Raw genomic sequence first — 121,896 nt, 5'->3', positions numbered from 1 at the left:
TCTTTAAAATAAAATTCGGTATTAAAATCAACCATTTAAGAAGTATATATAACCATCTATTAAACTATTCTAATTTACTATTCCAATTTATTAAACTACTCCAACACGTAGGTCCAGTCAATTAATTAATTTACTGCATATACTCCGGGCATCCTTGTAAATTCAAAGGAAAGAAACAATAATTATAAACGAGATTCCGTTCATTGGTAGTATATTTTTACTCCTTGCTTTAAGTCTTTCATATTTGTAAATGATTTCAGTTACCTTACTTAATATCTCGATAGGGTATCGAGAGTTCGTTTGACATTCCTTGGCGGACTATCCATTGGCCATTGGCCATGGGCTAGGCTGTCGCTTGTTGCAGTCAGTGCGGGTGCTGGGGCATTACAAGCAGGGGCATAAATCGGCCCCAGGTGTTTGGGTGCGCATTTCCCACGGATTAGTGCATAAATAAAGAAGGTCAGAGCTCTGTTTGGGGGACAGCTAGCAAGTTAACTAGATACTTCAAATGCACTGTGGCAGGGGTGGCCGTCTCCTGCCGATGCATCGCCATCGGCCGGTCAACTGTACCGAAGCCTCTCGCGGAATCGCATCGCATCGCTTTCTTTTTAGGGCAAGAGCAAAATTGCTTTATTAGCCGCGGAACCCCACATATAAAGCGTAACAACTTCATTCGAGGCTGCCAGGCAGCGCCTAAGGTGGTCCTGCGCCGCATTTCCTTTAGCTCATTAACACGTTGGCTGCGCCGATCCTTGGGCTGGGGATCAGACTGGAGCTGGACTGGCGTTGATGGAACCCACACGCAGCGGTTCTCACGCTGCAAGACAAAAAGCATTGTGTGCGCAATTTAAGATTAGCAACAGTTAGCACAGACAAAGGAATGGCCACGGCTTGGATCATAATGATAATGCTTATAATAACAACGGTCGGACGGTCCGCCCGATAGGTCGCCTGGTCGCCTGGTCGGTCGGTCAGCAAGGACCACCAAACGGCGCTGATAAGATGCCGACCCGCAGTCCGAGAGCTGCGTGCGCAAGATCTGGCGAGGAGATAGCGAGGGGAGCTCCAGCTGGTGGCTCCATCGATAATCGCGCATTAAGCGTGCGTAAGTCACGTCACGGCGTGGCCCCGAGCAACTGCCCGACGACCGCAGGGCACAAAGGAGGAAACCAAAAAATAAAACAGCGAAAAGAGAGAGAGAGAGAGAGAGAGAGAGAGAGAGAGAGAGAGACCTTGCCCTGGGTGCGATCGCGATAAGCGCGACTTTTGCCTCGGTACGTGCTAAACCCTTGCCTGCGATCATTTTAATTATACAGTACCCTGGGCCAACTGCACCACAGAGCAGCAGCGAGTTCACTGAGACACCGAACCTCTGAACCACCGTCGCCACCGCCACTCCCTGTCCCATTCCCATTACGGGACCGGGGTCAAGCAACGCAAATTGTGGGCTTGGTCAATATTTGTTTAAGCCGGATCCATAAATACTTAATTTGTTCAACGGTTTTTATTATTATTTTCCCTTATGAAGCCATCGAGACGACAATTGGACCGCAATTACCTCCAAGTCACTTACGCAAATACAGCTGAGACTGATGGATGTCTGAAAGTCGATGAAAGTGATGTATGAGCACTACAAATGGATAGAAAATGTATATATGTATATTACATACCTCAAGTTAACAAGGAGTTAAGAGAAAGCAATCCAGTTTCCTTTCCTACGGGACGACAAGAAATTATGTCTGATAAAAGGAAATTGAAAGTGGACCGTCACGGAATGACTTCAAGAGTAACAATGTATATAATTTGCACTCCTATGAGTCGACAAAATGTCTGCATATGCTTGCAAGTGCTGTATGAGTAATACAAATGGATATCAAATTAATAAAATGTTGTTACAGTAAATTCCAAATTATACGATTATATATTCACATATTTAATTTTTCAACTCCTTTCCCTGATTAGTTGGGACATTTGCAAGCTATGCAAGGCTATATGAGTACTACAAATAAATCTCAAATTAGATTATCATATATTTATTGAGTTTCACAAGTTTAAGAAAGTGTACAAAAAACAGTTTTTCCAATTTCTTCGTTGGCTTTAAGAAGTGTATGAGCGTCAGTCGAAGAGAGGCGAGAACCCAATGAAGCTGTTCAGCTCATCAACGACGCTTCCACGTGTGCCACAAGAGTTTTGGGCTTCACTTGAAGAGACGGGGCACAGGTTGCTTAGTCCTCAGAGCCGTGCTCGGAGCCGCGTTGGGAGACGGGTGCCGAGGCGTCCACCTCGAGATAGTCGTGCACCAGCTGGCATATGTTCTCGGAGGCCTCGTTGAAGTTGCCCTCCTCGAGGCCCTCGCCCACGTAGTGGTAGACGAAGGCTCGCCGCTGGTAGAGCTTGTCGAACTTGTTGACCAGGCGGCACCAGGCAATCCGGATGTTCGTGTTGTTCGAGATGGCGACACAGGCGCGACTCGTAGGCGCCAGGTCTCCGTGGGGCACGTAGACGGGGGGCATGTTGCTGACGCCGATCTTGAAGCCGGTGGGCGACCAGTCTACGAACCGAAAGGACTTTGAGCGCTTGATGCCTTCCAGCGCCGAGTTGATCTCGTTGGGCGCCACGTCGCCGCGATAGAGCAGCACGCAGGCCATGTACTTGCCATTGATGGGATTGCAGCGCACCATCTGGTTGCTCATGTGGAAGCACTGCCCAGTCAGCTGGGCCGTGCTCATGTTCACGAACTGCGAGTGGGTGATGGGCACCAGCGGGGCATAGTTGATCAGGGGATAGTGAATGCGCGGATACGGCACCAGGTTCGTCTCCAGCTCCTGGAAGCTCACCGACTGGCCCGAGAATCGTTGCGTCGCCGTGAACGCAGCCACCACTTGGCCTATGATGCGGTTTAGGTTGGTGTAAGTGGGCGCGGGCACATTCAGGGTACTCGCACAGATGTCGTACAGTGCCTCGTTGTCCACTATGAAGGACACGTCCGCACAGTCCATGGAGAAGTGGGCGGCCAGCAGCGCGTTGTACGGCTCCACAATGACCGGGGAGATGCTGCAAGGCGTGGGAGGAGGCGTCTGAAGTGCACACCGAACACAGCTTGGCTACTTACGAAGGCGAGGGATACACTAGGAACTCGACGATGGTCATTTTCCTGCCAAAGTCCTGGGTCAGCTGCTCCATTATGCGCGTGCCCAGGCCGGAGCCCGTGCCGCCGCCAATGGCGCGAAAGACCAGGAAGCCGCGCAGGCTCCGGCAGCGTTCGGCGACGCGCCGGATGGCATTCATGGCTCGATCCAGCAGCTCGCTGGCCATCAAATTGTAGCCGCGCGCGAAGTTGCTGCCCGCGTCGTCCTTGCCCGTGATCAGCGTGTCCGGATGAAACAGATTCCGATAAGCACCCGTCCGTATCTCATCTGAAGCGACAACAAAGCAACAAGTAAGAAAATATAAGAGAGAACTAGGTGGTCTTGGAGGGGACATGATTTCCCATAAGTAGTAGTCAGGCACCTATGACCGTTGGCTCCGTGTCAATCATGACCAGACGAGGCTGCACACAGGGCTCCATGCCGCTGAACTCGAAGAAGGTGAGAAAGGACTCGTCGCAGGGTTTGCTCATCAGCCGGCCGTTCGAGAGGATGCCATGCTCCAGGCAGTAGAGTTCCCAGCATGCATTTGCGATCTGCACGCCCGCCTGGCCGATGTGTATCTGTATTATCTCGCCCTTGTTGCCCATCTGGTGCTGGAAGAACTACTCAGCCACTGCTGATCCAAGCGAATCCTCGACATATGCCGCTATTGATCTTCGATCACCCTTGAGCCAGAATTTAATTAATTAAAAACCAAATTAAACTACAAATTTTGATCTTGAATTTTGTTTCTGATTTTTCAAATAATTTAATTTACATTGTGATTTCAATGACAAGCTAAACAATTCATTGCTCAAGCTCTGCTTTACATACATATACATATATTTAAATGTATGTGTATATATAAGTGGTATGTGGTCAGTAGTATAGATATTGTGTATATATATTTTGTTTAATTAAGTACGCACATCCATGTTTACATTACATTCATTATTGTCCGCGCGCGGATTAGTCAGTTTTCGAAGCGTTAAGTACATTTCCTTAATTACATTACAGAGTATATTTAGTGTATATAGTTAGTGAATTTCCGTGCTCGAGTGCATATCAGCTTTAACGTTACTTTGGGATGTTCGCGAAGGAAACTGTGGAATTTTTAAAAATATTTTTATGGAACATATATAAGTACATATATATAAATACTTGCGTCTGTGCATGTATATTTAGTGTTGTCTTTTTGTGTGTATTATACAAAGCAGTTGGGAGTTTCTAGCTACGTTTTCAATGATTTACAAAAATACCGCACAAATAAAAATGTGACAAGTTGCAATAGCTTTCGTATTCTATCTAGCTCTATCACTTACTAAATAAGTATAGTTGCAAATCTCTATCGAAAATAATTTTGTTTTCCAATCCTCTCAAACAAATGTGAGTTCAGTTTTATAAAGTTTATATATGTATATCTCTATATAGAGGAATGGATCAATATCTAAAAACTATAGAAGCATTAGTGGATATTAATTAGTTTGCTACTTAACAGTCAGATAAAGCAAAAATGAGCTATTCGAAAGCTATTTTAGTTCATCGACAGCTGCGGTTGCGAGACTAGAAATAATACAATTTTGTACATTTGAGCCTGGGACAAATCAGGAAGCAGGCAATAGACAATAATTCTGTGTCCCAGCTCAAGGCTTCAATTTTGTTCTATGGCAAGCGAGAATCAAGAGTAACTCCCTAAAGCAGCGACTGCTCCAATAAAATGCGCTCGAATCCCGGTGGAGGTCCGTGCGTGAAATTGTCCAGAATAATGTCCAGAATCGCGCCGTTACCCACTGCAAGGTAGATCAGAGAATATATATATTTGTTAAAACGAAACCAATACTAGGATATCTGTGTTAATGGACTATTTAAACACATTTCAGTGGATAGACGAATTCTCCATCATATAGGGAAACAGTTCACATGCATTTTATAGGCTTCGATTAAAATACATATGATATATGTGAGCCAGGCTATCAATCATATTTAAGCTAATGAAATATTATACAACTGATAAGAGCTCACAGTTGACCTATGCCCGCCCACGTGTGGAATGATTTCACTGATTCCCAGACAATAACGTACCATAGATGACGGGAAAGAGAGCCGGGCCACGCACATTGAGGAAGGGCACCTCCAGGTTCTTGCCATTGAAGTAGAAGTTGAGCTCGACATGGTCGAAGGCCACGCCCAGTATGTCGCCCTCATCGGGAAAGTCGCGCTGTGGTGCGTTGATCAGAGTGTCCACGGGGCTCAAGTCTGCGGGCGACTTCTGCTCCGATCCGGTGGTCATCAGCAGATCCTCCTGCAGATCCTCAATGGCAATCAGGCCAGCTGCGGCTGCTGCACTGTTGTTCAATATGCCATTGGCCGTGGTTGTGACTGGTTTGGTGGCGGATGTGGGCTGTACGCCTGTGGCCACCACCGGACGGAACTCCTCGTCGTTGTGGCGCGTGGCATTGTCGGAGCACAGGCACCACGACTCGCCGTCTCCGCCGCCCCACTTGCGGGACAAGTCCGCTTGGCGCGTAGCCAGGCCAACGGACCAGCAGCCGCCCTGCTGGATCTTCACCTCGAAGTAAGATTTGGACTGGACCAAAGGCGCTGTCGCCAGCACTCCGCCCGTGCCGGTGACTCTCAGCTGGTGCGAGAGTAGTATAACATCAGGGCCTGGAAAACACAGGCATAGGGTATTACCAGCGCATGTATACACCGCACAACTTACCCATATGCGCCGCGTCGAGGTGCACTTCGGGCTCCCTTAATCGATGCGCGGCTGCTGTCGGTTTTCGGAGCTGCCCTCCATTGAGGCAGGTGCGCAGGCAGCAAAACATGCCCAATCTTGTTTATTTGTTCAGTTTTATAGTGTATATTTGATGTATTAGTTAATGCAATTTTATGTCAGCTTAACTTTTTTCAGCTGCAGTTTGTTTTTTTCGTTTAGCTGCTTTTCGCTTCGTTTATCAACAGCTGTTTAATTTGTGTGCCAGCCCTGGCTGACGCCATCTTGTGACGTCACCGTTACTGAAGAGCCGAAACAGTTCTTTCCAACAGATGGCGCCACCAAGCCATCTATAGTTGAAGTTTCAACAGCGTGCACTCAACAGAATCGAACTTGATCGGCCTTTCAATCAAAATCGTTTTACATACACAGAATATTATTATTAACACGTTCCCCAACATTTATTTTGAAATGTGCAGATATACAGTCCTTTAAGGCATAATTTAATTTCATAGTTTTCTATATTACTAATAATAAAATAAATTATTACACATTTGAGTAAACATAAAATTTATGCTAACTCAATCTAAATGTTATGATCGATAGCGATTAATAGAGGGAGCTAACATCTGGAGGTAAAGCGACCCTATATGTACATAGATAGGATGTATAAACAAAACCTACAGTTTCATGCTATCCTTTTCGTTTCTATCTAGGTTAAAGCGAGCTTATAACATATTTAGATTTTTAGGATACGTCCACTACACGGTGATACAAGAAAAAATTTAATTGTCGATCGTTGGAAATCAAACATTTGACCATTAAGTCTGTGTCGATCTCTCCTTTAGATGAAAGAAGGGACCGTGATTCTAAAAAGACAAAAAAAAACTTCATCAGCTTTAGAAGTAGATTTTCTCTGCGTATCATAAATCGCTTGTTTTTTGCTTTGTTGGCTGCAAGTGATCAGATTTACTTCATAATGAACTAATATTTGAATAATTTAACTGTTTTTTAGTTTGATCTCGAAAACTTTTATTGTGTCTTAGATTTTCAGTTACATTTTTCGTAGTTGGCGACGAGCTTACGATAGAGATCCGATACTCGGGAGCTCTTGTGGCAGACGGTGCCGCCGCCGCGCTTTTGTTGCTTGTCTTGCCTGTTGATGTCGCCGATGCAGATCCAGTCGCCTCCGCCGATGCGCCAGCGGTGCAGCTTGATGCCCGTCTCCTCGGAGACGGCCCACTTGGAGTGGTCGCCGGTGGTCTTGAACTCGACGCGGAAGTCCGCATTGGCGATGTCCTGGACGTTGAACACCTTGTTGGCCTTGTCGCAGGAGTCGGGCAGGTTACCAGCGCCGTCGCGCCAGGCCTCCACGAAGAGATTGACGCCCAGGGCGGGAGCCACCAGGTCGCTGTAGAGCTCGATGTCGGCGCGCGGACTCTTGCCAAAGAGCCTGAACTGCTTGCCGTCCAGAGTGCGCAGCTCCACTTCCTTCTGGAAGGGCGCCTCGGTGCGCCATTGGCGCTTCAAGGCGCGCTCCAAGCTGGGGAACGTCTCGGCAGTCTGCAGCAGGGGATTGCGCTCGTAGTAGAAGTGCGGCTCGTTGTAGACCAGCAGCTCGCCCACCTTCTCCACGCCCTCGGCATCCACCGTCACGCAAAGCAGGCTCTGGCCGTAGTGCTCTCCCGTGGTGGGGTAGCTGTAGTCCGGCACTGTGGGGTACTTGGGCACCGAGTGCACCAGCCACATGCCAGTCGTCCCATCCGTGGCAATCACGCCCTTCGCATGGCCCCCAGTGGCGGACACCGTCCCATTGGGGTACTCGTCGTTGTACGCAGCTAGCAGCACCCGCTGCTGGTCCGCGTAGAGCGGCTTCAGGGTCTGCGCCGGCAGCGAGTTAGCATCGCTAATCCGCCGGCCCGACAGCTGCCAGCTGTCGTAGCTGTCGCTCGTCACATACATATACCTCAGGCCACTCACGTCCTCCCCGCTCTGCCCTCCGGCCGAGTAGTGCTTGGGCAGCTTGTACATGTACCACCTGTTGGAAATCGAGTTTAAATGTACAAATATTATTTGATTGGTATTTTTTTGTGCTTCCACTTAAGTATTCCTGCAGATCTGATAAATGTTATCAATCAAATAATTAGCTGTGTCAATATCTATTTATATTCTAACACAAGTCAGAAAGCTGCTGACGGACGTAACTCAATGCAGAAGTGCTCCTAGTGTACAATATTATATATTTAAATGTACATATATGGGTATATATATATATGTGTGTGTGTAAAAGGTATACTTCTTAACTAGTCGTTTCTCACTAAATAAACATAGAATATAGATTTACGTATTTCAGATCAGGCAAACGCAAGAGAGACCTACATAGCTAGATCTATTCAAAGTGTCTAGGTTAGTATAACAAAGATTAAAAGGAACTTTCGTTTATTAAGGACCTTCCTTTTCGAATTCGTTTTATATTTTGGAACAAGGTTGTTTGCGTCTCATGTTGGCAACAAGAAATGACTTATTGATTGATTGAGTCACTCTCGCAATTCCAATTCTTAAATTTTTTATTGAGATCAGTCCATAGTCTGCGATCTGATTTTAAACTTGTTCTTTTTATTATCATATATTGTTTATATTATATTATTTTATATATCTTTATTCGTTGCTTATAGCATATATTCTCTTTTTATTGTTCGCTCAGACACCTACCAGTCCACATCGTGTCCCTTTTCGTCCTTACAGGATACTTTGTTGTCGGCCAGGCTGGCCTGGAGCGTGGCAGCCGCGCACAACAGCAAGCAAATCAAGCGCATTTTAGAACCGTCTCGTCGCAAAGTACGAATTCTACTGAATCAGCCTAGCTGAGCGAACTCGAGCATCGACTACAGCTGGACCAAAACCTCTCATAGACCTGCTAACAGGGTGTTTCGTTTCGGGTTTCCTGCATTCCGTTTATGCACTATTCTCTCTGGGCAGGTAAAATCCTTTCACAGGTAGCCAAGATAACCAAGACTGTCTATTGCACATGGCGGATTTTATCTTTTTTTGCTGCGCAGACCCTGTACAGCAAACACTGATGTATGTGAGCTGAGCTCTGTGTACTTTGCTTATCGGCAGAGCTCGCGAACTCTGGGTTATGCCAGCATCTGTGTTAGGTTTACGGCTGTAGTTGCAAATCATTTCAAGGGGATTTCGCATTCGAGTTCCTCCCAATTCCTCCTACAGACGTCTCTGTCGTCAGCGATAAGCCGGATCAGAAAAATAATAATTTATTTCTATATAGCTGAGATTCATTTGATTCAATATTGTCTATCAAGTGGTGACGCGGACTACAACACATGTTGATTATTCATTTCAATATCATCTATACACATTTGTATGTACATACATAAGTAAGCTGGAAAGCAAGCACTAACAGCTGTTCTCAATCCTCATTAAATGACTTACCAATGCTATCTATTATCTATGTATGTATCCCGTGATTACAAGTTTGATCATATAATGGCTTCCCCTTATGGTAAGTTTTACTTGGTTGATTCCAAATTTATTTTTAAGCCTCGTAAAATGAAAATCTCGACAGAGAGCTTATTACAACAAAAATAAAATCAAAAATTCCTTGCTTTTCTTCAATAATTTGTACTCCGCTAAATCGAAAATCACAATATATCGATTATATTCCATTCGGAATTATCTAAGGGATCTAATGTATTTTAGTATTCAATCACAGATATATGATAAGTTGAAATTCATGTTCTATCTGTATTTACAGCTTTGCTCTCTTCCTTTCTTTCTCCCTGTGTTTTGCTGTTTACTTCCGCCCAGAGAAATAAGACTTATTTTTTACAATTACACAAAACAATTGTTAAAGTTTTTATTCATTACTTGTATTACATATTATTTGTTACTGCTGTTGTTGTTGTTGTTGCTACCGCTTGCAGTCGCACTGCCAAGACCCTGTTTTGGTTTGTTTTCATTTTCTCAATTTGTTGTCTCTGGGTCTGTGCATATTGCTCTGATGATTAAATGGGGTAGGGGAGAAATATTATCAAATTCTATAATTTGTTTGTGTGTTTGCTTGTATGTTATTTTGTTTTCTGTTGTTTATTCATAGTTTCGTAGTACAATAATAAGTTTCTGATATTACGATACTGTAATTAAAATAAGATGCGTTTCATCCTAATCGCAGGCTGCGGCTTCTTGATCGCTCGTGGATAATGTGAGAATGTTCACGATTCCTGATTCCTGATTCTTGATTCAGTAATGTTTCTGCCGATTCAATTCACCTCGTTTCGCTTCGCTCTTCTGGTAACTGCCAATCGAATTTTGTTAATTTCTTATCTTTGGTTTCGTATGCAACAACACACATTTTATGAACTCACAAATACAATATTTTTGCTAAATACTTATGTATGTTTTTTTTTTAATTTTTTCTTTTGTTTTAGTTTACTTTTAATATAGTAGTTAATAATTTATTAATATATTGTATGTTTTTGTTTGTTTGCTTTACTTTGAAATATATATAAAGAACAAGGCTGATATTCATATTTTTTTTTCTGTTTATGTAAGTTTATAATAATATTTAGCTAATTTTTGTCTTAGCTTTCGCTTTTTTTTTGTATATTTGTTTTTTATTTTTTTACATTACTAGCAAAAGGGTTTCTCTGTATTAAAATTAAGAGTTGTCAAATGTTTTGCAAAAACTTTAAATAAATGAGCCTCAAAATAGACAAAAATGTTGTCATTTCTTGTATTTTTAATTAGTATTATATTGAATTGTATTTGTTATTATATTATATTTATTATTATGATGATAAAAGTTGACGCTATATGCAATATATATAATTAATTTGACAATTGCTGCGCAAAATTTGTTGCTGCTTATATATATATATGTATATATACGCACATATATAGTTGGTTGTATTTTATATCGGGCACGAGTTTGATATGTTTTCAATTATATTTTAAGTATTTTGCATTTCACTTGCTCTTTGTTTTACTTATGTTCTCTTCCTTAACCGCCTTTTCATTCATATTTTCAATATTCAATATCCAATTTGATCTACTTATATGCCTATACGTATGTTTGTATATGCTTGTATACAAATATTTATATATAAACATATTTGTGTATGCGTGTATATGTATGTGTATATCTGTATTGAATTTATGTAGATAGTATATATGTGTATATATATATATGTATATACACAATTCAACTCTCTAGCTCGCAATTGGAAATGTTATAAACAAAATTTACAATCTTTTCCATATCAATTTCTATTTGAATACATATTACATATTTCCCAGTTCTCTAATTGTTTTCAGGGTCTCAAGTATGTGTATTTATTCATATGTAGCTGAATTTGCTGTTGAATGTTTTTAGTTGTATAGTTCTTGCAAAAAATTTAACTAATTTAAAATTCGTTTCTTGAAGGTTTTATGCGCATCTTTTCATGGAAGAAAAAATAAAAAAGGAACAACAAAACAAATAAATAAATGTAAATGAAACAAAGGGTTTTAGTTTTTGTTTGTTTTTGTTTAACGAACATAATGAATTTATTAAGCATAATTAATACCGTCAATTAAGAAAAGGCTAAATAATCGCTACATATAAACGCAAGTACGAAAAGATAGTGTGTATATATAAAGTATAAAGAGAAATGGTATACAGTACATCGAAAACTTAAGCATTAGTAAGGTTACAAAACAAATCGGTTTAGTTATCTGTCAGCAGGCAACCATAAGGCAATCCATATCGAATACGCAGGTATATAGGACAGTTATGTTCTGATTAAACCCTTTCGAGATGCGCGAAACGTAAAGTACAAATATTTGTATATATATATATATGTATATAGCTAATGCAATAATAAATACAAATTTGGTTTGCCATTACTGCTGCCGCCTTTCCATTTATGTAAGTCGTATGTATTCGTATTCTATTACTAATTGCCCGTAGATGCGTAAAACACACGTAGTCTCTATTATATTGTTATCAATTGTTATTCGTTTTTCATTTTCTTCATTTATTATTATTATTATTATTATTATTTTTTTTTTTTTTTGGTAACTGCCTTTTTTACGCTTACATTCTTAAAAATGTTTAAAAACCACATCAAAACATATCGTCTTTAACTTTAAGTGTTATACTTTTTGTAAAACTTGTATTCTCATTTCATTTTGTTTTGTTTTTGTTTTCGCTTCTCTATCTCGTAAACCTTTCATCTTGCTGATATGTATCTGTTGTAGTTGCATGTAGGTTTATATATATACATATATATATATATATATAAATAATAATGTTCGTTTTGTTTGAAAAATGTATTAATATTTTCATATAATGTTCCCATAATTCATATTGTTTAGTTTAGTTTAGTTTAGCTTATCATTTACAAACTATTTCACTATGCATTAGATATTCCCATTCAAACGTGTTTGCTCTACTTCTGCATGCACTCCAATTGCGTCAATTGTTGCTCAGCTGTTTGAAATCGCACGAGGTGTTGGTGAGGAGAATGTCTTGTTTGCAAAGCAGCTAATGTGGCAATGTCATATGTCTTTATCGTCGGTTGTCTACATAGTTATGGATGCAGATGCGTGAGCTATGCTTCATGAGGACATGATTTGGTTGGGTAGGGCGCGATTCTTTCCAGAGATGCTGGCCTATTGCCTGCTCCATTGCACAGCATTCACACACTCACTCACACACACGCACACCCAGCATCTTATATATATGAATAAGAATGCATTTACATTGCTTTTCCTCGCTCTGAGAATAGCTGTAATTCTCAAGCTTAAAAATAATTTCGAAAATATTTTTTTATATTAGCATAGCTTCTATTCCACTTGGTTTCCCTTGGATAAACATGCCTCTACTTCTTTTTGTTTAATTTAATTATGTGCTTAGTTGTAGTTGTAAATATTCTTGTGTTTTTTTTTTTTATTAATTTTGTTTTTTGTTGTTTGTTCTTTATTTTCATTAAAGGCGCCATTTTATGATATGCATTAGTTTTAATATATAATTAAACTTGTTCACTTAAAACTATCCTTTTTTAAACTGTATGTATAATGTGTGTGTGTGTAGGTGTTTGTGTGTGTTGACTGACCAACGCGCTTGAATGTTACGATTAATGTTAGCTGATGCTGTTGATAATGACAAAGATGATGCTAATGACAATGAGGATCATGGTGATGATCGGCAAGAGGAAAGCAAGAAATGTAATTGGACGGAATATGCTTTTACATTTGACTAAAGTCAATTGAAATTACACATATACGAAATAAATTTCAATATTCAAGTTAATTAACCGAAGAGTAGACAACATTTTCAACATTTTCTTAGATTTTGCTTTCTTGATATCAATTACCAATTATGCCAATTCTTATTGCCATATATATTATACATATTTTTGTATTCATTTTTTTTCGTTTTGTGTGTGTTTTCTTTGCTTTAACAAACATTTTGAATATGCCTTTGGTATGTCTAGTTGTTTCTTTTTTGTTTAATCTTAACAAAGTATTAAATAGATATACGTTTATTTTATTTTCTTTCAAGTTGGTTACTTTGCTGTTGGTTCGCCTAAGAAATGTTGGGAATGGTTAACGTAAACGATTTTATGTTATTCAGTAAGGACAACTTTGGTAAATATAAAAATTTAATTTAAGTATATATCTACATTAATATATTTTAAATAATGAATGTATGCTTATACAATTGAAACAATGCTGAGAGAAAATAACCTTTTCGAAAAAACAAATTGTTTAGCGTTTACAATTTTTAAGCGCGCCGCTTGTTCTTGTAATTAGCTACTTAAAAGCCTACATCTTGCCTTTTGTTGTATGTTTTTGTTGTTTTTTTTTTTTTATATTTTTTTATTTACGTTTGCTTTAGCATAAGTGTGCTTGTAGTTGTTTCGTTTAGTTACAATAGATATAAGTAGTTGCTGAATCGCAGCAACTGCCGCTACGTAAGATGATATGTAAACGATTTCACTCGCAAATATGTATAGAGGGAGTGCGAGTAATCATAGAAGTTGTTTGTGTTGTTGGTTGTTTCCTGTTTGCTGTTTGTTGCATGTGCTTTTCTGCCTAGAGAGAAGTCTACATTCTAGCTGTACCCCACTGCCTGCTGCTCATTGGCTTGCGCAAGAAATGTGTGTGGCTTGATTGTTCTAGCATTTGTTGAAATTGAGTTTAGGAATTCACGTTGTTGCTGTTGCCGCTGATGATGAGGTGGCCACAGCGCGAGCTTGTCAATTTTCTAGTCTTTAGGGTGGAGCTGAGAGCCTGTGCAGAAATTACATTCATTCTTTTTCGTTTGGGCGGAAAGTGTGTCGAGAGTGTTTTGAGTTTGTTTTAGGCCAGCCTCAGAGCCAGTTCCCTCTGCCCTGGCTGGCAGATAGTTGTACATATGTATATACATGCATATGTCTAAGTGTGTTTTGGGAGAGTCTTAACAGCGCATTCACACACAATGCCGTATCGAATTCACAATGGATTTATAAGTACGTTATTGTAACAAATAAATTTGGAAACCAGCGTTCAGTTGTTCTCAATATAAGTTTCACATTCTCCTTCAATGACGACTTCGACTAGTTCTCGTTGTTAAATTGTTTGCTACTCAATTACTTTATCGTATTTGGGCTTCCGTTTAACAGTTCGAAATTGTATTACTAGATTCAAGATATTAATTCAATGCATATACATACATTCACAAACATTCACATACAGATGTATTACTTATTTGGTTTTAATTTATTTTCATGTTTCATTATTGATTTCTTTTCCTTTTGTTTTTGTTTGTCTTTTAATAAGTCTAGAAAGAGAGCTATTTAAAGGGCACATTCGGTTAAGCTATAATTATATTTTTTCCTCATTTATTATTATTAACTAAATATGTATTTTGTTTTCTTCTCCCTTAACTTGTTATTATGCTTTCAAAGGATCTTTTTCATACTGATCAAAACATTTTAAAAAATCTACGTAACTTGTAATGTCTCAATTCCATTCAATATGTTCCAAAATAGCCGACTAAATAAATAGAAATGAAGAAGAAGAGTTAATGGTCATCTCAAGATCTCTGCGAGGCCCCAAAAGCAAACGCAGATAATGCAAACTATCAGAACAACCATAGTTAAAAATGTTTCAAAAATCGTTTGCAGCATTTTACATATATGTAAATATATACATACATTCATACATATTTTTGTATATCTATTGGGGCAAAATCAACTGTTGAGATTAAGCTCTCTCAATCTAATCTGATCTATTGTTTTTTCTTGTTTTTATTTATTTATTTTTTTTGTATATTTTACTAAAGGGTCTCTTTTGCTGCTTTTCATTTCATTTGTATTATAATATATATTTTTTTTTTTTTGGTACTTATAATTTTCGCATACATTTTATCGGCCTGTCAAAAATTTCACTAAACTGGGTTAGGCTTGCCATATAAATTAATATTAATGTATGTATATGTATATGTCATTTAATATTTTTTTGTTTTTAATTATTATTTTTTTTTTTTTTTTTTTTTTTTTAAATTGTTTTTCTGCATACTACAACTAAAATTTTGCGTCCTTTGCATGAATCCGTCACATGCGGAGCTTCACTGCTCTATGCCGGGCGGAGGGGGAAGTCCTCCCAAACTCAAAATGTGCGCCTGTCGCTGCGGACCGTCGCACCACCGCACCACTCAGGCAGCAATGTGTGTTGTCGCTGGCAGCAAGTACGAGTAGATGTGGTGCTGCAGCGGCTGCGGCTGGTGGTGCTGCTGAAGGTTTTGGTAGTGGGTCAGCGGCGTTGGTGGTGCTGCCGGTGCATTGGCGCTGCCGGGTCAGGTCGCTGTCGGCGTCATCAAGAACTGCTGCTGCTGATGGTGGTGGTGCTGGTGATGATGGTGATGATGATGATGCGGCTGGTGGCTCTGATGGAAATGCTGATGTTGTTGATGATGTGCCTGCTGCTGTTGCTGTTGTTGTTGTTGTTGCTGCTGCTGCTGCTGCTGCATTTCACGCTCTAGTTTCTTAGCGAGCAAATCATGCCTTGATTCCATACCCGCTCCTCTGCAAGTAGTTTGGTAGAACAGTTGGCGTTGTAAGTGGTTGTCAGTGAGGTTTGGCACTGGGAGCTGTGCATCCAGTGATTTGGATAGTTCTTAAAGCGTTACACATTAAATGGACTCGACATGCATGGCTGCCAGACTATGTGTTTGCATGTGTATGCATGCGTCTGTGTGTGTGGTTCTCAACTCCGCCAGCATACCACACAATGAGCACATGCACACACATAACCTTCAGCTACTTTTTTATAGCCGAACCTCTATAAGAATCATGTTTTATTTGTAAACAGCATGCAAAGAAACAAAGATTCGCACAGCAGCCTCAAGCAGCAGTTCCCTGAAGCCCCACCCATCCCTCTGGTGGTTAAGCAATTTTTACGATGGTGCTGACCTCCTCGCCCAAACACAAAAGCCCCTAGCTTTACTACCGAAACGAAAGCGAGAAGCTCTCGCAGCTTGTAAAGCGCTTTAAATTGATTAAGAGTCGGCAGCCAACCCCAAACAGCAGAGAAACTTACTGAATATCGAGCTGCAAATATTTTATCGTAATAAACTTTTTAGAACTTGACTGCAAATCAATTTCGAGAAATCAATTAAAAAGCAATACAAATTTACATATCTGCTTTCATGACTGTGTCAGCCTCGATTACTTAATCCTTCATTCTCTTTCCACATAACTATAACTATATCTTATTACTCATTATTTGTGTCATTCCTCTACCTATATTTGCTTAGATACTCCCCTCTGATGCATAGAGCTCTCTCTCCTATTACCGTCTCCTCTAAAAACCTTAGACATTCTATTCACAATCATAAGCGAACGAATCCTTTAGCTGCTTTCCTTTCGTAGTCTACCGATTTTTATGTTTTAAACTACTTTTCTTTAGAGTAATGAACGACGCGTCTTGGGGGTGTCTCACATAATTGTGGGCGTGGCTGTGTGTGCTTTGCATTTTGTATAAAGTTAGCATGCTCTTGTTACTGTTTGAGGCTGCTACTGCTGTATTTATTTGCTGCTCCTGCCGCGCTACTCTTGTTTCTTTTTGTGATCACGAAAATTGAAAAAGTGAATTTATGCGTTCTCTTAGCATTTAAAATAAGTGCAGCAAGCAGCATACATACTATGCATGTGTGTGTGTGTGTGCTCAACTTAAGGTGAACAAAATGTTGTTGTTGCGATTAAGCGGAAGCCATATAAACTGCAGAAGTAGTACGTGGAGTGTGTGTGTGTGTGGGCTTATATATGTGTGTGAGTGTAGCATAAAGTGAAGTGCTAAAGGGTGGCCATAAATCGTTCCCCGTGCATGTGTGTGTGTGGGTGGGTGGGTGGTTGGTTGGCTGGTTGGTTGTAGTTGGGTCTGTATGTTGGTCATATATGTTTTTTATAATTTGTATTTAAATGCCTGCCTGGTCGCAATTTTTGCTGCTGCTGCGGCTGCTGCTGCTGTTGTTGCTGTAGCTGTTGCTGCTGCTGTGTTGCTGCTGTTGCCATGCAAAGTAAACGAGCCGAGCTAAACAATAACAATTTGCAATTTCATAAATAGTTAATTGGCTTTGCCTTTTTTCAGGCGGGCTGCATACAATTCGCTTATAATATATGGTGCTTTAGCTTGGAGGCTTAAAGGTCGTGAGTTATGGGCAGAACCCTTTGCGTGTGAGAGTGGGTTTGCATTAAATATTTCAAGCGCTTAGAGACTATACAGAAGCGGGCTTAAGAATTGCTGAGCGATAGTTAAGTGTGTGGGTGTGCGTGAGACAGAGAGAGAAACAGAGTTAGACAGAAAGAGAGAGAGAGTGAGAGTGAGAGTGAGAGTGAGTTAGCAACTACATAAACGAAATTATTTTTACTTTTAGGTTTACTCTTAGGTTTCATTGATTGCTGTTTGGTGGGTTTACTTTTTGTGTCTTATTTATCATATACATACGTCTCTAAAGAGATGATTTTGGTGGTGCTGATTTGGATGAAGTTGGTGGTGCTGTAGTGAGTTAACGACAACGCTAGTGGTGCTGGTGCTGGTGCAGCCGGCAGATGGCTGTACTTGTAGTGGTTGCTGTTGTTGTTGTTGTTGTTGTTGCTGTTGCTGTAGTTGCTGCTGCTGTTGTATTTGCTGTTGCTGTAGCTGAAAGTGTTGTTGCTGCTGCTGCTGTTGCTGCTGCTGTTGTTGGGCGGATGCCTGTGCCGTGATGAGCATATTGGCATTCGCAACATGTCCCAAATCCAAGCCGCTATTCAATAAAAATAGTTGTTGCTGTTGTGCTGCGACTGCTGCTGCTGCTGCTGCTGCTGCCTTGCCATTCATCAGCGGCAGCGACAGCTCGTTTAGCATCTTGGACTTGGCGTACTCGATGCGAATGCAGCCACGATCTGAACTGAGCAGGTACTTGCCCTGCAGCTGGTGCATGGCCTGCGCAGCACTCGGAGCATCGTTGAATTCAATAAAGGCAACCGGATGCTGCTGCTGTTGCTGGCCAGAATTGGTGTTGCTGCTGCTGCTGGTGGTATTGCAGTTTGTGGCGGTGGCTGCTGCTGCTGCTGCTGCTGCTGCTGCTGCTGTTGACAATTGGTGGTTGACAGTTGCAGTGTGGAAAGTTGAAGTTGGTGTTGGAGAAGGCAGAGTTGAAGACAAAGTTGGAGGCATAGAAGATGTGATATTGTGCGTACCTTTTGTGTGCATTCGGAGGCGACAAAAGCCAGGCATACTGTGCATATATATGTTAACGTATTTGAGTTGCATATACGGTATATGTGTATACACACATAAGTGTATATATAGGTGTGTAGGTAGTAGTCGGTTATCGATAGTTCATGTATAATACAAGTGATGGGCAACAAACGACAAACCAAAGAGAAAACGCAAAAGAGATGCTGATTAGTCTTTGCGATTAGTTAGAGTTTTGAGAAAAAATTTATGGTGCAGTTGGTGGTTAGGTGGTTCTGGTGGTTCTGGTGGCTTTGGTGGTTTCGGTGGTTTTAGTGGCTCGTTTAGGTGGCTGCTGTGGTTAACAATGTGGTGCAGTTTTCGCTCAACAACTCAAGCTTTGTGACGTGTTTACGTGTGTATATCGGTATATCGTTTATCGTTTCTGGCTTAGCCTATATCGATAAATGTTAATCAGAGTCAAAGTCATTAATTTACCTAGAGAAAACCTCCTTAAGCTCGTGCTCGGACACGAACTGGCCCAAGTTGGCTACGAACAGCGTCGAGCAGGGCGCATTGGCGGCTATTTGTGGGTTGGCCGGATGCGCGGCATTGTTGGTGGAGCCGGCGGGGCTAGCCAGAGCGGGACTGGATAAAAAATGATGATGTGATGCGGCCGCAGCGGCGGCGGCGGCGGCTGCAGCAGCTGCTGCTGTTGGATTGCCGGCAGCACCCTGCGGCGCTGCAGCGGCGGCAGCAGCGGCGGCTGCTGCACTAGCAGCACCACCGGCACCACCGCCGCCAGCGCCCAAGTGCGCCATGGCCGCCTGCTGGCTGGGATGTAAAGCGGTTGCAGTTGTCTGATGATGTGGCATTGTCATTTGAGTCTGCAACACGCAACAATTAATAATCTTTGTGTGTGTGTAGGTGTTTGGGTGTGTGGGTATGTGGCGCTGCGAGTTTACTCACTTGATGCATAGGCTGCTCCATTACTTTGTCTGTATTTAGTCAGAGATAGGAGCGTACGGGCACCTGCGGATGCAGTGCCGGATGCACGAGTGTTGCATGCTGCAAGGCAGCGGCACCGGGCAGCTCAGCGGCGGCGGCGGCTGAGTACGCTAACGGATGATGCCATAGCTCGGGTCCGCCCGGAAAGAATGGCCCACCCAGATCTATGAGAAAATGGAATAGAAAACGAGACAAAGAGAAAGTGGGAGAGAGAAAGAGACAGAGAGAGAAGCGAGAATTCAGTTGAGCGCTAGTTTATAAATTTATATCATTTTTCATTAGGTTAAAAAGGTTTTTTTTTTTTTTTTCTAAATTCCCTTCTTATTGGTTTGTAAAAATAAGTGAAAAAAAAAAACGAAAATATTGATTGTTTTCAAGTTTGTTTCCTAAGTTATTCGTTTTCTTTGCATATGAAAAATTATTGTACATAATCTGAACTACATATTCATATTACATATTCATTCGATATATAATATATATAAAATTTTATATTTCTTTTTACACTACAAACTGTGTAAGCGCGTGTCTTAGTGTATGTGTGTGTGAGTGTGATTCAAACAATGTGTTACAGTGATCATCGAAGTGCAGTTACATATCATAGTTGTTTGCTGTTGTTGTGGTCGTTGTTTTTGTTGTTGTTGTTGTTTTTTTGCAGTTTGTTGAGCTGTTGCTGTAACCTATCTAAATATGTATAGCGAAATTTAGTTGGGGCATACGATCATCGATCACAATTAATATACATATATAGCCATATATACGGTATATTTATATATATATCTGAATTTGTATTAATAAAGAGAGATAGATACAGAGAGAGAGAGAGAGAGAGAGTGCACTTGAAGCGAATTTCAACTGTTCAATTGTTGGATTATCGTTGTGTTCGTGTGTGTGTGTGAGAGAGAGAGAGAGAGAGTCATAATAATTAGGAAGTGCGCTGCGTACGCTCCCTAGGCACGCCATCAATTCGTTAGATTGAGATAATTATTGTGTGTTTTTATTTTTCGTTTACTATTTACTACATACATAAACCAAAAGAAGAATATTTTGTAACTAAAAAAAAATCAGCAGCTGCTGAATCGAGCCTTCTTTTTTTTTAGTTAATCAAATTCGTTTTGTTTTTATTTTTTTTTACTTACGTCCAGTGAGTGGGTGCATCAATGCAGGATGTGAGGCTGTTGTCGCTGTATTGGGCTGTGGTTTGGGTTTGCTCACTTTCGTGTTACTCTTGGCGAATTCCAAGCGAATTGTTTGGGGCATATCGGGATCGAAGCGTACACCCTGCTGTAAATGATCAGATCAAGATACAGCGGTTTGTATTTTCTATTTGATTTGCATTTTTGTATAGTAACTTTCATTTTATTTCTTAATTTTTTTTGGAAAATAAAAACAAGTGATTCTCAATTCGACTCTGGGAATTTCTATTCGACTGTCTTAATTTCTACTTGTAAACTTGTTGACTTGCAACAATTCGCCAAAAATAATTTCAAATGTCGCATATCTAGTGTTCAGAAATAAAGAGAGAGAGATAGATGGGCAGAGCAGATTTTGTATATTCTACTTTGATCTTCGACTTCTGATCGGGACTTAGAATCCAACTTGTTTTTTCCCCTTGGATGCCTTGCCCTGCTCAGAAGTTGACGGGTTAGGGGTTACTTGGATCTAATTTAGAGCGTTGGTGTTGCTGTGTGTGTGGGTGTGTGTGATATATATGCACATAAATCAAAAGCAGGAGATGACAACAGCAACTGCATAGGAGGAGCACCTATGAGTGTGGCGCTTCGGTTCTTTCCACTTCATTAAAGAGATTCGGTGCCAATGGGTGGTGCCTAGGGGTTGATTGGGTGGCATTGACATGCACCAGCCATTAAAATTGTTCACTAATAAATTATTTATTTATTATATATATATGTATATATATTGTTGGTGCTTCATTGCCTCGTTGCAGTTGCTATATATGAGAGAGAGACTGAGAGAGAGTGTGTTTAATGTGATGTATATGTGTTTAGTGTGGTGGTGTGACAGAGAGCGAGATATTGAGATAGAAAGGGAGAGGGTAGTTTTCTGAGAGCGAGATGCAATACCGAAACAATAAAAGAGAACAAATCAATAGGGAAAGACTTAAATGTAAATGCGGTGAAGGTTCTTTCAAAATGCAAGCACGTGTGAGAGGTACATATTCTTGTTGTTGTAGTAGTTGTTGTTTGTTGTAGTTGTGGCTGTGGGTCTTGAGATAAGATTGAGGGACCTAACTGTTCTTAACGCTTAGTGTAAGCCAGGCAAGTTTTATTTATTTGTTTTTTTTTTTTTTTTTTTTTTTAATATTTGTTTTCTGTGTGTGCTTTACAATCTAAGAAGTGTAGTTTTTTTTGATACGGCGTAAATTTAGATTTGTTTGTTGCCATTTGGGGAAGTCTTTTGGCAGACATTGCTAAAAATATTCAGTGTTTATCGCATATATTTATATATGTATCAAGTTAACAAAATGTATAATAGTAAGAATATAATAATATGTTTTTAAATTTCCTTGGCTAAACAATTTGCCTTAGTAGTTACCTGCAGATCCTGTTTGGCTGCCTCGGCTCCGGCTCTTGTATGGAATGTTACGAAACCAACGGGCTGTGGTTGAATAAGGTCGATGTCAAAAGGTTTTTACAGTTGCTTATCTCATAGGTGCTCTTAGGCCTTTACTTACCGATGCTGTTTTGCCATTTTTGCTGGTTACTTTCAGTAGAGATCCTTCGTAGCCCTAATAGTTGAAGTAAAGTGTTTAAAAATATATAACAGAAAGAAGAATATTTCTTTGAAATATCCTAATTATTGCTAGCTAACTTTTGCAGCATCTTAAATTGTCCGAAATAATATTTTAAAATAGAAAAGTGTGAATGTTTTTTATCTCAATTTTATTCTAATTCTTTAGATGACTTTAATGCCAATGTCTTCGCTGTGCCTTTGCAACTGTCTGGATACTCTTCTTCTTCTCCTAATGTTGTTTTAGTCGTGTCGATAGTAATATAGTTAAGTATCGATACCATTATAATTAGTTATCAAAAATTAACTATGGCGAATTCCATATAATGTAATCTAAACTTTTAAAATCCTTTGGTTAGTATTTTCCTTTGGTGTCCTCCTCTTTCACTTAATATAATATCATATTCAATCTACTCCGACTTTGCTGCCTTGGCACTTTAAAGAATAAGAAATTCAGTTTCAAGAGCTTCCGGCCCCCTCTTGGACTTTAAGAGTTTGGTCTCTATGGCCAAGTGCGAGACTTGGATAAGCATGCGTCTGCCTGGCTAGTTTTCGTCTTGGATTACTCACCTCATAGGCTCTGAATAGCAAATAGAGTTCGCGTGGCTTAGCATCCATTGGCAAGCCGCTGACGAACAATGTGCGCACCTGCAGCAGATAAGAGAAAAAGATAGATGGATTAGGCACAAGTGGGATGGAAAAGGAGAGGCGGATATAGAGTTAACAAATGTATGTATGTAAATATATATTGTGGGAAACCAATTTCCTATGATTGTATTATTAACTTAAGGCCAACACTAGCGGGCGACGCGATGCAGAAGTGAGCCGGAAACCTTTGGCCGCCATTTCAATGTGTCAAATATTCAAATTTCGCTGCTACCCGAAGCCCAAAAAGTTCATGGCACGCACACACGTACACACATATGCGAGGCAGCGTGCATGTGTGTGTGTGTGTGTACCTATCTTTGTGTGTAGTGATAATGAAAGCAAATGGAATAAGCGCCATAAACGCTGAATTCATTAAGGCAACGACGTGACGCGCTGAAACAGAATGAATGTGTGAAGAGTGAGGGAGAAAGAGAGAGAGACATACACACAGACAGAGAAAGAGAGAGAGAGAGAGAGAGAGAGAGAGAGAGAGCGAGCGTGTCAAGGGGGCTTTGGGATCTAATGAGCCTTGCCGCATTTTTGTTGTCTCTCTTTATTTTTAACACCTAGCCTAGCAGATGGATAACAGACGGGCCAAGCTGTGTCAGCTCTGAGCTGTGGGCTATTTTTAGTTAGCATCCATTTGTCCCTTTTTGCTGTAGAAAAGCGTGTTCTGTGGCTTATAATCGGTTTCATTTAAATTTTACTGATTTCACTTCATATATTTAATTGCTGAGGGTGATTTGAATAAGCTAAGAATTTAAGGGTTGATATATATCCAGAAGTATTGGTAATAAGTTATGGTATTTGAATTTATTGACCTTTTTTGTTTATTCTTTTTTTATTTTGTTTTTTATTTACAGCAAACTAAATTGCCCTCGCTGATGCGAACAGTTTTTGTGCCAAAACTCCTCCTTCTGAGTGTGAAATATATCGCTCAGCCTTGAGTGTGTGTAGGTGCATGTGTGTGCTTTAAAATTAGAACGTGTTCTATCGGGAAATCTAGCTATTGTTAGCCAAAAAGGTGAAGCATATAGCGTATTAATAGACCTCGCCCGCAGAAGCTGCTGCAGTTGAGGCTTTAAAAATGCCCAGCTGCCATTTACAAATTAATTAATTCACTCAAGTGCTGGTCAGCATCAGCAGCAGGAGACGCAAAAAGAATGGAAATACGACAATAAAAAATGATAAAAAACAAGAAATCCTTTGACGTTTGCTGGCGCTGCCAAAAAGGATCTGTGAGCCACGCTCAGTTAAATAGCAATTAAAATTAATTTTTGCGCAGTCTGCGGTTGCCTCTGCTCCCGCCCCTGCGGCTCCACTAATTGGACGGGTAATGAGCTGCGCGGAGACCTCGCTGCCTCAAAAAACAAAAAATGAAAAACGAAAAATGAAAATAGAGAGATAGAGGAATAAAGTTAAAAATGTTTCAAGTAAAATGAGCCTAGCGCAAACTAATTAGAGAGTGGATCCAGCGCTTACTGAATTATACTCGTAGCTAGAAGATTCCTGCTGCAAATGGCATTGAAATGCAATTAAATTGTGTGTGTCAGTGTGTGTGTGCGTCTGCGTATGTGTGCGTTGCACCTCAAGTGGATGTCATGTCTCGGCGCAGCAAATATGCCAAGAGCAAACAAGAAACTGGCAGACGGTCAGGAGCAGTAGCAGGAGAAATGGAACTCTACTCTCAGACGTGCAGCCAGTTGCATTGGCAACCGCAAAAGTCAGTTAGCCGGAGCCAAATCAGCCATAGACGTGGACTAAATGCGAGTTGGCTGCACCACCTCCCCTCTCCTCTTGTCCACCGCGGTACCTCGTTTGGCCACTGCGGATACACATTTAACATTTTGGCAAACACACAAGCGAGCAGAGCTACTAGCTCCACCTGCCCAGCCAGAGCCAGCTCCGCCTTAGCTCCACTGCCATATGTTGCCCACTGTATGTATATTGCTGTGGAGATTGTGTGGGTGTTGCGGCAACAACTTTGCTCGCCAAATTCCATTTAAATACAGTAAATGTCATAGAGTTGCAGTTGGATTCCTGCTCCTGCTCCTACACTCATTGTTGTTTGTTGTTGGTCAACCTTGCAACTTGGTTGCCTGCGCTTGGCAATGATTTTTGTAGCCGCAACCAAAGTTCTCAGCCCTCGCTCCTCCTCGCTCCCTCTCGCCTTCTCTTTCTCCCTATGTCTGTTTGTTTTTGTGGTTGCTTAACTGCAGTTGCTGCTGCTGATATTATTGCCAAGAAGTTGGCTTACCTCTCCCTTCTGCACACTCACTTCATTCGCATTACGCATTGCATTGCGTTTAGCCGCAAGTTGTTTTGTCTCCCCTGTCTCCCTTTTGGAAGTCAGTTTATATTCGGCTTGTTTGTCATTTGTCATTTGTAATTTACTCTCGAATTTGGCTGTCTGCCAAAATCAGTTAAGACGCTCACTTTGTCTCTAGTACGAGCCTTAAAGAAAAGCGATTCTTTTCTCTAAAGACTAGCAGAGGCAGAGCTGCGTTCATCTATGCAAATATCAAGCATACGCCGCGTTGCCCTTCGCTGCAAATTGAGCTCTTTAAACTTGTCTTGTCTGCTCGGACCAGTGTAAATCACTCTCGAGTCAAGTGTTGACTGGCGATAACTCAGAGTTACACACACATACACACACGCGACTTATAAAGCATTTATGAACGCCCAGTTGCAGCTGTAGGCGTGCCGCAACTCTGAGGCTTGGCATGCTCAATTCGCGCCTGAGAGGCGTTAAATTGAAAGAGCTTGTAAATTGTAAATTGTGAATTGTCAAACGGCTGGCAAAAACACGACAGACACACACAAATCGAGAGGCTAAGTCAAGAAAAAAGTCAGCTAGCAGCTTTTGCAAATATTTAAATAGCTGCAGTGATTGTTGTTGCTCTTGTTGTTGCTGCTGTTAAATTTGCTGCGTGTTGGCAGCGTCAACATCAACAACCAAACATTTAACATTGAAACAACTTTTGATGTTGACTTTTATCGCATCGGCGGCTTTTGCACAAAGTATTTGCGCAAATATTTTCACCTTTTAAGAGATGCCAATTAAATAAATTATTTATGCATTTTTTGTAGCATTGTTGGCTGAATGGAAAATTCAAATTTGATCGACACTCAAACTAGCATCAATGAGCAAATCAACAGAGCACAGGTGATTCTTGTAAAATTAAATTTCTCATATTATTGAATAATAATATTCATATTCATTAAAAAAAAAAGATTCTGCAAAAAAACTGAATTATTTGTAAATAACATGAAATACGCCTTAATAATTTATATGTGACAAATGTTAATCATGGCTACAAGCCTATTTGACCTGGCCTTGAGTATCCCATTTGAGTAGACTCAAAAGTAAATGCTCTCATCTGTCAATTACTCTGTTTAAGTAGCTACGTCCGTTGACTTCTGCTGGCAAGTTGCCTGGCCAACCAAGGTCAGGTGCAAGCTCACTTAATTGGCATAATGCATAACAACGGTCAAGAGTGAAAACTTCTTTCAGCAAAATACTCCCGACCAGCAGCTGGTCGAGACAACTGCGAAAAGGCATTTTGTGACTGCAGTTGTTGTTGTTGTCATAATGTTGGGTCTGTTGTTGATTCAGTTTGTGAATACCTTTGCTCTCGTTTAAATAGCTTGTCAAGTGGTCAAGCGATACAACAAGCATAGAAAAGAACTTACGCCCTCGGGTCGAGAACTGTGGACAATGACACTTGTATAAGTATAAACTATATAGATACACACCATCTAAATATGGCGACTTCTTTGCATAAGTCGAGAAACAGATATGGCACGGGAAACTATTTTCGATTTTTATTTATTAATTTTTATTTTTATTTTATTTTTTTATATTGGTTGTAGTTACATATTGCTTACACAAAGGAATATATTATTAATATTTGTTTATATACCTATTATTATTCAATTTATTCTTCCTCTTAAAACTTTGATTTAGTTTTGTTAGATTATAGAATTATAATAGTGTAATTAAATTATACTCAGTCATTTAAGAATAATAATAAATTGAATTGAATCACAATAGCCGTGCGACTGGACGTTATTAGCGGAGACGCTATTCATTCCTTTAAATCTTTCCAAACGTCTGCCATCGTTTAATAAATAATCGTTCCTGCTATTTTCGTCAAGTTTAATTCTAATTTTTTGTATCTATTGGCTAGGAGGTTGCTTTGCAGTCAACTCTCAGGGAACTCTCCAAGCTGTCAGATAGCTCTGGGCTTAATTCATTTCTCATTGCGAATTCAATATGCAGCTCGGGCGTGTCCTATGAAATGTGAATGCGAAGTGAATGAATGAATGAATACTGAATGCGACTGCAGCATAAGATGTTATTGTTGTTGCTGTCGTTGTTGCTTGGTGTTTTGCCGCAGTTTGCATACAAAATGACGTCGGCCATTGCATTGGCAGCCTTGCCGAGAGTGTGCAGTGCAGCATGTGAAGCAACAGTGCAGACAATTGCAACAGCAACTGTAAATCGTGGCTAGAACAATGTTGTCCAACTTCTTTTGGCTTCAATGAAAAGTTTTAGCCGAAATTCTGCGCATTTCCATGGCTGCCATGGAGAGCCTTTTATATCCCATAACCTCATGGCAAATGTGAACAGAGTGAGTATACATTCTCTTAGCTGAATCTCAATTAAAGATATGCTATGTCTCATCCTATTTCGATAATTTCGCAAAGAATTTGTTCTCGAAAATATAATGTAATTATAGCATTGAGAGGGTATCTTCTCGTCGACTACTCCCGCATAGCGTACTCTCTTCTTTTGCCTCGCTTGCCCTGATTTGGAATTTGGCACAAGCGCTCGCGACCTGCCGCAATCTGCCACGCCCCCAAACCATCACGATGCCGCGGCCAACGCTCAATTAAACCTAGTCATAGTCATTGTTGTTGTTGTTGTTGTTGTTGTTGTTGTTGTTGCTGTTGCTGTTGTTGCAGCTCTTCTTTGTTGGCTTGGCTATCCTTGTTGTCGTCCTGTTTGCTGTTGCTGCTCTTGTTATTTGTCTCTCACTTGTTTGCTTTGCAGCATTTTTATTTTTCGCAGCGTTTTTCTGCTTAGAATTTGTAGCCATTGTTCTGTGCGCGCATCGTCTTCAGTTTTGTTTTGCCGCTTTATTCTGATCCCTGGTTGTCGCCTGGCTGTTATCTGTGCTGCTGCTACAACAGCACAATTGCTTTGGTAATTAGGGCTTTTCTTGTCGCCTGCTCTCATTTGATTAAAGACTCGCCCACTCGGCAAACACTTTTTAAATTGCTTAATAAGCCGCCTACCCGCAGCAGGAGACTGCAGCAGGAGACTACAGCCGGTGCTGCTGCAGGCACGGCAGCAACAGCAACAACAACAGCAATCAGGTAAAAATAATATTTTAATTGCTAACCAAACAACTGACATCTATCGCACACAAACACGGCTACACACACACACACATACACACAGAGATAGTCACAAGTGAATGCAAAGTTTTGCCCAGTTATGCTTATTTTACAAATTAGCCCCAAACATTTCGAGAGTAAGGGGAAACAAAAATATGAAGAAAGACAAAGGCAGCGAAGGGGCGGGGGAGGCGGGCATCTGGCGAGGATAAGCGAGACAAATGCGTAGCAGCTGTGGGACATGGTTATAGCAGTTTTTTGGCCAGCAGCCCATGCTCTAGAGCCGAAACGGGGGCGAGGGTGGGGCTGAATTCTCGTGGCAGCAACTTTTGATTGCAAATTATTTGCAACACACACATATATAGACACACACACATACACACACAGATAGAGGAACGCGCGGGCACACACTGCCTGTCAAAAGTTGGTTGCCAGCGGCAACAGCAACTAGTTAGTTGTTGTTTTGGCAGTGAGCAGAAATTCTGTTGCCAGTTTGGCAAACAAAAATTATGCAACCAGATAGAGCAGCACACAACAATAATAAATGTGTAATATATATACGTACATATGTATATACATACATATATCCAGATACATACTCGATGCGATGTATGGAAATGTGGAGCTTGACAATTTCTAAATGCAACAAATTTCAAATTTTAATAATTAAAACTCATTAACACTTTGCCTCGGGGACATTTTTGACAGTGGGCGGGGCGTGGGCGGCACTGGCCAAAGATTAAATAAAAAATGAGCGATGACTTTTCACAGCATGCTTAAAGGGAGTCGGGAGCTGAAAAGGGTTTCTGGCTCGGCAAATGAATTGAGTCGAGTGTTGGCAGCCTGGGCGCTTATTAATTATGCAGCAGCTGGCGGAGTAGCTGAAGAATTTCTGCGACTTTGGAGACATTGTGTGTAATTTATGGCATAAGCAAATTGCAAGCAACTGAATATGCCATGAGCACTTGCCGTTCACTTCATCACGAAGCCCGCAGTTGCAGCTAACTGGGGCAAGGCTGCGCCATAAGGCAGGAGGCGCAGTTCGTTCCATGCATGCAACATTTGATGGCCCGAAACACAGAACGAAAACAAAACAATATTATTAACAATTCAACGTTTAGGCCAAGGCTGCAATATACTTCCGGCTCGAAAGTAAAGAAGAGGACACAGTCGTCGGCAAGCAAAGAAACCCCTATGAGGAGCACATCAAGAAAATGCCACGCGGCAAATGAGAAAACAATAGAGCAATGAGCCTTGGACGCAAAACGTGTCCGAATGTGAACAATGAAAAGGGTTTCGCATTTGCTGCACGTTCCTGTTGTTATTGCTCCATTGCTCTGTTGCTTGTCAGCCAGTCGACAGTGACAGTCGACATTATTAAAACACAACTTGCCTAGCAGCGAAAAATAAAAAGACGTTTAAGCAAAGGCTGAACAATTGGGCAAAGTCCCTAAATGAGCAGCAGCAGCTGCGTATATCCATTGTTCAGGTGTTGGGCCCAAGAATACGTTTCGGCTTAAAAAGTACTTCATTTCATTCAAGGTATTCAAAACAATATAAATAAGTATAAATCTAATAAATTCAAAGACAGATCAACCAATGGCAAAATTAGTTTCATAATATAATTCAACGTGATGAATTTATTATTAAATAAAAACAAACGTATTTCAAATACTAGAGACTTGTACTATGGCATTTGAATGTTATTATCATTTTATCTCCAATTTCGATGAAGATAGTCCCACTAAAAGAGGATTTATTCGAGACATAAGATCTGCTTTGCTTACTATTAATAGTCATTCATTCATTAGGTTAACTCATCATCATGCTCATCTAGTTTAATTTGGGCTCCTAGGTTTTCTCTGCAGTCGAGCTCAAGGAACCCCTTCCTGTCAAGTGGCCTTGATTAGATCAGCGTCTTTGCAGCTTGCTGTTAATTAACTCGAATTCCCAAAATTATATCAAATGCAGCATTCAACTTTTCGTGCACTGCACGAGCAGCAGGTGGGCGTGTCTGTGTGTGTGTGTGTGTGTGAGTGGGTTTGTGTTCTGGTTATTCATTAGGCAAGCATGGAGCACTTTTGCTTCAGGTGGGTAACAAGTTGCAGTGTCGCCCAATATAATGCATATGTACGGCCCTATTTTGGCCCACTGTGCGCACTGTGCGCTACAAACTGCGATAGCTAATTAAGATTGAAGTTGCCATAGAGCAGCGCCACAGGCAGCAGCAGCAGTAGCACCAGCAGCAGCAGGAAAAGCCACCGCAAAACCAGAAACATGGCAACAAAAACTCTGGCTGGCTAATTTATTATGCCAAGCGTACTAAAAGCTACTGCCTCAGCGAGGGGCGTGCCATTGTAAAGGAAGCGCCTATATGTCGTAGGTGTCGAGCTGACAGGTGCTAACGACCACAGTTAAACAACTGATGCACGTGGCAGGCCAGCCAGTTGCCAATTGCCGATTTCCAATTGCCAGCTGGTTAGTATCTTCGTTTTGCGGTCAAGCATAAATTCTATTCAAAATCAGTGCATGGAGTTGCAAGCGACGTTTGTGAGCAAAGTTTTGTAATTTGCGGCAATTGGAAGTATTATTTTGTACGCCTGGCAAACTTTTGGGTAACTCGTGTCGTGTCCGTGTGGGACACTCCACAGGAATTTCAAATAGAATTGTGGCATATTTTTGTTTTCAATTTGCGCAAAGCCACAAAAATTATCCCAAGAGTCAAGAGCGCTGAAAGAGGAGACAGTAAAAATCAAAACGAATCAGCGCGTTTTTGGGTCAATCACCGGGAGAAGAAAGAGAGGGAGAACGAGGCAGGACATGAAATACGTGCCGAGCATGTGCTTCTTATGCCCTGTACCCAGCAATCAAGAGGGGTATATTGGCTTCTTGTAAAGCTCCAAAATCAAATCTTTCAAACCATATTAAATATATAAATTGAATGGATTAATTTTATTTACTAAATCAAGTAATTATACTAATAATAATAATATTATTAGGGATAATGTTTATATATTAATATATTTAATAAAATACAAAATTTATATATATTTTTTGTGTGTATAAGCACATAAGAGAAGAGATGTAATGTATTTTATTTATTTATGATTTAGTATTGTATAATATATATAATATATAGTATTTGTATTTTATTTATATTAACTTAGGAATATATAAATAAAATACAAATGTGTTAAATATATTATACAATACTAAATCATAAATAAAATATATATGAAATATACATAACTCTTCTTTTAGTATAACAACTAAAGTCCGTTGCCTTGCTATTTTATTTATTTATAATAATTCTTCTTATCCAAATATTATTTATATGTTGTATTAGATTTTATTTTGACCAATCAGCTATATTGAAAGGATATCTCTGGGACAGGCTTTCCGCTTGATCATAATTTTCACCTTAGCTTAAGCTGCTGCTGCTGCTCGTTCCACATTTTGGCCAAAGCAAATGTTTTGGTCTCTTTCTGTTGTGGCAGCATTTTCACTCGCTCTCCCGTTGGCTATGTCAATCGTCCTAACGAGCGCCTGCTCCAGGACTTAACCACTCGGCAGGTTCTGCTCCGATTGACCAGAGAACGGGGCGTGCATATTAAACATGGGGCTCGGCTCTTGCGAATGCTTACACCAGCTGACATAGATCACGCCCCAAGCCCAACCCCCTGCCGCCTACCCAGCTAAGACTCTTGTATTCTTAAATAAATGATGTTGGTGCTGCGGCTTTGGGGCTGCGATTCGCTTTCAATCGACCCAAGCACTCGACGGTTGAGTGAAAGCTGCGCCTCGACACTTGGTGACCCACTCCGCTGCCTCCGTGCCACGCCTTCAAATCGTTTGGCACTCGATGCGGCAGCTGTGAATGAGTTGCTGCAGTTTCTATAGCATACTTATCGGGGCAATGCAGCGGCAGGCTTGCATATATTTGTATATTATTGCTCTCTGTTGCTGCATGTTGTCTACTGAAACACTTTCGCGTCCCATTCGTGTTGATTGTCGTTAATTAGCCGGGCATCAATTGTGACAAATGTTTAATGACATTTCACATATATAAGCAAAACTCTGGGGGACAACAATGCGACATAGTTTGTGCATGTTTTGCCGAAAAATGGAAAAAAGAAATAATCAAACATAAAACAATTCACAATGTACACACAATTCACAATAGATGCCATGGCACTTGTGAGTACTCTGAATAGTTGAAAGCCGCCAATTACCGTAGCTATGTATGCATCACAACAATTCGCCATTGGCATAGGATTTTTGTGAAATGTTACTAATAAATAGTTGTTTACAAATATTTACAGCTATCAGTTAGTCGAATCGTGTTCTGGAACTGATGTTTTATGTTGGATAACTTTCATTTTCCCCAATGCGACGATCTTCACTGAGTTTACCATGTGAACCTGGATATTTTTTTTTTATTTTATTAAATTTTCTTTTATACTGGTATAGAAGATGAAATTGAACCACTTGAGCTGCCAATATCCGCCTTCTATCTTTAGTCTGCCCAAAACTCAGCCTTTGCTCTGTATAAATCAAACAATTTCTAAGTAATCCCTCTTTAGATGTGTGCCGAGTAAACAAGAGTCTTATAATAAAGTGCACTATGCAACCTTTGCTTTAATTAAACTTCTGTTTGCTCTGGCTCTGGTCACGCGCGCCAAGGAGTTTTAAATGTGAACCGAATAATAAATTCATATTTATGTTTGCTCCAAAAATTGTTTCCTAATTTCTTTTGTATTTTCAATGTAAATAGTCCACGTTCCCATTCGTTCCATGCATCTGCCTCGAAAGTCGTTATATAATTCCATGCAATATGTATTCTCCTGGCAGCCGTTGCATTGCTGAGCTGAATGCAGCTTAAATATTTGAGCAATTATAATTGCCTCTGCGCGTTGACATAAGAAGTTTGCTAATGACAACTAAAGCCAGCCAATGTATCAATTATCCCGCTTCGCATTCTCTTTCACTTCCCGTGGCTCCTGCTCTCGCTGTGTGTGTGCTGCGAGCTGGAGTCATTGATTATTCGGGCATTTTAAGTGCCTTGGTATTTTGTGTTTAATCTGCACATTTGTTGCATAATTTATATGGCTGGCGCATTGTTGCAATGGTCGATTGGAATGATGTTGCAAGTGTAGTCCTCTATCCCCCTCTATCTCTCTCTCTCTCACACACACACTCTTGCTGGCTGTGTGATTTGAATGTGAAATGAATCGGACAACTATTCGAATGACAGCCCGGATGAGCTCTGTTGGCTTCACATTTGTTATATTTACGCAATTTATTTTATTGCCAAAGATCAAAGCAAATTCCGCAATTGGCTGCAGCATTTGTTGGTATTATTTGCTGGTCCCTTTGCACTGTTTTCCGCTTGCTTTTTGGTTTGTTTGTTTGTTTGTTAGTGGAGCGCCTCGCGCGCCTCTGACTGTTGGTAAACAGAATTTATTTGTCAATAAAGCTGTCACTTCATTACGGCCATTGTCCTTGCTCACGTCGCCAATAACTCACGCCCCGCCATCGCAAAAATGGCGCAAAATTGTCGCGTCCCGGTATAACTTGCATTATTACTTTTGTCCAGAGCCGAGTAAAACGAGCGAGTGTCCAGGCACGACTCTGTGTGAGTGCTGCAACACGGAACAGGACCACGAACAGTTGGAGCAGGAGCGGGAGCAGGTGCAGGACAGGCAACGAGACCAGTATAGATGCAGCAGGATGGCTACCTGTTCTCCGCCTGCTTGGTCTGACATTAATGAATTTGCTGCTGTCAATATAGCCAACTGCCAATAAACGGGAGTGGGAGCGGGAGGAGGAGGACTATGGATGTCCTGCCACATAAAAACAACAAACGGGCGGGACTCGAAAGCCATACTGGATTCCCGTGTGTCCACACAGGATGACAGGACGACGATGACATTGGCTCTCACCCGTCTGGCCAAAATGTTCGCATTACAATTTTCATTTTTGATGTCTATTGACATAGCAATATGCTATAGAGCAGCAGGAGTAGCGGGAGTAGTGCAGGGCAGTGCGCTCCACTCACAACTGTTTGGAGCTGTCGACGCAGTTATTGCACCACTTGGCACTACTTTTCCTGGCAGCATGCGCACTGTGTCGAGTGCTTGGCAACAGCTAAGCACAAACTTGATGCGGTATATTAAATATACTAGACACACAAGACTTGGTATATACGCATATCAACCCCACTTTTTAGGTAATACACAGAAATCAAAGTAAGGGCATTGCTAATTCGTCTTGAGCCCACGCGCTTAGCTCGTTACATTTCACACACATTCTTATTTGATATTTTTCATTGGCCGGGCAAACAACACCTTTTCAATTTTGTCAGCGCTGTCGCTTAATTTGTATTTCGGTGCTTGCATTTTCTGCTGTTTGGTTTAACAGCAATGCGGAGTAAAAACTCGGCGCGGATTGGGATGGGATTGGTATGTTGATACGAGAGGGGTGGGGCGCGAATTCGGGCAGCCAGACTCAATTACGCACTTGTTTGCACCGATAGTTCTGCAATGAAAGCTCAACTGTGTGCACAGCCGGAAATCTCTTTAAGCCCGCAACTGGAGCTGAAGCCGGAGCAGTAGCTGGAGCTGACAGTGTTATTCTCTTAACTACCGTTTCATTAAATGCTCGAGTTTTGAAAAGTTTTTGAAAACAATTTTGATATTAAAAAAAACTTCCTTAGCCAAAAAAAAATCCTTCTTAATCCATTTCTTAAATCTTTTGAAAATAATTTTATAGTTATTATCTTTTTTATTGTTAGCTCAAATTTGTATTTGACTGATTCAGCTTAAGCATTGATATTAAGGAATATTAAAGATTATCATTTCTCTAGGTTGCTCGGATCTATGTTAAATTGGAATATATATTTGCATCCCGATTAGGTAAACTGGACTTGAAATACAGCTGTGCATCGAATTTGATCCATTCTGATCCATTGCCTTTGACAGTAATTGCGAAAATTTCAATTTATGAATAAATCAAGTTTTGAAATCAGCAAAACCTTTGACAGTGTAAAATGCTAATTAAAAGTGGAAGTGAAATCGCTGGCTGACGGCCTGCCCTGTCGCAAAGAGAGGGCACGGGCCGTGGCCCCTGGCCACTCGCTGGCCACTCACGATGAGTGACAACACATTTCAATTAGCAAATCAAATTGAAAACTGTGCAAATGGCAGAAAGTCGTCCTGGGCAACATTTCTCTCTCTCTCAGCTTGGCCGCTCGGCTCATTTTGTTTGCCTTCATTGAGAGTTTTAGGCTCGTCGGAGTATTCGGTGAGTCGCTGCTGCAATTAGAGCAGGCAAAAGTTCGCTTGCGCTGAGGCTCATCTTGGCCTTGTTCTCATCGAACACAACTGTCTGCAATAAGGGTTTAAGCATGACGAGGCGATGGGCACGAGAACAGTTTGAGTAAGAATTCAAAATTACGGAATGTTTTAAATGCTTAAACCTCGGTCCTTCTAGTCTCGAGCGCAGATCCTGACCAGCGTTCATTAGACGGCTGCTAACATAACGCATAAATATTAATATGCCAGTTATATCTGAGGTCCGTGTTGTTGCTAATTCACATTTTCTGCTTCTTCTTGCTGCTGCTGCTGCTATAAACTCTGTAGCTATTTTCAGTACAGCAGCGTTTGCATTTCATTAGCCAAAGTGGCATTGTCCTTGTGTGAACATGTGTGGGCTTGTATATGTGTGTGCGCCTGTGAGTGTAGCTCGCATAAAAATAGAGCGCATTTAGCTAGGAAGCCAACAACCATTGAAAAAGCAAAACGCAGAAAATGCAAAGTATCCAAATAGACTGAAGGACACTCCAAGCCCTGTGTCCAAGTGTGTCTGTCCAAGAGTACATAGTGGAACGTAGTAACGGCCTAAAAATACCCTATGATTTCATTTAATGCTTGAACTTTTCTTAAATTACTTTTTTCTTCTTATATAACATGTTCTATATCTATATTTATACTTCTTTTCCGTAAATAATCATTTTATGCGTATAAAAATACCCTACTATACATTTTTATTACTAAAGAAATACTTTAAAAATTAATTTTATTTTTATTATTTAATTTTTTTTTTTAAAGAAATTTAAGATTAATTTGAATTTTCCGTCTCATAAAGCTTTCACTTATAGCCTTTTACAGGGCAAACCTATGCTATGCGGCTGCATGTGCTGTCCCTTTCTGATGCCCGCATCAGCTATTCGTATAAGTGTGCGTGTGGGAGTAAGAGAGACAGTCGTCGAACTCGTCTGTGTGTGTGTGTTTGTGTGTTTGTGTGTGGGCGTTGCGAGTGTTTGTCTGCATTGTCACACGCTGTCAAACCCGCTTTAGCCTAAGTCACTCGCACTTATTTACTGTGTGCAGATGCTTTCGTCTATTCTGTCCAGCGTTGCCAGCAGCCCCCCTCCCCTTCCCTCTCCCCACTCTCTCTCGTTGTTGCCCTCACTGGCAACAGTTTGGCATTCTTATTTTTAGCCATGCGGCTAATTGTGAGTGACAGGCTGGGATTAGGCCGCAACACTCGACTGTTTAGATGGCAACATATGCAGATGTGTGTGTGTGTGTGTGTGTGTGTGTCTGTGTGTGATGTGCGCATCGATGGCAACTCAAGTGAGTGTAAAAATCGCTGATAATTACATCAAGTGTTTGTGTGGGTGGGTCAACTCTGCCCCGCCCATTCAGACAGCATCTCTCGGCTCTATTAATAGTCGCCAAAGTGTTGCGCTTAACAGAAAGCCTTGAAACAAATTTAAGATACACATTTTCCTGCATTGTTTTCCTTTTGCTTTCCGAAGAACATTTTCCGACTGACCGCCTGCCAAGCAGCTAATAAAGTTGCTTAATTTGTGGCTGCATCGCGTGGCATCGCGCAAAGCAGCGAAAAAGGAAATGCAAACAAAAGTGTTGGAAAGCTGTAAAATGCTTAAAGAAAAGTGCGAAAAGTTGCACCCACTAAATGTTGACTCCGCAGAAAGGAAGTCAAAAAGCAGGAGCAAAGGCAAAGGACGAGGGAAGAGAAGCTGAAATTTTATTTGAATTGCAGTAAAAAAGCAAACTGAAAAATGAAAGACAACAGAGATCAAACAATTAAAATAAACATAATATATTACTTAACATAATACAATATTAAAATAATAATATAATATTATGTTACTGATCCAAATTATTATAGAAATACTTCGGCTGTGATTTCTTAGATCTACAGGGATAGCAAGGAGTTGCAAGGACAAAGACTTGCCAGCTTTTCCATGGCTAAATGGGCATTAATTCAATTAAATAATTTCTTTTTCTCTCTCTCAAATTACCTATAAATTGGTATATGTATCATAGTTAATATTATATACACTCTAATTAATGAATTATAAAAACAAAAGACGTTAAAGCTCTCTAGAGGTATGAATTTAATTTTGTTATTTATATAACATATTTCATCTTTAGTACTTTTTGCCTAGACTTAGCTTAAACAGATTGGCCTAAGTTTGTATTTTATATTTCAAAAATAGTTTTTCTTTGACTATTCGTCTGTTTAATTGAATATTCCGTCATTCGAATATTCCGAATATTCGCATTCGACATTTGTCAATTGAATTTCTCAATGCTTTCTCTAATGCCCATTCGAGATGCATTTGCTTAGTCTTTAATCGGAAATCCACTTGAGGCGACTAGTTTAAGCTATTCACAATGGCAATTGCATTGCTCACTTCACCGTCCACAGATAAGGACATTGCTCATCTCGGCTCAGATTGTCTATCTCACTCGTTTGCCGTGCTTCTCTGCCGCTCGCTCTCCCCCACGCTCTGAGTAGTATATGTGGAATGTTTGCGGGGCAGCCCTCAAGGATAACTCACTGTGAGTTTTTTTTACCCTTCTTGCTGTGAAGATTTGTTTGTTTTTCGCATTTTATCGTTGTTTTCTTTTTCGTCTTTTTATGTGCAGTCATTTTTTTGTCGCTGAACGCTCGTCGCGCCCCGTTTGGCGCTCAACTGCCTCCTTGTTTATCTGCGAGCGACGTTTGGTAACAATTTTTATTGTTTTCTGGCAAGGCAGCTGTCTCGAGCTGGCTTTGAACGGCTTTTGGCTTTATCTTGGCAACGGGAGACGAGGCGTTGATATGGAACTAGACGGATATACCGTTTCAGCTGCGGTGGCTGCCACTTGTCTGTGCTTAACGGTAATAAGCTGCAAGGCACAGGTATGCATAATACAAACGCGTTCTATTTATAATCACAGGCCATACATATATGTACATATGTGTGTGTGTGAGAGAGAGAGGGAGAGAGAGAGAGAGAGAGGTCTAAAGCGATTTATTTGTGAATTGTGTCGAATTGAGTTGAACTATGCCAAAATGAACTCGAAATTAAATCATCCACGATGAGCGAGTGCAGCAAATGTCTGAATCCTAACAGAGTCAAGAAATCATTTTGTACCCATCAAAATAGAAAATGCGACCCATATTGCACGCGAATGGCTCCAGGCGAAAACTTGTTCAGTTGTCAGGCACGTGCCGGCCTCAAAAACACACACACACATACAGAGAGACACATTCATACAAATACAGTTGGCTCTTTTTGGCTTGGCAACCAACTTGAAAATTGTGTGAAGCCTTCTGCCAACGTCAACAGCATTTTAAACGCAGCCCACAAGGCTGCACGGGACTGCAGTGGGCTGAGCTGCTCCTCCCCTCACTCTCAGTCATTTCTCTTTTTGGCCTATGGCAATTGTTGACTTGATTTTTATGCGATTTCTGGCTTATTGCACAAATTTTCGCCAGTCGTCATAGTGCCCGGTCTGCCTAGTCACGTAGCCGTTGCCGTGCTGCAGGCCTTTATGGGCTTAAAGTTCTGGCCAGAGTTCTGCTGCAGCAGAGAATTATGAAAATAAAGGCGGCTGTAAATATTGCTGCTCGACTATTGGGCGTCGCTCCAATAATTCGCTGAGCATCATCGAACGTGTCACCGCGATGTACGCTAACTGATGGACAACAACAAACAACAACAGCAGCCGCATCAGCAGCAGCATTAACAGTGAGAAGCTCCCCAACAACCACTGTTCAAGCGACTGTCAGTTGTTGCGTGTCAAAAGTGTCGGCGCATTGAAGTGGATTTCCCACTGATGCGGCTGACAGCAAACAACAAACGAAGTTGCTCCTCCATGCAATGCAACGCATTGCTGCAGGCGTCGCCCCAAAGTATGCAACACCAAAAGTGACGGCAAGCAAACAACAGCAGCACAGCACTAAGCAAATGAGAAACCTACCACTGCAGCACAAGATCGTCCAAAGATACCCTGTACTATTGTTGTCGATATATGCGGTAGATGAGAAGGGTGAGAGCAGCAAAAAAAAGCTTAGAGAGCAAGCACTGAGAAGAAGAACGCTCCAGTAGGAGAACCAGCGTAGGAGTTATGCTATTAACATAATTATATTATGTTATTATTAACATAATTATGTTAATAGCATAGCATAGCTTTGCAAGCCAGGAGTAATTGCTGTTAAACGAATGTGGCATTGACAGATTATTAACTAGTTTAATAGATTATTTCTAGTCTGAATGAACATCTTTCTAGTCGCTCAAAGTATTCAAATCTAATTTCATTACAAAATGTATGTTTTTAAGGAATGAGGTGTGGTCCTTCTATTCGAGGTGAAAGAGCTTAGTGGATTCGTGAAAAAAATCCATATTTCTAAGAAAAACAGGCAAATATCGATTTACTGCCGATTCCAGCAATGCCCATATAATCAAAATTAACAATGGAGTGGAAATGGAAGAGATTGTTTTCATACAAATTTAAGGACGATATATACTCTTCGTGTAGCAATTAATATGAGAAACTTTAACTTTAACCGAAAATTATTGCATGAATTGAAAAGTTTCAGTAATTGAAACTCGAGCTTGATTTTAATTATATTCTGCTGCAGTTCCTTAAACCCATCACAGTTAACTTTTGGGTATATTCTACATGCATACATGTGTGCATAATAATATTTATCACACTTTGCATGCTTCCCTTGAAGGGATTTGGTGCCTTGCCCTTTGTCCTGACGCACATCAGCAGCACATCAGGCGGACGCGTCACCGAGCAGCCGCAGCGACACCAAAAGTAGAAGCAACAGCTGCAGCTGCTTGTGCATTATTGTATTTGATCTAAAAAAATGCAGCTGCTGTTGAAAGCAAACTTTTTAGAAGGATGTAGAAAAGTCAGCAAGAAAACAAGAAATAAAGATGAACGAAGAAGGAAAAACAAAACACAAGTCGTCATGCGCGTAAGCTGCATGTTAACTTTTCCTGCCAAAGTTTCTTTATTTTGTGCTGTTGTCATGTGAAAAACGTGTCGAAATTGCGCTCAGCTCTCGGCGCCCGCTGACTGAATACCATATTAGTTTATGAGCCAGCCGGGGCAGTGTTAAATGAGAATTTAAGCCATCGGCGAGGATGGCGGAGCGTGTGTGTATGTGGAGGGAATACACAATGAATACACTGAAAAATGTTTAAAAAATATGCTGAAACGCACATTTCGCACAAGCACAAGCACAAGCACAAGCACAAGCACAAGCACAAGCACAAGCACAAGCTGAAATCAATCAGGGGCAATAACTGCCAGCTAGAAAGGTAACCAATGGCAACTAGCCTGCCTGCCGCTCGTCTGACAAGTCTGATTAAATTCTTTTGGCCAATGGGACGGGACAAATTGAGGCCTGTGGCACTCATCAAGTGGGTGGGCTCGATTGATGTGCTCCATATGTATCACAGTTGGACAAGGCCGGGAATGTGTCAAGTAAAATGCATGACGCACGACACTGCGTATACGCAACGTGTGAGACATTAAACCAAAGAAGTGTGCAGACAGGAGTCTTGGAGGACTTGCAATCGATGCAAATTTATTGACAAGCAAGTAAAATGTGCTCGCTTCGAAATGTTTTGTTGAATTGCATGCATTCACAATTGGGCATTCGCTCTTTAGCCGAATGTTTTCTCATCTGATTTCGTTTTTGTGACATTTTACAACATCCGTTTGTGCATTTAATCCCCAATCAGGAGTCATTCAAAATGTAAATGCGATTGAAATCGAGCACCCGTTCGATTGGCGACTGCCGATTGTCGACTGTCGACTGACGATTGCCGTTTGCCGATTGGGTAGATCAAAAATGAAAACTTAAATTATCGCATTTTTTGCAGCGCTCTGCCTCGCATTACGCATACGCATCGTAGACCGCATCGCACACAGCGAGGGCCTGGCATTTTTCCAATCAACGCCAATCAAATCAATGCCGTCTAATGGCATTAACCCATCAACTTCAGTGTCAGTCGCCGTCCCTCATATGCAGCTGCAGATTGTGTTTGCTCTTTTCCGGCTTTTTTTCTGTGTTTCTTTTTTTCGCTTTGCTCCGCTCTTTTTGAATACTGCTTTGATTCGATCAGGAAATGTTCCGCATTGGTTTGTATCTACCTTGCTGCTCCCTATTTTTTGCAGCTTGCTGCTGCCATGTAATTTCGGCGAGGAGACAGCCAAAGAGGTAAACTCCAAATTGCATTTGTCTGCGCTGGCGACGGCCAACGACATTTGCCAAAGCCGCAGCCTCTGCAATATTCAAAGGTTTGCCGTATGGAAATTGGCGGTTGGCCCGGCAAAAAAAAAAAAATACGAGCACCATGCAAGGGGCGTGGCACTAGTGCTTTGAGCTGCACTTCGGCTACATTTGGCCAGGGTAAATAAACTTGAAATTGGAATGTTTTCTTTTTTAAGAAGCAGCTTTTGAGTTGAAGCGCGCAGAGGGCCAGCTTAAAGTGCGACCCGAGCAACAGCAGCGACAACAACAGAACGTGCCCCAAGGGCCAATCACGCGCGTCTCATTGAGCTCATTATGTGAGCAGCAGGGGCCAAAGGCTTGAAATTCCGAGGAAAGCCGAGGGAGGCAGCCATTGTCATTAGCTCGCACGCACAGAGGCTGTCCTGGCAGAGAGTATAGGGACGCTGGCCACACAAAGGCAGCAAAAAGTTTGCTTAACCCACAAAATAGTCATTAAAGCAGGCCAACTGTCTGACCATCGTCAGCCGTCGCACGTTATTGATGAAATGGCTGTCAAGCTGTTTTGATTGAGCCGGCGGACATGGCTGGCCGGAAGGCTATGACGCCTGCCAAGTCGCAACATGAGGCCTTCCGCACCAGCTCCTCCTGCTCCTGCTCTAGCCACTGTCTCAGCCCAGGCGACAAAGAGCACACCACACAATTTTAAGCATTGTTCGCTGTGCTGCAGCGCAGCCACTAAACCTTAATGGAATGGATGCCATGGAACACTAACGCCGCAAAATGCGGCGTCCAATAAGCCCCAGCGCACAGCCGGCCAAGAAAGTCTCTGTGGCGTGACCCCCAAATATGAGTAGCGAGACGGCGGCGGCGAGGAGCGGCAGAAGAAGCTGTCAACAGTTGCCCACGACATGAGAAGCATGTGAGCATGCCATAAAGGGCGATGAGCACTGCACTGGCAGAAATTTCAGCGTTGCTGACTAGCATTGTCTAATATGCGTATTAGCAAGAACAATACTTTGACTTAATAATACTTTTTTGGTCAAAGTACAGAGATATGCATTGATTAACTTTCAGTGTTGCTAAATTGCAAATGTATTTTAAGCGGGCACTACATGATCTAGTATTGTCAAATATAAACAAGCTGAGCTGATTTCTTCAGGCCATCAAGAGTCAAGAGTCTTATTATAAGTAAAAGTTTTTCTCAGTGTACTCATCTCTGGGCTGTAAACATGGCAGTTTGGTGCACTGGTAGAAATTCGAATAGTGAAATTTCATTACTGCAAGCCAAGCAAGTGTCAAGCCTTACTTAATTTTTTGTTAGTAAAAATTGTCGTTCGATCTAGCGAATAGTTCATATAAATACAAATTTATAGGAAATTAAATATAAGAGATGTTTCCATATACATATATACTATACCATGTCTTTCCCATTCCATATTGACACACAATTTCGCTGAGTGTATTCATATTTGAGCTGCACACGTGACAGTTTGTCATAAAAACTAAAGGCGGCAAGTGGCGAGTGGCGAGTGGCAAGTGTGACGATGTTGGTGGCATAAAGATTATATAATTGCGAGCAGCGAAGAGCGTAAATATTTCTTTGTGCACTCTGGCAAGCGGCGGGTTCATTCAACCCGCCGCGAGTTGCCCATCGAGGAGACGAGCAGCAAAAACCCAATCTCTGGCAGCGACAACTTCTTTGGCCAGAAGCAGCGCGATTCGCTGCAATTTTAGCATCAAATTGCAATTAATCAGCGAATGCGGCCCGAGCTACTAAATCTCTGGCAGTGGCTTGCCCCACGCCCCATCCCCCGCCCATAGTCTCTATGCGGCCATATGTGCGACATTTGCACTTGTCGACGATTTGTCTCTGCAATTGGGCGACAATCAGGGCAGCGCGGCAGCTCAATGGGCGGAGCGGCGTGTGGGGACGGCGATAAATGTTCACTCATTAATAATAATTTACGTTAATTTATTGCCTGACATTGTGTAAGATGTTTTTCCTCTAGCTGCGCTGGCAAATTCAATTTGCGCGCCCTTTGCGCATGGCCCCAAATAATGAAATTGATGTGTGGTCGCTTGAACATACCTGAAACGAAACAGAAAACAAGAGACTCGCGTTTAGAAATGATTAATGCAGACGAATATGCCAAAATATGTATGAATGTATGTATGTTGTTATGTGAGGCAAAGCCTAATTGAAGAGACACAGATCAGACCTCAGTGGAGCACAACTTGGCGGCGAGTGTCAATCAATAAGTGGATACTATGGAGGAGTAACTTCGGCTAGCATATTTTAGAGGCTGCATAAATTTGCCAGAGCTGCTTTGCGAACGCATTGAAATGTGTCCGCAGGGGACTGAAATGGCCATAAATAAGCTGCAGTCACAACTTGAACACACACACGCGACAATGCGTTTGGGGAGGGGGCAAGGTGTGCCGGGGCCGGTGGGCAAGTGTAAGCACTGTTGCAAAGTTTGCTGTGGCACGCACGTTCGCCTGGACACATGCAAGGAGCCACACATCAAGGCTATCAGCAATCCTGTTGAAAGTCCTGCTGCTGCTCTGCTTCTCCCTCTCTCTCGCTCTCTGTCCCCTGCTCAACTCTCAGTTGAACATATTTTGTGTTTTATTCAATGCGACGCATAAAACTTTGTATGCCGCTGAATTCTTATTGTTCGCAATAGTTCAAATACCGCGTAATCCCTCGTCTAGGGTCTAGGGTAACAAATCTCAATATTATCCCAGATAGCATTTGTTTCTCAGCCCCCCCCCCTCAGCTGTTGATGCCTTTGAGGAGCTGCCTAACCTTCACTCACTGCACGCCAAGTATCAATTAGCCTAGCTAGTGTCACTTCTATGGGATTTGTCGCCTCAGTCCTTGGATAATCTGACCCTCATCAAAAGCCGCACGTAGTATTTGCTAGTCGAGTTGCTTCACGTTTCTTTTTGTTGCGGTTGCTGCTGTTCTTGTTGTTGAGGAAAGCAAGCAAGCAGAAGACAGCACGGAGAGCAACAGAGCAGCAGGGCAGAGGGGGATCCCTGGCTGACCACCGCCTTGGCTCATTGCTTCTCGGAGGTGTCTCAGCACATTTGGCACGGCTCGTTGGGGCGCGTGACATGTATATGAGAAATTATACCGTTGACTGCCCCAGCAAAACGAAAGATGCAGGATGCAAGAGGCGCGCCGTTTTCATGCTCGACTGCGTGGCTGTCCCCACACCCTGTAGCCCCGCCCCACGCCGCCCTTTTTGTGCTTGCTTCTCTTGTTCGATTTTCTCATGCGCGCTTTGCGCCTTTTTTGGGGCAGCACAGCAGGACTTGGATCTTGGACTCGCAGTGGGAATAATTTATTATGGTTGGCCGTGCCGCTATGCGAACTGTACGGGCGCCACCTCCTACATGGGACCGCGTCGAATGCATAATTCTTACTTCTCGCGTGCGGCGAGGTCCTGCGGCTTAACATCTTAATTCAGTGGCTGCTGCTGCTGTCCTTGTAATGAAATTATTTGTCCGTGCAAGGATTTCGGCTGACCTTTCCGGTGCACGCGCAGCGAACTGCGAACTCTGCGAGCTGGGCTTTAACTTTAAGCAACAGCTGCTACTCTGCATAAATGTCACAAATCTCTGGCCAATATTTGTGACAGCTCTTCTCTGCCTGCATATAAAATATATACAGATATTTATATGCACGCACACAGACACAAGTACTATTTTTTTTTGGTTGGTAAATAAATATTTAATATTTTTTGTTGGTTCAGTTGCAAAAATTTGCAAATATTTGCGCACACTTTGCTGTGGCAGCAGCAGCAGCAGGAAGAGCAGGAGGTTGGGAGTGGGGCTGGCAAATCCCTTTTGATCCATCGAATCAAATAAATTTCCCCTCTTGGCAGCGCAGCCCGCTGGGTTTCCTCTAATCGACGCACTAAAACCGTCTATCTATCTCTATCTCTATCTCTATCTCCATCTCTATCTCTATCCATCCATATATCCGTCTCTGTCGTATGACAGACCACTTTATGCATTAAAATATTAATAACAATTTCGTGCTGCATATTTTCTCTGATGCATCCGGAAAATCAACAAATGCAAATCAGTTTTCCGGCGCAACTCTGAAACACTCAACAACTGCGAGCAGCTCAACATTGTTCGGTTTCATTTCAGAACCTGACTCGGCCTGGCCCTAAATGACCTTTGACACTAATTTCAATTTGCGTTATTCTAATTCTGGGCAGCAATTATTAGTGGACGAGATGAAATATTTCATACAAATTTATATGTGCCTCTATTGCAGTTTAGAGTATTTCAAGTTCGTTTTGCCAGTAGAGAAAGGCTTCTCTCTGCTTTTTGCTTTGATTGCATTATAATAGCCTGTCTGCACAGAGAGCCGCATCGATTTGCGTAAAGCGCACTTTTCATGAAAATTGATTCCCAGCTCTCGATGACGTCACAAATATCAAGCATTTCGAATGCCAATTTCCCAAACGTATTAATTAGGGGTGCAGCATTAAAGTGGGCTAGGCGGAGCTCAATGCGAAGCGATTTGTAAATCGAATTCGGCAGATGCCACGCCCCATTTGGACACGCATGTCGCACAGGTAATCACTGTAAAATCACTCGATCAGCGAAGCAAAACGTGACATAATTTGACAATTATGAAGGTGATAGAGTCGGGGCGAGGGGAGAGGGGCAGTTGGGGGCAGGGAGCGATTTAATTGTCTGCCTTCCCAATGATTTTCAATTAATGACAAAAGCGGCATGCCCCACATGTCAATTGGTGCATTAGGCGAATGCGTTTCCTGCTCCAACAATGCATGCATTTGTGTATGTAGTATTTTATTTAAAAATGTATTAATTACATGTCATGAGGCAGGGCAAACCGAATTTCAACAAATATTTGAAAAGTGTTTATTAAATATATTGATGTAATTAACGAACTGCCGTGTGAAATATTGAACTCTGGAATTCTCTGCAATTCAAGTGCACGATAAACATATACAGTGGCTCCCACAAGAATTTTTCCTAATTAAGCTGCCTGCCAGCATATGCTTCCTGTTCGTCCTGCGAAGCGCCTCAGCTCGAGCTCAAAGTAATTAAAAATGCAAGAAGCAGTCGCCCACAGACAGCCGGAAGAGACACAGAGTCGAGTCTGCGGCTTGCAGCCGGAGAGTCAATATCGTGCAGCATTCACTCCATTATGCGATGCAATAAAGGCGGCGCATAAAAGTGCGCCACAAAGTAAAGCAGGTGCGCCAAGGCCCGCTGATAAAGCAGCTCCCAACTCCCATTGACAAAACATGGGCAAGCATGCGCTTGTGCCTGACTCGCTCTCATTCATTAAAGCTGCTCGCCAAGACACGCCTCGAACCAGCTTCAAGCCACTTCAAGGCCTCAATACACTAAACAAAACAGAATCAATCGTCAATAACATGTAGAGTAGAGCATAAAACTAGACTATAGAAAATTCCAAGCAAAAAACTTTTAAAATATAGTAAATAAATTTTTTATTTTTTATTTTATTTTAATTTTTTTTTTTAATTTGTTTCGATTAAAATAAAATTTGAGAAAATATTTTAAAATATTTTTTTTCTTCCGTTGTATTATAAATAAAAAGCAACTATTCAATTGAAACTATTTTTATATCAAATGTATATACATTTATATATATAAAATTGGACGTTTTGAAGGATGTGAATTCGAGTGCTTTCAATATTTTTTATTTTATTTATTATTACTGCTAAAATTGCTGCTAAAAAGGCATTTCGATGGAGCCTATATCTTTTGACAGAGACGCCGTACAGAAGGCGGCAATTTGAAGGATATCATATTCCAGAAAAAAAAAATAAATAAATAAAGAAATAAAATTAAAGGCTGATGTCAACAAATTTACTTGAACCAGTCGAAATGCTTCCTTAACGTGAAATCATAAACTTCTACCATTATATTGTAACTTAATACCATTATATTGCCTGCAAACAGTTGTTTTGAGAGACAGATACAAGTGGATTATAACCAGACTTTACTCTTTCGATGTGCTGAATCTCAATCTAGAATCAGAGAAGTCATAAATTGAGATGGAGTCGGAACAAGTTTTGCGAGACAAATTAACCTGTATAACAATAATTAACCTGCATCGCTTGCTGCCCCAATTCGGCTCAGTGCATTTGTATTCACCACAGACCCTTTGAGCTCCTGCTGCGCTTGTTTGTGTTTCATTTATTTTCTTTTCTGTCTTTGCTATTGCGCGATGGCCCCTGATATGTTTGTGTCGCAAGCTGATAAAGCGCCTATAAGCAGGCAGCCCTATATAGGAGCTTGGGAGATGGAGAAATGCTGAGGGAACGTGAGGGGGAGAGAGTGAGGAAAGGAAGGTTTGCAGCAGCAACGCGGTGTTGCATTACAAATTCCATTACAAAACGCAAAATGAGACGAAACAGACAAATCAAAATTAAACTGCGGACGCAATGCAGCAGCGGCAACAAACAATGGCAACATTCGCAACAACAACAGCAACAGCAGAAGCGTTTGCAATGGGCAACAATACTAATTACAATTGTAATTACCACTACAAACATACGACAAACTCACACGCTCGCAAAAAGAGCGAGAGAGAGAGAGAGAGAGACAGAGGCAGACGCATCGCAAATGGAAATCGCGGCAAAGGAATTTGCTTTGAGTGGATTTGGTTATTAGGGCAAGAGTTTTGGCCCTTCGCCGTGGACGTGAAATATGTGCTAATTAGTTTGCGCACAAGCGGCAACGATTGTGGCTAACGGGTTGATATACGAGTGCCAACAATGGCAGCAGCAGCAGAACCAAGCCAATGCCATTCTCTAAGCGGGCCAGAAAACCCAACTAGCCCAACAACAAACGCAAAACGATTGTTGACGGGAGCAACAATGAGTAGCGGGAAATGTGATTTGACGGAAGCTGAACGAATGAAAAGTCAGTCTATAAATATAAGTGGGAGGAATAAGAGATGCTTTCTAAATATAGCCGCAAATGAATTTAATGCAATTTTTGTGCCAAACAAAATGTGATAGAGTATCCGATAAGACATCTACAAATAATTGAATTGAACATGTGCTAGACTATCCAAGAAGTGTATAATAGACATTCGATTTTTAAAATTGAATTGAAATTGAACATTATATATCGAAACAATCCTATATTATTCAGAGAAACTCTAACTGCTCATCAATCAGCACTCACATTTCATTTGTTATTGCATTAACTACATTATATAATATGCCATCTTAACAGAACAAAGTACAGTTCCAGTAACACGAATAAACTCAAGTTTAGTGCAAATCATAGACACTCAAATTTCGGACTTCTTTATGGAAGGGCAGAATAATAAACACCTCTGCTGACTTACGAGACTCTGTATGTATTCCATTACTTTGAAAATGTTCAAACTGATACATAAGCAGATATATAAAAGATGATTTCAGTTCACTCCGTGCTCAGTTTTTCGCTTTTGTGGGTAACTTTTCTCTTGGTGTAGCGTTGTCTACATAGCCAATGGACTCGGTGCTGTCTGACGGCTCTGGCTGAGCGGCAACAAGAAAACAAATAACAATTACAATTATATCTGCGCTTGGCTGATCAAGTAAGGCAAGTTCAAACTTTGCTCTAGCTGATGCTGCATAAGTTTTGTAGCTGTTGTTGTTGCTATTGTTGTCTTTCTTGTTGTTGTTGTTTCACTGTTCGTTCTGTTGTTTACATTGTTATGGCTAGCTATTTGCTTCAAGTTAACTTCCGCTCAATTGTCTTTCGGCAAGATGTTTGCGTTACCTCTAAAGCATTTGCTTTTGTTGTGGTATATACATAAATGCTTCTTTCTTTTAGGCCCACGACACGCCTCCTACCCGCTGAAACACTCTTGTCTGTTCGCATTGAAGCTCATTTTCGTTGCAATTTCAGTGTGGCCTTCTACTTGCGACACATAGGAAAATGTGTTTACAGCATTTCTGTGAATGCTCTCCCTCTATCCCTCCCCCTCGCTCTCCCTCTCACTTTCTGTGTGTGTATTGCAATGTTGCACGTGAGATAAGCAACATTTTGTGCTGAGGACATTGAAAAATTGCATCCCATGTGCAGTTAGCGACAGCTGAGCAAATAGGCTGGATGTGAGATACGAGGTCAGAGGTCACTGTGGAGGGGTATGCTAAAGGGTCTACAAACAAGCAATACAAAATTGTTGGAACTGAGCCAGGTGATGTTAATGTTGCAGTGGCTGATCGGTTCGCGCAAGCCAAAATCTTTCGCACTTTGCTCTGCGGCTGATCGCGTCTAATGATGGCTGGTAAAGAGACGGGCGTTGGGGCCCATCCATAATGCTTCTTCTGTCCCCAAACGAAATGCGATTGGTCGTTGCCCGTTAGCTTTAGTATTTCAGGCGGTTGCAACAATTCGTCTGCTGCTGTGCTCTATATTTATCTCTGTCTCTATCTCTTCGCCCTCTCTCTCTCGCTGGCTGGCTCTTTGGTTTTGCAAATTGACGTTGACAGGCAGCAGCAGCCACACGAAATAATAAAAGTTGCTGTTGCTGTTGTGGCATTTGCTCTCAGTTACTCGCAAAACTCGTTGTTAGCCAACAAGTTTTGTGTCTTTCATTGGCTGTTGCTACAAATTCAGCTGCCAACACGAACATTAAACATTTATTGCAAAACAATGTGCAACAAGGAGCGCGCTAGGCTTCAAAGACAGTGTCTCAAAATTAGATTATTTGAATAAATTATATTACGACGACATAGAAGCTTTCAAAGCTGCGCAAGTGGTCTCAAAACTGATTTCGGCATCTGCTGAATAAATGAATAAGGTTCCATAAAAATGTTTCATGGTTAATTAGACAATGGATTTTGGATCGGGCTCTCTTCATATACAATGCCGCCCATGCGAATATGTTTGACATTTTCACTGATTTATAGAAAAACTCAAATTTTAAGGAAATATTATTTATATATTTATCAGCTATGAAGAAGAACAGATTCATTTCAGTAAATTTGTATTTACCATGATTTGTTTTATTTTAGTTTTGGCTCATTTGGGTTAGAGAATGTTAATTAATTTTCGATTCCATATTTGTAATTTATTTGGTAATCTAATATTTTTGTAAGATTCTGTTACATTTTTCAAAAAAAAGGTCAAAGGTCTATTAAATTAATAAAAAAAAGTGTCGAATTTCTTAAAGAGATAGATAATTATGATACTCCAAAGATAATCAAGGAAGCTGTACCAGAGTGGAGCCCTAATAAGAACTACTCCTAATCTCTACAACTAAAAGAGTAAATTGGTTTTAATATCCGTCAGTCACTCACTGCCTCAAAGCTTCAGTTTATCAAGTGTTTGCAAACGCCCACAGCATTCACCATGGCCAGTAAATTGGCAATAAAACATAATCAGCTTTGTATGCCTAGCTGCGTTGAGATTAGTCGCGCATTCGATATTTAGGATTAGGCTGCGTAATCCGTTAACGCAATATACAGTGACTAACACACACATACAGGGCCACACGCACAAGGATTAGGCCACGCCTGCGGTCTAACCACAATTATGAACCAGCAAATAGATGGCACCACCGCTGCGTGGTTGGCTGTGCAATGCCTTAGTTTTTTGCATGGCTGGTAATTATTTTGTTTTGTTGTTGCTATTAATTAAATTAGCCGCAAAAAACTGACATTTAAAATGCCTAAAAATATGCAGCAAAATGAAAGCATTTTAATAATTAAACCTCACTTTTTGTATTATTATTATTTTTATTTCTGCCTGCCTGCCGTTAAAAGGGCATCAGGAGCGCATTCGCTGAGTGGAGTGGAGTGGAGTGGAGTGGGGGGAGTGGAGGAGCAAAAAATCTGTTTTTTCCGTGGGTCGCCGGGAAAAAAATGAAATCCAAACACGACTGTGGCCAGCAGAAAAAATGTTGCGAGCATTTGCGGCACGGCCGCCAGGGAGATGCAGCATACATACAACAAAAGGCTGCAAGCGGAACTCAACTGAACCGAAACGAAGTCGGCGGCATAATTAACGGATAGCCAAAGTAACTGGTTAGGCGGGCCAAAATTCTGCTCATTAACATAATGTGCGGCCGCTGCTGGACACGCCTAGCAACAGCCGATGCCCACTCAAAAAAACGGAAATGTTGCAGTCGGGCGTAAGTGGATGCGCAATACTCGCTGCGAGTTCGGGGGGTGCGAAATTGTCAACGAAATCTGTTAGATTCGATTCAGTCATTCAGAAAGCTGATGAGCGAATATTGCAGTTGTGCTATTAACATAATGCTGTTAATGTTACATGGCTATGTAGGGCGGCGCAATTCCTGTTAATGGAATCTAGCATTTATACGAATTGAAATAAGATTGAATTAAAGTATCGTTTGTATCGATAAATCGCGAAACTCTAGATCTCTGCCTTGAAGGATAACTACCCCTAGCTTTCGTCCTCTATAGCCGCGTGGTCTATTCCATAAATAACTGAGACAACTCTGATGAGGATTGACGCCAAATTTAAAGCATCGTGAACGAGCAGCAGTCTAACATACTTGACGACCACAAGTCAGTGGAGCACTGAGGTATCCGCAAATCAGTTCAGCCCAACCAGCCAGGTGAGGCGAGGCCAGGCCAGGTGCGGCGCCGGCGGCTGCTCATTAAATTTAGCTTGTGCGTATCCCGTGACAACTTTAATTCGCTGGATATTTTCCAGTTTGCTCCTGCTCACTGCTCACTGTTGCATATCGTTGGCGCCCCGCTCACATCGAACGCGCATCCTTGTTGTTATCCTGTCGCGCGTTTTACTTAGATTTATGAAATATTCATAGCTTGAGCGACCCCCACCCCCCGCCGCCAACAGCGCTGAATTGAATTGAATTTTAATGCGGTTGCCTTCGTACGTGCCCTCTGCGAGACGTCGCACTTAATTCCTGCGAATACTTTTAATAAGTTCCGCAGTCCCGTTTTCTCGCACTGCGAATAACTTTTGCTGACAGCAATAGTGGCGAGCCGTATCCGTGTCAGCCCTCCTCTATGCACTTGAGTAAATGGCAATAATTAAATAAATGCACTTGACACATGTTGCCCAACAAATTTGCGCCAGTAATTGCTGAAGCCAAAAGCTACTTTTGTTCCGCACTCGCGCCACAAAATGTGGCAAGCCCAAAATAAAGTTTGATGTGCTCTAATTAAAGCAGAGGGAGTGCGTTTCGAATTGTTCGCACTGCGAGTTTAGTAGATATCGCGGTTGAAATCAGAGAACTTGACTTTAGAATAGAGATATTCAATTTAATAATGAAGTTCTGGTGTCTTCTATTATGGTAAAGCTGTTCTTAAGATATTACCTGCAAAGTCTAAGAAAATGCATCATTTATAATTGTATGTGAATAAAAGAAAGAAAAATATTTATAGATAAATATGTGTATTGCCCATCATGAAGTCTATTTGCTTATACTATCTATCTAAGCATAGAGTAATTATATTTTAGTATTTGTGCATTTATTGCTGATGTCAGTGGAGCTTCACATTGTGCACATACTTATATTTTGTCAAGTCAGTCTGCGAGCTTGGCCCATATAACTCAAACAGTTAATTGAATGGTGGGAGCGATTCCCATTAATTAAAATAATATTTATCTCTCATTAGTCAATGCTGAACGAGGAACATAGCAATGCCAGCTCGGAAGAGCGCTCTTCAGAAAAGTGTGCCCTCCATAGATATTTGTAAGCCATTACAGGATTACAGGACATTTATATCTGCACTGCTTGTTTTGCCATTGCGGTTAAATTGAAGCGTTTATTCGGATCTCTTTCTTTGTCTCACTCTTTCTCTGTCTCTTTCTCTCTCACTCTACTTCTCCCTATAACAAGTTTCCACTGAAGTGGGACAAAAGGAAAGCAGCTTCCGGCTGCGAGGATGTCCTTAGCGCGAGGGCAGGACGGCAGCAAGTTGTAGAGCTGCCTCAAGAGGCAGTCGCTTGTAGAAAGCCATGATGTATTTGTGTATATTAATGTGACAAAATTATTCACACCCACACACACACACGCTTAAGCTGTGTGCGGAAAATGAATGTTGATGTTGGCAGTTGCCTTGGCTGAGAAGTGCTCGTATACATAATATTTATATTGCGATTAGGTGAGTGGCTGGCAAAAGGTCGGCCGAGCTCCCTTGTGCTCGACTCGACTGCTCGATATCATTTATCAATCAGCCGCATTTCGGGCAACTGCTGACATTTGCCTAAATACCAGCAGCACCTGCAGACGCCTCAACGGTGTTAATTACGAGCAGAGGCCACTCAGCCGCTGCCTTGGACATAATCCACTTATGCAATGCCAGGAGCAGGAGCAGGAGCAGGAGAACGAGCAGCGACAGTTACAGGGAGAGGACTTAGTTATTGCGACAAACTTTAGCCTTCTGGCTCAAGTGCCACTCATGAATATATGCATAAATGTGAAACGCAAAGCCCACCCCTAGCCAGCTCATCCCCCCACATAAACAGTTAACATTTTTCTTTTAGGTGCACACGGAATACGGCGCACGGTATTTTTATGGTCTGCTGACAAATTACGGAAACTTTCCATTAGTGGCAAACGCCGCCAGACCGCCGCGAGGCGATTCCTCATGAGTTGCATTTCGAAACGCTGTCATATTCAGTACTCATCTCGTCTTTAAAAATGTGTGCCCGATTCCCATTCCCAGGGTCAGATTTCTAATTGCTTTCCAAAAGGTAAAGCTTTGCGTCGCCAGCACATGCAATTAGAAATTCCAAAGTTAATAGAATGAACCCGCAAATGATGAAAATGATAAAGTTGCCCAACTTCAGCGCGACGACAAAGATTAATACCACAAAGCTCATTAAAAGTGTCAGCTTTCATGTGCACATCTCTCTCTTGCTCAGGTATACTTGTAAATACAGGTAAATCGAGTGTGGGCGGGGGGAGATTCACGCGATGCTAAATAATTTGTCTACGCTGAAGTTCAAGGAACTGCCTTGCAGAGGCTGTGAGGGGAGTAAGAGCGTCAGAGAGGGGGAGGAGCTGTGTGTGGAGACACGTCTGCAGCTTTGTTTCATGCTGCTTGTTTATAAAACTTGGGCCCTCTTAATATATGTGGCAGGGCAGCTATGCATGGCCGGGGCGCCATGCATCATTTGCGAGGGAGTCTAATAAATTTATTACAGCCAGGACACGCAATAGAGAGCAAGGAAGGATGAGAGAGGGGAGGGGCAGACCTCGACTGGCAGGCCACACGCTAATGATGTAACCACATTTGCTAGCAAATTATCTGCACATCAAAAGGCTCGTTGGCGCAGGAGAAGGAGCCAAAGAGAGAGAGAGAGAGAGAGAGAGAGAGAAAGAAAGAGCGCGAGAGAACGAGAAAGGGAGAGTGCGAAAGAGAGCGAGACAAGTTTGCCAGAGAGAAAACTTGGATGGGATTTTTAATGAGCATTAGCAGGCGGCTTTTGGCGCGTTTAACTGGCAAGGCTTAAAGCCAGGCGAAAAGTTTCGGCTGCTAGACTTTTGGCCAAAAGGTGTTGACAAATTGGCGAGATGCGGCGCTGCAGCTGGCAGCGGATCACTTAGAGGGCCATTTTCCAAAAGGATTTCTAATACGTTTTAAGTTGAGGTTTCAGCCGACTTGTCCCGGCAGAGCTGCGCCGCAGTATATATAGACGGCAAATCTCTTGGCGGGCAATTGGGATTTCTTTTGTTTCAAGTTTGCGATGAAATTGCCGCAGATAAGCTTGATGAAAGTGTCTGAGGCAGATACAGAGCGTGCGAGTGAGAGAGAGTGAGAGGGGAGCAGGAGGTGGGCCATATGGCGACACAGATTTATCTAAGACTGGGCAATCTGCCTGAGCGCTCAGTCTGCTGGCAGCGCTGCAGAGTAATTTGTTTGCCCAATGACAGGCAGACAACAAAAGCGACCAGGCTACACCAGCAGCAGCACGAGCATGAGCAGCAGACTAGCCTTGCGACAAGCCAAAATACAATATTTAATTATATCGCACCGAGCAACAAGTTGAAGGCGCTGTCTGAAAATGATTTTCCTTCGCGCTTAAATCAAACTACTGCATGTGGAATTTTAAGTGGCCCTTGTCTCGCCCATTGCCAAGAAAACATGCACAGCATCGTCATCGGCATCAGCGAATCGGCCAATGTATTTTTGTGCCAATTATTTTATGCTGCTCATGATCAAGTCTGGGGGAGGGGCACGTTGCCTACTCATAACTTTTCAGCTTCTGCACTAGGGAAAATTAGACTCACGTTGTGCTGCCAACTGTTCGCTCTAAACAAAGTGGAAGTGGCTCTCCATTTGATGTGCAAGCAAACGGAAAACTGAAAGGAATGGAAATGATTGAAAATTTTGTACATTTTGCTCACAATTTTCAATCGCGGCCAATTCTTGTTATTTTATTCGACATATGCGCAATTTGTTTGCATTTTAATATTTTGTTTACGGCCGAGCGACGCTTTCCGACTTCAGTTTTACAATATCTGTTTCATTTTGCCAATTTGCTGGCGGTTTAACTCAAATGTCATTTGCCAAGCAGATAAACCAACAATGAAAAAGTGTTGGGTGGCACAGAAGAGGCGGGGCTAAGGGCAGGGGCGGTCGCTTAGGGAGCTCCTCTCTGAGAGCTGCCCTGAGAGCAAGCGCCTTGGGAACTGGCACACATCGCAATCCGCAGAGGCGTGAGCCATTTCCCAGCAGAGAGAGCGGAAAATGCGCACAAAATGATAAACATACGAGCATTTTCTTGATTTCTCAAATGCTCTTGTAGTAGCTGTATGAGAATGGGCGCAAACACAGGTATGCACGGCATAGTAGACAATAGATATCTCTTATAAGGCACAAGAACTTTTGAGACTGTAGAATGAATTGCATTAGGCTTAAAATAATATTTTAATATTTCATAGTATTTATAATTATTTTATTATTATTATTATTATTATTTTTTTTTTTTACCCTGAACCCATCGAAAATGGGAAATCAGGGTATAATGTTTTTGTGAAAAAGTAAGCACGACGAGCTGAGTCTATATAGCCCTGTCTGTCTGTCCGTCCGTCCGTCTGTATGAATGCCGAGAATTCAGAAGATATAAGAGCTAGAGAGCTGAAATTTTGTGTGCATACTCGTGTATACCATACGCAGTACGAGTTTGCTTTATTTTTCGATAGCTCATCCGATAACTTATTTATCAAGAATAATCGAAAAATTGATTTTGTTTTTTGAGCCTCATTGGAATACTATTAGACGTGGAGATTTGCTGCGTATATACATATGATGAATACAAACATTTTGTAATCAACAGATTTTGGATACCACGCCCCCTTCTCCCCCCAATTTGTAAAAAACGTTTTTCAAGTACTAGAGACTTGTGCTTTGGAACCCATTGAAAATGGGATATCAGGGTATAATGGTTTTGTTGAAATGTATGTAACAGGCAGAAGGAGGCGTGGCAGACCCCACAAAGTATATATATTCTTGATCAGGGCGACGAGCTGAGTCGATTTGGCCCTGTCCGTCTGTCTGTCTGTCCGTCTGTTCGTATGTTTGAGCACGATTTCAGAAGATTTAAGAGCTAGAGACTTCAACTTTGTTTGTTTAAATGCCCGTATATACAGCGAGCTTATCACTAAAAAACGATAGCTTATTCCGATATTTTTATTGATAAAAAACCTAATCGACGATCACTTAAATATTATATCTCCTACATCTTTCAAGCTAGAGTCTCCAAATTTAAAATGTTTTTGTTAAAACTTACCCCCCACCCCTAAATCCACCGCCTCACCCTCATCTTTGTAAAAGTCGTATATAAAATACTAGAGACTTGTGCTTCGGTATACACATACATTGAAACATTATGATTAAATGAAATTATTCAACAAATAAATTCTCATAATATTGCCAACACTGCAGCGCAACCAAAGCGCAATCGCCTGTATATGCGTGTGTGTGTGTGCGTGTGTTTGTTTGTATGCGTGTGTGTGTGCGTGTATTTGTACGTATTACTTTATGCGCACAATTTCATCCGATATATACAATACAATTTGTGTTTGGCATGCAAAAATCATATATCACATATATCGCATCAGAGATAGAATAAACATGTACTTTGCTCCGAGTATAATCATTGGCCAAATAAATACTTTCTCTCGAGTTATCCCCTAGTTTTCCGTATAATTTTCCTTCCTAATCAGCTAAATATTCTGACTAACAGTTGCTCAATGACTGAGCACAATTGAACTAAGCTCTGAGTTCTTCATGCGCAAACATGTCCAGCTACGCCCACCTTCTGTCTGTGCTGTAAGTAAGTGTTTAACAGCTATCGCTTCTTGTATTATTTGGCTTAATTAAAGAAACGCCAACGTGCATGATTGTTGTTGCTGAATTGATCGTTGCGCAGTGCTCAATTGGACCTCAATGAAAATTCTGTGCGCGAAGTTCTCACAGTTCAAGTAAGACGTGAGCATGACCCGCAGCTCTACAGATATCGAAAGCTTGGGAGAGCATGTGCAATAGGAGACATGCTGCGATCAATGTCAAATGCAATACAAATGTCAAAGTCAGACAAGCCACAGCCGATAATCATTGATGGCCTTACTAAGTGCTAGTTATTGTAATTTAAAACAGATCGTGTGCAAGTTGTGATCAGAAATGAGAAATAAGGCATAATAGCTTTGTTGAGGTACATGTTAGAGGCAGAAGTAGGTATGACAGAGCCTCTAAGTCGAAGCCTAGATTATTAATGAGGCTGTCTGTCTGCCCTTGTGAGAGTCCGTTAGTACGAATGATCCTATTACAGGCACGCACCTATGGCACGCACAGATCATGTTTATTTTCAAATTTATGAAAACTATTTCCATTTCAATAAACATAATCGTAGAATCTATTTATCCAAAGATTTAACTCTGTTATATGCTTGCAATTTCTATACATATTAATGCACACTAAGAATCTCAATTGCTCTTTAGATATTTGTTTAGTTTCTTGCAATAATGATTGGGAGAATTCGAGCTCGATGAGGCTACTTTTAGTCCGTCACAAAAATTACTGTCAGGTCAAAAGCAAAGTATAAAGTCTAAAACACCAGACGAGGAGTGTAAAGCGCGAGGGCGTGGCAGTCACGATGTCGATTGCCGCATTGGTAACTTGAGCTAGAAAGGGTTTCGTGGTTAGTTCGCGTTGCATAAGTCGTATTCAAGTGCACTCATAACTGTAGATCTTGTTGGGTTGATGGGTGGCGGCAGGCGGGAGGTGTAAGGGGAGGCCTGACTAGCTGACAATGGCGTTAGGCTTGTAATATGAGCACCCGCTAGTGGTTTGAGCCGCATTCAAATAGCCCCCGCTTCATTTTCACATTATTTTGTTCAACTTTTTACCATTTTTTACCCGAGATTTATTTCAATTTTATTTTGTATATCATTTTTGTCTTTTCGTTGAAGCAGGCAAATTCCATTAGCTTCCTGCCCTTTATGTGGTCCCTGCTGTTGTTTTTACAGCCCAATTGTTGTTGCTGAAATTGTTGTCGCTCTGTTTGCAACGCTTCTTGCTACTAATTTGTCAAACATTAAAAAAGAGTCGTAAATATAACAATCAGCTTTGGACATTTTGACATTTGGCGCTGATGTATTTTTTTTTTTTTTTTTTGTGTTTTTTTCGTGTGCTGCCAACCGTGAAGGTTATACAAAAAATATACCCAGCTATAAATATATACATAGGTATAGAGACCATATATACGTAAGTGTGTGTATATTGGCTTTTGTGTGTGTGTATGTGTGTTCGTGTGTGTGGGTGGGTGTGGGAATCGACGTCAGCGCTTAGCACAGAACAAAAGGTTAAAACAAATATGAACTCGCTGTCAATTGAAGGTTTTTCACTTTTTGTTTGTGTACGTATAATGGCTGCCGATAAGATCCAGCTGGATCAAATATGTAGTAAAATTAGGGTAAGTGTGAGACTATCTGATAAGCACTTGAGCAAATGAAAGAATGCGTTTAAATTAGCAAGAGAATCATAATAAAACTATACATAAAAATATATATAATCTTACGAAAATAAGAATTGGTGTCTTCGATGACATACATATATGTCATGTCTGCATATTATCGAGATAAGCATTACATATATTGTCAGCCTAAAACTCATGTCTTTAAAGTGTGAAATGTCAATTAAAATTGTCAATTATCGATAACATTTGACAACGAATTGCATTAGTTACCCCAACCGAAGAGATTTAACTTCAGCATAGTATAGATATATCACTGTGTTTTTGGATATCCCTAGTCGAGTGACTGAGTATTTCAGTAATTGCTATAACTACAACAACATCAACATCATTATCAAGTGAAATTGCTGTGCAACATGTTTTCGTACCCTCCGAGCTGGCAATTGTCAACTGCGTCGGCAACGTCGACAAGGCAAATTAGCATTAGCATGAGTAATTAACTTAAATACAATAGAACAATTTAGTTTTCCAAATTGCGCACGAAGCGTCGACGTCGACGTTGACGTCAACGTAAACGCCGCCGTCTCCGTCTACATTGTTCCCGTCCTTGTCTCTGTGTGTAGCCTCTACATAAAACTATCTCTTTCTCACTTACTCTCACTGTTGATGCTCGTACAATTGATAATTTTTGCATGTGAAAAGGAGCCAAGGCCAGAGGGAGGGAGTTGACTATTGCAGATAGAGACACAGAGAGCGCGTGAGAGAGAGAGAGAGAGAGAGAGGATTGTATAGATGGTGCACAGTCATGTCACCATTTGGGTCTGTAATTACGCGAACACACGCCAGCTGAACGCGAATAGAAATGACCGCTTCAGCGGATATCGACGCTATGGAGCACGGAATGTCAACGCATACATGTAGGTGTATGTACGTATGCATGTGTGTTAAGTGCCCGCCTCATGAATATCCGCCACATGCCAGATAACCTCACATTGGCATCTGTCGTTGGGCTGAACATTGTTTTTCGCTCTAACTGCTAATCAGTTGATATCGCGCGTTACGCGTGCGGATCAGCTCTATACTTTTGTATAATTTGTGTGTTGTGATTGCAAATGGATATTTGATGACCCACATTCCAGCTCAGTCGTCTGGTACAGCTTAATTTAATTCTGTTGGCTAAATTGCAATTTGCCTTCAGCCCCCGAATACTTGCGTGTTCGATCAAAAATCAGATATTATATGTGACGCATGTGCTGCGATGCATACCTGCAATTAAAGAACAATAACAGTCATTAGATTTGTGCGTTCTTCGACAATATAAGTTTAAGTTTGAGTGGAAATTAAACAAACAAACAGATAAATAGACATTAATAATATTTTGTATTAAGTATATCAACTAATAATATTCAATTCACTAAGAGAGAACCAATTTTATTCAAGGTCTCTGTCATACGTTCAGGGCTCGCAAGCACATTTGCATATTATATATACATAAATAAATATGTATATACATATATATTATTATGCCAGTATCTATTCTTTTTGTACATCAATGACGCATAGCCATTTTACGTACATGTAGCGCTGGCTCCTCTGTATCATCAAGCAAATAAAGTGCTTCGGGGAGAATATTATCTAGAAGCATTTTGATTGTTGAAAATTGCGTGCTCATTGAATTGCAGCCGTGATATATGTTCAAGGGGTTACGAGTCTTATTGGGCTTGAACAATTCGATTTTTATGGCCTCGGACAAATGCCGAATCAGCATTGTGGCAGTACAATGGACAGCTAACGCATTTAACCCATGTTATCCCACACAATTATGGCATAAAAATGTTGCCAGCCAGCGTGTCAGCCAATCGCTTTCCAATGCTCCGAGAAGGACGAAGGCAGGAAAAGAGGATTTGCTATTTTCGTTTTTTCAGTTTCTCCTTCAGCTTCTGCTTCAGCTTTTGCTTTTTAATGCACAATGCTCAATGGGAGTTATTTTCTATGCATGCCACAATTTGAAATTAAGCAGGAGGATTGCTTGCTGTTGCCAGCCCCGTCCTGTGAGGTAACGGATGCGGCCCGGGGCCCTGGCTAGGAGTTTGGTGCGCCTTTTCAGGCTTAAATGGGCGGAAAAGAAAATTATGTTTACGCAAAGTGGAAAGAAAGGCGAGCGGCGCACCAAAAGGAGTTCGCTTTTCTATGCCATACTCCCAGGCTCATTGTTTGTGACACTCTGCCACCTCTACTTCCCTCCGCACCCAAGTGGGACAAGCGGCCGTTGCGCACTCCGATTAAAGCACCAAGCGCTTCGTTGCTTCAGCATCCAACTCCCAGCTTCCCTTCCGCAACTTACATGCAACTCAAATTAAATGAATTGCTCAACGCGCAAAGCCTCCCCCGGTCAGTCAGCCAACCCGTCAGTCGCCAGTCACCAGTCGCCACCCGCCAACCCCTCACTGGACCCTTCTTCAGGCTCAGCTCCGGCTGCATCTGCTACCCCTTTGGCGCTCCATTTAAATTGTGCTTCAATGGTTTTTGACCAGGTTTTGTTTGTTGCTCGGAAGTTGTTGCGCTGCCTGCATTAACCGACTGGAAAGTGGTCCGCCGGAAAGTTGCAGCCTCTGCTTCGGCCTCTGCCCGACCGGGCCTGCAGGTACTTAGCTAGGTAAATGAACTATGAAACACTCTGCTGAATAATTTACGTGCGTTCCCATAACGAAAACATCGGCCACTCGAAGCGCTGATCGACTGTACAAGCTCTTTTCTCCGGTAACTTTTAAGTGCATGGGCGCACAACAGGCCGTAAGCATGCACTACAATTAAAGTTCACCTCGGATCAGCAAATACACCAATCGACTAATCGATTCAATCTCGAAAACAATTCAATCATGCAAAAGACTTTGCAAGCCTAATTTCCTATAGAAATAGGATTATTGGGAATTCTTGATATTTTAGATGGCCATTTCATCTTATAGATTTCACAACGTCCTCTCGCCTTATATCTGAGAGCTTTTCAGGAACATGCGGTCTGTGTCTCAAAGCTAGGCAGCTTCAATATGTATATCCATCCTTTTCCTCTCATTATTATTGGATTTTAAAAAAATCCAATTTATATTTTAGCTTCCAAAAGCTTTAAAGCTCTTTTAATTATTAATGCGCTTTCTTTAGTATTTAATCAACCAATTTTGTTACATAACCGAACCGATTATCTGCCTAATTTTTCTGTAGCTTTAAACAGCTTTTAAGCGATTTATTTTGTTTTAATTTATTTATTTTTAAAATCATCTTGAACTTTTTTCAGATGCAGCTTTAAGTTGCACTGATTTGAGTGGCTTTAGGACGTACTTTGCATATTTATATTGGTAGCTGCTGTTTGCAACGAAGGAGCCGTGGCTCTGCTTGCATAAAACATCAAACGTTGTGCCAAAATGTGAAGGTCCCAGCGCGCACTCGACCTACGCCCACGCCCACTCCCACGCCCCAACAAAGCACGAAATCGCATGCTAAACAAATAAGAGCAGCATATAAAAGCAGAAAATACCTTGCAATAAACCAGGGAGTAACTGAAACTGGGTCTACAAGCCCCTCCCCCAGCAATCCATTCACATTCGCGTTCTGCAGCGAGGCGAGTTATGGTTTGATATTCTTTTCTCTTTTCATTTTGGCATGCAGCGATTTGTTGTTGTTGTTGTTGTTGTCGTTGTCGCTGTGGCTGTGGCTGTTGTTGTTATTTGGTTTGGGGCAAAATAAAATTGTATGTACAAAAAACGCCCTAAAGTTGATTTCCGGTTTCCGCTCAAAAGGCCGCCGCCTGCGCGTTCGTGTGAGAATTGTGTGCTGCCTGCAGCCTAACTGCAGGTGTTTGTATAACAGCCTCTGAATATGTATATGTGTGTGCGCGTCGGAGTGTGTGTGAGTCTACATTTTTCATATTTGATGATTGACTTTAACTGCCAGAGGAAACAAGCGCACATACCAGTCAAAGCTGTTGCCATAAAGTGCTGGAATTTTTGGAATTCATTTGGCTGCAGGTGCTTGCGGGGATTTCAGAGAGCAGCCATAATGACTGCGAGAGGACGGCAGCTAATGATTCAACCAAGGAGCGAAAATCAAATTGGCAACTCGTTGTCACAATATTAAAATGCCAAACCAAAGGCAAATCATCAATGCAGGCTCGCCAAGGCTGAGCTAATATAGTTGGCAGAGGAGAGAGAGGGGCAAAACTGTAGGAGAATAAGTAGCAGGAGGAATGTGCAGGCGTGGAGGGGAAAGTGTGAGAGGCATGCCTGAGCTGCTCTGCCGTCTGCATTGTTGTGATGGACAGCCGCACATTTCCGCACTAATGAATGCCACTAAAGTGCGCACAGATCAAGCAGCAGCACGCGCCAAGCAGGCTCCTTTCGTTCTCTCTCTCTCTCTCTCTCTCTCTCTCTCTCTCTCTCTCTCTTGCTTTATATTTGTTTGTATTTCTCTGTCTGAAGTTCGTCAAATGGCCAAACAATGGCCACAAATCTGCGGCGCCTATGCAACACAATGTCTACTCGGCTCGCCCTGCTGCCGTGCCATGTGGCACCGTCATTTGTCTTCGCAGCTGTTGCTCTGCTGAGCTGCTGGGGCTGCCTGGGACTGCCTGGGACTGCTGGCTGGCTGGATAGCTGGATGGCTCCCTTGTTTGCTAGGGTCCTGTGGCATGTGCCTTGCGTGTTGTCAACGCATTACACGGCAACATGTTCAACACATTAGCAGCTGAAGAGTGGGCACGGCGCAGCGCTGCTGCGGGCCATAAAACACGAATGTTGCTGCCTCTTGTTATTTGTTCAACAATTTTCCATTACCGCGCGTGTCCCCCAATCGGCCATTCGCACTCTTTACATTTGCAATTTGAGTGAAAATAAATAAAAACAAAATCAACCGCAGCGTGTGTAAATTAAATTTCAAACAGGGACAACAGCGAGCAGCAGACTTCAGCCTATAAATTTTCAATTGATACTCCGGTCTTTCGGCCATTCCGATATAAATATTTAATTGCATTTAACCTTTCTGCCAACCTAACCGCAAAACTTTCAACTTGCAAGTAAAAATAATAAAATTAAAATGAAATAAAATCCCACGTAAAAAAGGCGACAAAACACAAATGAAACTTCAATTATTCCACGTAAAGAATAAGCCAGCAACAATAGGCGTGGCCGGAATGTGAAAATGTCATTGAAGAAGAAAAAGTAAAAGGAAAACGGTTAGGTTTGCCTCCTTTGGTCACGATCTGGTGTTTACATGGGACAAGGGACATGGGACACACTGGAACTTGGTTTGTTTGTTGGACAGCGCTAAAAGCAACGTGTCTTTGCAGCTCACCTTCCCTCGGACTCACATGCTGCTGCCCCGGCCACTTCCCTCACTTGTTTGTTTGCTGATTTGTTTGACTTGCGTGTCGATGATGACACAACACAAAAAGTGAGCAAACCCAGCCAACAAAGCGGCCAACGCGGGCCAAAGCAAACTCAACAACTACAGGAATAACAAAAAAGGAAGCGGAAGAAGAAAAAGTAGGCAGACCAGCAGGAGCAGGAGCCGAAGCAGCGGCAAATCGGTAACTGAATTTTTCCGTTTATAAGCCAGGAAACCAACAGGAAAAAATTGAAAATTTGTATGTAAAAAAAAAAAGAGAAAAAAACTTATTATAATCATAACAAGTAAGAAGACTCTAGTCGAGACTGCTCGACTAGGAGATACCCTGAACCCTCCAAGCTGATATTCTTATCATTCTGCACTTCTTTTATGCACGCACACATACATTTACATCCACCCTCACGCGCCCGCGCTCAGCTAACTGCGCAGTAAGCAGCGACTGCGCTTGGGCTGCGCTGCAGTGTGGGCAATAGTATGAGAATTTACTTGGTGAATAACTTCGTTTGTAAACATACGATCTTAATGAAATTTTCAGGGCGTAATTATATGGTCAAAATGTGTGTACATTCCAAAGCACAAGTCTCTAGTACTTGAAATACGTTTTTTACAAATTGGGGGCGAAGGGGGCGTGGTATCCAAAATCTGTTGATTACAAAATGTTTGTATTCATCATATATATATACACAGTAAATCTGAAGTCTCTACATCTAATAGTACTCCGATGAGGCTCAAAAAACAAAATCAATTTTTCGATTATTTTCGATAAAAAAGTTATCGGATGAGTTATCGAAAAAATAAAGCAAACTCGTACTGCGTATGGTATACACGAGTATGCACACAAAATTTCAGCTCTCTATCTTTTATATCTTCTGAGATCTCGGCGTTCATACGGACAGACGGACGGACGGACGGACGGACGGACGGACGGACAGACGGACAGGGCTATATCGACTCAGCTCATCGTGCTGGTCAAGAATATATATACTTTGTGGGGTCTGCGATGATTCCTTCTGCCTGTTACATACTTTTTCACAAAAACATTATACCCTGATTTCCCATTTTCAATGGGTTCAGGGTATAAAAAGGACAGCAGAGAGAGAAAGGGAGAGAGAGAGAGAGAGACAGGACAAAGAAATCAACAACTGACCCAAGCGGAAATTGTTGCAAATGTCAGCAACAATTTCATTCTCTGTGTTTGGGTTTATTTTCGTTTTCCCTGCTGTTGCGTATGCGTGTTTATTTTACTTTATTTATTGTGTGTTACGTATACGCCACATGGCTGCGACAGTTGGAGAGACGGCCAGTGGTGCCTACGGATTGCCAGTTAACGGCACTTTCGACACGAAGCTCACACAAAAATGCCCAGACAGGGGGCAAACGCCTGATGATTTAAGCACGCAAATGATCACACACGTACACACACGCACACACACACGCAGAATACAGGATGCAGGATACAGGAAGCGTGCGCTTATGGCAATACAATTGAGGGCGCTTAAATTCAATCGACAATAAGCAGAACTGACACAGAGTGAGAATTCAGCAAATGCGTGGAATTTCAATTGACTAAAAATTATTTCAAATAAGTCTATGATTATTGGGCGGAATTGGAGTCCTCAACTTATGATTTTAGCAGGTAGTTTAAGTTTTATTTTAATGAAGTAATTTACAATAATTGGAATATAATCAAAATTAATATAGTGGATTGATGAAAGAGCATTCTCTGTGTCTCATCATATATGTCGTATCGGTTCACGTTAATATTAGACAGAATGTAACAGCTCGCACTATTCGAGTATGTTGGAATCTTAATGAACTATGTGTATGTCATTTAAGTTAGCCACGCCTTCTTCTGAAGCATTCAGGGTATAATAAATTAAATTTAAAGCTATATTTGGCTTTTTGTTCAATGCTTCACTTCTGAGAAATTTCTCACTCGGAAATCAATTTCTTAGAAATATTCATTTTGTTTGCATTGCGTGTATAGACGTTTTGTAAATTCCATTTTTCAATGTTGTGCAACACGCTGCGTATGCGTAATATTCGCAATTTAAAAGAGCAAATGCTTCAGACATGGCGTGTGCTATTCTACTAAAGGATATTCCCTAATTAGTTATCGCCGTCGCGCTCTCTTGGCACCGTTCGCCTGCCCCTGCTTCCCCAACCCTTTGCTTCTTGCTCCCTTCTTTGCCAATTTCATTTATGAGCCGTTTGCATGTTGTCGATTTGATGCCAGCTCGTAAACGGCGCACAGCAAAACAACAATTGGCCGAGCAACAGCTAATGAGCTATAAAAAACGAGAGAGAGAGAGAGGTAGAGGGAGAGAGAGAGAATAAGAGCAGAGCGCGAGCGAAAATAAGCGACTTAATCAGCGATAGGAGCGAAACAGCCGCTGGCGCCGATGATGACGAAACTCGCAAGAAGGATAATGACCAAGATGTTAAATGCGTCCGCAGGGCTGAGCAAAGCGCTAAACCGGATCAAGGGATATTAATGATGCAATTCTGCAATTCACCTCAGACGCGTTTGCGGGAAATTCATTGCGCACTTTCATAATTAAGAGTTATGGTTACTAACCGAGAGGGTGATGGAGAGGGAGCGGGTGAGGGTGATGGTGGGGGTGGTGGTGGGGCAGAGGGAAAACACGTCCTGCTGTGGTGCCGAGCAAACAGAACTTATTAATTTCTGCATTATTTAAGCGTGTAATTTATGTGCACAGTTTACATTTTTAATTGCATTACACGGTGTGCGGTTAATGCATGTTAAATGCATGCCATCGACACGGAGCGCCAGAGAGAGAGAGGGAGAGAGATATAGAGAGAAAGAGAGCGGGAGAGTGTAGCTCTGACAAGGAAGAGCATGTGAGACAACTGTAATATGGTCGTTTGTTTAATTAATTGAACTTTAATCAGCGACAGCTGTCATATGTGCTCGCTATATGCTATGCTGAATGTATCAGAACGTTGATTTTCCTTTTTTATTTATTTATTTTGTTTTTACTGAAAAGGTCAGCAAAAAATGTAAATCGAATCCAATCGAATCGAATCGAGCCGGCATTCACTTAAAGTCTGCTTGCACTTTGCGCAATTAACTTAAGTCTGGCACAAATTATTTCCGATAACATCTTTCACCTGCGACCTTTTTAATAATTTCATTTAACGCCAAATTGTCTAAGGCGGAATTGAATAGGACTCTCGGACAAAGAAGAACTCGACAAAAAGGTATAAAGAAGGTGGCTAGGGCAATGGACACCAGGCGAAGGTGCTGAGCGAAGCGAGCACTCGAAGTATTTTGAGTGGATATTGGCGAAACACAAAATGACACGCAGCCTGTCCAGAGCTTGACTTAAGTACTTAAGTGTTAGCAGACCAAAATTATTTCAGGCACTTTAACTTATTCCTTTACTCTTTCACCTTTACACTGAAGGTTTTAATTGAGGAAGTAAAATTTAAGTAAATCTCAGATAGAAAGAGTTTTATAAATGTATGCTTATATGTGTATTTTATTTCATAATTTATTTTTCTATGACATCTATAACCTACTCCTACTTCTAAAATCAAATATACATTTCAGAATTCATTTTTAAACCGTTAGAAATTATCACGTTCCATCTCACGCTGCCATCTCTAGCTCTCATCTCTGGCTCTTTATGTATCTGTGGAGCAAATCGGGTTGGCGCGCGCTATCGGAAAAGGCAATCGAGCAAATTCTTGCATCCTGGCCGCCAATTGTGGCCGGCTGAAATGGCGCTTGGCATTTCTTAGCCACTTGCCGCCACTTCCGCCGTCTGCACTTGAGCACAAATCGTGAGCCATTAGGGCGTCAAGTGGCGGGAGGTTCGAGGGAAAATACGGAAAACGGCTTAAAAGCCTTGTCACAAAACTCTTTTTATTTTGGCATTTAAAAACGGGCGCAAACAAAAACGCAAAAATGGCAAAACAAAATACTTAACGTTGACATTTCACTTAGCGAAAATGAACGAGGGGCACCCGCTATTTACTTCTATGTGTGTGTGTGTTTATGTATTGATGTGCGGGTGTGTGTGTGTATGCAAGCCCCTGGGGACACACAAAAGTTGTTTAGAAATTCATCGAGCCAAAAGTTGGTTCGCTTGCCCCAATCGACTTGTCTGCAATATTTGCTCTCTAGCCAGGCTCTCTTCTCCCTCTCTCACTCTGTGCCTCTCTCGCTTGCACACTGGTATATTTATAGCTATGGCGTATGTCAAGGCGACAAATAAATTTTTGGACAGCAATTTCATGCAACGTGCCGAGCAGCAGAGCCACCAAAATAAAAACAACATCAAATAGGAGCAGCAGCAAAATGTTGATTTGCATTTGCCACACAACAGACGCAGCGAAGCAGGAGTCGCCACACCAGCCACAAGGCTCAAGAGACAACCAACAAACGATTCGCGTCATATTGCAATTGCTCATGAGCGTTGAGTGGCGTTGCCAGCTGCAACAGTTGCTACAGGCTGCGCGGCATTGCCAGCTGCCAGTGCAGAGGTTAGGGCTGATTTGCAACGCCACCTGGCGCTCAGCCTGGACACGGTGCAACTTTGTTTGCATGTGACAACATGATAAAGCACAAAAATGCCAAACTGCACAACTAAAACTAACTCAGGAAATAACAACAGAGAAGGAGTGGGAGTGAGAGAGAGAGAGAGGGAGTACGTTGCCAAGAAAGAGCATTTTGACAGCTATTTTGCCACTTGGCAATTTCCTCCGTCGAGAGTACATGACAAAAATTGTAGAGTATGCTGCAGGACGTTAGAGGTGGTGCAGTGGTGCAACGTTGCGGTGGTGGGACGTTGCGGCCGTACGTTAGGTAAGGCAAATTTTTCTTGTCGAAAACTCTGGCAGAAAGTTAAAAGTTTAATTGTGCGCAACGCTTAAAATGCAAACGCTGGACAGTCCGAGCAGGAAGAGGGGCGGGCAGGAGACGAAGCTGAATGCAACATCTGTGACAAGTTTTATTAAGTTTATTTTATATTTTTGCATTCGTGCGTGGGGCTGCGAGTGCGGGGAAGGGGAAGGGGAAGGGGGAGGGGGAAGGGTTAACGACGTGCTGCCACAAACTTGTCGGCTGGCATTCTGGGCGGATAGAGAAAAGCGCTTTGTTGCAACTTTGATAAAATCAAATGTGGAAGCTGCAAATAGAAGGTAGGACAGGGCAAGGCATGGCATGGCATGGCATGGGATGAGGGGCTGCCATGTTGTCACACACACACTTTTTTATGCACCCACTTGACTGCCCAATGGCCTTTGCAAGACGCAGTTGAAGCGGCGCCCGGGCCGGACAATGGCCACTTAAAGCTCCGGCCAGCGCGCTCGTAAAACGTTTAAATGAGAGAAAAGAAGTGCAGCCCATAGGCCAGAGCAGCAAGTGGGGCAGGAGCCGAACCTGGAGCTAGAGGTGGAGCAGCGTCTGCTGAAGCGACAGGTAATGCATATCCTTGAGGGCAGCTCGTCGGATGTGTGTAAAATATTTAAGTGCCATCAGTTGCTGTCATACTTTTTTAATTGACTTATCAATAATTCATGCAGAGCAACACTCGCACAAACAGAGCGTGCACTGCGAGAAACACAGAGAGCGAGAGCGGGAGAGAGACAGACTGCATATGGTAGTGTTATTCATATATACAAATGAAGTCAGTGGCTGGGCGCGAATGCGAGAGGTGAGACAACTACGAGAGGCCGAGGCGCAGTTTGGCCAGGTCGACGACTCGCCTTGGATTTACACACACACGCACACAAGTACGCTAGATGGCGCCTCAACACCTCCAACTGAACACACTGCTGAAAAATATTCGTAACGTTCAATCCTTAAACTGCATACTGAAATAGATTTTACATGGACAAAAGTTTTTATTTATATTTGTAAATATTGATTTATATTTTTACATATTTATTTATATATTTTAAATGTTTTTTTTATTATATTTTCGAGTATTTATAAAATCAATAATAATAATAACTGAATTTTAATTTATTCTTTAGTTTTTGTATATTACTTTCTGATATTTCTCATTCAATTTACGCTAGATAACGCCACCAATGTGTATCAATTTGTATTTTCGTTGCTTCATAATTTTGAATTAATTTTTTTTATATACATATATACAAATTTAGTATTTATAAGATCATTTCAAAATTAGTATTTTAGTTTTTGTTATATTTAATTACATGTTATGGTAGATGCTGCCACTAATGCGAATCTTTTAATTAATTTTTATTATTTTATCTTAAAATATTATCCAATTATTGTTTGAAATTTTTTTTGTATTATTAATTGTTTTTATCAATAGTTCGAGTTTTTTCTTTAAGCTATTTAGGTGGGAACTCATAGTCATAGTTGTTATTATTTTGGTAAAATATTTTGTTATTATCTATAGAAAATTCAATTTAAAATTTTTATTATTTGTAGAAAATTTTTCCAGTGCTATTTATATTAAATTTGATTAATTCAAGTGATATGTGAGTTAATTCGTTCTCAGAATAACTGCTGCAAATACTTTACGTTCTCGCGCTCATCTTTATCTCGTGCTCCACTTTTGGCAATTTCAGCTGCAGCCAAACTGAAGGAACGTGATTGATGCATTTTTAATGCGCTTTTTGGAGCATCGTTTCGCACTGCAGCCGTGGAATGGGTTGACGGAGGAGTTGTGATTGCGCATTCATTTGAAAAATGCAATTGTGGCTGAGCGACCATTAAAAACCCTTTAAATAAATTTTAGTTGACACCTCGCGCAGAACTGCAGTAGCAGCAGCAGGAGGAGAGCATCATAAATATTATTTGAGAAACATAATCAGGGCAAAGGTTGAGGACGCTAAACAAAAGCAACGCACCAGAGCATATGCGTCAAGGATAAAATCAAATTTAACGCATCGCTTGCATATCTGCAAGGGCTGCACTAGAAGGAGGAGGAGGAGGAGGAGAAGGAGGAGGATTATGAGGATGTAGAGAGTCTTCTGAATGCTTTGAGTTTTGGCTATGCTCTCTCTGAGCTGCTTAAAGAAAGGCCACGTAGCACTTGACATAAGCAGAGACAAGCACACATATACATACACATACACACATATATACACATGCACTCTCACAGAGGAGGGCGTTTAAGTGAGAGAACTCTGGGCGGGGAGCTGGGGCGTTGGGCACGTGCCGTCGGCTTACGCGCCGTCTGCTCTGTGGGAAGCCGTCGCCATATGAGAAAAATCAGCGTGAAAAATGTGTAGCAGAAGACGAGGCGCATAATCAAAAGTAAAGCAGCCAAAGGATGGCCAAAGCAGCCCTCGTGCTGTCGAGCCTTTGCTGAGGATGCACATGCTGAGGCTGCTGCGCTCTGCCCAACATAATGCAATATTTCAAGCCACAAAGCAACAAAAAATATTAAATGGGAAAAAACAAAAACCAAGCCGCCAAACTCTTGCGCCCGGAGCTGCTGGCTGATGCAGGCAGCGCATGCAGCTCTACACGTCAAAACGGCACTGGGAATGGGACCATACATATATATTCATGTTTATGTATGTGTGTGTGTGTTATAATACATGCACTTGAGATATCGATTTTGGACCTGCTTGCCAAAGCTTTATTATGTGCGCTTCCACTTTCGCCGTGTTTCTTAAATGTTATTCGATTTCATTAACTTGCCATGAATAATATTGTATGTAACTTATAACAGATTCATACTAGAGATATTAAGGCCAGCGATAGTATAGAAAACGGCTGAAGTAGGAAACTATATAATATTTGTTTATTAGATAGCTTAAACGTAAGAGTATTTTATATCACAATCGAGGTTTAGGTAATTATATGAAAATATTTATTGCACGAAAAATATTTTTAGCGTCTCAGCAATGTTCATGTAAGCGTCTAAATTCGTAATGCCAAGAACCTATACATTTTTTTTTTAGATAATCCATGGCCACGTGAGCGTAATATTTAAATTAAAAAAATTATATAAATTTTATTTTGAAACTAATATTGTACTAATTTCTGCCAAGTGAGTTTTAAAAAAAATAACGCATTTAGGTTTTAATAACTTATTCAGTATTTTTAAAATCAATTTAGTTTTAGTTTATTTGGTTTCATCGCATTATCCTTATAATAAACTAGGGCGGCAGGGATTTTTTTATAGGTCGATAGTGGTTGTGTGACAACGTGTGACAGCACTATTTTCCAGCTCTAATTCCGAGTATACACAAGTATATGTTATACTTATAGGAATTTATAAAATATAGTGCAGAAAATTAAATAACATTTTATTGTTTCCCAGTAGTTCCGAAATATATTTTTGTTAAATTATTTTTCTACTCAAAATAAAAAAGAAAATTCTTGTATTTATATAAAATATTAAAAAAAAAATGTTTTTTGTTTCATTTAAAATAATTATAAAATTACTTTCCTAAACTGGAATTGTTGTTTAGCTTTCAAGATAATCTATCAGTTTCTAACTTTATTCTTTGCGGTGTCGTCGTGCAGCTACTTTATTTTGACATTACCTGTGGATTGATCCACTCTCCTGTTAACTACCTTTGCGCTGTGAGCTCGAACCCTCATGCTAAGCCAATATTTCATTGAAGTACATTGGATTGCATTGTATTGTACATTGGATCAACCGATTGCTGCTCGAGCGACATTTGGGCGCAAATCTAGTTTGCCTGGGTTTTTTGTTTTCGTTTGTCTTTTGCGTACTACCGTAATCCCTAAGCTGTCTCGCAGTTGGCTCGGCATAACACGAGCTCTGTCTGCATTGTGATTGTAACGGGGGTTTGGGACGTGGCACTTACCTCTTCCTCATTGCTGGCCGTGTTCACGGAGTCCATACTCTGTGAGAGTCCCAGCGGGGCGAGCGCCATTTGATTTTCCATTATGCTGGCTTCTCTGCTTATTGTTGTCGCTGTTGCTGCTGCTGTTGTTGTGTTTGTGTTGTTGTTATTGCTGTCACTGGCGACTGTTGCTGCGGCACTGGCACTGCCTGCCGGCGAGGGAGTCGTCGGCGCCGACTCGTGCGACTGTGACTCGTGCGTGGAGCTGCCCGGGGAGTTGGTATTGTTGCTGCTGTTGACTGTAGTTGCTGCTGCTGTGGCAACACTTAGCGCAGTGGTTGCTGCTGGTGGGTGCTGGGCAGCTGCTGCTGCCGTTGAGCTGCTCTGTTGCTGCTGCTGCTGCTGCTGCTGCTGTTGGTGTTGCTTGTTGGTGTTGCTGTTGCTCAGCACCAAGTGCTGCTGTTGCTGCTGTGGTGCGTACTGTGCGTGAGCGTGTCGCAGCTGATATCCACTATAATGGCCAGGCGCTTGCTGCTGCTGCTGCTGTTGGTGCTGTTGCTGCAGCACCGCCACGTGCTGCTGCTGCTGTTGCTGATGCGCCGCGGCAGCTGCAACGGCCGAGTGCTGTAGATGCTGGTTGAGAAGGGCAGCGGCGGCGGCTGCCTGATTGAACTGGGCCAAACGCTGCTGCTGCTGTTGCTGCTGCTGGTGTTGCTGGTGTGCGTAGGCAACCTGCTGTTGCTGTTGCTGCTGCTGCTGTTGTTGCTGGTGGTGCGCGGCAACGGCGGCCGCAAACTGTGTCGGGTGTGCAAAACTCAGCTGATGGCCCTTGAGCGCTGCGGCTGCTGCTGCTGCGGCGGCGGCGGCTGCTGCTGCTGCTGCTGCTGCCGGCGAGGTGGCGTACTGCAGATGGGCACCGGGCGCGGCAACTGCTGCTGCTGCGGGCACGGGCAGCACCGAAACGGCGGCGGCGCACTGGCGCTTGGGCGACGGCGACAACACCTGTGGGGCACTCGCTGGCGTTTGCGGCAGCGTCGGCCTGCGTTTAATCGCAATCGACGAAATGGTGATGGCTTTTTCAAACACTGGCCGCTGGTGTTGTTGGTTGTTGATGGTCGTGGTGTTGGTGTTGGTGCTGGGTATTAGGGATGCTGCTGTCGATGCTGCTGTCGTCAGCGTTGGCGGCGTCGGCGTCGGCGTCGTTGTCACTGCGGGCAGCAGTTGCAATTGTGGTTCGGCGATATGGAGCAGATGGTGATGGCTGCCCAACAGGCTCTGGTTCTGATAGTTGGCTATGTTGGCGACTCAGTTAACCTGCAAAGCAAACAAAGTCAAAGAGAGCAACATTACCACAACATGAATAACAATTGAATGCTGTCTAAAATAAATCTGAGGGCTGACATTGACATGACAGACGACAACTCAATCGGAATTTGAAACATCGAAACAACATTTGCTAACTGCAATCATTATATTAGCTCAAAATGATGAATCGTTCGCTTTGCAACTGCGAATGAAATTTCATTACATAAATCAAATTATGAAAGATAAACATCTATTAGACTGCTAATATTACAATAATAGTAAATAAGTATAAACTGACTACTAGTTAAATTCGTTTTCAGAATCTCTATCATATTGTATACCCATTATACACCCATTAAAAAAATGCTTTAAAACCTATCAATGTAAGCATAGACTCTAGTTCTTATCCATGCAGTTATTCAATTTTAATAAAACTGTACATGCGATAATTACTTTCAATCTGAATTCTGAATTGAACCAGTGTTGTTTCGACGTCAAGGCAGGTTATATAAAAGCTGACTAGAACGAATTGTAAATTTTTTGAAAAGAAAAAGAAAAAACAAAACCAAGAACAGCAGAGTTCAAGAACAAAGACTGTGCCTGTGCTACAATAATGATATGCCAGAGAGCAGCTCATAGAAAATTGAGTCAAATGAAACAAACAGCATGCAAATTGTGTAGGTCAGTCACAGAGCCACGGAGATAGAAAGAGAGAGAGAGAGAGAGAGAGAGAGAGAGAGAGAGAGAGAGACTCTGCTGGCAGCAATTCTTGCTGCGTATATAACTCTATTTGGCTGTCGGTTATCACTGGCAGCCATCGAGCGGCGCCGCAGCTGCTGGCAAGAAAAGCATCTGAATACAGTTGAATGCGAATAGCAGCAACAGCAATAGCAACAGCAACAGTAGCAACGGTAAGGCAAATAAACAAACGAAAACACACACACACACGCACAGAGGGAATGGGAATCGAGTACGTATACATATGTATAAACAGTCGAGTGTAAGCACAGCAACTTGAAAATTGAGCTGACAACAAACCCAAATTGTATTTAAAGAATATGCACATAACTAAAGCTGAGTATCCATAGATACATATGTATACACATATCGTGCGCTACGTACAATATAATAGTCGCCATTGTACACCAAATATATGCACATATTTGAGCACAATACACAGCCAGGGCTATGAATGCGGATTATAATGGCGCCATCGAAGCAACCAAGTGCTAAGGACACGCGGCAACAAGCGACAAACGATGCCTGTGTATCTTTATCTGTGTCTGTATCTGTATCTCTATCGGTATCTATATCTGCACTTTGCATATGACAAATTATGCACACAATAATCGAGGCAGGGGCATCTAACTGTTAGCAGCAACAGCAACAGCTTGCTTTAAGGGGCATGCCACAAAATGTGTATTGGCAATGGACTTGAATTAATTACAAAAGGAAAAACAACGAGTTTCCTAATCATAATTCAAATTTAATATCGACCTAAAGGGCTTGCTGCTGATGTGGATTGAAGGACTCGGTATATTTTGGGGATATCAAGTAAGGGTGACTCGTGTTGGTAGCTGTTCTAATCCCACATGATTTATAATTAATAGAAATGCAAAACCAACTGGTTAAAACAATGCATAATGCATAATACATGGCTAATATTTAAATAGGCCATTGTGCCAGTGACGCGTGTTAGATTTATGGCCAAATGCGGCCAATTTGGAATTTATTGAATGCGGCCGACACTGCGTATTCGCAATATAATTTAACTTTATGCCTTATGAACATCGTTTTAAAGCTGCGGCCTTCACATGGCATCCTTAATCTCTGTGCAAACGCATAAAATGCAGCCAGTTCCTCGACATTGCAGTGGACCTATGCAGAAAAATAAGAGTTTGCATTGAATATAGACAAATTTTGATTGAAAACAGAATATTATCTATTCTAAGCCGCAGAATCCGTTCTTTCTATGGCGCATTAGCACATAAAAAATGGAGGCTGACAGCCATAGAATACTCTGTTTGGCAAGGGTACACAATCTATGCTAAACAACATTACTTCCGCTTTTCTTGCTGTTAATATATTCTATGTTTGGAAACTAGAAGAAATATGTAAGACTCCATATTAAACTGACCCTGATCATATTTTCATTGTACTTCATTTAGACGCATTGCTATTGGCCAGCTATGTACAGCTCTGAACAGTAAAATAACACCACTTAAATATGAAAAGTCTAAAAAGTTTTTCTATATATTGTTTACCAATGTATTGATATACTTATTTGTTTTTTTTTTTTTTTATTATTATTATTATTTTTTTTAGCAGAAGACAATCAATTATTGCAACCATTAACAATTATCATTAAAATATTCAACGTTTTTGTATATCTATAAAAAAATTCTCAAAAAAGTCGAAAAATACAAGTCGTGCTATTTTATTTCTGTACATATATTCTATAATATAAGCATCTGATCATGCGCTTTAAGTAATTATTTCATCAGTCTTATACGAGTGAGCTGCATCAGCTTAAAGATGGAGCAACATAACCATAAGTGAATCATATATTGGAGTCTTTGTAGTTTCGCATTTTCATGCATTGACAATATTTTAAAACTTTTCCATATCGAATGCTTTTTGCTCTCTCTCAATTTATTTTCACGCTGTGCGCTCTCAAGTGAGGTTATGTGTTGTGAAATTCGCACTGCAGCGACAAAGCAAAAACAACAACAACAACATTAACTAATATTCAGATCATATACAAATGTATAAAACACAGCCACAACAACAACTGCGTCTCGAATTCTAGCAAAACAAAAGCCCTGACAGCAACGATAATAGCATTGTTGTTGTTGTTGTTGCTGCTGCTGTTGTCGCTCTTTGTTGGTCTGCTAAGGAAATTACTCAGTAAAAATTCAACAGCAGCATCAGCAACGACAACAAACACATGTTAAATATACTAGTCATATACATAAATATTGCTAATGAATTTCCCGCACGCTTTGCTGAGCTCAGAGCCAGAGTCAGAGTTGAAGTCAAAGCCAGAGCCAGCCGAGTCGCGTCTCTCTAATCGACATCCATTTTGCATTGTTTTTGTATTTCTGTATTGTTTTCCTCTGTTAATTTTTGGTGTTTTTTCTTCCATACATTTCTAAAATGGAACCGGGGAACGGAAACTGGGTGCGTTTTTTGTTGAGGCTGGCGCAAAACAAATATAATTAAATGTAATTTTTATAATGACAAATGCGTTTTATTGTTCGCTGTTGCCCTAAACCGAAAGACAAAGCTCGGCCACGCCTCTCAAATCTACCAAATAGGGGCTCAATATCACGAAGGCAATTTTCAATTTCTTGCTCTCGCTTTGAACTTTCAGCTTTGAGATTTAACTGTCGCCACTTAAGAGTTGCCCGCGCGTCGAGCTACATAATTACCCCACGATTCCTGCTCGACTTGAATTGGGTCAGCTGCAGGCTGGGAACGCCCCCTGCGAATGGCGCTGTCTTCAAATGGAAATTGACTGGCTGACTAGCTGCTCCAAATAGTAAATCTATTGTAATATATACAGTCTGTTGTGTAAGGCAACACACGCTAATCGATGCACGCCCACGTTTCGTCATCATAATGATCGTCATCATCAAGCTGATTGTATAGGCGGATGCTGCCATAAAAAATAAAGATGATTTTGGGCCGCGAATCTCACTTGTTAGCAATTGCCCATTGCCAATTGCAACAGCAACAGCAACAGCAGCTGCAACAGCAACAATTAGAATTGCTAATGGTCACAGATAAACGCAAGTGCACGTTACTGGGATGCCCGCCCACGTGATCAGCTCTCGCTGTTGTTGTGTGAGTTATTCCCCGCGTCTGACCCTGCTACAGATAGGCGTTGTCTCAGTCGCAGTTCAAGTCTCAGCTCGTTTTGTATCTATGACCAAATATGTGCTGCTGATGCGCGAGCTCGTGGCTGTGGCTCCCATCTGCCGCCCAGTGGCTCTGGCCACAGAAGACAACCAATGCTAAAAGTGGCTCAAGCCATAAATGAAGCTGATGTTTTATTTTATTTTGCTCAACTATTTTCGCTGCTGCTGCGCATCTCATTGTGCTCACTGTTTATGCCATAATTAATTTTTAATAAGCCAGGCAACTTTTCTGAAGACTGACTTTGATATACCCAAGCGACTGCTAATACAGATACACATACACATGCATATCAATGCATGTATATTAACTTTGCTCACAGCCATAAAAATGGGTATTATAGTTATGGGCATAACGAAGTTGCCAAAACGAAGAAGGTCTCTTGGAATCTTGGAATGCGGCTGAGAGAGCGTCTTCAGTGTGACTTGGGCGTGTTCAAAAGCGAAAACTAAAAATGAATATCTTGATTTTATTTTTAAATAATGTAGAACATGAATAAATGATATACCAAAAACGTTTGTATACGGAAATTCAGTGTAGATATTACTATACTAAATAAATTATACAAAATAGGTTTATTTGTGATTTTTAAAAATAAAAAAAAACACTGCAAAATTGAAAAATTATTGCATCATTAATATAATTATTTTAACAAGAATATTTATAGCTACCATAATTTATAAGTATAGTTCTGACAAGTGACGAACAATTTAATGGTGCCTGGTAAGAATTCAACTGTGTCTCAATAAACAAGAATTGATGACAAATACATAAATGTTAATGAACATATTTCTGCTTTTGCATAAATTCATATGATGATCAACGCAATCTAAACAATTCACAAACTAAACTTGACAGTGACAATAAAATATTTTTGTCGCATAAGCCTTAGAGGTGCAAAAGGCAAATTAGATAGGAAAAGTTAGAGTTGATATATATTGCATAATATATAATAAACAGAAAAAGGCATAAATCTAAAGATCCTCATTATCATCCACCATATGTGAAGCAATATTTTATATCAAATTAATGAAATATTATAAACTAAAAACAGTTACGTTATGCATATAAAAGATGTATTTCAAAATATGGAAATGTAAACTAAACTTATGAGCTGAATAATCTCATAGATAAGTACATCAGCCACAATAATAGATAATCTCTTAGTAATAGAGAAAGCAAAAGTCCGCTCAATATCTTTATAGCTTTCAATCTTTACTTTTCATCTCATTTTCAGGAAGCGCGTCTGAGAGCGCATTCAAGTTTCGGCTCGTTTTCCGCAATGTTTGTTTTCGTTATGTATTTTATTTTGGCTGCCATTGCTATGAGAGGCACACAGCAGACAGCAGCGGCAGCAGCTCGGCTTGTGTTGTCATGCTTATGTGCGCATATTTAATACGATGCTCAAGAAACAATTTTTTTATAGCTCGGCATGCTCCAATTCGTTGGCGCAAGGCGGCGGCAGCCGCAGATAGAAATGCGGCAGCGGCGGCGCTTGGTGCGGTCTCCGTTTGCCAGCCAGCCAAGCCATTCGAAATTCGAAATGGCATCTGCGCGAGTGGCACGAGTAAAGTATCTTGTATCTGCAAGATAGTTAGTTTTACCTTTTGCTACAAAAGTTTTACCAGCAACGTGACTTGCCTGCTGCTCTCTCTGTCTCCCTCTCCCCCTCCCTCTCTCTATCTGTCTCTCTCGCTCTCTACTTTCCTTGCTCCTGTTAAGTTTGAGCATTTTTTGAAAATTACAAAATCCATTAAGTTGCTTGCACGCAACTTAAACATAAATCCATCATACGCCATAGAGCACACACACACACACACAAAGACACAAAGACACACAGACATAGATATTGAGTTAGGGTAGAAGCCACGCCCAGTTGCCTCTACGTTACCTGCTGGTTTTTTTTTTATTATCCACGGCACATTCAATGCACAGACATTCAGACACTCGACTAGGTAAGTAGGTTGTGCTTGTCTCCCTCTCCTCCTCGTCCTCTCTTTCTCTGTCAAACGTCGACTTCTTCGTGTTGGTCTTTCGCTTCTTGCGCAGGGCTTTCTATTTAATTTCCCAGCCAGCGCTGGGCTGGCAAGCTTCTGGGCTCAATCAGCCAGCGTCTGCGACTTCTTGTGCCAGCATAGGCAGCGTATTATTTCCCTTTTCGTTTAATGCTTGCAAATTTACAGCATACAATCAATAAATGATGGTTCAGCCAGCCATTGCGAGTGTCAATCTCGTTTAATGCACTTCCGCCTGCCTAATGGATGGATGGATGTGTGCACTTTTTTAATCGCATATAGCAGCACTACATATATTTTATCGGCGCAGCCAGATATGCATAATTTGCATAAAAACGCAGCTCTTTAATCAAACTGCTAATCGGCCAATCAGCTGGCTCTGAACTATTGCGCCCTCAAATTGATAAACATTGTTCAACTGCAGCTTATCTGGCAATAGCTGCTGATGGCGGCATTAGCCTAGCTTATAAATCACACACACACACACACACACATGCTGTGGGAGATAAAGATAGCTGCACATATTTAGATAGAGAGATTGGTAGATAGACGTGCTTACTCACGGCTATTGTAGCCATTACCGTAATAGACGTCGACCGAAAAGAAGGGGCCAGGCCAGTCCCCAGCCGAGAGATGTGAAAGATGCAAAACTGTAATACTCATGTGAAGATTGAATGGAAGATTTAGCTCACTGACAAACGTTGGGAGAGCTGAGCTCTGTGCGAAACTAGTTCAAAAGTTCAAGCGGGCAGTGACTCAGGCTCAGACTCAAGTCAAGCTGAAGCTGAAGCGTGTGCCTCGTGTGGCATGATCGGAGGCACAGCGAAAGGTAGCCCAAAAAGTAGTGGTCAGTGTGGCTTAGAAATACCCTGCAGCTGTCAACCAAATAGGGGATATTAAAAATTGAGGCGGAATGAATTGCGATTTTATTTGAAATGCTATACTAGTTCTTCTCTCTATACACAGTAGAATTTATATTCTATTATAATATCGACCCTGACTAAAGGGCATACAAGAGTCGATCAATCCAATCAATGACTTCACTCTGCGTACTTCTATTATTATTATGTTTTTGACGTGGCTATAAATAGCCTTTGAGCTCAATGGCAATCATAACAAGCTTGGCCGAATCGAGTTTCGAGTGCGGGGGGAGTCGCGTCAATTGAACGCGGCTTCACTTAGCTTTGGGAGATGCTTCGCCGGCCAACATTTCAATTGTTATTCTGTGCGGCTTATATATGTATATGTTTGTATTTTCTTTGTATCGCATGTGTTTGGCAGCACATTCGCCATGCTTTCCCAGGGCCTCTCAGCGCAAGTGCTACTCAGCCATCTGGGCCGCAAGTAAGTCGCACGTTCGATATATATTTCGTGTGTCGCTCGCTCGTTGCAATTGTTGAAATGCGGTTGATTTTGTCATTGATTTTGGTTTGTGAAGTGCAACTGCAACTGCAGAACCGCAATCAGAGTCAAAGTACAGCCGAATGACAAATCAACAACGTCAATGTCAACGAAACAATTCAAACATCTGTCAGCCTCTTCTTATGATGGGATATTAGATGAGATTTGATATGGCATCTCTCTCTCTCGCTGTCTCTCTCTCTCTCTCTCCCTCTCTCTCTCTCTCTCTCTCTCTCTGTCTCTCTCTCTCTCTCTATCCCTCTTTCTCAGTGAGATCCATTAGCATTCACAATTAATTTCCATCTCTGGCATACGACTCGCACATAGTGGGAACGCACTGGGAAATAAGGTCAGCTACTAGGTATGCCACAAATATTTTTAGTGAACACATCTGCCTCTCCCTCTCTTCCTTTCTCTCTCGACTTTCCCCTCTCTTTCTCTCGGTATTTTATTCATTATTGCTACAACCGAGATTAATTAACGTTAATTTTGCATAATTAAAGCGACAGCAACACAGAGTGAAAGGCCAGCTGCTAAATAGCTTGGGAAAGTTGTTATAGCTCTATTCATAATCTTTGACAGCGCGAACTTCTGCTCGGGTTCACGTTTTGGATAATCCACTCAGGTTCAGTGTCAAGGGTCGAGCCACTCATTTTCAATTAAAATCTCTTGTAATGCCGCATGCAAATGCCTTATGTCCACAGCTTTACATCTTTTGCTTCTATTTTCTCTTTTTTCTCGTTTGTTGTACATGGAAAAGCTTCTTGAATAACTCATTCTATGTCGCTTGCTCGTGGTAATTCTCAGTGGGCCAGTAAATCTGCATCTGCTTGGTGAATCCAATTAAATTTGCAATAGCCGGAAAACCAAAACCTCGCTGCCAATCTGAGGGTCCAATGTCAAAAAGCCAACTACAGCAACAACAAACTGCCAGCTGTGGAATTATTTGCATAAACAGAAGGTCTCGAAGACAGGGAAGTCTCGGAAGTATCTAGCATATATTATCGAGCCCGACTTGTATACTTCACTCTCTTCTCTGCAGAGCTCAAAGTGAATTACTCATGAGCCGCCAGTATTGTGCATTACAATTGTAACAAAGGTGTTCAGGAATACGCAAAAGAAATGTTTACAACTATTGATTACACTCCTAGAAATCCAATAGTTAATTGAAATCGTCAGTAAAATATTTCAAAGTTATTTAATTATTTATATTTTTAAAAGGATTCTTTCCTAATTCCAAATTTATTTAGTTTACCAACCGTCTTTCTCAATTTACCACAAGTCAAAAATGTCGACAACCACAAAGGCTTTTCGTCGAGATGCAAATTAATTTCGACAAACGCAGATATTTAAAGCCAAAGGCTAAAGGGCATCACGATCACCGTAGTTTGTGGTTAATATATGATATATGATGATGATATGGTTTTACGAAATTGCTTATCAAATGAAAAGTGCAATTCCAAAAGCTCAACTCAAGTGGATTCCTCATCAACTCTGTTGCCGACTATGTAAATTGAGTCAAATTGAGTGCAAGAGTTTGGGTTTGCCAGAGGGTATCTTGCTGTGAAACACAGAATGTAGCGCAGTGAGGACAGAATATGAATGAAGACTACAGCTAGTCTTATGACTAATGTCAGAGACCCAATAAAGCAACTGAAGTATTCGCTATTAGCATACTCTATTCTTCACCTCTTTTAATAATGTTAAAACTTTACTTAATATGTATAAAACGATATACATTGAATTAATATCAAATTATAATTACATTTTTTTATATTCATACTGTGAAAAATTGTTAATCCTATTTGAATTATAAACAACAAAGTCTTTTTTCCAACTAATCCTCGATTTGTATTGATGACATTCTCATTCAGTTCGATACCATTATAATTATGAATCGATAGTTACCTATTTAATTATCTAATTTCCATTGACCCGCTATAATATTTTTATTTAATTTATATTCTTCATCTCCAATCTTAAATTTTTCTTACATTGCATTGCATTGTCCTAAGTGAATTAAAATCGAAATCTGCTTCTCCAACATATGAATTTTTCAATTAATACTTTCTCTCTTTAAAATCATTTTATTTCTCCTTGAACGAATAAAATAAATATAATAATTATTTTTCATATATAAACTAAATATAATAATAGTTGTTATATCTCAATAAAAGCTAAATCGCTAAATCTCCTAGCTAAATACAAAATGAAACGAAAGAAAGAACGTTACTTTTACAGACATATTTATGTATGTTATTTGTGCAATATTATTTGATATCAGCCAAATATATTTAAAATTTTATATAAATACATTCAAATTAAATTTAATCAATTTCGCTTTTATTCTAAATTGATTTATCTCTTGTCATAGTTTCAAATCGATTCATTGCATTGGCCATAAATAATATAATCGAAGAGCCATTAAATAGCTACGGTACATCTATCTCTAGCCAGATCGCAACTCATGCTACGAGAACATTTCAAATTCGACATTGCAAAGACTCGATGTTTCCTTTTGTCTGCATACATATTTAATATTAGGTTTCCGTACGCGCAGTTCATGCCGGATTGGCCCCTTCATTCATTCTGAAGTATGATGTCATTAATTAATGTGAATGAGTTCAGTATGATGTCAATTAGCTGCGGAAAGCGCACTTGACGGCGCTGCTGCACTGCACAAATTGTTGTAAAACTCGTTGCTGATGTTGTTTAAGATACAACCACCCACACACACACACACACACACACACGCACACATGCATACTCACTCGCAGTGAGGCACACGCAATGGTCATATTTTATGAGCATTTACAATTCAGAGGCAGCTGAACAGCTGCATGCCTCACCGAATACCGGAGCTGCTGCTGCGGCTGCTGCTGCTGTTGCTGCTTGTGCCCACAAATAAAGAAAAAGTTGAAATCTTTATCTTAATATACAAAAATCGCACAAACTTTAGTTGGCAAATGCTTAACAATAGCCAAGACCCAGTTTGCTTTTGGAAATTTGAACGCCATTTCTCTCATACTCTCTCTCTCTCTCTCTCTCTCTCTCTCTCTCTCTCTCTCTCTCTCTCTCTCTCTCTCTCTCTCTCTCTCTCTCTCTCTCTCTCCCTCTCTCTCTCTCTCTCTCTAACATCAACGAATGTGAAACTAAGCACAGCCATTAAAAGAGACTGCTTGCCATTGGCGCCCAGCAAGAGAGGAGAATGCGAATTATAATAATAAGTAAATGCAATAAAATGAAAATCCAACTGGGAAATTTTTGTTTGATTTATTGTTGTTCTTGTTGTTGCCGCTCTACAAGAGATCCCCAAAGCAGCCAAGTAAAAGTGGAAATGAAGACAGCGAATGAAAGCATAAGAAAAGCATTATACAGATGAAACGCTCCGCAACAAGAGACAACAAAGTTTTAATGCGTTGAAGGGATTTGCTGGTCCAGCAGGAGACTAATCTGCCCAGCCCCAAAGAATTCCATTCCAACCCAAATTACTTACACTCAGCACGAGTTGTGGCTGCTATTTGCCCTTTAGTTCACATACCTGCAAGTAGAGAGAAGACAATCACTCGTTAGAATCGAATAAATTTTTGGCAGCTCTTAAACCTAAAGAGAGAAATGTTCAGTTTATGACTTGCATGCATTTCAATTTCACCATCAGATGCAGATGCAGGTGCAGTTGCAATTCCGAATGCTGATGCAGTTCCAGTTGCAGTTGCAGATTGCAGCCCATTCGAATATTTATCGAGATATTCTAGGTTTAGTGAACTGTGGATGGGGTCTGGGAATAAGCATCGAGTGAGTCGAAAACTTTTTCTCTGTGCCGCCCATTTTAAAAGTTTGTTCGCCTTAGATGATCCGCATCGATGGGAGTAGCTCACCCAGGCCCGGGCCCGAACCCAGGCCTAGATTGTATGTGCCGGCACCTAGCTTACATTCTTTTTCTTCCATTTCTTCCATTTTGCCATTGGCATTGTTTAGAATGGCTTGAAAAACGTTTGCATTGATTTTTGTGGATTTGTTGGCCAATTGGTGCTACACTTTGCTGATAGATGATTATTTATTTTATTGTTACATGTGGCGAAAGGCGAAACCGGCTCGAGTTGTGCGAGTAAGCGAAAAAGTACGCGCACAGACAGAAAAGAAAGACCATTTCTATGGTCAGCATGAGGCAAGGCCTTTCACCGACCCAACAATCGTGCAGCCCAACAGATATTTCAATTATTGTTGCCCAAAGAGCAGAGCAGCCCAAAAACACAACCAGCCAAACTATTCTAAGCTCCGAACTTTGCAATTTTGTATCTATCTAGTCATTATATGACTCAGACGTTGTACTGACATAGACTAACAAAAAATATCGAAACATTTATTTTGATTTTTCAACTCTCAGCAGTATTTAATATTTTTATTAATAATATTTTTCAATTTTATATGGATTTGTTTTTAGAAAATGAATGGCCAAGCAAATTCTTATTTTATTGACTAAAAGCTTTAAATTAATTAACAAAATGCCTTTTCTCAAAATAGAATAAAATACTATCAGCCTTAAGTCTCTTGAACACGAATTCTGTTTGAATGATTTATTATTCTGTTTTCATAATAATGATTCATATATGTATTTACTTTAATTTCCATATCTTATTAGATTCATTTGACTTGTTTCCTTTACTGTATTATTAAACAAATTATGTCAGTTAATATGAGAAATGTTTCAATGGACTTCGTAATAGTGATTTCAGAGCTTAGTTTTTTTTTTCACCCCAGGGTAAAATGTTTCTTTTTTGACCCTGAATATATACCAAACGCAGTACGAGTTTGATTTATTTTTTCCATAAATCATCCGATAACTTTTTTATCGAGAATAATCGAAGAATTGATTTCGTTTATGTATATACAGATTGTGGTTACCACGCCTCCTTCGCTCCCAATTTATAAAAAACGTATTTCAAGTAGTAGAAACTTGTGCTTTGGAACAATACATTTGAACATTATGATTACGTTCTGAAAGTTTCATTAAGATTGTACTTCTAGAAATTAAATTATTCAACTAATAATTTCTCATATTGCCCACATTGCGGCGCATCCCAAGCACAGTCGCTGCTTACTGCGCAGTTAGCCGAGCTCGTTTTTATACGTGCATGTGTATTGTGCATGTGTATGTATGTATATGTGCATAAAAGAAGTACAGAATAATTAGAATATCAGATTGGAGGGTTCAGGGTATCTCCTAGTCGAGCAGTCTCGACTGTAGCCTTCTTACTTGTTTTAAATCTATGTAACAGACAGAGGAAGGCGTGGCAGACAACATGTTGTATTTATATTCTTGTTCGTTGCGATTTAATTCCGTACTGATCTCATCAGCTATAACTATTACTCCAGTGTTCCTTAAATATCTCTGCACCTCATAAATTCAACTCTGTTTTAGCTCTGTGCATTTATTTGACATAGTTAGAGCTGTGTGGCCGTCGGTGCTAATGATGTGCAAATAGCCGTCGAGTGCAGACCCACGCAACCAAAAAATACAGCTATATACATATATATGTAGTATATGGATATACATATATATATAAGTATATATACTTGAAGAGACGAAGCCGTTGACAATTGAGACACAGTTTATTCAGTTGCTGGCAGCAGAAGAAGTGCAGTATTATGAAACAAGGAAGACCCTTCAATTAGCTTATGGTAGGGACAAGCACACGCACACATGCACAAGCATACACACCCACATAACAATCCAGGGTCTACCCCTTTTGCAAATGCGATATGTTGATATATCCTGCCTCTATCCCTAAGCAGCGGCCACCTTCACAGCTCTCTCTCTCTCTCTCCCTGTGTGTGTATGTGTGTTTGTGTGTGTGCGTGTGTTCCTTATGCCACATCCTTTGTTGCCAGCTCGTTCCATGTGTTTTATTTTCTTCGCTTTTATTTACACATGCTATTTGATGGGCTGCCTAAAGACCTCTGCATTGGGCACGCATTGGGGATGGGGTTGACAGGTAGTTAGTGCCTAGTGCCGGGGGTTGCTGGCAAATTGTAAGTCTCAGATTACATGGTGGTACATTAGATACCCTTGCCTTGTCCCCCGCCGAACCTTGGAGAGTTGGGTGGCGGCGACACGTCACCAAATGCGACGTCTCAACTCGACGCGTTTCGTTTATTTACTCGAATCGGGCGACAGCGACTGTTTGAGCCACCACCAGTGAACCACCTCGCCACCGAACCACCGAACCACCGCCGCCTCCATCGCCGTCGTCATGTGTATGACGAAAGGGTGCGGTGCCAATTACAAAAACAGCAACGGCAACAGACGGCACGGAAGTGGTTTTGATTTAATGTCAAGATGCCGACGTCAACGCAAACGCAGACGCCGACGCAGACGCAGACGCCGACGACGACGACGCTGTCGAAGAATGACGCAAGATAAACAGCTGCTGCTGCTTCCCGGCCGCAGCAGGTGGCGACAGGTAGTCAACAAGCCAGAGCCAAAGGCAACAGCATCCGATGCCAACTTGTGAGCAGAAAGCAAATACACAGAATTGGTATACAAAAAAAAATATATATGTATATATATATCAATATACATATATCTTTAAAAATATGTATATATGTATATAAACAATATATTGTCGGCTCGCTTAGAGCCGTGTCTGAAGGCGACTTTGAACAGGTGGAAGTCCCAAAATATTTGTTTTGGCTACGATTAGAGCGATGTAAGCGAGATCGATAGAGCTGCGACCTCAGAAGAGAATGCATTTGAATAGTGGAAATATTGGCTCTATATATATGATAAAACATATATATGTCTGAGTCGTATTTGATGAATCGCCATGGGCAATCAAAACTTGTCTTTGTTGGCGACATTTCTCCCAGAACCCGACGATAAAAGCAATAAACGTTTGGTTTATTTGGGAAACAGTGACGCGTCCAAGACAGATAGCGAGCAGTTCCATTTGTCTATAGAGTATTAAAGATTTCAAGATAGGATAAGCTCGACATTGCGATTAAGAGTGCCATTAATATCATTCTCTGAATTTACACCAAAGTGAATATAAAGTAAAAATGTATTATCTTATATCGATAACTTCTTTTACAATTTACAGTTGCAATTTAAGTGGAGTAAACAGAAGTGTCGCTTTTCTACTGTGCGCCTTATTTACTGCGAAGTAAAAAATGTATTCGTTTCGGGCCATCTATCATTATAGCTGCCTTTAAATAATATTGCTGCGAAGTACAACTGAAAATCAGATCAGTCACGCAATTTGATTGTCTTGCCTGCGGTTGATTTAATTTGTAATTGCAGCTAAAACGAGATTTTCAGGCAGCTCGCCGCTCGCCATTCGACAACAGACAAAGGTGGGCGGCAGGCAGGCGGTGGGCGAGGCAAGACTGAGAGGCGGTGGTGGGTTGGTGGCTAATGCTCGCCTTGGGTGTGTTTGTGGCTTATTGGCAATCAGAATCAAAACAATACACCATTCACTGTGCGAAAACTGTATACATTACTGTGTTGTGCAGGCGATACAATTTAAAGGAAGGTTCTTCTCTCAGTTCCGTCCAAACTTGAGCATAGGCAGACCAAAATGTACTCAGAATTATCCGAATTCATGAATAGACTTAATATAGTTTTGTCAGTTTCGCTCAGTGCAGCGCCTGTACTTTGGCAGAGCTTCGTTACTCCAACTGCTTCTCCTTCTCCTGCCCACGACTCCTGCTGTGGCGTGTGCGTGTGGGCGTGCTTATCTCTGATTAGCATAATTAGCTGCCTGTTAAATTTAGCGTTTAATTAATATATGAATTTGTCTGGCAGCCAGCAACAGCAAGCAGCTGGACCCTGTAGGTTATACTAACATATATAGGTAATTATAGGTGTGTATGTGTGTATATAGGTATGTAGTTATGTGAATTATTGGACTGCTTTAAGCGACATGTGCTCTAGTTTCCACTTCCTGCCAGCTCATCAGAGCCACTTGAACAAAGCCTTGCCATAATTGACTTCTAGCCGAAGCAACACACACACACGCACAGACACACACTCGCACACGCACAGAAGAAAATCTGGATATGTGTTGGAATGTGTACTCCGATAAGCCAAGCGAAACAAATTTCCCAGCCCTCGCCCTCACCTAACATGTTCATCAATTGCTCGACGAGACTTTCGCCATAGACATAGACAAAGTGCTGAACTAAGAACCACTTGGCCAGGCGTCGAGCGGGTCGGTGGAGGTGGGTGGGCAGACATGGGAATCTGGTCATACACAAAACAATGCAGCCAACGGTAGCTGTGGGTGGGCGAGGGAGGCGGGCCCAAAGTGGGAGACTGTTGAACAATTCAAGTCTGAACCGAGAAACGGTTTGCCACTGAAAAAAAAATTGCATTTCGTGTTGGGAACTGGAACAACGACTACAAAAACAACAACAACTGTCGCGGCAAGTGCAGCACAATTGGTGGGGGTGGCCCGCTCACGCCAGCGAGGTAAAATACAATTTGTTAGACGCCCACGCTGAAGGCTGAAGGCAAAAAGCAGCGAGCCTTTTGATAAATCGCTCACAAATCAGCAATGGTTCAAAATAAAAGCCAAATGCAAATGCAAATCTACTTATGATCCAAACATCTGTTTCACTCAGCACAACATTAATAAGGCCCTTTTTGAGTGTTGGCAGAATTCGTCGAATAAATTTTCAAATGTGGAAAATTTGGTTCAATTTTTAAGACTTAAACAAATGTATTTAAATCAAAAATTGAATATTACTTGAAAATAAAATAAAGAAATAATTCAAATAATTAGATAATTATTGTACTGATTAATAAATCATCAAACACCGACTAAATTCGGAATCGATTTGAGATTTGAGAGTCAAAGAGTTTTTAGAAGAAGAATTAGTTGCTATAGCTAATGCTTGAGTCAAAGCTTTCTAGAAACGGTTCTACTTTTGCAGTTTTTCTTTGGCTTTCTTTGCTTGGGTCTTGGCCAACAAAGGTCATTTACTTACAGCAGACACTTCATTTTACTCGCTGACTTGACTGTTCTGCGTGTCATCATCATCATCATCAGCGTCATAAACGAGTTTGTGGCGCGACCTCAAGGGCGAGTTTCGCCACTTTAAGAGTTCACACTTGACACGGCTCTCTCGATAGCTGGCTGACCCATCATAGAGAAGGTTTCTAGTGGCTGGCTGGCAGTCCGGCCGTCTGCAAGGCATGCCAAGGGCGAGCCGGCACTTACTTACATTAGGCGCTGTTGATAAATTCGCGCGATTTATGCAAATCACAAATGACATGCTCAATAAAGCAAACCTGCCTAATTCCCAGCACGTTGATGGAAATGGAAAGTGTGGCAACGCTCTGGGACTCGGATGTCAGCCAATGGCCAATGAACCCGCCTCAGAGTTGGGCAGCAGAAACTGCAATCGAATGAGCCACTCACTCAGCTGTTGGGTAAACAGAGACCAGAACTCACTCCGAGCTCTGTGAAGATGGTTGAGTGGAGGGGTGCGCAAGGAGCAGGGGGCTGGCAACAGTTGCGCAAATGTGTACAAAAGGTGCCAACAGGTGCGAGTGCATTTCGATCCCCAGCTAAATAGCCAAGCCAATCTATTTATTGAGTCCCACGATTCGCAGGTTTGTTTTCGCTCTCGTTTATTGCTCAGTTGATCTGTCGATGCTTTACTCTCAATTTTCTGATTGTTCAACTGCTCGCACCCTCGAGGCAATGTCAGCTCCGAGCCGCACTTTATGCCAAGCGAAATATGCAAATGCAGCTCAAATTTGTTGTGCTGTGATGGCCAGCAAACCGAAAGTGATGCAACTTTGGAGCAGACGCCAAGCTCAGCAGAAATACGTTGGTGTCAACGTCGTTTACCCTGCCACCGACACAGAAAGAGGCACAGCAACACAACAACACAACAACGTCTCCTCGGCTCCAGCTCCAGCTTCAGCTTCAACTCGAGCGTGCTCTGTCTCTTGCCCTCACCCCGGGGCAGCAATGTCTTGAGTTTTGTTGTTGCTGCCTTTGTCAAACAAATGCCTCGGCGGCAAACGTTGTCAGTCGTCACTCTGTAATAATCTTCAACTAACAGCTGAAAAATAAAACAAAGAGCTACAACAACAACACACGCATATACACATATATATACACAGTCTGGTGCTGATGTTGCTGATGATGATGAGTTGGAATGGGCTGGAATGATGACATGACTGTAAGTCAATGGCAAACTGTATGCATATCGAAACTGAATAGAGATGTGCGCGTGACACGATATTTAACTAGCAGACAGCCGAAGGCCGCAGTTGTCGGTGCTTAATCCTCAAGTTAGTCTCAAGTCTAGATTGATTCTAAGTTTTTATAAATAAATAAAAATACTGTAGGAATGGTCTGAGTAATTTAAATAGAATTAATATATTTTTTTAACTAAACTAAATTAACTTAGAAATTTGTATTCATTGTCTGTAATCAAATAATACAATAAAATATCAGAAGAGAACTTTAAGCCCAAGCTCTGAACGAAAAATAAATATGGCATCTTTTATTATTATTTATTTATTTGTTTGCTGAAATGTAATTATTATTCATTAAGTAAACATATTCTGAAAATACCTAGAATCAATCATTCGATTTTTGGAAAAGAATGTAGCACTTTACTAATCTATTTTTAGAGAATTAAAGTGAATTTATTGAGAGTATTTTAATATGAATATATACTTTATAGATGGATTCAATAACTCTCTCTCTCTCTCTCTATTTCTAGCATACATCGAATATATTATTTCGTATATATGTAAACTTTATATTTATTAATGAGACAAAGATATAACAATATATGGGTTGCCATCTCTAATGGGAAACTTCTGTCGGTTGGCTTTTTGTGCCAACAACTTTGCAAGTGGAAACAGTTATTGGAATTTTGCTTTACGCGCTGATTTAGCCATTGTCTTTGGCTGTTGGCCGTTGTTGTTGTTGTTGCTATTGTTGTTGTTGTTGTTAATGTTGTTGTTAATGTTGTTGTAGTTGCGCCTGCGTCAAGGAATCTCGTGCATGCAACCACGGCTTGCAACGTGAAGTCGCTGCCATCTCACCTTTCCCCCACTAGCTAGAGCTCCCACTTTCCACTCCCCACTTTCCACTCCCCACTCTGGCTCGCTTTATAATGACGTTTGCGTCATGCGCGCGTTGTTTGCAACGTGTAAGTATCTTTTGGCAGTCCAAAGTATCTCTATCTGCAGCTGTACTTGTGTCATATGTAACTGTGTCTATGTATGTGACTGTCTGTGTTTCATATTGTTTTGCACTTGTAAAGCTCCTTCGAGCGCTGCGCCGTGGCTGGTCTCACATTTCGCATTTAGTCGTAAGTATTGTGTAACGTAGGTGGCCGAACGTGGTTGTTGTTGTTGTTGTGGTTGCTTGAAATTGGGTAATCTATATGGCCAATTCGAATGCAGCTCAGCCGCAACTTCATTCACAATTTGTCAAGTTTTTGACAACTGTTCGTTAGGTCGGCAATATTTCACGGCGATGCATTTGCATAGTTGATCAATTTTGATAGTTTTTGGGTTAAGCTCTTTGACAAATCGCTGTCACAAAGCCCATCGAGTAGCTAAAGAAACAAATGTAGCGCATAGATTCGTGTGTGCGAAGCTCATCAATCAGCAACAGCCGCGCAACAATTGCAAATAATTTATTTATTTATAGAGAGTGAGTAAGAGAGAGAAAGAGAAAGAGAAAGAGTAAGAGAAGTTACCTCTCAAACGTGCGCCTACCAAAATAAATTTGGAAATTTATTTCGACAGTCCAAGCGAGTGCCGATTGTAGCCTAGTAGTAGTTAAATGGAGCTTGCATGTTCATTTGCGGCTTGCGTGCAGTTCTAACACACACACACACCCATGCACGCAGATATAAATACACACACACGCACACTCACGCCCCGTGTAATTTACGAGCCAACCCCGTAAAAGGCTGCTCGCAACCCTCGCAACATTTCGCTGGCCTCTAACGAGCCTCGAGCCTCGAGCCTCGTGTCCCTTATCCCTTGTCCCTTGTCCCGTGCTCCGTGTTCCGTGTCCCGTGCCCCGAGCCCCTAGCCCAGCTGATGGCGTTTCCTGTCCCGCTGCTTGGCCCACAGCAGTGGCCAGCGTCGTCGTCTGTTTTATGGCCACCAAAGGGCACTGAACCGCACCTTAAAAAAGGCGCAAAAGTAAACTCTAGCGGCGGTTTGATTAAAACTATACACACAGCACACACACTCACACACTCACACACACACACACACACACACACAAGCTAGTCGACTCTTTTCGTCCCCTCTCTACTTTTAATCTCCACACATTTTTATTTACAGCTTGACTTTTGTGTAATATATATGTTTGCTGTGATGTCTCTCTCATTAGAATTTTATTTAAATATATTCTTAGTTATTCATATGCGTCATTTATTTATTTCATGTTCCCCTTAATACCATTTCATCATTCATCTTTACATTCTGTAACTCTATCCACTTAACCCTTGGTCATTAATTCCTTCAATGTAACTCTCTTCCATGAAATTTAGCCAACATTACATTTTCTTCAATGAAACACTAATCATTTATATGTAAAACTCTTTATTTAATAAAACATCGAATTATTTATTTGCATTTGAAGCACTTTTTAATTAATTTCACATAACCTTCATTTATAAGAAACCTGTGCATTATATTATATTATAGCAAATTGTAGCATTACAATCCTGCATGCGTTCTATACAACTTGATTCCATTCAGCGTCAAATGAATATATGTGTGCAAGATGTTTATATACTTTATGTATTTATTATATTATAAACTCAACATTATCAAATTTATTTATTTCTGATAATAACAGTTTCCTTTTCAAATTCGCAGCAAGTTGCCTTTTATCGACGTTTAGAGCTCATTCAATAACAAAATATTTCTTTGAATATGAAAACTTCTTGCGAGGAACTTCAATGAACTAAGAGTCACTCGAAAAGTTTTCAAACTTTAATTACATTTGTCTGTCCATTGGCCACAAACACTCTCTCGAACACACTCACGCACACACACACTCGTGCGGAGCAAAGTGCAAAGTTCTTAAGTTCAATTCGATTTGAATCCCTTCCCTCCCTGACAAGCGGCCTATCGAGTGTAACATCGTCACAGTTCTATCGTTTACAAACTGTAGTTCATTTTTTTTCGAAACTCATTTCCACCCAAAAGTTCAAATAACATTTCCGAAAACCATTTAGATGTTTTTGATAATTGTTACAACAGCCCGCACCACATGGCTTCGCCCTCCCCTGAGCTCCTAGTCCCAGGCCCCTGCCTCCTGGCCCTTGGCCCTTTGCACCCGCCTCCTGCTGGTGTAAATGACCCACATGGAGTCATTTGCAACGCATTCCTGTCCACCTAATGATCTACGCAGCTCTCTCACACAAATTATGATGGTTATCTCACTCTCTCTTTCCCCCTCTCTCTCATTCTCTATCTAACAATTTTCAGAGCGATCGCAACTCACAAATTCAATTAGATTTTATTGATGATTGATTTTATTTTGTGTATAGCGTGTGTTTGTGTGTGTGTGTGTGTGTGTCTGAGGCTGTTCATGTGTGTGTCTGTGTGTGCTTATTTCATCTATATATGTAATTGTCTTTAATTCAATTAGGCGCAGAGAACTTGTGAGAAGAGAACTTCAATTGTCTTGGCTCTGCCGTGGAAAACCTCACTTATGGAAAATTACAATTTATGACTTGGAATTTGCGTAGCTTAGACAGTTTCGCTCAGACTTGTATACAAAGAAATGGATCTATATGTATATGCGTGCTTACATAAATGTGTATATACATATATGTACCTTCATTTATCTGATATTTATTGGCTATATTTCCGCTGCTTAGTTATGTATGCGCAATCACACAGGCAAACAAACAAAATACACTCGAAACACTCACGGCCCTAGCTTATTGATACACACAACTATATAGGGTATTTGTGTCTCTTTCTGGCCTGGCCAGCGTATAGATATCTCGCTCTGCTGTCATCATAAAGCAAATAAAATTGGAAATATTCATATGACTGCCAGGCTCATGTTATCTGTCTGTGTCTCTCTCCTTCTCCCTCCCTCCCTCTCTTTCCGACTCTTTCTATCGCTTGTTTTGCGTGAAAAAAGATATTTTATCGATATTGTAAGCAAAACATCGTTAGCGGTATACATACATATATGTATATACATAGTAGGGGAGAGGCGAGGAGAGAGTAATATCTAGAGAAAGGAAAATGAGCTTCATTTGGGTTCTGGCCAGTACCCAGTGGCGGGTTTCACTCGGCAATTGCTTGCCTCATTCATAACTCAAGCATCGATCACATGCTTCACAGGTCCCGCAAACGTATCTGTATCTGTATGCGAATCTTTATATGTATCTGTGGCTGCATCTGCACTTGTATCTGTAGCTGTATCTGCATCTGTGTCTGTGCAAGTGCTAGTTACTATATCTGCTAAATTGCTGGCGTTGCTCGCTTAGCATTCCAGCAGCGCAGACGAGGGGCAGCAGAGAGAACTGCGAGAACTCGACTCATTGCACGAGCTGTGAGCTGTGACTTTGCCCAAAGTTTCAAGTGCTGCCCTCACAGTCATTGCTATGCTTCGAGCTTATTGTTTAACGTCTCTACGTCTCCCTCTTTCTTTGTCTCTCTCTCGCTTTGCACGGTCTGTACTGAGTCGACAGAGTCTTATATAAAGCCAAAGCCCCATACAAACAACATTTGAGCGCTCAGTTCATTTTAATTGACATCGATAATTAAAAACTATTTTCTGCTTAAGTTTTGTTCCGCTTCGCATTTTGTGTTTCTCTTCTTCTTTTTTGCATATGCTGTCAGCATAGTGCTGTCTTTCTCCAACGCAGAGACTTCAAGCAGCTGTCACTCATGGCTTCTTCAGATAACGGAGGGCATATCTTGACTTAACCCATAGCGCGGCCTGCCACCAATTAGCTACCAATTAATAAAGTTTTACCACCTGCTCGGTCATATCTTAAAGTGAGTGAATTTATATAATAGCTCAATCAGTGCCCAAGTCTTTGCCTTGATTGCGGCGCCGCTTTCCAGAGAACTTCTTTCCCTTTTAAGTAGTCTCTCAACAGGTAGTTAGTCAATAAATGTCTAACTCGCTTACACTCTCTCTCCGTCTCTCTCTCTCTCTCTCCCTCTGCCTTATCGTTGCGCTAGCACGCGCTTTAATTGAATTGTTCACATTGCACATGTAGTTAGGTTTTATCACTCGCCATGACCGAAAGTTGTTCCGGTTAGAAATTCTAGACTATGCGACACACAAATGTATGCATGTATACATATAGACTATATCATATTATGTATGTACGCATTTCTTATCGAAAGCTATGTAGCATTATATAATTGGAATGAGTTACGTATGCCCTATAAAACAATTACAAACATATGTACATATATTCGAGTATATATATTAATTGTAATCTGGAATCTCAAGCTTTCAGGATCTATTAGTTCAGATATACTAAATACATGAATTCAATGTTTAAGTTTTTAGACATATCTCTGGTTACAAAAAAGTAATAAAATATATAAAACCAACCAAATTATATACAAGATATATTATATATTGTTTTGTATAATTATTATATGTTCGTTACTAATTATCACAGACTGGATTTTCGTTTTATCATTATGTTTCTCTTCATATCTGTTTATTTGTATATGTATGTATCTATTTGGCGTTACAGTTTGTATAAATTACTACTGGGGCTTGTTATATTTTTTTATGGCTGTATAGAGCTTACATGAAAAAAATTAAACTAAGATTTCTTTTATATAACATAATTATTATTGTCTAGTGGTCGAATGTATTGAAGTTCACATCTTTTATTCCTCAGGCATTCCCAAATACTCATGATATCTGCTATTCATATCGCATCATCTTTGATCTCTTTAAGTATTAAAGTTGTTCTTTAAGTACGCGCTATCATAATATTTTCCCTCAAGTGCATAAACATTTTTCTTGTTCTCCTTTGCTAAATCTTTCATGCTGTTTCATTCGTAAGCCGCTCAGAATTATGGGTTAAAAGTATCGCACGATAATTCCAAGTTGCGGCAACATTTTGCACTTCCCAGAAACAGAAACGCAAATGCAGTAACAGTAACAAACGAGACTCGACTTGTTGTTGTTAGTTTTGCGCTGGTTTTCGCTTTTATCGTCACGTCGTCACCATAAAACATTATGTAATGGTTCGACGGCTCTGTCGAGTGGGTGCTGGCCCCCCGATGCTGCCTCTCGCCTTACGCCTCTGCTGATAACCGTTAACTGAGCCGCTTCTCATAGAGAGCCGCTGATATCATTGCAGCTCAGCCCCCAGCTAACAGTGGGGGGTCTGTGCATAATTAGTGGGTCAAGTACAAATGCGGAGGGTGTACAAACTAAAAATACATAAATTATTTACCATTTTTGTAGTATCTCCCTCTCCTCTCTTCCTCTGTCGACTGGGTGTCTGTCTCTTTCACTCTTTATATCTGTGTCTGTCGCTGCGGTTGTGTTTGGTTCGATCCTTATAGAGATCCGGTTTTCGACAATCTTTTTTCTGTTGATTTTCGCACTTTTGATTTGGGTTTCCAATTTCCGTCAATCGGTTTACAATTCACTTATTATGCAGATCGATTTTTGTTTTTATTTCAATTATAATTCCTTATTTTTTGTCATGCAACTTTTAAAATAGTTTTTATTATTTTTTACTTTGGGGGTTGATTCGGCTGTTGCCCGTCACTTTTAACTGGTTTTTACTGCTGTTGCTATTGCTATAGGTGTTTTACTTTTCAGCTGCACTGTAATTGAAATTGTGGTTTGTTGTAACTCGTTGTTGTTGTTGGCTGCGGCGCATTTCGAAAATTGTTTAAACGCCCACTTAAAATATTTGTTTTTGCAATATTTTTATTTAAGCATACATAAATATATACAGTCTTCTATATATGCAATGGACTTTAGTTTGCTTTTAATCAGATATTATCACAAACACGCAGACACCCACACAGACGCACACCACACTTTGGGTGGTGCCATCAATATAAATATGATTATGTGGGCGCCGAAACGTCGCTAGACTTAGTGCAGACAAGCGTCTTTATACATGGTAAGTGCGACACCCAACTTGGTCATATAAACAAATAAACCAGTTGGAGCTGGCGCCGATTTATGCTGGCCCGCAGAACCGGTTCCCCAGTTAGAAGGGCGCAATTGATACAATATGCCAGCGGGTGTGGGAAACCCTCGTATCCCAGAGCAAAGCCAACTGAGCTTTAAGCCAACTGCAACTTCATGTGGCCAACGACTTTCACACGCCCCAAAAAAACTACAAAACAGAACAAAATAAAAGAGAAAAATAATAAAAAAAATTAAGGGGCGAGCAAACAGCTGGCTGACTGGCCGGCCGACCTTTGCGGCCAGGGGCTGGCAGTGAAGAGAGAGGGGGATGGGGGTATGGGGCAAAGGGTCAGCAGCAGCAGCAGCAGCAAAAAGTTCAAAGTAAGTGGCAGTCGGCAGTGCGCAACGCTTCAGCGGAAATAATCGTAGAGTAAGGTAAAAGTAAGAGGAAGCAGAGCAAAGCCAGAGACTGGCCAAGAGCCCGAACGCATTGGCAATAGCATAAAATAAAAGCTAAAACAGAAGACAAAACAAAGAGAACGGCCAAATGGAAATGGAGAACGGAGAACGGAGAATGGAGAATGGAAATTGAGTTGAAGTCGGAAAAAGAAGTTGGCATTGGCGTCGTGGACGGAGATGGAGATGGCTAACAACTAGCCGGCAACTGGCGGTTGAACTTGGCTAAAATAAATAAAGCCATACAAAAAGCGTACGAACAGCAACAACAATTGCGGCTAGAGACTTGGGCTTGATCTCGACTTTAATTCTTGTGTCACACAAAAAGTTTTGAATGCCCCTGGAAAGTGTTTGGGCACAGGGTATACTCGATTGCTTGGTGAGTACGTAACAGGCAGGAGCAGCTCTGATTGAAGCACTTTAATTATATATATATTGTTGATCAGGGCGATAAGGTATCGATATCTTTTTTCGATTAAAAACGACTTCGATTCGTTGCTTGAGTGCAAGCCAACAAGTTTAATAGTTAGAGTTATCAAACCTATATACAAATATTTACATAGATATATTTAGTACTCTACTTTTTTGAGTTCTCCGCATAGGGTATTTCCCAGTCGCGCATCGACTTCAGTTCTTACTTGCTCGAGCGTAACTAAATATAGCTAGAGCTACCAGAGTATATAGATATTTTTGGTAATCCTCATATTTTTCTTGGGTTCTCTGCATAGGGTATCTTAAGTCGTGCATTGACCGCTGTGGAGATGTCTCTCCAACTCAGCCGAAAAGTTCGACGAGTGAGCATAATGAAAACGAAATAGTTTTGCGGGCGCATCCATAATTCAATTTGTGGCTAATTGCGAGCAGTTTTAATGAACAGCAAAAATTGTGGAGCTGGAGCCAACTGCTGCAGCCAGTTAGCCAGTTGTGTTGGCCAATTTATGGGCCCGATTCCCTTTTGGCACGCAATTCGGCTTGCAATTAAATGTTTGCAGGCGAGTAATATAAAAAAGAACAAATGGAAAAACTATTCGCATTTTATTTACTTGCTCTTGTGTGGAAATAACACGAGACTTTTTCACTTATTCACGCGATACTTTGGCAACTGCAATCGCTGCTGCTGCATTTTCTTCTCCTTGCTCTTGTTCTTGTACTACGCTACTACGCTATTTTAGCCCCGAAACTTAACTGGGCTGAAATTTCAATTTATAGGCAGAGACTGCAGCTGCAGCGGCCTTTAATGGCGAAATTCTTGCGGTTCACGTGTAAGATTTGTGGCATAACTTAACAGATTGGCGGTTTGTTCGATGGTTCGTTCGGTGGTGCTACCGCCTCACTGCACAACTGCGGCACTGCACCGAGCTCTGGCTACGTGCTGGAATTTACAGATTTTCTGTCTCGTCGTTATTTTATTTTTATTTGTATAAATTTAATCGAATTGACTTGTAATGGAGCGTCCAAACTCTTAGAAATTTGTGCGAAAACTCGACGAATAAATAACTACAGCTGAACTATTTAGCAAAGCCAGGGAATTGAAATTTCAGTGCATATCAATGTATCCATAGAAATTTGAGCTCCAGATCTTAAATATCTTGAATTTGCATTGAATTTTCATTTTTTTGGGTCATTTGAAAATAAATTTGGCTTTATTTTAGATTTTCGAATTATTTTGGATTATTTTAAATATATTTGAAATTATTATAATAAATTCCAACAAATAAAGCCATATAGAAAAATATTGCTAGGAAACCTTTCAATTCGTATTTTATGAAAAAAACTCATGCATAATTTGCAAAAATAATTGAAGAAAGAAAGAAATTTTTGTAGATTTACGTAAAAATTCCTTATTTTCGTAATTCATTAGAGAGAGAGAGTGAAATTGGCTCGTGGCATTCCAAACATATTTTTGCAAATAAGATAAAATGGAAATGTGCATTTGAAAAATAATTTTCTATTCTGATTTTTGGATATTCTAAGATACACAAGTAGATCTATCTACAACAACATTTCTATTTGAGATCGAAACGTTTTGAGTTCGATTCAGAAATAAACTTTTAGCACTTTTCAGGGAATTCCAAGTAGAAGAAGTAGAGCCAACTAGAGATACAACACCTTCTATGGCTTCTAGACTTTCCGCATATGTATCTGTTCTTTCTTTTTTGCCCTTTCGCTTATGGGCATTAGCATAAATAAATATTTATTTTATTTGTATTTTGTGCGGAGTTTGCAATTAATTTATGGCCCGTTTTACGAGCTGATATTATTTTGAAAAATGCTTTCCATTTAACCCAATTTCTAGGTCTTGAGCTCCGCTTTTTCTGTGTGTGTTTGTATAGTTTTGTTTTTTTTTTTTTTAAGTTATTTTGCCTAGTTTTTCTGTTTATTAAGCCAATTTTTGCTTTGTGACTCATTTGTTGTATTCGAAAGATACAGAGATACAATGAGGTAGCTAGCACAGAAAGCACTTTTGTTCACATGTTAGCGATCGGTAATTTTATACTCGATTGTTGCTGTTGTTGTTGCTGCGTAGCCAAATGCACACCTTAATTGTTGTTGCTGGCCATTTTTTATAAACAATTACATTTTGCTTTGTTCGTTTGCCTGCAATTAAAACGTTGAGATACAAATCCAGCAAAAATATCTTATTGCACTTATTACACAAACTAATTGGAAACGGTTTCCGCTTTGCGAATTATTTTAGTTGAAATTGTTGTCGATGATGTCGTTGTTGTTATTGTTGTTGTTGTTGTTGTTGTTGTATTATTGTTATGATTTATTTGAAATTGTTGTTGTTTAGCTTTAGAAATGCGATAGGCAAAACTTTAACTGTGTTTGTGTTGGAGTGTGTGTGTGTGTATATATACTTTGATTTATAATGCCTCAAGTTTTAACTGTCGACGATGGTTGTTGTTGTTTTAGCTATTGTTGTTGTTGTTGTTGTAGTGATAGTTGTATTAGCTGTGCTTTTAGATTGTTTTTTTTTTTTTTATAAGCGAGCGCACGACGAGGCAGCTAACTGCGTTTCTGACATTAGACTGAATGGCCCGAACCAAAAACGGTCGCGGTCTGAACTTAACTGCGCCTCGGCAACGACTACATCGGCTCTCTCAATTGTTGTTGCTGTTGTTGTTGTCTAGTTCGTATGTCGGCTTGGTCGTTCGCGCGCGCGTTGATATTCACACATGCTGTTAGTTCGTTAACAGCGCTGTTGTTGCTCTGTTATGCTCGTAGCAATCAAAGACTGGCCGGTTTGGTTGGCTGCGTTGGCTTCGCAATCGTTGCGCTCTCGCATTCGTGCGCTCTTTCGTGCATGTAGCGCGGCGTAGCGGTAAATGCTTCGGCACCGGGATCCAGCCATCGTCGTACTCGTTGCTCGCCCTTTCATCACATTTGTTTTGGTTTCGCAGTTCGCAGCGCGAAGAGCGCATGCATTGTGGATGCTAAGAGAGCAGCAGCAGCAGCACATCGCTCTCTTATGGATTGTGTCTTGCTAAGAGAGCCGCACACAACTTGGCTACAGCATAAACGGGTACAATTGGACAACTTGCTGTGGTACTTGAGTACTTGAAAACATGAAAGCGAGTGCTGGTACCCTGCTCAAAGGGAATATCTAAAAAAAAAAAAAAAAAAAAAAAAAAAAACTAGAACTAGAAGCAATGAGAGCACTGACAATAAATCACGTGCGCCTCAAACTTGGCTCCCAGATTTGCCTGCTGCAGCTCAGCTGCTGCTCAGCCCAGTCACAAGTAAAAGTTGTCGCAAAGAAATGCTCGCAAATCATTTGCCATGTTTAGAAAACGACGCAACTTGACACAGTTGCCAGATTATGCAACACTAACTAAACCTAACCTCAAGCCAGCCCATACTAGACCAGACAGACAACAGCTCTCCGACTAGGAATTCCAACGAACTGGATTCAGCAACTGAAGCCCACCTAGAGACACCAAGTGTCGCTAGACAGGCCAATTGCCTGCGGTCGCCTTCGTTCCCACCACCACCAACAACAACAACAACAGCTACACAACAATTTCAACAACAACAACTACACTTGAAATTTCATTCACTTGGCTGAAATGTTGGATACTTGGAGTGCTCGTCGACTCTCGCCTCTGCTCTCTAACACTCCACATGATCACCAATACATCTACATGTACACACATACATACCTTACATATGCTATGTATGTGGACCGTATAGCAGAGCGTAAAATCTCTGATTGTGCATACCCTGTCATAGTAGTCAAACGAGTTGCTCTAGACATTAAATTATTAGAGACGTATTTAATATGAGCAGAGAAATATGTGAAAAGACACTAAAATATTTATTTCTATTTATAATTTTAAAGAATATTTTAACATGGTAACGTGTGAACACTATTCTTGTTTGATTTTATGTAATCATATCATCATCTGCTTGACTCACATACGAATCACTATCGATATGTATAAAAGTAAATCACATATGTATGTATGGAACATAAATAGTTGTGCCTAAGAATTTTAACTTGAAAGGGTATCGAGTAGTCGGCTGAAATATCTGCCTGTCGTTTTTGCTCTCGCATTGCCCGTTTTCTCCGTTCCATCGTTGCCACTTGCACTTTTTGTTGCACAGTCCGCGGCTGCCTGGTGGCAAGAGGATGATGAAGTGGAGTGCGGAGTGTCGAAGGGAAGCATTGAATTGGCCGGGAGTGTCCGATTGGCAAGCGAGGTTCATTAGTTAGCTATGCAATGCATTGTTTGTTGATCAGGAATTGGCATACTCAGCGCAGACAGAGCTATAGAGCCAAGAGTAGTTCAATCAGTTGGACAATTTATTTGAACATTTATTTTTAGGGAACTAGCGCAAAGGCCTCAAACTCCCCCAGCACGAATTCATTTCGATAATTTGTCATAAAAATTGATCAAACAAGCGCATATTGAATCGGGAAGCAGATGCAATTTGCATGTCAATTCTGCCGACCCCGCGCCCTTCCTTTCCCTTATCCTTGACTCACAGCACATGCGTGTATGTATGTATTCAGTATGTGTGTGTGTATGGGGGATTTAGATTTGGTTTAGTGCCTGCGCCCTACAATGACAGCCAGTCACGATTTCCCATTTACAATATTTATTTATTCATAATTTTGTTCAATTTTTCTTGTTGTTGTCGCATAATCAGCGTCGTTTAGTGGAGTTTGATAGGGGTGAGGGAAAGAGGTAGGGGAAAGAGTCTTGGCCATGTTATCGCCAACTGACAAGTTACCCCAAATATTTGGCATTTCTTTTGAGCCGACTTCTGCTTGATGAACAAAAGCAAATTGCTTTTTGGTCGAATTGTTGTTGTTGTTGCTGAACTGTTTGTTGTTTCATGTCAAAGCGTAATTACTATGGAAATATTATTTTGGACTAAAACTAACTACAGTTAGGGCGGCGCATGCATTGTAGGTCGCCACGTGTCGGGTTTTTTTTTTTTTTGGCTCATCTGACGTGATTTGCAGTCATAACTTGGCTGAGTTTATTGCCTCACATTTGCATGGCCTAATCAGTGAGCGAGCGGGAAGGAGTAAGCGTGTGTGAGAGAGAGAGAGAGAGAGAGAGAGAGAGAGAGAGAGAGCGAGAGAGGGAAGGAGGATGATATGCGTTCTTGTTTACACGCCAAAAACAAAGTTGTTACAATTATGGGAAGCTAAACAGCCGGCGCGGAACTGTGCGAGCAAGAGCTGCAGCCAAGAAGTGCTTTAGCCCAACTGAATGGCATCCACAACACGATCCACACACACACAGGTAGCGGCGTTTATTCATTTGGCCAGAGCAGCTGCTGCTGCCGCCGCCGCTTGCCTTTTAGCCAACTGCTGCTGGGCCATGAAGAACGAACAGACATGAAGTCAGGTGCTTCAGCTGTTTCTTTGGGGGTTGCTTTTTCGGGCAAGGTGAATGCACCGGCTGCTGGCAGCGGCAGTAACGAAAACCAGTCTAGAGTAATTCATGCAATTGCATTTGCGCTCGTTAATGCCACACAAAAACAATGACAATGCCAAACGCCTCTAAGCCCTGACTGTCTGTCTGACCACGGTCCACAGGTCCACTTGTCCGCTCGTCCAGTCGTCCAAGTCGAGTTCCAGACATGCCCAGATCGGTGACCCGCTGCCGAGCTGGGGCCCAACTCGAATCCCGACCAGTCAGGCCAGTCATTGCGGCACTCTCTAGCCATAAGCTTTAGCATTTTGTTTTGTTTCTTGTCTTCCAACAACCAAAAATTAAAAAAATAAAATAAAAGAGCTTCCACACTGGTTACGTATGTGAAGGTAGACAGAAAAATGTGCTACGGCTCACTTTTTACTTATCATATTTCATTTGCCTACACAAAGAGTTGACAGCCAGCGAACAGAGTTCATTTAATGGCTAGAGAAATGACTCCATGAATGTCTATAAAGAAGTCGTCCATAAAGATATATCATTTAATTAAAATCGTTTTTAGCTGTGACTAATTCAATGGAATACTCAGAATAAATAATAACATTTTTCTGCGTTCCATGTGGAATACAGTAAATGAAATATTAAATCGTGTACACCTTCGAATTTTGGAAAACAGATAGCCAGAAAAAGGTCAGATGGTTAAGTAAACGAGTTCCGTTATAAATTAATAAAAATTTATATTAATAATAATTTTCTATTATTTTTTAAAGCAAACTTTAATTTTTGTAATATTGAGTATGACTGTGAGCAAACACATACAGCTGCATTAATAATTTCCCACCAAGTTAATAACAGTACATACATATATAATATTCTTAATGTTCATTTAAAATTGTTTTCAAAACATTTATAAGGTGCTTTATTTAAATGGATTATAAAGTTTAATTACATGGTAAATTAAATAAAATAAAACATTATTAATAGAGGCTACTATTAAAACGGATTACCCGAGAATGTTCTTTATTTCTTTCTTCATCTAGCACTACTACAATTTACATAAAAGGCTGATGATGATAATAAGGAGACCATTTCAGAATTCTCTTCTAGTCTCTATTCAGCCAAAAATGTGCTCTTTCATTTGTTGCAAGTTTTATGATCGTAACTTTAATGAAAGCATTTGAATTGCGCTGCTTTCCCCATTTATGATTTGCAAAACTTAAGCACTTGTCCCACTGTCTTCAGTGCAGATGCAGACAATGACCATGTCGGCGCATATGAGCGAACAATCATAGAAATGCATTATGCATGGCAGATTAAAAAAAATTATTAGCTAACAACAATTGGCTGGGGCAACTGAGAGGAGAACGAGAGGAAGAGAGGGAGAGGGAGAGGGAGGGAGAGACTTATTGTGAGTTGTGCTGGGCAAAAATATTTTTGAGAATTAGGGAAAAACGTACGTTCAATGCACTCTGACCGTTCCTCTGGATCAGAATCTAGAAAATATGGCAGCCGGAATGAATAATGCAGAAGTTGGCGGCAGCTGACGCCATAATGCAATAAACAGAGAAGCGGGTTGAATGATGGCATAGCGGAGCAGCAGAGTGGGTGAGCCAACGCAGTTGGAGGGAGGAGGCGTGGCAGATTGACAGGCGATGGGGACGGCTATGCCTCAATGCGTGCGCAGCGGCGAATGCTTCCGTTTCCGTTCTTAATAGCTTTATTGTGATTTACTCAACAGTGGCAGCAGCAGCACCGAATAACAACAACAACAACAACAACAACAATATTAAGCAAAGGCAATCAACTGAATTACAACAGCGTTAAAAGTGCATTGATGAAGGGGAAGGAACGACAACAACAGCAACAACGATGTCACGAATGAAAATAAAAATAACAACATTTAAAAATATATACATATATACAAGTCAAATAAAAAATAAGATAGTAAAACATAAAAAAAGATAGCAGCTGAAATTACGATGAGCACAATTAAGGCAAACGTGAAAAGCGTAAAATGCAAAGAGAATTTTAAATGGGGCTTTCAATTTTATAAATGGGTGAGCTATATGTCGCATTATCTTGAAATGTCATCTAGTATATCGAGCTCTTTTTGTATATACATATGTATGTGTGTATGTATATGAGCAACTCAACTGTTTAAGCTGCTTGACTGATTGATCGAGAAGTTAGCACCATAACAGACGAAAATGGGTGCGACGGGTATCCTTTTGTTTTTGATGGAAGTATATGTCTTGTCAACAAAAAATAAATAAATAAATAAATAAATAGAATAAAATAAATTAAGTAAATAAATAAATAATAATAAATAATAATAATAGAATATTTAATAACTGAAAAGTTTTCAGGAAACCGTTGCTAAAAATGGTCATCTGGATATTCCCGTTTGTATTCCTCCCGCAGAACTCAAGCTTGCGATTTTTTTCTTTATCCTTCAGTTCCATTTTTTATTAGCATTAGTACATACAAATGTATTTATATACAGAGGTTTTTAATTTATTATTTTTTTGCCAGGACTGCTGTAGGATTCGTTCAGTGCCTTTACTTGGATTACCTTTTAAGTTTACAAATACTTTTTATGTACAGGTGAATTTCTTGTTTGCTTTGATAGCTTTAACTTGCGTAAATTGAAAATTGTTCAAAAGAATCTCAACTTAATGAGTCAGAAAAGTGTCACCAGAGGTTAGCCGTTTATTATGGCTGCAAGGGGAGTTGTCAGTAGCAACAACAACAAAAAACAACAACATGTAGAACAACTCGTTTGCCTTCGGCATTGTGGCTTTTAATGAACTTTATGCCCACTCGCTTCCGCTTTTGCTCTTTTTCTGTTTTTTATTTTTTTATTTTCTGCTTTTCTGCTGTCTCTTTGCGCATTTTGTGCGCGCTTTAGCTTTATGCTTTTGACACGCACGCACACACACACATGTAGATAGAGAGAGAGACAGTATATAGACAGGTATGTGTAATTATTTGTCACACCTGAGTTGGCGCACGGCTCAGACAACAGACAACAGACAACAGGCAACAACTATACAAAAGGCATTTGGTATTAAAAAAAGGCGTCTCACTTGGCTGAGCCACCAGCGAAGCGACCAACCGACCAACCAACCGACCAACCACTTTTCTAAACGCTATGTGCCACACTCATATACACACTCACTCGCACTCGCTCTGGCACTCACATTCACATTTACACTCATTTCTATATAGTTGACGTCTGACGGTATGCCACATTATGTACTCTATATAGGCAGATACATACTTGTTTATACCCCGTAATTTGGCCAAAGACTGACTAATGTCTGCCCGTCTGTCTATCTGTCTGTCTCTCTGTCAGTCTGTCTGTCTGTCAAACAGAACAGGAATTCGCTTCATATTTACCTTTTCGCTTCCTTCTTCCTTTTCCATCCCACCTTTTTTTTCATTGAATGACGTAAGCGCATTGTTCCACGGCTTTGACCAGCGATATGGCTGCCTTTTAGTGCTCATTGGCTGGGGGTAGCAACTCCACGTATATTCGAGTATACATGGCACAAAGTTTGATTGACACACTCATACATATATTAATTTGAGCACTGTTTGAGGCGATTCTCTCTCCCGGCCCCCTTCCGTCTCTCCCTCTCTCCCACTCTCTCCTTCTCACTCTCTCTCTCTCTCTCTCTCTCCAGTCTCTCCTTCACTCCCTGAATGTGGCGCTTTGGCAGTGGGCATATTATTGAATTGTTTACAAAGGACTCAAGCCAAATTTGGCAGGCAGCTAAATTACATGTTGCTGAGTGGAGAAGTTCTTAATTTTTGATGCCCTGAACAGCAGAAACAAACTCAAATCGTCCACGCCCAACTGAGTTTGGTTCTGAAAACAAAATATTATTGTTCTATTTGCTCATGAAATCTTTACAGCAAATACTTCATGTGTTCAGTACTTTGAATTATAAACATATCCAATTGACATATGGAATTCATATATAGAGTTTTTTTTTTTTATTTATTAAAGTTACACAAGTTAAAGTATTATTATTACTTTAACTTAAACTTGAGGCAGAGAGAAAAAATTGAAAATTGTGTAATGCTTTATTTCGTTCTATTTTCAATTACGTATCTAAATAAATTTTCTGCTTTTGTCTTCGCTTTGAATTCTGATTGATTGACTTGATTCTGTCATATTAGTACGAACTATAATCGATGGCTATAGTAGTCACATGCTATTCTCTTTCGCCCATATGAAATAAGGATTCATTTCCGCTTGAATGTTGATTCCTTACTATGGAATTGTTTCTCTATTTTCGCCATGCATCTTATCATCAATAATAAACCTAGTACAATGGATGCTGTGCTGCAATTTTATCCATGAACACAACCATTTCTTATCAAAGCTCTTCAACGATTTGAAAGGGTTCTTCTAATAGACGTCCTTTCAGAATTTAGCAAAAATCAAGAAAACTCAACTGTCAGCTGTTAAATGAGTTCTTTAATTCTTCCCAACTCGTAATTGTAAAATAAACCGCCCCGTATGACTGGCTGTGTCAATTGATTGATGAGCTTGTTGCCATGCAGCACATCTACAACATCGAGTCCTTGTGTTAAATATGTGAACTTACGCGGAAAGGAAACTTTACTATACAGGATATTGTCTATATCAGGTCTTTGCTATTTTGAATGTGAGTCTGGTATTTGGACAATTTGTTCTGTGATTGAAACGCACATTTGGGCAATTGACCGCTCGCTGATTCGCAGTGCCGTTAGACCTGAATGTGGAGCAGCTCCAGCGGGGCTCAAATGGCAACGAAATTGAACTTCGCTTGACTGGTCAGCGAAACGTGCAACAATTTGTGGCAACAGCGCCACGGGGTGGCTGCTGTGTGATTCGTGTCTGGAGAGCTGCGACCACATTTGAATTTAGCTAAGTGACTCGTGGCTCAGCGCAAAGCCGAACTAAGCCCAACATTAGACGGGTTCTTCTTGGCCGTAGGCTCGACTGCCGCTGACATGGCTAAGCCCCACGCACTTAGCCGCTGCGAGAGGGTTTCACTTAATAGCCAATTGAAATAATGCTGCTTGTCGAGTGAGTCATTCATGCAGTCGTCGCATTCGCCGACTTTTAGAGCGGCTCTCTCGGTCAATTGACTTGCGGTTTTTCGATCAGGCCACACATCTATCACACACATGCGTCTAACTGCGACTGCATCTGTATGTGTGTATCTGTGCATCTGTATCTGCCGCTTGTTTTTGTAATTTATGATTTCCTGCACAATTTGCATGCGAGATTAAAATATCAAAACGCGAAGCCGCTCGCGCTTAATTGCAGCGCCATTCAATGTAAATTAATTAATACGTGTTTCGGCTCTGCTTAAATGTGATTAAATTAATTACTGCGCTTTACCTACGAGACGAGCGTCGCGTCGGCTGTGCTGAGTGCAGCTTATGGCATGCCAATGCAACGATTTCAATCTCAAGAGTTGACAGACGTGAGAGCCAAACACGCCACCAGCTCAGGTAATTGCGACTCTCTGTTTCGATTTGCAACTGCATTGAATAGTCAGCAGTCGAAGCTAGCTGCAATGCTCAGATTTATCAGATATTCAGCTTATGGTAGTCAAGTGCCGTTAGCAATAATCGAAATAGTTGTTGAAACTGTTTTTCAATTCAATAAAGTCAAGAGGAAAGTTTGCTAAGCATTATGCACAATTGTACAATCTGTACATACATAAGTAAATATAATATGTATATCTAAAATTGTAGGGTAATCACTCAATGTAATTTCAGATCGAGTTTTCATAGTTAATTCCTGTAGTTAATTTGCAGTTAATCTTGTCAACTTATGCACATTTAATCTGTTAAAAGCATTATGCCTTTATTATTATAAGCATCGTTGTGTATGTATGTATATACTTAAATACATATGTTATGGGCGTTGAGTAATTGTAGTAATGCAGTGTAACGTAAGTTCTCTATAAATATTAGTAAGGAAAGTAAATGAAGTAGTCGAGTAGTAGAAGCGCACTGTAGTATGAAAGTAGTATTCAGTGTAGTCGTAGGATTAGTGGAAAAAGCATAAAGAGTAGTCGAAGAAGTAAGAAAGCTCTAGTCGAGACTGCTCGACTACGAGATCCCTACAAGCAACTGATATTTCAATAATAAATAGCACACACACACACACACCCGAATACAAACAAGCAAACGCACAAACATACACATACAAATAAAACACGCATACACACACACTCACATATACAGGCGATTGCGCTTGGGTTGCGCTGCAGTGTGGCAATATTATGATAACTTATTTGTTGAATAATTTAAATTCTAGACGTACGATCGTAATGAAACTTTCAGAATGTATTCATAATGTTTAAATGTATGTGTATACATCTTAATATACGTTTTAAATTTGGACACTCTAGCTATAAGGATGTAGGAGATATAATTTTTTAACTGACTTTCGATAAGGTTTTTATCGATAAAAAGTATCGGAATGAGTTATCGTTTTTTAGTGATAAACTCGATATGCGCGCTGTATTTACGGACATTTAAAAAAAAAAAGTTTAAGTCTCAAGCTCTTATATCTTCTGAAATCGACGCGTTCAAACATACGGACAGACGGACGGACGGACGGACGGACGGACAGACAGACGGACAGGGCTAAATCGTCTTAGCTCCTCGCCCTGATCAAGAATATATATACCTTTTGGGGTCTGCCACGCCTCCTTCTGCCTGTTACATACATTTCAACAAAACCATTATACCCTGATTTCCCATTTTCAATGGGTACAGGGTATAAAAAGAAGCAATAGTTATACAAAAATAATACTAAAAGCATTAACAGTCGATTATTATTAACAGGAAAAATAGTAATAAAAGTAGGAATGTAGTATTAGCTACTGAAAAATGAATTCTAAGGACAAGTAATAGTAATGGAGGTAAGCATTGTAGGAAATTATCACAAGTAAAAGCAATACTTGTATCAATAAATATTAGCGTTAAAATTTGCGGTATCGGAATAGCAGTAATAGTAAAAGCAGTAACCAAAACTAATACAACATTAGTTGGAGCTGTCTACTCCACTATCACTATTATTTAATAATTTGTTTTCGCAGTGGCACAAGTGGGACCTGGACGCAGGCACACAGATCAGATAGATTGTAATCCTCAGGTAGAGTGGATTCGAGGCCTCCACCTTAAAGGTCAGCGGGAAAGCTTTTTGTTCCAAGATGGAACTGAGCTCTAGAAGAATGGGTTTTTTTTGCCGGTAATCAGTCATGCAAACCGACCCACCAGCCACAGCGACGACCTGACTGACGGTGCATTTTTACCTACCTCAGCCATAAAAATATTCCAGTTGTAAAAGTTACATTATAATTTTATTGTATTTTTGTTTTATTTTATAATATTTAAATATTTAGTTTCATATAAATGATATCCGAGTTACTCACCTTGCCAAAAGAAATGTCGCAGCAGAATTTAGTGCTCTGGCTTCAGTTGAAGTCTGTAAATAAGAGATGGAGATAAATCGAATGAGATAAATATTAAGCTTTAGTGTTTTATCAGCGTATTCCTGATTAAAGTGGCAAGAAAAGAAGAAGCAGACCAAAAACAAACCCAAGCACTTGATTGCGATGGCTTCAAATTGATGCATTCAATAAGAGAATCTACGAGCAGTTCAGGAACAGCTGCTGCTGCAGCTTTCGACCTTTTTGGCACATTTTTGAGCACCCTCAGGCAGGAGGAGGGGAGCGTCTTGCCTCTCTCTCGCTCTCCCTCTATCTCTCGCTCTGTTTTTAGCTTTTAGTTTTATTTCAATGCAATTGCAAAATGCGCTTCTTGCGATTCAATTCAATTTATCTTTGATTTTCACTGCTGCAATTGCAGTTGTACGTCCATCTCTCTCTCTCTCCCTTTCTCTCTCTGTCCCAGACTCTCCATCCCTCTCTCTCTCTCTCTCTTTCACTCCCAATTTGATTAATTTTGTATGTATTTCGCTTCAGTCAGCTTTAAATTTAGCTCTCCATGTCTCCCTGCTACTCAATGGTCCAACTAATTGCAGTTATTCCAGTGGCCATTGTCCAGTTGCTCTTTGCTAAATTACTTTGGCAATTAGCAGCTCTGAGCCCCGCCACCCCCTTGACACCTGGTCCGCAATTCAATTTGCTTGCTGTTGCCGCTAGAGCAGCCACGGAGCTCATTTTGTTCGCTTGTTGCACCACACACTCACACGCTCACACACACACTATGCTCAATAGGCAAACAAAAAAAAAAAAAAAAAAAAAAAAAACCGCCAACAAAGACTTCTAAACATGTTGTGCTCCGCCCTTTGGCGGTATTGTTGTAAATTTCGTTTTGGCACTCCTAAATTCCTTTGCTGCATTTATGCAAAGGCCCAACTGCTGCTGCTGCTGTTGTTGCAACTGACAATAACAACAACAACAACAGCAACTTGGTAGTAACTAATTTTATTACAACGCCACAGCAAAGAGCCCCCAACTGAATAGAGGCGACTCCTTTTCAGATCCCCCTCTATGTGGCACTCAGAAAACAATGTCGGCTTTACACTCTGAGTTTTTGCTGTTGCTATTTGCTACACTGGGCAAAATTTACCATATGTTGTGTAAATCTTTAATGAAATCCGCCGCAGTGGCAAACTCAGAGTTGCATTTTAAAGCAGGAACAACCTCGGGGACCGCACGCTGCAGCAATTGTTGCTGCTGTGGCAGCTCTTGCTGTTGCTGTTGCTCGTACTGCCACCAAAGTGGAGGCTCAATTTTCTAAGCCAATTTAGTCGCACAGCGCTGGCCAATGTACAAAATTCTAGGCACAACAAACAAACAAAAGGTGTCAGGGGAGGGGTGGCAGGAGGCTCGCCTGCTGCTCTATGCAAAGAGGCAGCTGCTGGCACACTCAAAGTTGATGCTGCCAATTGATTCTTATTGTGATGGACCCGTAAAAGAAAGCATGGCTCATAGCAATATCAAAATCATTTCAATAAACTGGAGCGACAACAATTCGAGAGTTGAGTAAAACTAACACAGAAAAGTCGGACAACCACAAGACGATCTGGCTTTAGTTTATACCCTGATCCCATCGAAACTGCGATGAAATTTAATTTAATTAAGGAATGAATTCAAAAGCTACCTAATATATTAAAATCACCATTTATAGGTTAATTAACCTTATTTTAACGATTCCTGCTTCAACTTCTTTAATCGATCCTCTTTAAGTAATATACTTAGTATAATATAAAAATTCCGAAATACTTAGAGTTATTGTTATCATTTTACTTTATTGGCTACCTCTATGGCTTTATATTCTTCATTGTTATTGCTTTTGCTATTGTTATCGCTTTCTTTTATTCAATTATTCTTCCTTTCTAACAATACAACTAAAAGTTTTATCTTCGAAGCTAAGGTCAACTATCGATGACATTGACAGTTAATCGATAGTTGATCATACCGCTCCCCCCTTATTGTTATTCGGCTACTACGCTATTAAAAAGTACTTTGAAGGTATATGTAAATACCTTAGAATTATGAATATGTCAGAGATGACTGAGTATCGAATTCAAATTTAATTCATACCATGGACATGTAATTTTAATAACAGTATTAAAAAGTAATAAATACTTATTATGAGAAGTATTTTGGATATATTCCTCTCATATAAGTAATATTAATGATCATACATTAGGCACCTTCATATCTAGTATTTAGTATTTTTACTTAAATCTAACACGCGCATTGGGGTTGGGGTTCGCTGTCGAAATGCCGTTAAAAGCTGAGATAAGCTTTAAGCCGGTTGTGTAGCTAAAACATACATATATGCATGTATGGTATCCATTCCCCTGTACAGAGGTACACTTACTCGTATAAAGCTGGCGCTAAAGGCAATTTGCTCTGTGCTCTGGCAATATGTGGCAGGTTTTTAAGTATTCTCAGCACACTTTGTGCCTGTGCATCCAGTGAAGAGTCGGGGCAGCAACTCAATAAAAGGAAAATAAAGCAAAAAGGAAAGCAGCTGGGGAAAAGCCGGCTGCCCATAATTTGCAGCAATATTCCTGTGCATAGTCACAATAAACTCAAGTGCTGGCCAACATTCGAGCTTTGAGCCAACATCGACAGGCTGTCAATTAAAATGGAGATGTTTAAGTTTTTGCCAGCAGGCAAGCAATGAAAAGGCTTCCTTCTGAGCTGTCCGCCGTCTGCCGTCTGCAGTCTGCTGTCTGCTGTCTGCACAGAGGCGTGGGCCAGCGCGGGCTTAGGGGGGTTAACTGCTGCATTTCCATGTTGATTTTTTTTATCACATTTGAACTTTGACCCAATTTGTTTGGCTACCAATTCAGCATTCGCTGTCATTGCTTGCCGGGATTGCCTTGCTAGCTCCGTCGCTTGAGCAGCAGCAGCAGCAGCAGCAGCCACTCCAAGTCGAACTCCACGCTGATTGCACGTGGCACACAGTCGGACAGCCAGACAGCAGACAGAGAGACAAACATACATATATGTCTGCCCCTGCGTGTGTGTGCTTGTGTATGCCTGCCATATCTACATATGCATTTGTGCTACAAATTGAAGTCTTCAGCTAGAAGTCACGAAATCTAGAGTAGTAGTCTAGTAGTGTCTTTCACTTGCTCCACTGCAAGCGAGAATACGTGTCCTGTACATCGTATATTCGCCCATAAATACATTTTTATACAGATACATGTATGTATGTATGTATGTACATATATATTGTATGGCGTATGGCGTATTTCGTATTCTGTATTTCGTTTTCCCTTTGCTGTTGAAAGGAAATTGCTTGTCTGCGCCTATGCAGTCCTGCTCCTGCTACTTCTGCTAGCTGCATGGCTAATAGCTGGCAGCTTGCTTAAGCCTCCTGTGCCGCCCAATTTTCGGCCCCATCTCAAATGCACAGCACATTGTGAGAGACTGCTAGCTGCTGCTGCTCTTGCAGCGAGAAGACTCGATTTATATGTGAAACTCTATAACATGTCTGCTTCTGCATGTGCACACACACGCACACCATGGAGGATGTCTACGTGCCGTTTTTGTGCGATGCAATTTGGAGAAAAACATTGCCAGGCAGTCGACAGTCAGTCTTTTAGGCCCGGCTAAAACACTTTAAGCCCGAAATACTCACGCACACACACTTCAGCTTCGAGTCCTTCTCCGTGAGTGTGTGTTTCTCATACCCTGAACCCACATTGAAGTCGACTAAAGAGGGTGTAATGCTTCATTTTCTATATTTGAGAGATCCTTTGAACTGAATTCTGATCAGGGTTTTTACTGGAGGGGCAAACTATAGTCAATAGACTTAGACTTTGATTTCAAATTTGTTTAACTATTTCCATTTAAAGAAAATAGTTTTTAGTCATTATCAATCTAAAATTAAATTTAGTTACCCTTTGATACTCTGTGTTTTCAAGTAGTACTTTTAATTATTTACAACAATTCATTAATATTTTTATTATTATTATTATTATTATTATTAAGTAACGCATTCTTGGTGGTATACTAAGTTATATTCACTGCTAGTCACGCTATAGAGGGCATCTGCTAGTCAAGTCTTTTCAGCTGTATGGCCTCCTACTTGTTTTAAATATACTAAGATCTCAATCTCACACTCTCTCTCTCTCTCTCTCTCTCTCTCTCTCTCTTTCGCAAGCTGTGATGCTTCGCAGCTGTGCAACATTTTCTTGCAGGCATTTTTCAGTTTTTGTCCATTTCACGTCTTTCGTTTACTTTTATGGAAATGGACCGGGCACTGCTCCAGGACGCCTTTCAAGGATTTGTTTGAGTGTGTAATGAACTGAGTACAGAGAACGAATATATATATATATATATCTTTATATATATACATATGTATATTCGCACAATACACTCGGTTCATTCTCTGGCCAGTTGGCCATTTTTGAAAAACTAATTTTATATACAGGTATGCTTCAGCTGGTCCATCCATCCATTCCCTGGAGCTGCTCTCGATTTGTATTGAATAAATGCAAAAGGCGTGTTAATTGACAGACCATGAAGAGCACAAGCAAAATATTTTTGCACTTTTCTCCAACTCTGTTTGCCAGCAAACAAGTACAATAGCCACTGAGAGGGATAGTAACAAAAAGAGAATGAGAGAGAGGGAGAGAGAGTGAGAGGGAGGAGTGAGAGTGCCATGAAATGCACTCTGCAAAGGCTGCATAGCGTGCCGCTGCCCTTACCACAGTCGCTGGCCTAAGTGGCAAACGGGGTAAATGAAAAAGGAAAAGAATTAATGGCTACAACTGAATACGTAAAATAAATATGGCAAAAGCCCCAATTAAATACAGAGTTTTTCTCTTAGTAAGTTGTTAGTTAATCGTGGCTTTCATTGTCTCATTGTGAAACATTTAGTTCTGTGCGATGATTAAAAGGTGAATAACATATCTGGGCATTTTATAACATTTGAAATTTGATTTGAAATATTGGGATTACATATACAAATATTGAAATTTTAGTAAAAGTTCTAAACACTATATTAAGTCTATCTGTCTCCCATTCTCTTACTAACTCACTAAATCCCTTTCTACTATTTTGTGGTCTAGCTATTTTGCGATTTCTTTATTATATCATTTCTTTCTCTGTCTCACTCTCCTTCACCATCTCTCTCATTCTGCTTCCCTTAATTTTAATTACAATTACAATTAGCTAGATACATTTTTTATTGAAATTAGTTAATTGAATTATTGAATAAGTAAAAATAAATTTTTGAAAAAGCTGTAATGCTTGCTCAAGTCGTTAAAGTCACATTTTGCAATGAAATCATAATTGATACTATTTAAATCCACTTTAAGGGAAACTTAACTTATATGGAGTTGAAAACGTTTATATTAAATCGAACTACTGCAAAACTAATTAAGAATGTGAGCTGCTTTAAATAATTTGCCTTCGCTCATAAATAAAAGCCCGAAAGTTAGTTTATCATGTTTTTTGCTTTGTTTTGTTTTTGTTTGTATCGCTTAAGCGAGCTTACGTAAAGTGAGGGCATAATAAGTTCGAGCTTAAATTCTTGCCAAGAGTTAATTTTGCTGCTGTTGTTGGCTCGTGAAAGTTCTAAAAGTCCGTCTAACTGTTCAAATGTTCAACTTTTTGCAAGTACCGTCAGCGTTCCATGATGAGCCCCTTCTGACTGCGGGGTTAACACGAGAGCCAGCAGCCAAGCAATTATGTTAATTTGTTACTGCATTTTTTACTACTTTGCTCGCATTTTTATTTTTTGTTGCTTTGCTTTTATTTGTTGTTGTATTTATTTCTTTTTATTATTATTATTAATAGTCGAGAGCGTGGCGCCTATAAATCTGAGAGCCAGCGGCGCATGGTTTATGACGCTTGGCTGGAGTCGTCTTTGGCGTTGGCTCTGGCCGAGTGGAAGTTGCGTGCGGGCCACTAAATCGCCCATATTTATCTATAATAAAGGCAATTTGGAAAAACAGATACCCTCCCACACAATCGCGGCCCCCGCAGCCCCATAGCCCCGCAGCTCCTCCCGGCATAAGCCAAGCCATGCCGAGTCGCGTCGCGTCGAGCCAAACCATGGCAGGCCAACGCCTGGCAGTAAAAATCGATTAAACAAATCGAGTAAATTGTTGGCAGAGTCTGACCCCCCTCCCCCTACGCATACCCCGCACCGCAGCAGGTAAGTACGTGCGCTTATATAGTATGTACATAGTACAGTGGCTAGCCTAGCCAAGTACGCCCAGGGCCCCTCCCCCCACTGCCTATAATTATATGCTGGCCCTACTACTCCTGCCATATTTTTACTTACTTTGTTTGGCCGCACGACGCGTTGCCAGGCGACGCGCGTCAATAAGCCACGTATACGCGGCGCTGCGCCAGGACACACGAATGTCCTTTCACTCCACTTTTTATATGTACATATATAATATCTCTTCTTTTTTACAACTTTGCTCTGCCACGCGAAATGCAAATGTTATTTACTTAATTTTGCAACTTGATGAATGTTTTATGAAATTCGCCGAGTTTCAGTTTCTGCTTCCTCTACTTATTTTCGTTATTTTTCTTTTTTTTTATATTTTTGTCTTCTTTTTTGGGGGGTTTCACTTAGTCAAATCGTTCACCTAGATGCGCATCCTTGCGAAACTTTCTGGCCAGTTGATGGCAGAATTTTTGCGTAAAATTTTTGATTTTGTAAATCTTTTGGCCCAAGGACATTTTCGCCTAGCATAGTCTCAATAGCTGTGCATCCGTCGACATGGTCATGATTACGTCACCATTTTGTGTTATTATGCGTATCTAGTATTTCGCTGCTGGTATTCAAATGTTGGTATTTTATTTGGTATTCGCATAGCTTTACATAACACTCGCCACTGCCACTGCTGCCATTTGCCACTGCGTCCGATTGCCAACTGTCGTGCCAGGGCAACGCGTGTTTGTTGTTTGGGCCCCATCGCCAAACGCGTCTCCTAGCAATGTCGAGGTATTTCAGTTTTTTCTTTATTTTATTTTTTTTAATATTTTTTATTTGCGTGTCCTAGCCACAAGTCCTTCGTGCTAGCAACAGCAGACGAGCAGACGAGCGGGCGAGCTTGTGCTAGCCCTCGTTGCTGCTAGCTTGTTTTGGCCAGGCCAACAAAAATCGTTATGACTGTTGGCATGACAACAGCGATTGACAGCGAAACAGCGAAAGGGTGTGCGAGGCCAGCTACCACAATACCCTAGAACCAGCAGCTTGTGGCTATGGTGTTTCTTTGGAGTCAAATTCGCACCTTAGATATCATCTGTCTATCGAAACTCTTGTGTATGCATAAAAAGATTACATACAAAATATTCAACGGAAGGCAGACATCTGGCAACCCTTTATATTTTGACCTTTATATAATTGAGTATTGGCAGCCTGGTAGGGTTGCCAGGTGGGTTCATCGAATATGGACAGCCCTGTTTTTGTATTATCGAATATACGTTTGGCAGTCCTCAAGAGTGAATAGTTGAACGAACTTTGTTTCAATTAAAGTTCTTTGTTTCAATTTAAGTAAAGGAATGAATTAATCTAGCTTGCTTTAGAAGCAATTCTTTCTTTAGAGCATTTTTTCACTCTTTGCATTAAATATTCTGCTATTACGTGTGTGCATAAATGTTAGATGTACATGTAATAGAGCTATTAAAACCATTCAATTATATAAACTATTTTAAGCCATTATACGAACCATTAAAGGCGCCATGGAGAGATTTGATGAACATTAAGAGTTGCTATAGACCGATAGAATTTGTTTGATGTTAATAATATGGAGATAAAAAAAGTCTTGTACACCAGAAATCTTCGTTAAAAAAAATAATGGTCATCAAGTAAATGCCCCCTTAAGTTCAAAAATCAAATTTAATCGATAGTACAAATCTATTTAGCTGTTATTAAATTATCTATCTAATGAATGAATGGTAATGATCTTTACTCTTCTGAGCTCGAGCTCCTGCCAAGCTCATGCATAAATTCATTCCATGAATCTAGTGGGTCTATCGCTGAGTAAGACTCAGCGTTCGTCTCTAACATATTATAATCGCTGAGGGTCAAGGTCATAGTTCATAGTTCAATGGGCGCTTATCTATTTCTATCATACGTAGGAGGTCCTTATCGATCGTTTCGCAGCTCTAATATCGGTGGTACTATCATTTGAGTAGGTAGCGTTTCAAAATATCCATTCAGGACATATATGATTCAAAGCCTTATCGATGCATTTATTAATGTTTAAGTAAAGTT

The 121,896-nt window shown here is 40.9% G+C and overlaps 4 protein-coding genes across 4 annotated transcripts; all 4 read right to left on the bottom strand.

The window, feature by feature from the left end:
- Nucleotides 1–2,017: 2,017 nt before the first annotated feature.
- On the bottom strand, nt 2,018–3,950 carry LOC108649876 (tubulin alpha-1A chain). The gene is made up of 3 exons (XM_018098956.3): nt 3,511–3,950; nt 3,113–3,416; nt 2,018–3,054 (listed from the first exon to the last, which is right to left on the bottom strand). Exons 1-3 carry the CDS (start codon nt 3,734–3,736, stop codon nt 2,226–2,228), a joined length of 1,359 nt encoding a protein of 452 aa, XP_017954445.1. The 5' UTR covers nt 3,737–3,950; the 3' UTR covers nt 2,018–2,225.
- A 72-nt stretch (nt 3,951–4,022) lies between these two features.
- On the bottom strand, nt 4,023–6,112 carry LOC108650012 (SPRY domain-containing protein 7). Its single transcript, XM_018099138.3, has 3 exons — nt 5,851–6,112; nt 5,211–5,795; nt 4,023–4,918 (listed from the first exon to the last, which is right to left on the bottom strand). The coding sequence occupies exons 1-3, from the start codon at nt 5,957–5,959 to the stop codon at nt 4,821–4,823; spliced, it is 792 nt and encodes a 263-aa protein (XP_017954627.2). The 5' UTR covers nt 5,960–6,112; the 3' UTR covers nt 4,023–4,820.
- A 740-nt stretch (nt 6,113–6,852) lies between these two features.
- DNaseII (deoxyribonuclease II) lies at nt 6,853–8,717 on the bottom strand. Its single transcript, XM_030386959.2, has 2 exons — nt 8,560–8,717; nt 6,853–7,885 (listed from the first exon to the last, which is right to left on the bottom strand). Exons 1-2 carry the CDS (start codon nt 8,661–8,663, stop codon nt 6,898–6,900), a joined length of 1,092 nt encoding a protein of 363 aa, XP_030242819.1. The 5' UTR covers nt 8,664–8,717; the 3' UTR covers nt 6,853–6,897.
- Nucleotides 8,718–10,262: 1,545 nt separating this feature from the next.
- On the bottom strand, nt 10,263–75,669 carry cpo (RNA-binding protein). The gene is given in 11 exon segments (XM_089262390.1): nt 10,263–15,914; nt 17,836–18,449; nt 18,573–18,610; nt 19,048–19,436; nt 19,519–19,721; nt 20,694–20,838; nt 22,111–22,173; nt 22,250–22,303; nt 22,876–22,953; nt 74,041–75,323; nt 75,666–75,669. Coding segments are annotated over 11 exon segments (2,898 nt in total). The 3' UTR covers nt 10,263–15,887.
- Between the last annotated feature and the right edge of the window lie 46,227 nt (nt 75,670–121,896).

Source organism: Drosophila navojoa, chromosome 2, assembly GCF_054131105.1.
Source record: "Drosophila navojoa isolate 15081-1374.11 chromosome 2, UAZ_NAV_1.0, whole genome shotgun sequence".
NCBI lineage: Eukaryota > Metazoa > Arthropoda > Insecta > Diptera > Drosophilidae > Drosophila > Drosophila navojoa.
This window is presented reverse-complemented; position numbering and strand designations above follow the sequence as displayed.

Excerpts from the sequence above, each read along its gene's own strand:
- LOC108650012 (XM_018099138.3), bottom strand. The coding sequence starts at position 5,959 with ATGTTTTGCTGCCTGCGCACCTGCCTCAATGGAGGGCAGCTCCGAAAA. Across the intron at positions 5,796-5,850 it reads CCTCGACGCGGCGCATATGG|GCCCTGATGTTATACTACTC; the intron begins GTAAGTTGTGCG and ends TGTGTTTTCCAG. Across the intron at positions 4,919-5,210 it reads TCTCTTTCCCGTCATCTATG|TGGGTAACGGCGCGATTCTG; the intron begins GTACGTTATTGT and ends TCTACCTTGCAG.
- LOC108649876 (XM_018098956.3), bottom strand. The coding sequence starts at position 3,736 with ATGGGCAACAAGGGCGAGATAATACAGATACACATCGGCCAGGCGGGC. Across the intron at positions 3,417-3,510 it reads CACGGAGCCAACGGTCATAG|ATGAGATACGGACGGGTGCT; the intron begins GTGCCTGACTAC and ends TTGTCGCTTCAG. Across the intron at positions 3,055-3,112 it reads CTAGTGTATCCCTCGCCTTC|CATCTCCCCGGTCATTGTGG; the intron begins GTAAGTAGCCAA and ends CACGCCTTGCAG.
- DNaseII (XM_030386959.2), bottom strand. The coding sequence starts at position 8,663 with ATGCGCTTGATTTGCTTGCTGTTGTGCGCGGCTGCCACGCTCCAGGCC. Across the intron at positions 7,886-8,559 it reads AAGGGACACGATGTGGACTG|GTGGTACATGTACAAGCTGC; the intron begins GTAGGTGTCTGA and ends GATTTCCAACAG.